Source organism: Trichosurus vulpecula, chromosome 5 (genome assembly GCF_011100635.1).
Source record: "Trichosurus vulpecula isolate mTriVul1 chromosome 5, mTriVul1.pri, whole genome shotgun sequence".
NCBI lineage: Eukaryota > Metazoa > Chordata > Mammalia > Diprotodontia > Phalangeridae > Trichosurus > Trichosurus vulpecula.
The window spans coordinates 209,130,219-209,274,397 of record NC_050577.1 but is presented as its reverse complement, the minus strand read 5'-3'; the positions used below and the strand labels follow the sequence as shown (position 1 = coordinate 209,274,397).

Genomic DNA, 144,179 nt, shown 5'->3' with positions numbered 1-144,179 from the left:
CCAATTGAGTGTGTATGTTATTCCCTCCTTAAGCCAAATCTGATGAGAGTAAAGTTCACTCATTCCCTTTCACCTCCCCCCTCTTCACTTCCTTTATAACTACTTTTTCTTGCCCTTTTTATGTGAGATAATTTACTCCATTCTATCTCTCCCTTTCTTCTTCTCCCAATATATTCTTCTCTCACACCTTAATTTTATTTCTTTAGATATCATTCCTTCATATTCAACTCACCCTGTGCCTTCTGTCCATATATTATGTGTGTGTGTGTGTGTGTGTGTGTGTGTGTGTGTGTGTATTCCCTTGAACTATCCTAATACTGAGAAAGGTCTCATGAGTTACAAAAATCATCTTTCCATGTAGGAATGTAAACAGTTCAACTTTAATAAGTCCCTTGTGATTTCTCTTTCCTGTTTACTGTCTCATGCTTCTCTTGATTCTTGTATTTGAAAGTCAAATTTTCTGTTCAGCTCTGGTCTTTTCCTCAAGAATACTTGAAAGTCCTGTATTACATTGAAAATCCATATTTTGCCCTGAAGTATTATAGTCAGTTTTGCTGGTAGGTGATTCTCGGCTTTAATTCTAGCTCCTTTGGCCTCCAGAATATCATATTCCAAGCCCATCTATCACTTAAAGTAGAAGCTGCTAGATATTGTGTTATCCTGATTGTATTTCCACAATACTCTAATTGTTTCTTTCTGGTTACTTGCAATATTTTCTCCTTGACCTGGGAACGCTGGAATTTGGCTACAATATTCCTTGGAGTTTTCCTTTGGGTATCTTTTTCAAGAGGGGATCTTTTTCAAGAGGTGATCTGTGGATTCTTTCAGTTTCTATTTTACCCTCTGGCTCTAGAATATCAGGACAGTTTTCCTTGATAATTTCTTGAAAGATGATGTCTGGACTCTTTTTTTGATCATGGCTTTCAGGTAGTCCAATAATTTTAAAATTATCTCTCCTGGATCTATTTTCCAGGTCAGTGGTTTTTCCAACAAGATATCTCACATTGTCTTCCATTTTTTCATTCTTTTGGCTGTTTTCTAATTTCTTAAAATCATTAGCTTCCATTTGCTCCGTTCTAATTTTTAATGTATTATTTTCTTCCATGAGCTTTTGGACCTCTTTTTCCTGTTGGCCAATTCTGTTTTTTAATGCACTCTTCTCCTCATTGGCTTTTTGGAGCTCTTTTGCCATTTGGATTAGTCTATTTTTAAGGTGTTATTTTCTTCAATATTTTGGGGGTCTCCTTTGGCAAGTCATTGACTCTTTTTTCATGATTTTCTTGCATCTCTTTCATTTTCCTTCCCAATTTTTCCTCTCGTTCTCTTATTTGCTTTTCCAAATCCTTTTTTGAGCTCTTCCATGGCCTGAGACCAGTTCATATTTTTCTTGGAGGCTTTTGATGTAGCACCTTCGACTTTATTGTCCTCTTCTGGGTGTATGTTTTGATCTTCTTTGTTACCAAAGTAAGATTCTATACTCTGAGTTTGTCTGCTCATTTTCCCAGCTAATTACTTGACTTTTGATCTCTTTGTCAAGGTACAACTCTGCTTCTGGAATGGAGAGTGCTCTGTCCCAAGATTCAGGGATTTTGTGCTGCTGTTTCCCAAGCTATTTGTAGGCACCTGTAAATCTCCAGTTCTTCTTAGGTGATATGATATAAGGAGAGGTGTTTACTCTTCTCCTGGCCTGTGCTCTGGTCTGTGAGTGTCCTCAAGCACTCTTTTCTACGTTGGAACTATGAGGAGGATTCCCTCTCCACAGCTGCCACAAGCTCTGCCACGCCAGCACTCCTTCTCACCCCAGGACTGCCACCCTGGACTGCAACCCAGATCTAAGCAGGGCAAAGCAAGAGAATCTTGCCTCAGTGCCAGCAAAACGATCCCTGCACTCCTGCTCTGACCAGCTGCTTGATCCCCATACTGTCCATGGGCCTGAAGCTCTGGAAGCAGCCACTAATGCTGCTGCTGTAGCCGCAGCTGCAACCACCTCCACCACCCCAGGGGCTGGGACCAGACCACACCCTTCTCTCCCTCAGGTCCTACAGAGTCTCCCCCCTGACCTACTAAGTTGTCTTTGATGTTTGTAGTTTGAGAAGTTTTGAAACCACCACAGCTGCCAGTGATTCCATGTCCTGAGGCCTGCTGTGTCAGGTCTGCTCTAGCCTGGTCCATGTCATCATGGCCCATGATGGGCTGTACTCTGCTCCCAGGCCAGTGCAATAGACCCTTAGATCTTCCAGGCTATCTTGGGCTGGAGATTTGTTTCACTCTCTCATTTTGTGGGTTCTGTAGCTCTAGAATTTGTTTACATTTTTACAAGTGTTTGGAGAGGTTTGGGGGAGAGCTCCAGCAAGTCCCTGCTTTTACTCTACCATCTTGGCTTCACCCTTCTTCTCATCTTCTTGACTCCCCCTTAAAAAGGCCTATTCACTGAATGGGCATTACCTCACTCAAAGCGAGAACCTGAAAAGACCTTAGCTTAAAAGAGCCAGAGTCACCCATTCCATCCTGGGCCATCTCCAGTCATCCTGATGAATATCTGGCCACTGGATCCAGATGGCTCTGGAGAAGAAAGTGAGATTGCTGACCTTGCACAGCCCTCCCTCACTCAAATCAAAGTCAACTGCAAGTCACGTCATCATTTCTTTGATGTCATGGTCCTCCTCGAGAATGAAGGCCAAACACAGCAACAGCCAAAGACAATGATGTCATCAAGGTACACCAACAGTTCCAGATACTTCATGTCCTCAACCACTTTCTTCAGTAGCCCCTTGAAAATGGCTGGTGCCCTTGAAGTGCCTTAGGACATTTATTACTCAAACTGGTAAAAATTTACCTGGTGAGATGAAAGCAGTCTTTTCCTTATCTTCTGTGGTCATAGGAATCTAGTAGTATCCAGTACACAGGACTGAAAACCACTGGTTGCCTAGCAGATAATCCAGGGCAACTTGCACCTGTGACATAGTATACTGGTCCACTTTAGTTCTTTTGTTCAAAGGTCAGTAATCTAAACACATCTGTATCGTTCCATTATTCTTAGGTATCATCACTATAGCTGATGCATAAGGGCTGCTGGATTCTCTGATGATTTCATTAACCAAAATTGGTTTCTGAGTTATTCCATCATATGCAGAGTAATTCCCCTAGACATTTCTCTGAATGGTCAGGAATAGATGAGCTAGATTCTGTGGACTGTGTCTCTAACATATCCCACATTCTACTCATGTAATGAGATTATGTCTGTTCTCTTGCTGAATTATAACTTCAACCTAATCTTCCTCTCTTGTGATACAAAGGAAAGGTACTTGAATACCTCAGAATTCATCTCAGAAAGTGAACAGTTGGGGTCTTGTGATGTTCACTGAAAATTTTTGTCTCTACCCTCTTTTAATTAATTCTCTATACATTCTGCATTGATGGTCAAAGTATGTAGGAATTGGTCCCAATTTCTTGCTTGCAGTATCCTGCTACAATTTTGAAAAGACTAGCATTCGTTCCAATCAGTGCCAACATTCCAGTGACTGTTGGAGGGTCTGGACATACCAGAGCCACTGTATCTACTTTTTTATTGACACCAACAACTTCTTTGGAAAATTTCAAGCTCACATAGAAGAATTCCAAGTAGGAATAGTCTTTATCACTCAAACACCAAGTCCCAAGCCATGCCATAGACTCTAAAGGTATTTTACCTGTCATAAAAACACAGCATCACAGTCTCCATTTTTCATTTTTACTATCACTTCTATATTTGGTCCAGTGAGTTTAGGAGGATTAGGAACATAAGGAATTGATGATAAAGTCAATGTTACTATCCTTGCAGCCCAGGATGACCTTCTTGCTTGATCCTGCTCTGGTTTCCCAAAGCTGAATCAGAAGATTTTAGCTTTTTTATGACCAATGCTGCAGTATTTTTGCTAGTGCAACCAACTTAAGATATGTTACTCTGATGATTATCTGATGGCAACGATCTTATTTCAGACTTTTTGCTCTCCATTCCTTTGGTCCTCTACATCGCCAAGAAGAATAGGATTGTGTACTGCTCTATCTCTTGTTTGATTATCTTGGGTTCTGAGCCTGTAGTTCAATACTGGTGATGTTGTTGCCCTGCTTTGCTCCTGTGGCTTCCATTCAAAAACAGCCAATTTCTCCATGAAGCTATGGAGTATAGACAAATCTAAAACAATTAGGACCTTATAGACTTGAAGACTGGAACTTTTGGTGGACATTCAATAAAAGCCTGAGGCAATTTGGCTTAAAAGGAATACTTAAATCGTCCCATCCAGAAAACATTGGGCTCTTCTAGAAGCAAAATATTGAAACATCACAGAACAGGAAAAAAAAAATAGTCCAAGGTCTTTAGGAAAAAAAAATATAGCAAATAAATATATCTTGCAAAAATAAGAAATTATAGCTATGTTCATCTGATAGAGCTCTCTCATACAGCATGTTGTGTCTTGTGCCCCACAAGAGGGCAAGAAAAATTATCTCCTCTCCTTTTCCAGGGAGACATTGATTCAAACCAAAAAAGGAAGCAGGAGGTTGGGGTCCCTGGCTGGTCACTCTGTTCTCCTCAAAGAGAGGGGGCACTGGGCTAGAATTCTATCGATCCACTCTTTAAATATTATTAGCCTAGGAATTGTAATTTCCTGGTCAGTATTTCTCAATGGGGAAAAGGAGGGCACAAGTTTTATGTCCAGCGCTTGACTTCTTTCCCACCAAAATGTCAGTTTTACACTTACTAAATAGAAAAAAAAAATCCATTTATTCAAGCAGACAGCAAGAGAAATCCCTTAAATGAATAAAATAGAAGGGATAGGTATAAGCCTTTAAAAAAGATATACAATAATAGCTTAAGTATTCAAGTACTATTTTTAGCTAATGAACTGAGTACTCTATTAATATTGCATGACACATTAGTGAACGAATACAATTTACTTTTAACTTTTCCTCTATATTCCTGCCACCAGTTTCCACTATATTCCTGCCATCAGTCTAATAGATATTAGCATGAACAGTCAAGAGTCTTAGCACTAGGATAAACTCTATGAATTTGGTACTTCTATCACTAGAAAGTTCAAATTAAAACAACCTTCAGATAACATTTTATACCTACCAGACTGGCTAAAATGATTGAAGGGGAAAGTGAAAAATATTGGAGGGGATGTGGAAAATTTGGGAGACTAATTCATTATTGATGGAGTTGTGAAATAATCTAACCATTTTGAAGAGCAATCTGGAATTATGCTCAAAGGGCATACCTATACCCTTTGACCCAGCAATACCAAAGATGATTAGGGAAAAAGTAAAAGAACAAATAGGTTCTAAAATATTTATAGCAGCTCTCTTTGTGGTGGTAAAGAACTGGAAATTGCAGAGATGCCCATCAATTCCATCAATTGGGGAATGGCTGAACAAGTTGTGGTATATGATTGTGATGGAATACTACCGTACTATAAGAAATGATGAGCTTAATGATCTTAGAAAAACATGGAAAAACTTGCATGAAATAATGAAGAGCAAAATGAGAAGAACCAAAAAAATACTGTGTATAGCAACAGTAATACTGTTTTAGGAATGACTTTGAGCAAATGAGTTATTTTGAGTATTATAAATACTCAAATTAACTATAAAGGACATATGAAGAAAGATGCTATATGCATCCAGAGAAAGAACTGATAAATAGAAGTATGTATAGAATAATTTTACATAAATACATATACATGCACACACCTATTTGTGTCTAATTGTGGCAATCCCTAGAGCAGAGAAGAAAAAAGAGAAAGAAGTTTACATAACTTTGTTGTATATTTTTAAAGGAATCACAAGTTATTCATTGTAGATTTGCAGTTTCATGTGCAATCATCATTTTTATTTTACTGTGTTATGAAAATGCTTATTTTATTCTATAAGTTTAAAATAAAACAAAATTAAAAAAAGAAAGTTCAATAGAGAGAGGTAATCCACCCTTTCAGCACACCACAACAATGAAGATGCTCATATGTAAACATAACATTACTGCTGGCCACTGCAATCATATCTTGAATTGTCTTCTGGGGTGAAAGACTTTTTCAGCATTTCTCAGACAGGATAATGTATTTCTATAAAGCTCTCAGTCTTGAGAGTGAGGCTATAAGAAAAATGGATGGAACTCTGCATAGTTTTAGTGTCCTCTAGTGGCAACTTGTTGTAATATTGAAGGAATTAGTCAAAGTAAAAAGGAAGTTTTTCATGGGAATCCCTGGCTTGTCAAGGTCATAGTGCCCCTTATTTCTTCCACTCTTCAATGTCACATGAGAAACATAAATCTTTTTGTGCATACATAGACATGATTTTTTTCTATGTATATGGGGGCTATATGAAATCAGAACACATAGACCTCTATCATTTATGGTATTCTGGATAAATCTATTTACGTATCTATCTGTCAGCCTGAGTTTGATCTAAGAAAGACAAACATGATTAGGTTGTGTACATTATTTTATCTCTCTCAAAGCTGGCAACACATATACGTGGGAGCCAGTCTGGAACTGGGCTCATTTTGGGGTTAGAGTGCATAGTTTTTAAACCCTTCCAGCAGGAGCTGATACAATTTCATCATCATTTCATTTCCAGACAGAGGAAATACCTCTCCTATCAGACTAGCCCCAGGATTTGGGCTATCTAGACAAAAGAATCCATCTTCACAAAATCTTCCGCATTTTAGATTAAGCAAGCTTGGGTGGGGTTTGACCAAGATGTCAATGCAATCTCAATATCAGTAATGTCCTTCTGAAGAAAACCTGAATTTTGGAAGAAGGGGGCTAAGGGAAGCTCTGAATCTCACTTTGCACTTTCCCCACTATGATTCTAATGAGAGGTATAGTCTCCTTAAAGACTCACTAGCTGATAGGGCCAACACTTCATCAAGGGTTTTGGGACTTATGAGGTGGAACGATGTTGGGGTGGGGAGTGGGGAAGGAGTAACTCATTGATGCATTGGCAAAACCCAGGCGGGGTTAGTGAGTAGATCATACAGATAAAAGACACAAAGGGAAAAAGTAAACAATGAATAAAATTGTCCATTTAAGGCTGAGAAGTCTCATCTCATACAGCTGTTTGGGGACACCGTCTGTGATGAAGTTCTCTGGTCTGGGTATGCTCTAAGCAGTTTCCAACTGACCGTCTTCTTAGTCTTCTTAGATTCCTTGTTGAAATCCTTTTTCTTTTCTAAAATCTCCTACAAAATTGATCTTAACATAATTTTAAATTACTTTGCCAATGACCAGGTCAAATAATGAAAGTTAACTCAACCCTTATGTCTCTATTATTATAAAATCAAATTGGAACCTTTTAAGACCAAGGAATTTATATTTTTAGGTTGGCCAATTGTTATGTTGATAGATCTAAGAAACTCAAATAAAAAACAGAAAAATTAGAACCTAGTTTTTATATTTTGCATTACTCATTCCCCCATGAGAAGGATGAGATTCCACTAGGGAATTAATACAAGAAGATGGACTATAATACATAAATTAATTAATTTAAAATTTGCCAATTATAACAAAAGGATCAGGAATGTTATACATAAATACATTAAATAATCAATTTTAAAACAGTGTATTTCAAGTAAGTTATTTATAATAAAACAATTCTAACTTCTAGCCATGTTCAAATAAATAACCCCTAATTAAAGTGGATGTTTCTTTTAAGGTATTTATAAGATAGACCACAGGCCATTCTTCTCTGAGACAGTTATGATATTAACTAAATAACAGAATCATATCCCGGTTTCACAAGTCTTATCCCTATACCATTATGAGGAATTAAAGGACCCTTATACAGGAATATATAACTAGTAACACATGCCAAGGCTAAATACTTAATTAGTTAATTGTTTGGAATATAGAAAGGACTAAAATTCTAGGCCAATAACTCAATCTTATACTTGTGTCTTACTATAGTATACTATATAGTATAGGAACTATAATATATAGTATATATGTATATGTATAGTATGCATAGTATAGTATGTATAGCATACTGTAGTATATATAGAATAGTATAGGAACTATAGTATAGTTCCAGTATCAAGCTATTATTTCATATTTTTAATATTGTGCATATAAAACTTTTTGATTATAGAAATTTGCCATAAAAGAATAGGGACATAACTATAGTAAGGGAATAATGTTTCCCTAACCTTATGTCAATTCCAGGCAGAGTGATATAGATGGCCAATTACACTGAGCCAGGCTTAAAGTCAGCCAGTGTCATATTGGGGAAATTGATTCAGGAAAATCCTACCTCAGTTCATTCAAATAGTTGTTCCCCCAGCTTTTTCCATGAGAACACCCTCTGTAATTCACAGATGCAGTTCATGGACCCCATAAGGTTGCTGGCATTGTAGATCATTGGCTCAATAGCATTCCTTGATGATCATACCTGGAATCAGACTCAGAATGTCAGTTAACAGTCCCATAAAATCTTGAATAGCAAGTTTCAATAATAATGATGAGGGCACAGTCTCTGGGAACCCCCTTGAATCTGGAATACAGTCTCTGGGAGCCCCCTTGAACTGTCCTTGAATCTTCCAACTGGATCTGGCCTTCCCCTAAGGCCACAAGCCTCACATTATCATTAGACCCAAATCTCTACCTAGCCTCGCCCTTTGTTGTTCAGCTACTTCCCACCCTTAATCCCATTAGCTCACCTTGCCCTCCTTGGACTTCCCCTCAAGACCCTCCCTAAACCCCTCCTCTAGTCACCCCAGACCACCCCTCAATCCTTCCTACAGTCTTTGTGTATATAATCTCCATCTTGCCTCCATGAAGGTGCTCAGATTCAACCTAATTCAGTAGGTTGAATCTGGCCCGCTTGTGGAAATGATGAGGGTTTGGGGTGAGAGGTGCTCGACACCCCAAAGTACCGACACGCCGGGTCCTGCCGAAAGAATTCGACTCAAGCCTTCTCAGCCAAGGGAAGGGATAAAGTTTATTAAGAGTTAGCCAAATAAGCCTGCCCCGAGAGATCCCACCCCTTGCGACGCCTGTAAGGAAAAAGGGCCAGACCCATCTGAGCTAGATTGGTTCTGACCACCCTCATGGAGGCAAGATGGAGATTATATACACAAAGGTTGTGGGAGGGATTGAGGGGTGGTCTGGGGTGACCAGAAGAGGGGTCTAGGGAGGGACTTAAGGATGAGGTCAGACTCCAGGGTGGGGGAAAATAGCTGAAGGCTATATGGAAATGACAACCCATCAAGGGCTGGGGTAGCAGAGCTAGGGTATAGATATTTTGATCAGGATTAAGGATGGGAAACAGGATTAAGGGTGGGAAACAGCTGGACAATAGAGGACTGGGCAAGGTAGGCATTTGGGCTTAATGGTTATAGCCTCAGGCCAAGGCCAGGTCGAGTGGCAAGATTCAAGGAGAGTTCAAGGGTTCAAGGGGTTCCCAGAGACTGTGCCCTCATCATTCCCCCCTCAAACAAATGGGACCCAAATTCTTTTGGGGTCAGGGACGAAGGTCTCAGCTTCTGGAATTGCTTCCTGCTGACAAGGGGCGTAGAGCTGGCTTGATGGGTCCAGTTCAAGGGGTGCACAGTCATCTGGAAGTTGATGGCTTGGAGACTGGAGGAGACAAACCTGGCAAGGAAGTTAAGCAAACAACAAAACAGACAGTACAGGAGTACAGAGAAAGGACAATATCCCTGGTGGGAATTAAAGATGACTATTTCATACCTAGCTCTCCTAACCACTTGTTCTGCTTCGGGGTTCAGGAGTGTGTAGCACATCCAAATTAGGTCGGGGATATCTAAGAGCAAGGTTTGATGTTTGGTGAGCCTGTGGTTAGCCAGGCACTGGTGGCCCTCTGCTTCCAGGGTGCTCTGGCAAGGCAGAGCTTCTAGGGGCTGGTCTGCTAGAGGCTTAGAAGCTTCCTCAATTGGAATGGCTGTAGCAGCCAGAGAATCTAATTGTTTTGGAAAACAGGGGTCAGATCCTAAGGACTGGATTAGAATTCCCAAAGCTTGTCCTCTCCTTCCTTCAGCAGAGTGAGTGAAAGGTTTTTCTAGATTAGGTAAGGCTAATGCTGGAGTGGTGGTCAGTTTAGTTTTCAAAGTCCCAAAAGCTTGTGCTGGGTAGGGGCCCCACTCTAGAGGGAGTGAGTCAGGGCCTTGAGTGCCAATTAATGGTTGCAGCCCCTCCCAAGCCTTGGACTTAATTGGATATTGAAGGCAATGGAGGGGAACTATGGCTGGCGTGGCAGAAGTAGCTTGCCCAGGAATTCCCTGATCCCAAACAATTGGCTCAACCCTCTCCCATGCCTCTGGGGGAACATGGGGAGGTCTGGGAAACAGAGGGAAAAGGGAGTTATGAGGTTTAACTAGAGAAAATTGGCTTCCCAATTTCACCATCAGGTCCCTTCCCCAAAAGGGGCAGGGGCCAGAGAAGGAGTGTTCAGACAACAGATCCTTGATGCCCATGACCTGATGGGTCGAGGGGCATGTGGGGCCAGAGCCATTAGTTAAAACAAGAGAACATAGCCGTGATAAAGTGGGTAACCTTACCTTCTGCCTCGATTTTGCCCAGGGCTCCGCGAGAGAGGTGGAGAAAGTGGGAGCACAGCCAAGCCCCAGGCTTTCCCCTCCTTCCGAGTCTTGAGAAGACTGGAGGACAGGGTGCTGGGAGGAGGCTCTACCACTTTTCCAGCCTCGGAGACATGCTGGGCATGGTCCTGGAGGCATGGATCCTAGAGGCTTCTTCCAGGGGGGCGCCCTAGAGGGGCACTCCTTAGACCAGTGATCCTCCTTGTGACATCGAAAGCAGGTTTCCCCTTTGCCAAAGTTGCCAGAAGCACCCTCCGGCAATCTCCTGGCCATGGCAGCCGCCAAGAATTGGGCATGTTCTCTGTCTCTGGCTTTTTCCTCTGCCTGGACTAAGTCTCTATCATTGAACACTCCGAATGCTGTCTCCAGTAATTGGGCCTGAGGTGTTTGGGGTCCCATTGCCAATTTCTGCAGTTTCCTCCTAATATCTGGGGCAGACTGATTAATGAAATACATGTTAAGTATTGCCAGCCCTTCAATAGAATCAGGATCCAAATTTGTATACTTCTTAATAGCTTCTACTAGCCGGGCTTGGAAAAGGGCAAGGTTTTCTTTTTCTCCCTGAGTAATCTCCCTAATTTTTTGAAAATTTATTTGCTTTTGAAATGCAGTTCTTAGGCCTTCTAACAGGCAAATTTCCATATGGTCTCTCTTTTCTCTATCCTCACTCCTTTGATAATTCCATCCTGGGTCACTAGTTGGAACAGCAGCTGTTCCTGGGGGATAGTTTATGGGGTTATTGCTAGCCAAACTGTCCCCAAATTTTTGAGCGTGTTCCCATATTCTCCTCTTCTCCTCAGTGGTACAACAGGTAGAGAAGAGGATATGCAAATCACACCAAGAAAGTTCAAATTGCAGGGACAGATCCCTAAAACCCTCAGTAAACTTAGTGGGATCTTCTGAGTATCTCCCCAGTTTTTCTTTAATTTGGATGAGATCTGAAATGGAGAATGGAACATGCAATCTCCTTGTCCCAGCAGGGGAGGCAGGCATTTCCCTCAGGGGAAAAAGCCTTGAAGGCGCTGTGGGACCTGGAGCTTGGGGCTGAGGTAGATTAGACTGCAAGGCCAGGGCATCTGCCTGGCAAGGGAGATCAGCTAGTACCTGAGGAGGGGTAGAGGTCAGAGGGGAAGATACCCCAGAGACCCAAGTGGGTGCTACCTCAGAGAGAGAGGCTAGGGGAGGAGATATTGCCGTGGGGGCAGGGCCCGAGGCTGGAACCTGAGTAGGGATTGCCTTGGGGATAGGGCCCATGGTGATAGATGTTGCAGGGCCTGCAGTAGAGGCAGGGCGTGGGGTCCCTTCGGCTGGAAATTCCTTCCTCCTTAGTAAAGGAGAAGTTAGGAGTAATTGTTGGGAGACAAACAAAATAAAACAAGAAAACAAAATATACAGAAGGTACCTGAAACTTTCCCAAATTCCCAGCGCCGAAACAATTGAAAGGATCTGGCACATGCTTCCGGATGGGGCATCCGTCCATGTCCTTCGACATGACCACTGGACCGAGAACCACCTGATAGCGTCAGGTTGAGTTGACCAGGACAGTGTGACTGTCCGACTCACTGAGACCACTGGACCAAGCTGTCCGACCCACCGAGAACCACCAGAGAGCGTCAGGTTGACCAGGACAGTGTGACTGTCCGACTCACTGAGACCACTGGACCAAGCTGTCCGACCCACCGAGAACCACCAGAGAGCGTCAGGTTGACCAGGACAGTGTGACTGTCCGACTCACTGAGACCACTGGACCAAGCTGTCCGACCCACTGGGACCTGCTGAGGTCAGGCCCGAGAAGCACATCCAAAATGTTTGGAGAGCGAGGAGAGGGATTGGGAGAGGGGGAGGCTCACATACCTTCAGTCTTGGCTGGAGAAGAACTTGAGATTAGCAGTGCTTCCCGGTCAGGGAACCATAAATGATGAGGGTTTGGGGTGAGAGGTGCTCGACACCCCAAAGTACCGACACGCCGGGTCCTGCCGAAAGAATTCGACTCAAGCCTTCTCAGCCAAGGGAAGGGATAAAGTTTATTAAGAGTTAGCCAAATAAGCCTGCCCCGAGAGATCCCACCCCTTGCGACGCCTGTAAGGAAAAAGGGCCAGACCCATCTGAGCTAGATTGGTTCTGACCACCCTCATGGAGGCAAGATGGAGATTATATACACAAAGGTTGTGGGAGGGATTGAGGGGTGGTCTGGGGTGACCAGAAGAGGGGTCTAGGGAGGGACTTAAGGATGAGGTCAGACTCCAGGGTGGGGGAAAATAGCTGAAGGCTATATGGAAATGACAACCCATCAAGGGCTGGGGTAGCAGAGCTAGGGTATAGATATTTTGATCAGGATTAAGGATGGGAAACAGGATTAAGGGTGGGAAACAGCTGGACAATAGAGGACTGGGCAAGGTAGGCATTTGGGCTTAATGGTTATAGCCTCAGGCCAAGGCCAGGTCGAGTGGCAAGATTCAAGGAGAGTTCAAGGGTTCAAGGGGTTCCCAGAGACTGTGCCCTCATCAGAAACAGGTGTCACAAAGGGGGGGATTTCTTAAGACAGCCCATTGTGGTGAATCCCTAATAAACTTTGTCTTTTCCCTTGGCTGAGAAGGCTTGAGTCGAATTCTTTCGGCAGGACCCGGTGCGTCAATATTTTGGGGTGTCGAGTACCCCTCAACCTTTTACCTCTTCAATAAGAGTTTCAGATGGGTTCAGCTCTCAAGAATCACATATCTGACTATAACTGCATATTGGTAACAGCAAGAGATTTATCACAGAAAAATATAACTGCTCTCAGAGTCACTTTAAACAATGGAAATATCTTTAAGGTGAGTCTTAAGTAGTTTGCATACATTTCTAATTGAATCTTGTACACATAATAAGTTCAAACACTAATTTTAACTCTGCTCAGGCCGTGGAATACCTATAAATTCAGATCCAAACAGCAAGATCTTTCCCACTTACAGGTCATTACAGTAATTCAGATGCTTTAGTATTAATCACTAGCCTTACTAATCACTGCCTCCATTAAGCTGCTAACTCTGATTCTGTTCTCTGAAAACACCTATTTAAGGCTGGTCCAAGGACACAACCTAGGAATGAAACTTGAAAATTCACAGTAGATTTGGGCATAAATTGTTATCACACAAAGGATTTCTGTAAAACATTCCTTCATAAAAGTATTTCCCTTAAAAACAGCTTAAAATTTATTCTGATGTTAAAAAGAATAATCACTAATGTTGAAACATGCTTGGCACAGAGAGTTAGGTATCAAGGGCAATTTATTGTTATTGAGGAATCCAAAAGAGTTGGGCTTATGTTCCTGGCCAGGAGTGGGCTTCACTCTTCTTTGGGAAGAGGAAGCAAGGGATACAGAAACAAGATCAGCTTTATTCTGTTAGACAGACGCAGTATCAGCACAGGACCTCCCTTCAGAGAATGGATTGGTCTGCTCCCTTCTGGATTACACTCTTCCTGATATACCTCCTCGTATGTTTTCCCTTGATATGTATTAGCATGTCCTCCCCCCTTCATATGTCCCATGTTCAAAAATGGTGGAAAACTCTTCCCTGTGTGTGTATAAGGTAATATTCAATTAGCCAATTAAGCATGTGTAATAGCAATTTGAACCAGTTCTCTCTTCAACCCTGACTGTTATCTGGCTGGTTTGGACCAGTTTTCCCTATATCCTGGGTTTGTGGTTTTCATAAAACTATGTTATATAATATAAGAGTTATTCTGTGATTGGTTGGGCCCACCTGCCTTGGTTTTTATTCCCTTCTTTGTTCAAGCTGACACTTCATGAATTATTCTGTGGAAATTTAATTTTTGTTCATCTCACACTAAATTTTCATGAAGTAAATTAGTTGACTTGATAACTCCAAATAGCTTAGTTAACAATCTCATAATTTTCATAAGTAATAACCAAATAATTTTATCTGAAACTTCCTTTTAAATATAGACAAAACTTAGTAGTTTATGATTTCTTAAATTACAGTACTTCAGAATATTACAACACATGGTCAGATAGAATGACCTAACAGCCTCCTAAACCAGTCAATTTTTTTCTGATTACAATTCTTAATCTAACAACATCTAGATTGTAAGAGAAATTGCTTTTCTAACGACATAGGTGATACAATCATTTACCAAGTCACACAATATAAGAAAATTTAGATATATAAATGATGGGGTGTAGGTTCTGGGAACCCCCTTAAACCCCACTCTGAATATTCCCACTTGATCTGGCATTCCATTGAGGCCATAAGCTTTTCATGCCCAAATCTGTTACCCTTAACCAAGCCTAGCCCTCTATTGTCTTACTTCCAGATTGCCTCCGGCCACTTCCCACCCTTGATACCCTTAATCTAGCCTAACACCCTCCATGGTAGCCTTCAAACTATTTCCCACCCTTAATCCCATTCCTGGAGTCTGACTTTTAGTCACCCCAGTCCCATCAAGATCCTCCTTAGACTCCTCCTCAAGACCCTCTGTGAATCCCTCCTCCCATTACACCAGAACCACCCCTAGATGCCTCCCGCAGTCTTTCTGTATATGAGATCCATCTTGCCTCCATGAAGGTGCTCAGATCCAATCTAGCTCAGATTCAAATTCAGATTGTTCTGGCTCACTTTTCAATACAAGTGTCACCAATGTGCAGATTCCTTGATAATCTAGCCAATGGTGAAATTTCTTAAGAGTCTATCCAATATGGTGAATTTTTAATAAACTTTTTTTCCCTTTGGCTGAAAGAAGGCTTGGGTTGAATTCATTCAGGCAGGACCTGGTGTGTTGGTATTTTGGGATCCCAAGCACCCCTAAACTTCGATATAACCATACCATAAACAATGTGTATTTTAAAATTTGAGATAAAAACCAATTAATTACCAACCAGGTGACCTTAATTTATTTGGAATTGCTTCCAAATTACCTTACACAGAAAATTGTTCATCCATCACCATTGGTATACTGATCACATCTAAAAACCTATATGAAGTTACCAAATATGAAAGCAATGACATCTAATAAAAACAGTTAACATTCAAACAGCATTTGTCCTGTGCCAAGCACTTTACAATCATGTGATCCCCACAACAACCCTGAGGAAGTGGATTCTACCACAATCCCCCTACAGAACAGTAAACTGAGGCAAATAGAACTTTCCTGGCACCATACAGTTAATAAATTACTTCTTAATACCAAATAACAATATCTTTTTGTGTTTGTATAATGTTGATAGGGACAGCATTCTCAGAACCTGTTCTTAGTTCCTTCAGGACAGATTGACTTAAATCAAATCAAATCTGGATTTATAATTGCTGATTGTAAACATTTTAATTTTTAAAAACCTAATGCTCTTAACACTTTAAAAGAAAAGATTACTATCCATAAATTCGTATATTTCCTTCTCTTTAAAAGAAACTGTGTGGTGACAGTTCCTCAGCTCAGTCTCATCTCTTTTGAGACTTATCAGATAAAGACAAGTCTAAGCATTCTAGCTTCTTATTCCATCTTCCTGGGAATTTCAGGTTGTATATACTAGGAAATGCATATAAAGTTTTACAAGTAATTTGAAATCACACCCATTATCATCAAGTTAGCTTAAAATATGCTGGGCTAATATCTTGAGACTCTAAGTTGTACTGCTGCTTTTGGCCCAGGCAAAAAGACCTAAGGAATTTGATTTAATGCTGACAGGGTGTGGCCAGTTTCCCAGGCAGAGACCTGCAGATCTGCCAGAGTTAAATAATAATTAAATAATTGAACAGTTCAAGGGAACATTTAAGAACCATAGCCAATATTTATGTAGTGTTGGATTTAATGAGGCCTTCCTACAGATTTATCCTGAAAGGCAGGTAGACACGATTAATCAGTTGATTATCATTCTAACTTTTACTCTTAGGCTATAGCTACTTACAGATTGATTTATGAAAATCTTTTCCTTTGCAATTTCTAGTCTGAATTGAAGTCAAATCACTGCATTTTACCTACCATGAGGCTAGATTCCGAAATCCCAAAACACTGATACCCCAACTCAGTTACCAATTTGCTACTGATTATTATTTTCTTCATATCAGGGTGTAACAATTAAATCCATAACCCAAAAGAATTAAAGAAGAATTCATATTTCTGGCAATATTCCTAACACAACAAATTATCAAATTAATGTTACACATTATCTTTATGCCCATTACAAATCACATAACTGGGGTAATGTGGCTTAAAACCACACAGCTAACAAGTTTCTTGATGTAGTATGATGATAATAAATTTCACTTAAAATGAGACCAGAATAAATTCAATTACACTTGGATCTATTTTCAAAATGTTATCATGTAGAACCTCATTTTATAATTTAAATTATTTAGTTATCTTATTTTATATATGGGCTATTTATTCTAGGTATTCCATGTTATGGGATTCACTATTTGCAGCTAATCTACTGCCAAAAGATTTTTAAAGTGACAGTATATAACAAGAGCGACTTGAAACACATGGTGTCCACTATTTTGATTCCTTCTGACCCTCTATAACTTTGTCCAGTGGCTTTCAAATCAAGCTACAAAATTTTCATTTTCAATCTTTCTACTTAAAGCAAAATCAAACTTCCTCACACCCTCTGAACATGCTTAAACCATTTGAAACTGGCACAAGGGCACCCAGAACAACTATCCAAGGGTGGAAGGGGGAACTGAAGCACTTGGGCTTGCTACTGCCCATTCCCATTTGTCCCCAAACTGTTTTTTCTCTAGCTTCCACAGTTTTGCTCAAGGCTTTATTTCTGTTTCTTAATCTTTCAAACCCATCACTCAGACTACCCTCACTTGCCTTTACATTTCAACCATATCCCAGACTGCACATTCTATTGTTAAACCAGCTGTGAGAAATGGTGGGAGGAGTTTTGTTTCCACAAGATAGTGATAGCAGATTGTGTGTTGGAGGTGACTAGTTCTAATCAGAGCTGTGATCTAGCCAAAACCAGACTTCTGATCAGGTGAAAGGTTAGAGGTTTGTGTGCATGCTTAATGAGCTGTTTGAGGGAGACATGACATGGGCAGTTCAAGGGGTTGCATCTGGCCAATGAAGAGCCAGGTGGGAGATTTGAATTGGAAGTCAATAAAAGGACTGGCATTTGTCTGAGTCCTTATACTCTCATCATTCAGGGGATGTACCCATTTATTCAGAATGAATAAGTGTAAAATATAATGAAAACCTTCCTGGCTTCCCAATGAGTATTGTTTATCCCTAGACTAAGTATATTTCTAACAATTAGGGGCTCATTTCCAAGATTAATATGACATCAGAAAAAGGAAAAATTCACTGTGGAAAATGGGAGGCACCCCCACTGGTCTCCAGTGGGCCTGGGTATCCACAGATTGGAATTTCTCTTCTTCACACTGCTAACTTTCCAGGGCTATTTTTGGAATCATTGGGAACCCAGAAAAGTGGTTAAAGAGAGTGAATGAGAAAGTGAAAATGGAATGTTTTCCTCTAGGCAAGTCTGTGCACAGAGAAAGGTGAAGAAAGTGGGGATCCAAGTATTTGCCTTGTTAGTGAAATGTGGTTCAAGTCCTCAAAATGATGAGAATGGGGTTCAAGCTCCCCTCAAAATTCATCCAATAGCCCATAAGGGAGGAACAAAGAGAGAAAGATGCCAGGGAAAGGTCCCAGCATGTCTGTGGTGCTGGGAGAGATCTGGAAGGGGTCTCTGGGAAGGATCCTTTTGAAATTAGTTAGAAATCAGTCACAGTAAATTATAACGCTGAGTTTTTGACCAGTCTGAATTGAAATTCTAAATTGGTTTCTAAACTGGTGTATGTGGTCTTGTCAGATGTTTTGTCTGATGTCTTGTCTGTGTGTTTGAGAAATGTTTTTTTTCTTTTTTATAATTAAGATTTTTTTATTCTTAGTTAACAACACTCAGTTCCACATAATTTTGAGTTCCAGATTTTCTTTCCCCCCCAGCCTCCCCCTCCCTCCCCAAGACTGCATGGAATCTGATATATCTTCTACATATAACTTCACATTGAACTTATTTACACAAGAGTCAAGTTGTAAAGAAGAATTATGACCAATGGAATGAATCATGAGAAAGAAGAAGCAAAACAAAACAAAAAAACGAAAGACAAAAACAAAAAAGAAAAAAAAGGGCGGGTGGGGGGAAGGCGAGCGTAAAGTGTGCCTCAATCTGCATTCAGACTCCATAGTTCTTTCTCTGGATGTAGATAGCTCTCTCCATCATGATCCTTTTGGAGTTGTCTTTGCACCTTGTATTGCTGCAAAGAGTGAAGTCCATCAGGGTGAGTCATCACAGAATGCATATATAATGCATATATCTGTGGTTGTGTATAATGTTCTCCTGGTTCTGCTCCCCTTGCTCAACATTATATTGTGTAGGTTTTTCCAGGTTATTATGAAATCCATATCATCCCCATTTCTTATAGCACAGAAGTATTCCATTACCTTCATATGCCACAACTTGTTCAGCCATTCCCCAATTGATGGGCATCCCCTTGATTTCCAATTCATTGCTACTACAAAAAGAGCCACTATAAATATTTTTGTACATATGGGTCCTTTTCCCACTTGTGTGATCTCTTTGGGATACAACCCTACAAGTGGTATTGCTGGATCGAAGGTTATGAACATTTTTATAGCACTTTGGGCACAGTTCCAAATTGCTCTCCAGAATGGTTGGGTCAATTCACAACTCCACCAGCAATGTAACAATGTTCCAATTTTCCCACATCCTCTCCAGCATTTATCATTTTCCTGTTTTGTCATTTTAGCCAATTTGACAGCAGAGATGTGATACCTAAGAGTTGTTTTGATTTGCATTTCTCTAATCAGTGGTGATTTAAAGCATTTTTTTTCATATGCCTATAGATATCTTTAATTTCTTCCTCTGAAAACTGTCTGTTCGTATCCTTTGACCATTTCTCAATTGGGGAATGATTTGTATTCCTATAAATTTGGCTCAGTTCCCTGTATATTTTAGAGATGAGGCCTTTATCAGAGACACTAGTTGTAAAGATTTTCTCCCAATTTTCTGCTTCCTTCCTAATCTTTGTTGCATTGGCTTTTTTTATACAAAAGATTTCAATTTGACATTATCAAAATTGTCTATTTTGCATTTTGTAATGTTCTTTATCTCTTGTTGTGTCATGAATTCTTTTCTTTTCCATAAATCTGATAGGTAAACTATTCCTTGCTCTCCCAAATTGCTTATATAATCAGGCTTTATTCCTAAATCATGAACCCATTTTGACTTTATTTTGGTATATGGTGTGAGATATTGGTCTATGTCCAGGTTCTGCCATGCCATTTTTCAATTTTCCCAGCAGTTTTTGTGGAATAGTGAATTCTTAGCCCAGAAGCTGGATTCTTTGGGTTTATCAAAGAGTAGATTGCTATAGTCGTTGACTTCTCTATCTTGTGTACCTATCCTGTTCCACTGATCCACAACTCTGTTTCTTAGCCACTACCAGGTAGTTTTGATGACTGCTGCTTTGTAGTATAGTTTAATATCTGGTATGGCTAGGCCACCTTCCCTAGCATTTCTTTTCATTAATACCCTACATATTCTAGACCTCTTGTTCTTCCAGATGAATTTTGTTATTATTTTACCCAGCTCTGTAAAATAATTTTTTGGTAGTTCAATTGGTATGGCAGTGAATAGATAAACTAATTTAGGTAAAATTGTAATGTTTATTATATTAGCTCATCCTAACCATGAGCAACTGATATTTTTCAATTTATTTAGATCTGACTTTATTCGCATGAAAAATGTTTCATAATTATTTTCATATAGGCCCTGGGTTTGTCTTGACAGATAGACTCCCAAATATTTTATAGTGTCTACAGTAACTTTGAATGGAATTTATCTTTCTATTTCTTGCTGTTGGGCTTTGTTAGTAATGTATAGGAATGCTGAGGATTTATGTGGGTTTATTTTTTATCCTGCAACTTTGCTAAAGTTGTTCATTATTTCAAGTAGATTTTTACTTGATTCTCTAGGATTCTTGGAAATAATCATATAGTCTGCAAAAAGTGATAATTTAGTTTCTTCTTTCCCTGTTCTAATTCCTTCAATTTCTTTTTCTTCTCTTATTTCTACAGCTAATATTTCTAGTACCAAAATGAACAATAGAGGTGATAATGGACATCCTTGTTGCACCCCTGATCTTACTGGGAATGCATCTAGCTTATCCCCATTACATATAATGATATTAGGTAGATGCAATTTAGGGTGATAGTTTCCATGTATTGGTGATGAGATGAATGCTTCTCTGTGCAAGGTGAGTTAGAAATGTATTCACCTAAATTGATAATGAGTTGTTTCAAGTTTTAAATATATATTCAGATATATTGTTGAAAAAGCAATTTCTTTTACCTAAATGTTGTTAAGAATTGTACTGTAATTTAAGAAATTATAAACTTCCAAGTTTAGTCTTTATTTATGAGGAAGATTCAGTTAAAATTGTTTGGCTATAAAATATTTATGAAAGTATGTTTGTAGGAAACTTGTAATTATGCAAAGGCCTTGTTTGGGATCTCCTCTTGTAATTTCTATCAATTCAGGATAAAATGTAAACTGTTTTTTAAAAAAAGAACAAGGCAAGGAAAGGAATACTGAATGACTTTTGAAGGTCTGGTAAACTTTGTTGTTGTGATAGAGCTAGCTTAATGGGAACTGTACTCTCCTCCCAAGGTAATGAATCCCAATATTTAAAACTTTATTTTTGTTTAAGGAGGAGAGAAAATTTGATTAACGCAAATATGTGAAATCTTCCTGTTTTCAATCAAATAATTGGGTAAATTGGTACTCTTGTAGAGTCATGTGGAAGATAACATTCTTTCTTAATATTAATGTGTGAATTTCTTAAATATTACAATTGGCCAAAGTTCCAATTCACATATAAAACAATCTGGGCCTCGAAAATTTTTGCTAGGGAGTTCATTGATGGCTTGCTCAATTTCTTTTTCTGAGAAGGGGTTATTTAGAAATTTTACTTTCTCTTCTGTTAACCTGGGCAATTTATATTTTTGTAAATATTTATCCATTTCCCTCAGGTTGTCATATTTATGGGCATACAATTGGGCAAAATAATTCCTAATTATTGTTTAAATTTCCTCTTCATTGGAGGTGAATACACCCTTTTCATTTTTGATACTGGTAATTTGGTTTTGTTCTTTCATTCTTTTAAACAAATTAACCAAAGGTTTATTGATTTATTGTTTTTTTTCCCATAAATCCAGCTCTTAGTTTTGTGAATTAGTTCAATAGTTTTCTTGATTTCAATTTCATTAATCTCTCCTTTGGTTTTCAGTATTTCTAATTTGGTATTTAATTGAGGATTTTGAATTTGTTCTTTTTCTAGTTTTTTCAGTTGCATGTCCAATTCATTTATTTCCTTTTTAATCTATTTTGTCCCATAAAAGTGGCAAGAAAAAGCAGTTCTGTTGGAAGGGAAGAAGGCGCAGGTGAGGGGGAATGAATGAATCTTGCTCTCATCGGATTTGACATGAGGAGAGAATCACATACACACTCAATTGGGTATCTTACCCCACAGGAAAGAAGGAGGAAGAAGATGAAAAAGGGGGGATGATAGAAGAGAGGGCAGATAGCAGGAGGAGGTAATAAAAGCAAACACTTTTGAAAAGGGACAGGGTCAAGGGAGAAAACTGGATAAAGGGGGATAGGATAGGAAGGAGCAAAATACAGTCAGTTTTTCACAGCATGAGAATTGTGGAAGGGTTTTGCATAATGATACACATGTGGCCTATGTTGAATTGCTCGCCTTCTTAGGGAGGGTAGGTCGGGAGGGAAGAGGGGAGAGAATTTGGAACTCAAAGTTTTAAAAGCAGAGGTTGAAAAGAAAGTTTTTGCATCCAACTAGGAAATATGATATACAGGCAATGGGGCATAAAAATCTATCTTGCCCTACAAGAAAGTAACGGAAAAGGGGATGGGTGGGGGGAGTGGGGTAACAGAAGGGAAGGTTGACTGGGGAATGGGGCAATCAGAATATATGCCATCTTGGAGTGGGGGGAGGTTAGAAATGGGGAGAAAATTTGTAATTCAAACTCTTGTGAAAATGCTGAAAACTAAAAATATTAAATAAATAAATAATGATTTAAAAAAAGAAAAAAAAAATAGTACTAGTTTCTGAGAGAAGTTCCAAAAGACTATCAGTGTTCAAATACATGAAATGAGCAAACATGTTGTCAATCACCCATGTCATTAAATCATAATTTTCTTGGCACAATCACAGTTAAAAGTCCAGACATGTATAATTTTTTGGTGACTCTGCAAAGGCCTTAAAAACAATCCTATTTGAAGATGCAGAAGTGAATACAAGCACTTTACATTGCACAAAATTCCATTGAGCTATACTAGGGCTAAATCTTCATTGACAGAATAAGGCCTGATGTCCATATAGAATCAATGGTCCCAGCCAATTTTCAGTAACATTCTTGTCTCATTTTACTAATAAGAAATCAGTCTCTCCTTAGCTGGAGAGAAATTTCAGTGGAATCTCTTTGGCTTTCTGGTTTTTGTAAGAGTTAATTATTAGTTTTCAAAAGTGTATCATTGCATGTGGCAAGTTTAGTAATAGCTTTGCATTCCTATTTCCTTTTAAAAATCATAAGATTGTGCTTTGTATATATGAGATAAAGACTAGGCAACTAAGCAACCTACTAATGTAGGTTAGCACCTTCTCTACAATTTATAATATTGAAAAATGGACCTTAAATGAAACAGATAATTTCTAAGCATTCCTGATTAAAAGATAAGAACTGACTAGAAACATAGATACATTTGATCCATTGGAAAGGATTATGTGAGGAAGAATTATTTATATACTAATGTTGACAGAAGTTTCTCAGAGTCCTGACTTTTTTTAAATTTTATTTTATTTTTCAATGAAAAAGTAATCAAGTACTCATTTTTTTCCTCCTTCCTACTCCTCCAGCTTAAAAGGAAAATAACATCCTTGTAAAAAATGCACATATTCAAGAAAAACAAATTTCTACATTGTCTATGTTCAAAAATGTATGTCTCACTCTAACTTGAATCCATTAACTTTAGTTAGTCATTGTATCAATTAGAGATTCTGAATCTTTGGAAGTTGTTTGTCTTTACTATGCTGTTATTTTGTAAATTGTTTGCCTGCTTCTGCTCATATTACTCTGCATCAGTTCATACATCCCTTCTCAGGTTTCTCTGAGCACATCTTTTTCATCATTTCTTACCTAATAATAATACACCCATAAATTTATATACCATAATTTGTTTAGACATCCCCCAATTAATGAATATTCTCTAAATTTCCAGCTCTTTGCCAATACAAAAAGATCTGCTCTGAATATTTTCATTATATTGTGTTTATTATATTTTTATTCTTTCTTTGATCTCTTCAGGGTACTAATCTAGTAGATGGGGTCTAGTTTCAAATTTCTTTCCAGAATTTCTTTCTATACCAATTCACAGCTCCACTATGAATATAATAATGTGTCAGTGTCTCTTTCAATATTTTTCATTTTCCTTTTTTTGTCATCTTTACCTATCTCACAGTTACTTTAATATTCATTTCTCTTATTATGGGGCATCATATCATATAGCTGTTGTCAACTTGGATGTCATTTCTGAAGAACTGTCTGTTCATAGCCTTTGACCAATAAACAGTTGGGCAGTGGCTCTTATTACTACAAATTTGGATGAATTCCTTATATATCTTAGAAATGGACCTTTATCAAAGAAGCTTGCTATAAAGTTGTTGTTGTTGTTGTTTTCTTTCTTTGGTCAGCTGTATTTTCCTTGTAGTTTTAGCTGTGTTCATTTTGTTTGTTTAAAAAATACTTTACTGTTAGGTAATTGATTTTTACTGTCTTCAAGGGTAATAGTGAAAGGTATGTAAGATAGGCAAAAGGCGTGGGAATGGTTTTGATCTATTTCAATTAGCTTGGGATGATAGAATATGCTGAGAAGGGAAGGAGGACAAACAGAAGAGAACTCACTATCTCAAGTAATAGGTTTCCATGAGATAGAGTAAAATGGTTAGGGGGTGGGGACAAGAGAATCTTATGAATCTCACTTTCATTTAAACTAGATAAAGGACAGTCAAACACATTCAAACAAACATACAAAGAGGATAGTATAGAAAGATATTAAATGCAACAGGGAATTAAGCAAGGAAATGGAAAGCAAAGAGAATTCTAAGAGCTAAGAAATGATGGATAGGTGAGGGAGTAGTTATTGTCTGAAAGAGGGATTAAAAGGGAAAAGATGAAAACAAAAATGTGGAATAGGGGAAGGGAGATAGGAAAAGAAGGGAGGCAATGGAGCTGAAATAGATCTGGTCACAAGTATTAGGCAACTTCTTCTTCTTTATAAAAAGGAGAGAAGGGGGAAAGATAGGAAGAAATATGTAAGAGCAGGATGGAGGGAAATACATTTAAGAGTCATAACCATGAACCATAAAATGGAGGAATAGAACAGAATGCATCAGAAAGCAGAATCATAACAATATATTCTTTAAAAGAAACTCCCTTAAATATAAAGATGGAAAGAGTTAAAATAATGGGCTGAAGTAGAATCTATTATGCTACAGATGAACTAAAAAAACCCAAAGAACGGATAGCTATCATGATTTCGGACAAAGGTAGAGTAAAAATAGACATGATTAAAAAAAGAAACAAACTATTTTATGATTAAAAGCCACAATATCAATTACTTATATAAATATGCAGTCCACATACATACACACATATATCACCATAACATCTAAATACTTAAGGGAAAAGTCAGTCAAATTGTAGTGAGAAATAGTAAAATGGTAATAGTGGAAGAAACTCAATGTGCTCCTTTCAAAAATAGATAAATCTTTTGGAAAAATTAAATATAAACAAGAAAATAGTTAGGGATATGAATGTAGAATTTTAGAAAAATTCCAGATGACTGATCTCTAGCAATTAATGAATTAGAACGTAAAGGACCATATTTCCCAAGTGTGTATAGTACATCAGTTGAGTGTATATTATGTCACAAAAACAACACAAACTAATGCAGAAAAGTAGAAATACTAAACACATCCTTTGTTGTTGTTCAGTTTTTCGATAATGTCTGACTCTTTGTGATTCTATGGACCATAGCATACCAGCCCCTTCTATTCTCTACTGTCTTTCAAAATCTGTCCAAGCTCACGTTCGTTGTTTCCATGATACTATCTATTCATCTCATCCTCTGCCATCCATCTCCTTCTTGTGTTGCCTTAAATCTTTTCCAACATCAGTATCTTTTCCAATGAGTCCTGTCTTCTCATTATGTGGCCGAAGTATTTAAGTTTCAGCTTCAGGATTTGACCTCCCAGTGAATAGCCTTGTATTTACTGAAGAAAGTTTAGAAGCCTTTCCAATAAAATTAAGGTGAAATCAATGATGTACATTATCACCAAACTATTTAACATAGTTCTCAAAATGTTAGCCAAAGGAATCAAACAAGTAAATAATTTGAGGAAATAAACACAAAGAGGAAATAAAACTATTACTTTTGTAGGCTATATGTATATATATACACATGTATATGTATATATATATATATGTATATGTGTGTGTATATATATATATATATATATGTATATGATGGGGTAGACACCTATACAGTCAACTAAAATTTGATTAATGTAATTCAGCAATATTGCAGGATAAAAAATAAATCCACATCAACCATTAGTATTTACCAACAAAACCCAATAGGAAATAGAGAAATTCTATTCAATATGTATAGAATATATAAAATACTTGGGAATCTGTACGATGTGGGGGGGAGGGTATGCATATATACACACACAATGTAAAGATGTATATATAATACATGTGGATGAATACATAGATATATCTATACAAATGCAGTTACAATGTACTATTTACAAAAGAAAAATAATGCGTAAGTATTAACTGATCAAGGGTAGGGTATATCAGCTAGTTAAATTATGGCATCTAGGTGATGCAATGGATAAAACATTGAGCCTGGAATCAGGAAGACCTGAATTCAAAGTGATCTCAGACACTTACTAGCTCTATGACCCTAGGCAAGTCACTTAACCTCTGTTTGCCCAATCTTCATCTGTAAAATGGGTGTGAAAATAACACCCATCTCAGGGTTATTATGAGAATCAAATGAGACAATATTTGCAAAGTGCTTAGCACAGTGTCTAGCACATAGTAAATGTTATATAAATGTTAGCCATTATTCTTATTATTATGTCAATACAATAAAAATGAAAATACTACCTAAATTAATTCACCTATTCAGTGCCAAAATAATAACTTAGCTAGAAAAAATAACAAAATTCATCTGAGGAACAAAATGTCAAGAATATCCAGTGAAATAATAAAGATAATAGGATAGAAGGAAACTTGGCAGTTAAATATACTATAAGACAGTCATCATCAAAAGGATATGGTACTGGTTAAAAACAGAGAAGTCAACCAGTGTGATGGATTAGGCACATAACAAATAGAAGCAAATGAACACAAAAATACAGTGTTGGTTAGAAAAAAAAACATAGACCCCAGATACTAGGGTAAGGACTCTCTATTTTGGTAAAGAAAACTTCTGGGAACACTGAAAAGCTGTTTTGAAGAAACTGAGAGTAGAAAAATGTCTTATACTGTATACCAAGATAGTTCTAAATGGTTATATGAAAGATATAAAGAGTGACATCATCAACTATTGGCTTAAATGGGAAAAAGTAAGAAATTTCCTTTCATTCCTATGGATAAGGGACAAGTTCATAATTAGACAAGGGATAAAGAGGATTACGAAAGATAAATTGGATAATTTTAATTGCATAAAATTAAAAATGTTTGTGCATAGATAATCAATGCAGTTAAAATTGATATGAATAACAATCTTTGTGAAAAATCTTTGTGGCCAGTTCTTTGATAAGGATTTCATATCTAAGATATATGAGTAACTGATTCAAAATGGTCAAAGCATATGGATAGGCAGTTTTCAAAAGAAGAAATGAAAGCTATCAATAAACATGAAAAAGCTCCAAATTACTAATAGAGAATGCAAATTAAAACACCTTTAAAGGTCTACCTTACACTTATCAAATTGTGAAAATGACCCCCCCTACCCCCCCCAAAAAGACAAATTTGAAGGGACTATGAGAAAACAGACAAATTGATTCTGTGGGTCTACTCTCCTGGCTTGGGGGGACTGTGCCATTGCTGCTGCCTCCACCCAGCAGCCCGAAACATGGTCGGGGAAGGAGTGGTGGGATTGCCTCGGTGCGTGCTTGGCCCTCCTCATCAGCTACTGTATTTCCTTAGATGGCAAGAGAAGGAGCTTTCCCAACTTCAAAACTGGGCCCCGAGAGCAAAGAAAGAAACAAAAGCTTGCTAAAGGGAGCTGGGCTTTCCAAGTTCCCTGACCTTAAAGATGCAAAAACTGTTCAGAAGTTCTTTCTTGAGGAAATACAGCTTGGTGAGGAATTACTAGCCCAAGGTGAAGCTGAAAAGGGTGTTGATCTCTAGATAAATGCCATTACTGGTTGTGGGAAGTGACAGCAGTCGTTGCAAGTTTAACAGCAGTGTAAAACTTCCATCACCAGTGTTCCAGTTGCTACACAACAAATTGTGTAGAATGTACACACATGCATAAAGCTGCCAACAATTAGCCTGAGAATTTTGAGTGTACAGAGCTTGGCCAAAGATGATGTGGAATGAAGAACATGTCAACATAATAAAATCTTAATAAAAATTTTTAAAAAATAATCCACCCAGAAGATGAACAGCGATGGGGCGAAAGGGCAAACATGCTAGTTATGAACTATGTATTACACTGAAATCTACCAAAGTTGATTCTAACTTTTTGTATGTAGGTTTGTTTGGATTTTATCTTGGTGAGAAGTGTATTTTGATAAAAAAGGTTTTTTTTTTTCATTTTATGAATACACTATGAATTATCTAAATATCATTAATTTCATTTGTTACTAAAATATGCAGCTGTAAGATACATATGACATGACATTAATACATATTTAAAATACCCAGCACTCATTTTTGATAAATAAAAATTAAGGCAATAAAAAGAAATCTGTACTCCATGTTAGAGAGCTAATGAGTAGATTTGGTTTATCCTAGTAAATTTTGTAGTATGTTAGAAAACTGATAATTTTTTGTTTAATTTACCAAAGCTAACAAGCCGTGAAAGTCACTGGATGCGAAGTATTTCCTATTCATAAAGATAATCATGGATACATATAGGAGATACTTTTAGTCTATAGGATAACAGCCATCAACAATCAAAGAAACCCTTGAAAATCATTTTACTTAAAATAAGCTTATGAGTCCTGTATATTTATCTTGCAATTCAGAGTTATTTGAAAGAGCACTGAACTAGTAACAGTCAAGAAACTTGTGTACTAGTTCTATTCCACCACTAATGGCTGTGATTGATGGAGGACAAACTCCTTTATCACGGAACCGCTATAAAATGAGAGATTTGTATTAAGTAAGCTGACTTCTTTTCAGCTCTATGATTATTTTCCTCATCATCAAAGCCCCTTAGTTATGATATATTTTCCATACATGTTTGTCTTGCCAGTCACAAATATTACATATTCCAAAATGGTTTCCTTGGCCTATTGCTATTACCATGATGAGTTTTTCTTTTTAGTTTAAAAATCAATTGTGAAGAAAAATTTTCTGACAGTTGGCTATACAAAAGTAGAGTAGTGGGTAGTCTCAAGATACTGTGAATTCCCCATCATTGAAGGTCTTTAAATTAGAGACTGTACAAACTTTTTGGAATTCCTTTTCAGTTATGTGCTGGATTAGATGATTTCTAAGATGAAGTCTCTTCCAACCCTGACACTGTGTCATTTTAGAGTAAGTTTGACTTACCCCTTACTTCCTTGCACTTATCTCCATGGTCTTCATTCATTTCTCCTCCTCTACATCTTTGGTTTGTCTACTTCATTGAACATTTAAACACCAATGTTTGACATCACGGATGAAGACTTTTTCAGAGAGGGACTGGGCTCATCAAGCTCTTTTTCTATAGGCAAATCAATTTGAAAACTAAAGCCTAGCATCTGCTACATATTGGGGTATTCTAGACTGAACACTGTTTTAAGTCTTTCTGAACTGTAAAGTAGCCCCAATAATTTGCTATGACCTGTTTATAAATTTTTGCTTTAAAAAAATTATATGTTCTCTTCAGTAGCATTGAAATCTTGTTCTATAATCTCCTCTAGCTTTATAATCTTAAGAAATGAGAACCTTAAAATTATGATTTGCTGACTAAAAGTGGGGGAGAAAGCAGAGTCATTCTGCCAAGGGGAATAGCACTTTTATGGAGCTCCTCTAGCTTGCTGATCTGAGCACGTTAAAGAAGCATTGTAAAAAGGCAGCACATAATTAGAGGGAGAGGGTTACTATTGAGAAATAAGGCAAGGAAGTAGCAAAGTGCAAGCTTCTTTGGAAGGAATGAGGTACCATATAAATACAGAGTGGAGCAGATCATTTAAACGTTGAAGGGAAAGAAGAAAAATCTTGGAGAAATTCTAAGTTATAGAAAAATTGCTGATATATAGTGGTGGTGTTTCTGTAGCAGGAGCTCCCTATACTGATGAAATCAAATCTGGACCAAGAAAACCAACTCTACATTACAAACCATCCAAACAATCATAAGTGAAAGGAAGAAGTCAAGAATGGGCTACACTTGGATACAGCAAACTAATGTAATTATCCATGTTCTTGTGACATCAAGGCCCAGTAAAATTAGTCATTTGCATTTGCTACTTCTGATCCTAAAAAGTATATAAGTTAAATTGGGTCCCCGTTGTGAGAAATTTTTTAGTGAACTGACATGGGAATATTTCCCTTATTTAATGTTTATTGTTCATTGAAAGAATGAAATATGTATTTTTAAAAAGCAAGTTATAATTGTATTTTGGGGGAAAGTACATATTTAATGCTAGTTACATGTGGCATCAGAAAGTTAAATATATTTGGTGAAAAATAATTGATCTTGAAGATAGAGAATGGTATTCTGAATATTTTAGATGTCTACCTATAGGACTTGGTCCATGTTCTCTTCCTAAAGGATTTTATCTTTTGGGAAACCCCAGTTCATTTTGGTAATGTCAAAGCCTATTAAGTTCAAGTGAATTAAATGTGCCCCTTCCCTATCCACCATCAACCCCCTTTAAGAAAAGAACAAATTGTGTAGAATGTACAGACATGCATAAAACTTTTGGAAATGGGGAGTCATGAGCTTTCAGAGGTGGACAAGTTTCTTTGTATGGACAAATGTTTTTTGATCAGTTTCATAATTTCATACTTAGCGTAGAGCATCAGGAACATTTTGGACATGTGTTTGCCTGAGGTTATTCTATCAGATGATTTTAACAATTATGCAAATGGAGTATAATATTTTTTACCTTTATCATGCCTGTTTTTGTTGCATTATTATCTCAACCTGTGGACAAGGGTGTTGCTCACAATATAAAATGTTATAGAAATTTCAAGAATGTTTGTTTATTACAAAAACAAGCACTATACAGAGCATTCAATCTTATAAAAGATGAATTTTTTGATGTTGCTTGTGCCTCAAGCTACTAAGAAGTGAAATATTAAAGGGCTGGGAGGAAAAAAAATTAAGGTGTGGTTGGTATGCAGGATTGTATGCAGCAATCCTGAAAAACAATTTGGAACTATCCCCCAAAGTTACTAAATTGTGTTTAGCATTTGACCCAACTTAACATTACCATGCAGAGATGGTAGAATATTCTGTCACAACTGCTCTAACAAAGATCAAGGAAGAATGTAAATCTGAATTGTGGCCTTGGAATCCAAGGAAAAAAAATATACTAGATAACTTTTACAGCCCAAGATAAAAAATTGATTGCACAAATGTGTGACCATGTCAGAAATTGCACAACAGGGGCAAGCAGTTCCTGGATGTGGACATCAGACTTTCCCCAGTGGTGAATGAAAAAGGCAGAGAATTCATTCACGTAAGTCATTTTACAGCTCTGTTGCTCTGAACCTGCACATCATTCCATCAAGCTGTCAAAGGTCGGTAACTGGAACTGTGTACTAGAACTCTGCTCTGGAGAAATCCTGAAGTTGTGTTACTCAGATCAAAACCAAAGTTCCGGGGGGGGTGGGGGGAGGAGCCAAGATGGTGGCTGGAAAGCAGGGACTTGCCTAAAGCTCTCCCCCAGAACCCTCCAAACACCGATAAAAATGGCTCTAAACAAATTCTAGAATGGCAGAACACACGAAATAGCAGAGGGAAGCAGGACTCCAGCCCAGGACAGCCTGGATAGTCTCTGGGTAAGGTCTATTGCCCAGAGCTGGAAGCAGAGTGTAGCAGGGCCCGGTGTGGCCTGAGCCCAGACCAACCAGACTGGGATCCAGGTGGAACAGGACTTAGCACCCTGAATCAGTGAGCTGTGGTAGTTACCAGACTTCTCAACCCACAAACACCAAAGACGACAGAGAAGGTTGGTGGGAAAAAACTGTGGGCACAGAGAGAAAGGAGTCCAGGGTCCGTCACCATCCCAGGGGCAGTGGAGGTGGTGCAGCTCTGAGGCTGCTTACAGAGCTACAGCTGCAGTTGCTTCCAACCCCAGGCTCACCTGGTGGGAGGAATTAAGTGGCGGATCTCAGCAGGAGTGCAGAGCCAGCTTAGATCTGAGCAGTGGTTCAGGTTGGCAGTTCTTGGGGGAGGAGAAGCACTGGTGTGGCAGAGCTTGCCGTGTAGAAATAGCTCTGAAAACAGCAGACTCAGATTTCAGACTCAGATTCAGATGCAGACTTTGGAATCTTTCTTTGGTGACAAAGAAGACTAAAACATACAGCCAGAAGGAGTCAATAAAGTAAAAAGAGCCTGCATCAAAAGCCTCCAAGAAAAACATGAACTGGTCTCAGGCCATGGAAGAGCTCAAAAAGGATTTGGAAAAGCAAGTTAGAGAAGTAGAGGAAAAATTGGGAAGAGAAATGACAGTGATGCAGGAAAACCATGAAAAACAAGTCAATGACTGACTAAAGGAGACCCAAGAAAATACTGAAGAAAATAACACCTTAAAAACAGACTAACTCAAATGGCAAAAGAGCTCCAAAAAGCCAATGAGGAGAAGAATGCCTTGAAAGGCAAAATTAGCCAAATGGAAAAGGAGGTCCAAAAGACCACTGAAGAAAATACTACCTTAAAAATTAGATTGGAGAAAGTAGAAGCTACTGACTTTACGAGAAATCAAGATATTACAAAACAGAACCAAAGGAATGAAAAAATGGAAGAAGATGTGAAATATCTCATTGGAAAAACCACTGACCTGGAAAATAGATCCAGGAGGGATAATTTAAAAATTATTGGACTACCTGAAAGCCATGATCAAAAAAAGAACCTAGATATCATCTTTCAAGAAATTATCAAGGAGAACTGCCCTTACGTTCTAGAGCCAGAGGGTAAAATAGAAATTGAAAGATTCTACCATTCGACTCCTGAAAGAGATCCCAAAAAGAAGACTCCTAGGAACATTGTTGCCAAATTCCAGAGCTCCCAGATCAAGGAGAAAATACTGCAAGCAGCCAGAAAGAAACAATTTGAGTACTGTGGAAACATAATCAGGATAATACAAGATCTAGCAGCTTCTACATTAGGGGATCGAAGGGCTTGGAATATGATATTTTGGAGGTCAATGGAGCTAGGATTAAAACCAAGAATCACCTACCCAGCAAAACTGAGTATCATGCTTCAAGGCAAAATATTGATTTGCAATAAAATAGAGGACTTTCAAGCTTTCTCAGTGAAAAGACCAGAGCTGAATAGAAAATTTGACTTTCAAACACAAGAATCAAGAGAAGCATGAAAAGGTAAACAAGAAAGAGAAACCTCGAGGGACTTACTAAAGTTGAATTGTTTTGTTTACATTCCTACATGGAAAGTTGATGTGTATGATTCATGAGACCTCAGTATCATACTAGCTGAAAGGAATATGCATATATATATGTGTATGTATATATATACTTATGTGTGTGTCTATGTATATATATATATATGTGTGTAAGTGTATGTATATATATGTGTTTTTATATATATACATATATATGTATATATATATATGTATATGTGTGTGTGTGTATATATATACATATATACAGACAGAGGGCACAAGGTGAGTTGAATATGAAGGGATGATATCTAAAAAAATAAAATCAAATTAAGGGATTAGACAAGGATATATTGAGAGAGTGATAAAGGGAGAGATAGAATGGGGTAAATTATCTCGCATAAAAGTGGCAAGAAAAAGAGGTTCTGTAGGAAGGGAAGAGGGGGCAGGTGAGGAGGAATGAGTGAATCTTGCTCTCATTGGATTTGACCTGAGGAGAGAATACCATACGCACTCAATTGGGTATCCTACCCCACTGGAAAGAAGAAGGAAGAAGATAAGAAAGGGGGAATGATAGAAGGGAGGGTAGACAGGGGGAGGAGGTAATCAAAAACAAACACTTTTGAAAAGGGACAGGGTCAAGGGAGAAAATTCAATAAAGGTGGATAGGTTAGGAAGGAGCAAAATATAGTTAATCTTTCACAACATGAGTATTGTGAAAGGGTTTTATATAATGATACACATGTGGCCTATGTTGAATTGTTTGCCTTCTTAGGGAGGGTGGGTGGGAAGGGAAGAGGGGAGAGAATTTGGAACTCAAAGTTTTAAAAACAGATGTTCTGAGGTACAACTTCATACCTTTTAGATTGACTAATAGGACAGAAAAGGAAAATGACATGGTGGAGTAGTGTGGGGGAAATGGGGTATTATTGCACTATTGGTGGAGTAGTGAACTGATTCCACCATTCTGTAGAGCAATTTGGAACTATGCCCAAAACAATAAAACCATGCATACCCTCTGATCTATCCATACCACAAAAGGGATATTTTTTAAAGAAGAAAAGGAAAAGGAACTACATCTACAAAAATATACATGGCATCTCTTTTCCAGTGCAAAGAATCAGAAATCGAGGGGATGCCCATCAATTGGGGAATGGCTGAACAAGTTGTGGTAAGTGATTGTGATGGAATATTATTGGACTATTGGAAAAGATGAGTGTGTTGCTCTCAGAAAAGCCTGGAGAGACTTGCAAGAACTGATGCAGAGTGAATTGTACTGGGTATAAAGTTACAGCAATATTGTAATATGCTTAGCTGTGAATGACTTAGCTATTCTTAGCAATACTATGATCCAAGACAACTCTGAAGGACTTATGATGAAAAATGATATCCATCCTGAGAGAAAGAACTGATGGCATCTGACTACAGATTGAAGCACCCTTTTTTTTTGCTTTCTTTATTTTTCTTGAGGTTTTTTATTTGTTTTTTGGTCTGTTTTCTTTCACAACATGACTACTATGGAAATGTTTTGTATGACTATAGATGTATAACCAATATCAAATTGCTTGCCTTCTGAACTAGAGTGGGGAGGTAGGGAGGAAAGGAGAGAATTTGCAATCAAAGTCTTAAAAATGAATGTTTTTAAATAAAATACTAAGTAAAAGAGTAAAAAAAGAACAAAATAAAGCAAGAAGATTCCATATGAAACTGTTAATTTCCATTTTCATTTCCTTTTTTAAACACATATATACTTTGAGACTTGTTATGCTTGTCTATACTTCTTTCTCTACTTATTTCTGTTCTCTTCTTTGCATTTTTTCCTTCATTAAATTTCACTATTTTATCAGCAGATATTAATTTTTCTCTCACAGCACTGGGAGCAAAAGTCTTGTGAAATTATGTATAAAGCAAAACAAATTTTCCCTTGGAGATATTAAAAACATATATCCCATTCTCTACCCTGAATCCATTACTTTTCTGTCATGAGGTAGGCAGCATTGCCTCTAAATAAAAGATTTGTCATTGTTTTGATGAGTTTTTAAGTCATTCATAGTTGTTTTTCTTTACAATATTCTTTTCCTTGCAGAAATTATTCTCCTGGACATTTGTCAACTGGCAGCTTTGCTACCTACCTACCTGGTTTTAAGTCACAGATCTAGGGCAGATAGTACCTGTGTATAAGGGTGACATGCCAGGGTAAATAGTGAGCTGTACACAATGTACAAGAAAGGAACACATTCAGAAGCAAATGTCAGTGGTGTGGCTTGGAACCCAGGGGAGGATCAGGGTCTCAGCTCCAGTTGCTAGGCCAGTCTGGAGCATGCAGAATGAATAACTGGATTAAGAATTTCAAAACAAAGAGATATTTGCAATTATGTCACTCCGAACTAGCAGAATTTCTAAGCTGGATAATCGTGGCTCAGTTTATTAGCAGTTTGCTGTTGATCAGACTCAAACTCAGGTCAGGAACTTGAGGATCTCAGACCAGGAGGGCAGCAATAACTTTTCCCTGGTTCACACCACTTTGGGAGCACTGATAGCTTGCAGCCAAAGCTGTCCCTGAGATCCTGGGATAACACAATATGCAATACTCCAAGAAAGCAGCAAGAAGGATCAACACAGACCTTTTCTCAAAAAGTGGGCAGAGCCTGGTCCTAACATTAAGTTTAATGATATGAAAGAGACTGGAATCATGAGCAAAAAAATCATCATAAAAATGCTGTTGTAGTGCCAGGGATGCTCAAGGCACAAATCCAGAAGGGAATGACTCCAAAACATCTACAAGCAAAACCTCAAGCAAAAACACAACTTGCATACAAATTCAACTAAAATTCCTGAAGAAATGAAACAAAAGTTAGAAAAAGATTCTAAAATATTTTTATAAATGAGAATGCTAGAAGAAAAATAATCGAAAAAGGAAAAAGAAATGTGGAACAAAGAATTGGTAAGGGAAATGACAGCTTGGCACAAAAGGTAAAAAACCTTGACCTAACCACAAACTCCCTAAAAATTCAAACAAACCAAATAAAGCCAATGAATATATGAGATAACAAGAACTATTTTTTTAAATTTAAATTTTTTTCCAGTTAATAGTGTTTTATTTTTTCCAATTACCTGTAAAGATAATTTTCAACACTCGCTTTTAAAAGATTTTGAGTTCCAAATTCCCCCCCCCACTCCCCTCTCCACTCTAAGATGGCAAGCAAGCTGATGTAGACTATAATGTGCAATCATATTAAACATATTTTCACATTAGTCATGTTGTGAAAGAAGAATCAAAACAAAAGGGAAAAACCATGAGAAAGAAAAAAAGAGAAATTACTATGCTTAATAAGTAATGTGCATTCAGATTCCACAGTTCTTTCTCTGGATGTAGATAGCGCTTTCCATCATGAGTCTTTTAGAATTGTCTTTGATCATTGTATTGCTGAGAAGAGCTAAGTCTATTAAAGATGATCATCACATGATGTGGCTGTTACTGTGTACGATGTTCTCCTGGTTCTACTCACTTCACTCAGAATCAGTTCATCTAAGTCCTTCCAAGTTTTCCTGAAATATGCTTGCTCATCATTTTTTATACCACAATAGTATTCCATTACATTCTGGGCATCCCCTTAATTTCCAACTTTTTGCCACCACTAAAAGGGCTGCTACAAATATTTTTATACATATAGGGCCTTTCCCCTTTTAATGATCTTTTTGGGATACAGACCTAGTAGCTGGATCAAAATTTTGTAGCCTTTTAGGCATAGTTCTAAATTGCTCTCCAGAATGATTAGATCAGTTCACAACTCCACCAAAAATGAATTAGGGTTTTGATTTTCTCGCATCTCCAACATTTCTTGTTTTCCTTTTTTGTCATATTAGCCTTTTTACAAATATTAGTCATATTGTCATATTAGCCAATTGGATAACTGTGAGGAGGTACCTCAGAGGACAACAAGCAATAGAGGACAAGTTTGATAAAGTCAAAAGACTGAAAAAATACAAGAAAATGCAAGGTATCTTATAGTAAAAAAGAACTGACCATGAAAAGAGATTCAGGAGAAAAAATTAAAGAATAATCAGACTACCTTGTCTTCAGGCTATGACCAAAAAAAAAAGAACCTGCATACTATACTTAAAACAGCCTCAAAAAGAAATTCCCCAGATCTCTGAGAACCAGAGGGCAAAGTCAAAATGAAAGAACCAGTGGTCACCTTCTAAAATAATCCCCATAATCAAAACTTTCAGGAATATTATAACCAAAACCCAGAGCTTCCAGACCAAAGAACAAATACTTCATGCCACCAGAAAAAAAGGCAAGAACTCAGGAGCCACAGTCAAGACTAAATGTGACTCAGTAGTCATTAATATAAAGAAACAAAGAGCTTAGAATACAATAATATAGAAGGTAAACATATGGGATTATAGTCTAGAATAAAATACTCAAAAAAACAGTAAAAAATTTCCACCAGGGGAAAATTGACCTTTAATTAAATAGAGCAAAATCAAATAGAAATGGACCCCCAAAGGTCACAAAGTAACTTAGAAAATCACAAACATTGTATTGTATTATATTTTCATTTATTTTGTTAAACATTTCTGAATTACATATTAATCTGGTTCAGGTCACATCAGGGACTTTTGTTGGCTGTGGGGAATGTCTTTAGGTTGATGCCTCTGAAACAGAGAATTTCCAGATATTCCAAAACTGAAAGAAACTTTGAAGTTGATATGCAGGAGTCAAGAAAAACGTAAGTGAGTGAATATAATGTTCTAAACCAAGACAAAATTTCCATAAAAGTTGATATGTGTTTTCCATCAAGCCTGGGAGGGTTTTGTTGTGTCTTGGTGGTCTCAAGAGAAATGGAAAGAGATGGGAAGAGGAGTACTCTACAAGGAGAAGGGAAAAGACGGTTAGGGAAAATTATCTCACATAATCAGTATGCACAAATAGACATTTATACAAATAAAGATATCTGTTGACAGAAAAAGAACTTGCTATGTTTTCTTATTGGGATTTATGAGAAGAGAAATAAACATGGATGAAGGGGTGAGAGGAGAGGGTATGAACTCCATTCTTAGAAATAAAAAGACAGTTGACATACATGCAAACATTCAATACATCAAACTCAATAGGAAAATAAACAAGGATACTGGGGTGAAAATAGTCACATGCAAACTTCTTGATCCTGAAGGGATGATTAAAAGTAGAGAGAGAGAAAAGAACTGAAACACAAAGGGGAGGGTGACAAATCTCTTAGACAATTGGGAAATGGTTGAACTATTGCAGTGTATTGATTTTAATAGAATATTACTGTATGACAATAAATTATGAAAGAGATGAGTTTAGAGAATTCTAGATAATATGAACTTAAACGGGGGGAAATGAGCAAAAGCAGGAGGATAATTTCTTTTTTTAAGTTATATTTTATTCTTTTCAATCATCAAAAATCAGCCTTTTCTCCCTCCAAACCTAACCTCTTCCTTCTATTTGATATCAAAAGCAAATTGAAACCCCTGTTACAAACATGTAAGTCAAGCAGAACAAATTTTTGTATTGTCCATGTCCAGTATTTTTTTTTCTCATTCTGTACTTTGTATCTCCTTCTCCCTATCAGGAGGTGGATAGTATATTTCATCATTAATCCTCAAAAATTATAGTTGGTAATTATAATGATCAGAGTTTCTAATTCTTTCAGAGTACTATATTGTTGTTGTATAAATTGTTCTCCTGGTTCAGCTCACTTCTCTCTGCATGAGTTCTTATAAGTCTTTCCAGGTTTCTCTAAAACTACATCATTCATCATTTTATTTTTTACCACACAGTAGTGTTTCATCGCATTTATATACTATAACTTGTTCAGCCATTCTACAATTCATAGGCACCTCTAAGATTCCCATTCTTCATCACCTCAAAAGGAGATATAAATATTTTGTACATTCTGAGAATTTGTTTTGTGTAAGACTAATCCTTCCCTTAATCTACACTTTCTCTTATTCTCCTTTATACTTTTCCCTCCCATTTCCCTATTAAGTGAAGTTTATTTCTATACCCAAACAAATATGTATGTCTACTTGCTCACCCTGATTATGAAATAATTTCTCCTAACCTTTCTCTCTCTTCTCCACCTCCTCCTCCCCCCAATCCTATAATCTATGACAGAGGTTAGATAGGGTAAGATGAGTAATAGAATAAAGGAGCAAGTAATTTTAGAGAAGAAGACAATGGAGAGTTGAATTAGTTTATCAAGTGAACTGTATGGGGAAGAAAGGACTGTGTAACCTGTTCAAGGGATGGGCTAGGAAAAAAACTGAGGAGTAAAGGAATTGGAGGTCATGGTGAGCACCTTCAGGTGAAGAACAAGTTTTGGGGTTGCAAGGAAGAAGGAGAGGTGCAGCAATGACAGATTAGTCAGATTGGGATAAACAGAAGTTGGTGATGAAAAGGTCATGAGACACAAAAGTATTCAGTAGTAATTGACTATTGCTGTTGTTGTTTCCAATTCTATTCCACCCAAGTACTCCCTGCCATGTCTGATAATCTATGCCTATACTGAAGTCAACCAGGATTACAAGATTGTCCTCTTTCAGAACATTGATGATGAGAGTTTCTAGGTCTTCACAAAATTTTTCTTTGACCTCATCAAGGCTCCTCCTGGTAGGAGCATAAGGACTTATTGGGCATCACACTTTCCTGCAAGTGGCAATCCAACTGTCATGGGCCTGTACTTTGCTCCTTTTTAGAGGTCTGTTTATTAGATTAGCTTTTATTGTGAAACCAAGACCAGCTTCAAGGCACTCCCTATCGTGGTGACCACTCTAGAAAAATGTGTATCAAGCTCTGTCTTTGACAAGCTGGCCTTCATTTGCCAGCCTTCTTTCACTCAGGGCTGCTATTTGGATGTGATTCTTGGTGAAGTCTCTCATAACAGTTGCAGTTCATCTTTCAGGTTTACTGGATTTCATGTTTTTCACAAGCATGTGCACATTCTATATGCCAATGGTGAGTGGAATCACCTTTGCAAAAGTTTTTGTACATTTTTTGTGTGTTTCAATGACAGGGTCTATGGTAAGCAGACCAGGGTTAGGTTAAATGAAGCAGACAATTTTTAGGGCACCTTTTCTAGCTACTTCCTCATGCCAGGAGGTAAGCAGTGTGGTCCTTTAAAAAGGCTGCTCAGATACCCAAGGGGTTGTTAAATCCCACTATTGCTTCAGTCCATTAAGAAGATATCTCTATGCCCTGAGCCACCTGTGTGCAGGGTTGTGACTGTAAATCCCATTGAAGCCTACTGCTTCAGCACTTGATTTTTGCCACAGGACTTTGAGGCAAGTAAAAGTGATAAAATGGTGTGAGTGGTGCCTATTGACTTGTGCACTAATTGAATTTGTGAGGCAGAGTTGCTGAAGTCCTTGGCCTCACTCTCTCTTCCAGAGTCACCAGTGTCCAGTGTCAGGACAAAAATCAAGGCAACTGACAGGGGCATCTTTGATGTCTAACCATGCTCTAAGCACTCCATAGCTCCTGCCTCTGCTACCTTTATGGCCAGTTGGAACAAATTGTTCACATCTGCCTATTCCTTCATGGAAGTCTTCATATGCTTTGAGCAGACATCCCCTTAACTCACTGAGGGGTCTGAGATCCTTGAATTAACTTCTACCTTGTTTAGTGCATCTGCTAAAACAATTTACAGGGTGTGGTTGCTGTGCATGCTACAGCTTCATGGAGACATAGGTGAGAGTAGAATGGCAGGTGGACATAAAAAGTGGAAAGCAGCCCTGAAAAGGTCTCAGCAGCCTTCACACCAAAAGTAGTAGTCTTCCACGAATACCTGTAAATCCCTATTAAAAACACTAGAAAACATAGAAATCAATGGAACGTTTCTTAAAATGATAAGTAGTATCTATCTAAAACCAAGAGCATTCATTATTTGTTATGGGAAGAAATGAGAAGCCTTCTTGACAAGATCATGAGTAAAGCAAGGATGCCTATTATTATTATTATTATTCAATATTTTACCAGAAATACTACTTATAGACCTAAAATGAGACAGAGCCAAGATATCAGAGAAAAGGCATGGACTCACCTGAGCTCTCTTCCAAACCACTCCAAATACTTTTAAATGGGGCCTCAAAACAAATACTAAAGTGACAGAACCCACAAAAAGAGAGTGAAATAATTTTCCAGCCCAAGATAATTAAGAAGGTCAGTAGAAAAGGTCTGTTGTACAAGAGTGAGAGTGGAGTGCAGTCCAGTGCAGGCTGTACCCCAAAAAATAAGCAGTAGTCCTTAGGGGTGACTAATTCAGTGGCAACAGTGGCAGTTTCTGGACCTTTCAGCCCACAGATGGTAAAGGGGTCAGACAATTGGTTAGAAGGAGATTATAAGGGTCCCTTTGCTGGCACCAGGGGCAGAACTCTTGCATTTCCCATAATTGGAACTGGCTCATAGTACTGGCTCTCAGTCCCAGGGCAAGGAGGAAAACTATCACACCAGAACTTGGACAACAGGCAAGCAGAGATCCTGGCCACAGTTCCATGGTGGAAAAGAGTGCTTGTGGTCACTCATAGACTGGAGCACTGAAAAGGGCTGTAGTAAACACACCTCTCCCTAGATCATACCACCTTGAAAGACAAGAAAACTTACAGGTCCCCAAAAGTACCTCTGAAAACAGCTCCACAAAAAACCTAAAGCTTGGTACAATGCCCTCTCCACTCCAAAAACAGAGCCCCATTTTAGCAAAGAGTTAAGTCAGGAAATAGTCTGAGAAAATAAGCAGTGAACAGAAAAAGATCATGACTATAGAAAGTTACTATGGTGACAAGGAAGATCTCAGAAGAAAACAACAAAGTCAAAACAGCTACATCCAAAACCTCAAAGAAATATATGAATTATCCTGAGGTCATAGAAGAAATTAAAAGAGACTTTGAAAATCAAGTAAGAGAGATACCAGAAAAATTGGGAAGAGAAATAAGAGTGGTGAAAGAAAATCATGAAAAAAAAGTCAATAGCTTGATAAAGAAGGCAAAAAAAAATGCTGAAAAAACACAACACCTTACAAAACAGAATAAGCCAAATAGAAAAAGAGGTACAAAAATCCAATGAAGGGAAGAATGCCTTGAAAAGCAGAATGATCAAAGGGAAAAAGAGGTAGGAAAATGAAAAAAAAATGATTCTTTAAAAATTAGAATTGGGTGAGTGAAAGAATTTTGTGAAACATCAAGAAACAATAAAACAAAATCAAAAGAATGAAAAAAGACAATGTGAAATGTCTCATTGGAAAAACAAGTGACCTGGAAAATAGATCCAGGAGAGATAATTTAAAAATTATTGGACTACCTGAAAACCATTATTTTTAAAAAAAGAGCCTAGGCAACATCTTTCAAGAAATGATCAAGGAAAACTGCCCTAATATTCTAGAACCAGAGGTTAAAATAGAAATTTTTAAAATCTAGCAATCACTTCCTGAAAGAGGTGAAAAGAGATCCCAGAATGAAGACTCCCAGTGCTATTATAGCCAAATTCTAGGACTTCCAAGTCAAGAAGAAAATATTGCAAGCAGCCAAAAATAAACAATTCAAATATCATGTACCACAGTCAGGATGACACAAGTTTAGCAGTTTCTACATTAAAGCATTGGAGGGCTTCAAATATGATCCTCTGGAGAGCAAAAGAGCTAGGATTACAACCAAGAATCACCTACCCAGCAACACTGAGTATAATCCTTCAAGAAAAAGTGGAACATCAATTAAATAGATAATTTTCAAGTATTCCTGATGAAAAGACTTTCAAATACAACTCAAGAGAAGAATAAAAAGGTAAACAGGAAAGATAAATCACAAGGGATTCAATGAGGTTAAGCTGTTTACATTCCTAGATGCGAAAATGATCCTTGTAACTCCTAAAAACTTTCTCATTGTTAGGACCATTAGATATACATAGACAGAGGGAATGGGTACAAGTTGAATATGATGGAATAATTATCTAAAAATAAATTTAAGGGGTGATAAATAAGAATACACTAGGAGATGTGGAAAGGGAGAGGCTGAATGAAGCAAATTATTGGACATAAAAGAGATTTTACAGTGGAAAGGAAGATGGGGAAGTGGGGAGAAGCCCATGAACCTTACTCTCATGAGAATTTGGCTCAAAGAGGGAACAACATAGAGACTCAGTTGGGTATAGAAATCTGTCTTATCCTACTTGAAAGCAGAAAGGGAAGAGGATAAGAGAAAGGCAGAGCAAGGGGTGCTGATAGGAGGGAGGGCAGATTGGGGAAGGTAAAAGTCAGAGACAAAACACCTGAGAATGGACAGGGCAAACTGGGAGAATACAGGGTGAAGGGAAATACATAGCATGTATCATAATCATGGAAAAAAATTTTCAACAAGTTTCTCTGATAAAGACCTCATTTCTCAAATATATAGAAAATGGAGTCAAATTTACAGAAATAACAGTCATTCCTCAATTAATAAATGGTCAAAGGATATGAACAGATAGTTTTAAGACAAAGAAATCAAAGCTATCTATAGTCATGTGAAAAAAATGTTCTAACCCATTACTGATTAGAGAAATTCATATTAAAACAATTCTGAGCTACCACTCCACACCTATCATATTGGCTAATATGACAGAAAAGGAAAATGACAAATGTTGGAGGGTATTTGGGAAAATTAAGACACTTTTGGTGACATTATATACTGATTCAACCATTCTGGAGAGCAATTTGGAACTATCCCCAAAGGGCTTATAAAAACATGCATACCCTTTGACCAAGCAATACGATCAGTAGGTTTGTATCCCAAAGAAATAAAAAACAAAGGGAAAAAAGACCTATATGTACAAAAATATTTATAGCAGCTCTTTCAGGGGTGGCAAAGAATTGGAACTTGAGGGGATGTCCATCAATTGCGGAATAGGGGTTGTTATCCTTCATTCTTGAAGAGGACCAAAATGACATCACCAAGCTTGAGTCAAGGTTCAAAGTCCATGTGAACATTTGCAGTGGATCCTCCAACTTGTGCATCCTGCATTTCCTTTGAGTTGTTTCAATTCTGCTTTGCTCATAGAGCAGAGCACCTTCTCTGATGTGGGAACACCATGCTGAGTGGTCCTGTGTCAATGTCTCCCATGGCACACAATCAATTCCAAAGTTCTTGAGAGAGACCTTGAGAATGTCCTTGTATCATTTCTTCTGACCACCATGTGAACCCTTACCCTGTGTGAGTTCTCCATAAAATAGTCTTTCTGGCAAGCATACATTTTGCTTTTGAACAACATGGCCAGCCCATCAGAGTTGTGCTCTCTGAAGCAGTTTGAATGCTTGGCAGTTTAGTTCAAATGAGGACCTCGGTATCTGCTACCTTGCCCTTCCACGTGTAGTATTAATGTGATTGAAGATCTTCCCCACCTATTCAGTAGGCCTCTGGTGGGCCTAGGTGGGCAAGCTTGATTATATCTTCATTTGTAAGTAGGCCTAAAGCTCCTACTTAATAGGTGCTAAGCTGATGTGGGTGTGAAGCCCTCAGGACCCTAAGGGGAAGTTGCTAAGACCAGAGTCAATGGTATGTGCACTGAGTTCTAGTCAATCATGAATTCAGCCAATCAGAGACTTGAGTTCTAGGCAACCAGTTGCTGACTAGGACTGTATAAAAGGAGAGCCCAGAATTGAAGAGGAGAAGAGAATTGAAGAGGAACAGAACTGAGAGCAGCAGAACTAAGAGCAGCTGAACTGAGAGCAGCAGAACTGAGAGGAAGACATTGAGGCAGCAGACATCAAGAAGGCACTGAAGAACAGACATTGAGAGAACTAGTATTGGCAGAACTGCAGAAGACAGTGCTGAGCAAAGAGTTAGGATGTATGAGTGATTGCTTACAGGAAAGCCTTAGCGGGGTGGGAGTGGGGTGGAGGTTAGAGGATGACTTGGTTCCTTGCTATAATACTGTGTTACAATTTCCTTGTTACTACACTGAGGTGGGCTTACTGGTTTTGGAATATAATTGCTACAATATTGAGTTGGGGATATTGGTTCTCAGATTTGATCCTCTGGATTCTAAATAAATGTTATACTTCCTCTGCCTTCTACATAGAGAGTTTTTCATACTTTGTGATTCAGAACCATTCAGGCATGTTCATGGTCATCCTCGAGGTCATGAATCTTGCCTTACTGATATACCAGATGATCTTCAGAATCTTCCTAAGACAATTCAAATGGAAGCAATTCAGTTTCCTGGCATGTTATCCAGGTTTCACAGGTATACAACAATGAGGTCAGCATGACAGCTCTGTAGACCTTCAGTTTGCTAATCAGTCTAATACCTCTTCTCTCCCATACATTCCTTCAGAGCCTCCCAAACACTGAGCTAGCTCTGGTAATGCATGAGTCAACCTCATTATCAATATGTACATCCCTGGAAAGTATACTACCAAGGTAAGCATTCAAAACTTCTCCATTTGCTGTAACTGATGGCTCACCTGTGGATGGTGTGGTAGTGGCTGATGGAGCACCTATATTTTCTTGGTATATAATTTTGATGGAATACTATTGTGCTATAAGAAATTATGAGCAGGATGGTCTCAGAAAAACCTAGAAAGACTTACATGAACTGATGCAAAGTTAAATATGCAGAACCAGGAGAACAGTGTACACAACAGAAATATTGTATGATAATCAACCATGAATAACTTAGCTATTCTCAGTAATACAATGATCCAACACAGTCCTAAAAAATTTACGGTGAGAAGTGGAGACATCTCCAGAGAAAGAACTAGTGGAGTTTGAATGAAGATTGAAGCATATTTTTTCTTTACTTTCTTCATTTTTCTTGGGGTTCTTTGGTCTGTTTTCTTTCACAGTATCACTTACATGGAAATGTGCTTTTTGTGACTACACATATATAACCCATATCAAATTTCTTGCCTTCCCAATGAGGGTAGGGACAGAGGAAGAAAATTTGGAACTCAAAATTTGTAAAACAACAAAAAGTTAAAATTGTTTTTATATACAGTTGAGGGGGGAAATAAAATAAAATATTAAATTTAAAAAAGAAATCCTAACTATAGCAATAAAACAAGAAAAAGACATTGAAGGAATAAAAATAGGCAACAAAGAAACAAAACATATCACATGTGATATGATGGTGTACTTAGATAACCCTAGATAATCAATTAAAAAATGAATTGAAACTATTAACAACATCAACAAAGTGGCAGGATATAAAATAAACCCACATAAATCAACAGTATTTCTATATATTATCAATAAAACCCCAAAAAGAAAATGTATGTAGAGAAATTCCATTTAATGCAACTACAGACCACATAAAATACTTGGAAATCTACCTTCCAAGATACATGTGTAAATTATATGAACATAATTACAAAATACTTTTCACACATATAAAGACAGATTTAAATAATTGGAGAAATTGTTTTTGCTAATGGATAGGCTAAACCAATACAATAAAAATGACAATTCTACCTAAATTTATTTACTTATTCAATGCCATGTCAGTCAAACTACCAAAATTATTTTATAGAGCTAGAGAAAATGATAAAATTCATCTGGAAGAACAAAAGTTCAAAAATATCAAGGGAGTCAATAAAATATAAAGTAAAGGAAGGGAGCTTACCAGTATCAGATTTCAAACTATATCCAAAGCAGTCATCATTAAAACAGTCTGGTACTATATAAGAAAGTTCTTTATCAATGGAATAGATTGTTGACCATAGTAACCTAGTGTTTGACACTAATTTTTAAGCTTTTGGGGGAAGAACTCACTATTTGACAAAATCTGCTAGGAAAACTGGAAAGCAGTCGGGCAGAAACTAGGCATAGACCAATATCTTACATCATATACCAAGATAAGATCAAAATGGATACATGATTTAGATCTAAAGGGTAATATCATGAGCAAATTAAGGGAGAGAGGAAAAATTACCTGCGAAAACTATGTACAAGAGAAGAATTTATTACCAAACAAGAGACAAATAGCATGTGGGATATAAAATTAATAATTTGGGTTACATGAAATTAAAATGTTTTTGCACAAACAATACCAATGTAGCCAAAATTAGAAGGGAAGCAGGAAACTGGGGTTGGGGGGCAGGATTTATAGCAAGTTTCTCTGATAAAGTCTTCATTTCTGAAATATATGGAGAACTGAGCTAAGTTTAGAAAAATAAGAACCATTTCCCAATTAATAAATAGTCAAAGGATATAAACAGGCAGTTTTCAGAAGAAGAAATTAAAGCTATAATCATTTTAAAATACTCTAAATCACACATCAAAGAAATGCGAATTGAAACAACTCTGAGGTACTACCTCACACCCATTAGATTGGCTAACATGACAGAAAAGGAAAAAGATGAATTCTGGTAAATATGTAGAAAAATAGTGACACTGATGCACTGTTAGTAGAGTTGTGAACTGGTCCAACCATTCTAGAGACAAATTTGGAAATATATTCAAAGGGTATGAAACTGTGCATATCTTTTGATCCAACAATATCACTACTAGGCCTATACTCCAAAAATATCAAAAAGGAAGGAAAAGGACATATGTGTATATGTACACACACACACACACACACACACACACACACACACAATATTTATAGCAGTTCTTTTTGTCATGGCAAAGAATTGGAAATTGAGGGAATGTCCACTAATTGGGAATGACTGAACAACTGGTGGTGAAATATTATTGTGCTACATGAAATGACAAAGAGGATTATTTCAGAAAATTGGCAGAAGACTTATATGAACTGATGCAAAGGGAAGTGAACAGAGCCAGGAGAACAATGGACACAGTAATGGCATATTGCAATGACAATTGCAATATGTGAAAGATTTAACTACTCTGCTCAATATAGTGATCTAGGGCAATTCCAAAGGACTCATGATGAAAATGTTATCCCCTTCCAGATAGAGAACTGACGAACTCTGAGTGCAGATTGAAGCATTTTTTTCCTGTTTTATTTTTATTCCCCTTTTTTCTAACATGGTTAATATGGAAATATGTTGTGCTTTACTTCACATGTATAATAGGCATCATGTTGCTTGCCTTCTCAGTGGGTTAGGGAAAGACTGGAGTGGGGGAGAGAATTGGGAACTCAAATTTCAAGAAAATGAATGTCAAAACAAACATAAGGGAAATAAAACAAGTCACCATTTATATTGTTTTTGTTTATTATCACAAAGTCTTTGACTTAATTTTATACTTAAGGCATATTCAGGCACTGCAAATGTGTAAAATAGACCCAAGTATAGTGAGAAAGCTAGAGTATTTGAAATCCACATGGAAAACTATCCTTTATTATACATACCAACACAATATTATCGAAAGCAATTGAAATAAAAATGGCATTTTCATGGAGATAGTTAAAACCCGTTCTCACTTACCTTTAAGCTTTTAGCATCTTTCCTAAATAGAATTGCTTTTAAGTTAAAGAAGGTAATCCAAAACAATTTAAACATTTGCTTTACATAGAAGGCTTCAAACTACATAGCTCAAAAAAAGAAATTCAATAGGTTTTTCACCTCATGTCTATTGATTTGAAAGTATTATTTGGGCTTGAAAAATGTAAAATTTTCAACCTAAGTCAAGGATAAATAGGAACCAAAGACTTTTTGCTTGAATATGTAGGTCATATGGAATCAAATAACTTGATGACCTCTAGGTCATCAATATATTGAGCAAATATATGTGTGTGTATATGTATATGTATATCTACATACATACATACATATATGTATGTATGTATGAATCGAGGAGAATTCTAAAGTCTATGGTTGAATATGTTAAAAGACTTCCTGAAATTAAAGCTGGATGGTAAATATGTTTAAAACAGTACCAGTCTTACTGTACACTTTGGGGGCTGGTTTTTAAGTCTATGGCAGATTTGAAAAGTCTCCACATAAAAATCATTATAATATTGATGAAACACAGCCCATAACCCCAAGGCAGCTATAGAAAAATTAAGAATTCCTCACCAAAAAGTAGGGAATGGATTAATAATCCTTTTTAATTACACGTAATGAAATAGGTAATAAAACTACAGAAATGCTTTTGAAAAAAGTACATATTTCACCAATCAATATTAAATGCTAATGGCAAGCACACATTATTGGATTTGTTGAATACAACCAGAAGGGGAACCTCTGGATGAAATAGTTATGATCTAAGAGTAGAAACAAAAGTCCCTTTATGAGCAACATCTTCATGAATTAAATCAATAATTTGGGGGTTTGTTTTTTTAAAAGACTTTCTCAAGTCACCTACACATTTATTTTTTTAAAAAAATGTAATTTTATTAGAAATATAGTATATTGCATTCAAATGCAGTTATGACAGACAAGTTAAGTAGAGGCAAATAATTCATTCTCAGATGTTATTGCTTTAGAACAGGCAAAACATCCAGTTTTTTTTACAGCACACAATTTGTTATTGGCTTAAAACAACACATGTCAAACATTTCTTTTTCTATAAATGTATTTTGAACCAATAAATAATATGCAATGTCTGTACACTGTAGCAATAGGCTTCCATCTTAATGAGGTTGGGATCTAATGTAGCAATTCTGATATCTGAAGGAGTTAAAATGAGGCTCTATAATAGGATTTTCCACAACACTAGAGAGCATCACCTGTAGGCTCTGTATAATCACTTATCAAAAGAAGTCCCTTTATTGTATGTTCTTTTATTCTAGTGGTATTTTTGACTGGAAAATCCAAAAAGGATTCTTAAAGAAGCTCGATTAGAAAAGTGAGGCCTAATTCCTAAACTATTACTAATTACTGCTATATCATCTCTTTTAAGAAGAGTCTAGGTGACAAGGTCAAGGCTTGGTGTTGGTTCTTATTAATTTCTTACACAACTGCCTTACCTCCCAGACCCCTCTCCCAGATTTGAGTTTATGCTGAGGAGACATCAGGAGTGTTGAGGGGGGAGGACAAAATGATTCCTTAGCAGAAGGACAAACTGCAAGAGCTTCACCTGAAGGATAAGGTGTTGTGGCAGAACCAGGCTGACATTCTCTTATACCCTTCCAGACCTCCAGATAAATTGTTCGAGCCCCACCCCCCAGCTAGGGGCAACTAGATGTCTACTAGGACCACCATATGTAATAGTAATTAAGGTGGGATTTTTTGCTGTTCTTCTCTTAAGTGCCTTTAATAATTCTGGCCTTTGTTTGAATGGGGCAGATAAAGTGGGATTTTGCCTTGGAGGGTTTCTCTGCATTAAGACAATTGAGAGTCATTGAATTGTATATGATGTAATACTAGGGTTGGGGAGCTTCCACACACCCAGCCTGGGTGAGGTCAGAGCCCTCAGGGCTCTGAACAGGATATAATTGAGGGGAGCTTGATGTTTGACTTTTGGGGCACACTCATGGAAGGAGTGTTGAGACTCTAAGCAAGTCATAACTGCCCCCTGGCTTTGTAACCCAGATATCAGTGCTTTTCTGGTAACTAGGAATTGTGATTTGAATCAGACAAGGTCTGTCTATTGATGTTTGTAATTTGTTTGTATTTGCCCTGAAGTTCAGGGGGCTGATCTTTTCCACCTGAACTAAGTGAATGATATATGTATGTTTGATTAAATTGAGATTGTTAACCCATTTAAGTTGCTTTCCTTAGTAAAGCAGATCAAAAGAACTTGTGTTAGCAGGCCTTCTATGTGCTGGTTGTTGTTAGTTTTATGTAGCCACAGTAGCTGCTAGCAAGATTGTTGCTACACCATTCTCATCAGGTCCTTGCAATTTCTTTCCCCAAAACTTTCAAGATATCAGCTCAAAGCACAACTTGTTCTTTGGTTTATAATTTTCTTGTCTTTTGAAAGGCTAGGCAAAATTAGAGATGGCTAAATGTAGGGTAGGAAGAGAAATGATCAGGACCTGGAATCAATGTCTACTCCCTAAAAATTCTGTTTAGGCGAATACCAGGAAGACTACTAACTAATAGTGTAAGTCAATCATTTATTGACAAGGAAGCATGAAACAAATGGCTGAGTCATGCATACTTGTTAGTGAACACAAAAGATTATGATGACAATTCAGTACCAGATCATTGATGGCAGACATTCTAGAAAAAAATATGTTTTGGGGGATCCCAGGCCATATAGATTATATAAGGAAATTGTAGAAACTGTGCAGTATATTACTGTGGCTATAAAAAATTTAGTACCTATCTAAATATCTAACAAGATAGTACCTGAGGACTAGTATCTTATATCAGAAACTGGCCTTGTTCCAGGAATGAGCCCACAAAATCAGCTCTGGGAATTCCAATGGTGGTGTTCTAGCTTGAAACTCTTGGTTCTAAATCTATGATCCCAGATTATTCCTATGCATAGTTCCTATGCCTGGTCTGATTATTTACCTACAGATCAAATTTGTGATCTTGATCAGAAAAGTTAATGCAGCATAATTTCCCAATCCCTACTCAGTCTGATAGGGAGTGAATTGTGAACATTTCTGCAACTGTTGTAGTGAGGGTGGGGGTGGGGGTGGGAGATGGGCTATACTACCTCCTCCTACACCATCCTTTTGGCTCAGTCTCCAATGTACATTGTTTTTCTGATCCACTTTACATTAGTTTATGTATTTCCATGCTTTTCTATGTTCATCATGTTCATTGTTTCTTCCATCACAGTAATATTCCATTCCATTCCAGAAACATGACGTTATTTGTTTAGCCATTGCCCAAATAATGAGTATCTATTTTTAGATCTAAATAGATCTAATGATCTATTTTTCTTTTCTAGTTTCATTCCTGTTTTGGTTGAGAATTCCTCCACCCACCAAACCATAAATGGGAAAAGGTATATGATCCTCTTCTAATTTTTTTGTATTATATTATCTTTAAGATTCAAGTTTTGTATCTATTTTGAACTTATTGTTGAATATAAGCCCAATTTCTGTCAGACTCTAGTTTTCCCAGCAGTTCTTGTTAAATAAAGATTTCTCATCTGGGAATTTCTATTTTCAGGTTTTATTAAACATTTGGTTCAATTAGTTCTGATTCTTCCTTTTCTATTCTGTTCTATTTATAAAAGTCTAACTGGTACCAGATGATTTTTATGATTACTGCTTTAAAATAGAGTTTGAGGCTTAGAATGGCTATTTCCCTACTTTTTGTTACATATTCCCCATTATTCCCTTTGATTGCAAAGATATTTTGTTCCTCTGAATGAATTTTATTATAATTTTCTTGAGCTCTTTAAATTATCATTTTGGTAGTTGGATTGGTATAGCACTAAATTTGTAAATTAAATTTGGTAGTATGACAATTTTAATGTTGGCACAGCCCAGCCATAAATACTGAATATTTTCCTAGCTACTTCTTTCTTTCTTTCTTTCTTTCTTTCTTTCTTTCTTTCTTTCTTTCTTTCTTTCTTTCTTTCTTTCTTTCTTCCTTTCTTTCTTTCTTTCTTTCTTTTTTTGGAATGGGGAAGGCCAGGCAGTTGGGGTTAAGTGACTTGCTTAAGGTCACACAGCTAGTACATATCAAGTGACTGAGGCTGATTTTGAACTCAGGTCCTTCTGATTCCATGGCTTGTGGTCTATTCACTGTACCATCTAGTTGCCTCATATTTTTTTTCTTTATTTCTTTAAAAAAATTTTGCCATTGTATCCATATAAGTATTAAATGTATTTTAATTGATTGGTTCTCATATGTTTTATTCATTTTGTAATTGTTTTGAATGAGAATCTCTTTTTTATTATTCTCCTGGATTTTTGTTGTAATTGCACAAAATGTTATTGGTTTTTGTGATTTTATTTTGTAGACTCTAAATTTACAGAAAATATTATTGAGCAGTTAGGTGGCCCAGTGGATGGAGCAATGGGCCAGGAGTCAGAAAGACTTAAGTTCAAATCTGGCCTCAAATACTTAAGAGTTCTGTGTTTGTGGGCAAGTCATTTAATCTCTGTCTGACTCAGTTTGCACAAGGGTAAAATGCAGATAATAACAGCACCTACCTCACAGTGTTTTTGTGAGGATCAAATGTAAATACCTGATAGATAAAAGTTATTTAATAAACATATATTCCCTTTTCTCCCTTTTCTTGTAATCATTATTTCAATCAGTTCCTTTGCTGATTCCCTAGAATTGTCTTGGTAAATCATTATGTTATCAACCAATAGGGATATTTTTGTCTCAACTTTGCTATCTTTGTGCCTTTGATATTTTTCTTGCCTTATTGGCACTGCTAGAATTTCTAGAACTATTCTAAAAAATAATGAGGAAGTATGGCATTTTTGCTCTTTGCCAACCTTGTAAAATTTTCTCTTAATACATAATATTAGATTTTGGTTTTAGAGGCATTTTTGTCATCAGGGCAACTTTCAGGTAGACCTATGTCTTTCAGATAGACCTATGATTGTTTGGTTCTCTCTATACATCCTGTCTTTGAGATCAGTATGTTTGGTTTGCATAAAATGAACATATTTTATTTTAATGTTATAGGTTTGTTGTTTTTGGGTTCTTTTGCTTCTTCTCTTCTAGATTATCCTTCACTTCTGTGTATTTGTATTCCAAATCTATCATTCTCTCTTTTGTTTCTTGGCTGAGACTTACCATTACAGATTACAGTTTTTCTATTCTGCCCATCATTTTTTTTTCCTGTGGAGGCCACAAATCCTGTTCTGAAAATGCCATGAACTTCATTTTCCTGTGAACCACATAAAGTAAGTTTGAACATACTCAAATACACAAATATTGTATCACAGAAAGGTATTAATTGCAACAAGGAAGTAGGCAGAAACAGAGAAAGGGGGGAACATTTTTTAAGAGATAGAACATGTCTGATAGATGAAGAAGTATCATAAACAAAACAATGTCCAATGGGGTTGGGTGAATAGTGAGATTAGAAGAAGGGATTAAGAAAAGGAAAAAAACAAAAGAATTAAAAACCTGTAGTGGAGGAAGGTGGTCAACTGGAAAAGAAGAGAATCAATGGAGCAGAAACAGATCTCCTCACAAGTGTTAGGCAATTTTTTCTTTCACTACCTTCTTTGTAAAGAGGGAAACAAGTGGGAAGAGAGGAAGACATACAAGAGAAGAGGATGGAGGGAAATATATAATTAAGTCTTGACATGAACCTGATGGGGATGAACCATAAAATTGAAGAGGATAGCAAAAGGGATTAGAAAGCAGAATATAACAATATGTTGTTTAAAAGAAAAACACTTAAAATATAAAGATGCAGATAAACTTAAAATGAGGGTCTGAAGTAGAATCTATAATGCTTCAGGCAAACTCAGAAAAGCAGAGATAGCTACCATGATCACAAACAAGGCTGTAATAAAAATTGACATGATAAAAAGAGGACAAGCAGGAAAACTTATGCTTAAAGGCAACATACATAAAGAGTCCAAATCTATATCCATCTATCTACTGAACAGCATAGCATCTAAATACTTAAAGGAAAAGTCAACAAGATTGTAATGAGAACTAGTAAAATGAAAGTCAGAGAGGTACTTCAATGTGCACCCTCACAAACTGTAAATTCCATGAAAACTGGAAGATTGTTTTATCTTTTTGTCTCCCTCAGTGTTCTTCCTGTAGTAGGTGCTTAGTAAATGGATATTGAATTGAGTTGACAATATGAAATTTCTCTTTCATGGAATCCTAAAATCCTAGAACTTGAAGGGACCTTAGAGATCTCCTAGTTCAACTCCCTCATCTTAAAGAAGAGGAAGGTGAAATCTGAAGAGATGAAGACTTGCTGAGGGTAAGAATAAGACAAAATAAGACATTTCTCAAATTAGAAAATGTAAGAAAGATAAACAAATAAAATGGAAATGGTGAAAAATAACTCAATTTAATTGATAAATTGTGTTCTGACACATTATGTAAAATCTTAGTGATCTCACAGTTGAAACCCTCACCATGTAGCGCAGAAGAACAGTTTCAAATGATGGTAAAAATGTATCCTCATACTTTGTTTTCCACTTACTAAAAGCAAGACAAAAAAACCTCCAAAAACAATGACAACAACAACACCACAGTTGAACTGTTAGTTGGAATCTGGATTTTGCTACTTACTTGCTTCCATGATTGTAGGTTTATCGCCACTTACTCTTGACATCAGTAAAATAAGGGGGTTAAACTAGGTGATCTTTTAACTTTCAGTTATCCATTTGAAGCATGATTAATAGGCAACTCCATTAAGATGGTTGATGGTCTTGGCAAAAAAAAAAACAACTCTATAATTTGCATTTGAAGATTATAGTTACTGAAATAAAAATGTGCCTGATCATTCTTTTCATGTCCCTCTAAAATCACTTTAACTGTTAAAAACCTTTTTTTACTGTTTGAAAAAATGTTGTTCAAAATGTTATGTTATAGGAAGATACTGTTTCTACTAGAAAGATGTTTTGTGATGAATACAGAGAAGCATGGAATGATTTCCATGGACCGGCAAAAAGTGAAGTAAGCAGAACCAGGAAAAGAATATATACAATGACTACAACAATGTGAGCAGAAAGAGCAATAACCACAAGACAGTTGAAACTTAATAGTTATTCCTTCCACATCTCAACTCTCCCCATCATGGTTTCAATACATTGCAGTTGGCATAAGAAGTTAAACAGAAATTCTTGGGGAGTTTTGTGGATGCCACAGACAACACAAGAATGTAATCAGACAACACAGAGTCTGGGATCAAATGCTTAAGCCAAATTTTACAGAAAGGTACTGCAAGCACCCTGTTAAAAAATTCAGACTTCTCTGGTAGAAAGGGAGGGCCAAAAAGTTTTACATGGATTTTCCAGATCACAGAGGTGCCATGTGCCTTACTCCCATGTTGTGGAAGGGGATAGGGGATAAAAGGGAATAAGGGACAAATAGGGAAGGGGATAAAGAATAAGCTTGGCCCCAAGAAATATGAGAAGATATTGCTCCTTTGTAGAGTCTAGGTCAACAAAGGTGGAATATTGCATATAATATCAGATTTTTATAATATGTCAATTTATTTCTCTTTCTTTTCTTACTTTTGAAAAGAATTCTTTGTCCTAAGTGATGGCTCTCTGATAGAGGGAAAGGGAAAGATATGAAGAATGTGGGAAATCTAGGTGATGTATAAAATTCAACAAAATCTATTTTTAAGAAGATGTTTCCGTATATACTAATAACTTTGAAAAAATAGCGAAAGAGAACAAATGCATTTGAATTAGTTTCTACAAGATAGAGCCGAAATGTTGAAAGTAGAAGGGGATAGCCTCTTCCCAAAAGAATGAACTGACAAAGAAGCATATAATTTCATATGTTGAAACACTATATGATTGTAATTATTCACTTTATGTTTCTGCCACGTGAAGGAGTCACCAAGCATGGAGAGAATACCGCATAAGAAAACTGGAAAGGTAAAAATAGTTGTGAAGAGTTTTAAATGCTCAGCAGAAACATTTCTTTTTGATCCTGGGTATAATGAGAAGGCGCTGGCAATTATTTAATGACATGATCAGATCTGAGATTTAGTGAAATCCTTAAAAGTATTCTAAATAAACCGTCCATCATATCAAAATCTTTCATTCCCTCTACCTCTGCTCATTCTTCCTATACTAAATCCCTTGTAAGAAAATGAATAGTATCAACATTCATTAGTGTCCAATTTACTTATTGTTTCTGTCAACATGTATGACTATTATTCTGATCTGAATATCAGCTCTTTCAAAATTCGTTTTTTTTCCTTTGGAGGGGTGAGGGGAGGCAATCAGGGTTAAGTTACTTGCCTAAAGCCATTGTATTGGCAATCAAGATGGGCTTTTAGCACTTATTCAATCAAGTGCCCTTGAAGAGTTTGGCCTTTGTTTCTTTGGTTAAATTAGGAGTCCTTGATGACCTCCTTGCCTCAAGAGAAAGCCTAGTTTACATGGGTTTGAGTGACATGTTTGTGATATCAAAGGCTTTAGACCACATGGGTTTAAGTTGCATTTTTGTGACGCTTTTAGGTCATGTGAGTGAGTCATATGTGTGACTCACCTTTGACCCTGAACAAGATATATAAATCCGGAGACTGGTGTTCTCTTGGAGGCTGTCACTCCTGAAGGCTTGGGACTCTGGGCTGCCACTCTAAGGGCATCCTGGCTGAGCACAGATGTTGATGGTTTCTTGGTAACTATGAATTCTATTTGGTCTGTTTATAAATGTATGTTTGTAATTTGTTTGTATTTGCTCTGAAGTTCAGGCTGCTGGCTTTTTCCCCTGAACTAAGTGAATGATATTTGTATGTTCGATTAAACTGAGATTGTTAACCCTTTAACATTACTTTCCTTAGTAAAGCAGATCAAAAGAACCTGTGTTGTTGGCTTTCTGTGTGCTGGTTGTTGGAGGGTCTTACACCCTTACAGCAGCTGCTAGCCGAATTGTTGCAATGGTCACACAGCTAGTAAGTGTCAAATGTCTGAGGCCAGATTTGAACTCAGGTTCGCCTGACTCCAGGGCCAGTGTTCTATTCACTGCTCCACCTAGCTGCCCCTCTTTCAAAATTCTTAAAAGGGTGGGCATACATAGACATGACAGCAGTTGAATAAACCTTAGTTTTTTGAATGCTGAAACTCCTCCCCACTTTACTCAAGCTTCCCATTTGCTTTCTGTCTTGGACCCATGGTTCTAGACTCCATTTGACTTTGTTTCTTTTCCTAACACAACTTATAAAACTGCATTGTCTATGCCCCTTGGATTTAGTGCCTCCTTCTACTGAGGACTATAACATAGAGATTTGTTAGGCAAAGTTGCTGAACACCTAGTGACATTATTAATCTCCAGTGATCACTGCAAATCTTGGGGTCCCAAAGCATCTCCTTCTCCTTGATTTAGTCTTACAACTTATGATCTTAGGCTTCATAGTGTGACGAATGGTCAACACCCAAACTAAGAACACACAGAAAAAAAGATATTTATATTTCAACCATCTCATGAGAAAATCATTTTCATTCTTCTAACACATCAAATGAAACTATATTAATTTGAAAAGTTCATTTATTATATGTTAATATATATTTTCTGCAATAATAGTGACAAATCTTTTCAGCACATTTACTCACCTTACAAATAAAATAAGAAAATATAATTTCATCTGCTCTACAAATGGGGTTAAATTAACTAGTTTATCATATTAAATATATGCCTTTCTTGCAGTATGAATACTCTGAAGAGGTCCTAGAAGAGAAATCCTGTAGCTTACTAGTTCATCACTGTAAAATGAATCCGAAAATTGTTTCAGTATGTAATGCTGACCTTTAAAAGTTAATCACTTCAAATGTAAACCAGAATATTGCCTTGTGGTCAGAAAACACACAGATTATACTTTTACCAAATTTTAAAAAATTATTCTTGATAAAATTTCTATTATAATCTGTTTTAATTTATGTTTAAAGTTCAGATAAAAACTCAAATTAAACAGAGATTAAACACTAGGATGATAATTCTTTCTGTTTTCCAAGCTATTTTGGATAAAAATAAAATGCATATAGTAGGGCATTTACTTTGAAGATGCCATTCACTGAATAATTTCTACAAACAAGAACCCTAAAATTATGGTAGCTAAGAGAAACATTCCATTTTCACAGCAAAGTGCATTCATTCACAATATTACACTACTAAAAATAGCATGTGAAATTATATAGCTCAGAATAACTATTTTCAAAGCAACTTTTTAGTTTAGAAAATAGAATTAATAAAATTCCATTATCTTTTCAGCTAGAGGACTGTATTTTAGCTTTTTTTACTTTATTAAAACATATTACAAAATATAAAATATGTACTTGTTTTTAATTTTATAATAGTGAAACTTCAAAATATAGGGCAAAGACCATTATAGGTTTACTTTTGTCCCACTGAAGAATTGGAAAGAATAGAGGAAGTAGTGTCATATATTATAAATAGCACCAGCATTGGAATCAGGAGACCTAGGTAACTAATCTAAGTCAACTTCTCTGGGCTACAGTTTCCTCATCTGTAAAAATAAAGTGGCTGGATTAGATGATCTTTAAGGTATCTTCCAGAGATCTTATGTATCCATGATTTCACATTCAATTGTGGAGACATCTTCATTATTTTCACAGCAAAGCATTCAATTTTGTAAGATTAATGAATCTGTAAATATTTCTCCAAATTAAAATTTATTCAGTATGATTTTAGATATCCAACATGGGGGGAAAATGTTTAGAACTGACAATTATTTTGAGAAAAGGAACTTTTCACATAGGTGATTCTTGTAAACATTTGAGAATATTTTACTAAATTGTAAGTTGGGTCTTAAAATGTAAAGGTCTCCCAATAAACAGAAACACAAAAAGTAACTTTGTTTATCTCACTGATCTATTTTTCCCCAGAGTATGAAAAAAATAAAAGCTATGTAAAAATAAAAAATAAAGTGCCATATATTAACATTAAAGTAAGTACAGAAAAGGATTATATACATGAACAAAAAGCAAATGACAATTTCCTGCACTGAATGTTTTTCAAATAAAAATGCATAATACAGTAGTGGCTCCCATGTACTCCCACATATCTGTGGTTATCCAAAACCTAATGAATTAGAATGGAAGACAAGAAGGATAGCACTTGTTCAGTGACATAACTCACATATATTACAGGAGGCCTATCACTAATAACAATAATAATGAAGTAGATGCTTCAGACTGTACAGTTTTTGTGATAAAATAACTATTCCTGTATATTTGTAGTTTTGAAAGACCCTCTCAGTATTCAATCAGGTCTCCTAACAATTGTGACAAATCTGTTGCCTGAAGATTATTTTTCTGTTTGATAAAATTTGATTCAATGCCACTGACAGGCTGGACAAAATGTCATGATGACTCACTCATTCTACAAATATTGATGAAGCTCCAGGTTTTAGACTCTAGTGACTGATCCTTCTTGTGTAACAGGGTAGTTTATGAATTGTGCCAATGTAGCCATGTTATAAAAAACAGTTCCATTAGATTTTATGGGAGAAAAGAGCCAGCAGGTTGGAGAGGAGGAGGGGCACTAGGGTATTTTGGGGTATTCCAAGAAGTGCTGCTATCAAAATCTGGAAGAGAAAAATATTTCTTGATGAAAGCTTACTCTGCACATACAGCAGTAGAAATGTTTTTGCCATCTCAAATTATTGATTAAAACCAGAGCAGAGTTCTCCCTAGGTTTTAAATACATAAACAACTTATTGGTTTAAAAATATGATGATTTAATATTCCACAGATATAGAGATATTAATGGAGAAATTATTTGGATTCTTCCTGTAATTTCCACTAGAACACATTCTAATATAGATGTCAAAATGGTCTATTAGGGCAGAATACAGTCATTTCCAGAAGGGAAAGTAGCTTTGCTTGGATTAATGATGCTTGGAATTTGGAGGGTTGTAAATCCAGTCAATTATAATGAGTGCCATGCTTCCAATCATAAAGATGATGCCAACAACAAGGAAAATGGCAGCCTAGAGTTGAAAAAAAGAATGAAATATCATTAGAAAATATGGAAAGAACATAAGGAATTTGAGGCTTACTCACTTAGCATAGTTTGGGTTTTATGACTAGATAAAGTGAGGCATATTGATAGGAATATTGGTCTTTATTTCAGTAAGCCAGTCTTTACTTCATCTGCTCAGAGCTCCAATGTTAGCAGGCATAAGAGATCCAATAAATTCCTTTTGTTATTGATTACCAAGGAATTAGGATTAACAAGCAATTATACTTAACATGTCAATGACATATTTACAATTTAGTACTTCTACTAAAGTCCCACCCTGGTGTTTATTGTGGCATGATGGTCACCTTGGTTACTCAAAGGCTGTGCTAGAGAAATGATATCTCTTGCAGGGATTAAAAGTTGCAAAGTTTTCAAATAAAATTCTACCGAACAATTTCTCATCTGTCTGAGCATTGACAGATTGCTGACAGACTGATTACTTTGGGGGCCATAGCTATCTTTGAATAGTGTATGCAAAGTTATTGAGGGGTTGTGATATGGAAAAAATTACCCATACTGAGGAAATTTCAGGTTCTTACAGTGTTTAAATAAGTTTATTAGAGATTGCTTACATTGACTTCTGGCTCTGTCTAAAAATTCCGTGAGGATCTCCTTACTACGGAATTTGCCTAAATACCTGAATTAATTTAATCAGTTCTACATAATCTAATAAGTCCAATACGGTCAGAAAGAGCTTCCAATTAAATAGAAATTGGCTTTCCAATGTATTTATATGCATACATTCTTTCAAATGAATGTGCAAGATTGCAGTGATTGATTTGTTCAACTGATCAACTTCTTGCAGGGTTGTGTTCGCCAACCAGTTGAAGACTCTTACGTTTACAAAAGCAGAATATCCTTATAGTAAATTGTTGTTAGTTTTTATTATACTTTTATGCCAAAATGTCCTCAATATTAACATATCCTCTAATCCAATGACATTTGCAAAATTTAATGGAAGTCAATGGCAAAATATTATTCCACAAACAAATATTCAGTTTGCAAGCAATCTTTTCATGAATGGAGCAAGTATGTTAAATAAGTGTTCTTCTTCATTATGCCTAAATATGCATAAATGCATTTGTATCTGCTCCCCAATCAAGTCAGGTATCCAAGATCACACAAATAGTTAAAGTCAGAGCTGAGACTAGAACCAATGTGTCCTGATTCACAGACAAAAAAAGAAAACAGAGGGACAAAAAGGAATGATGTCATCCCTTTATTAACTCTAATTGTAGTATGAAAACCAATTGCATATAGCAGAGAAAAGCAAGAATTGCTGGTACTTCAGGTCATATTTAGAGAGGGAATTTTGATACCAACATGGGCCCTAGTCCTGGAACTGTCCTGATAAGTGTCAAGGCTCCAAGATAAGAATTTCGGCAAAGTTAGAAAGACATATTCTACTACAGCATGGGTAGAAGAGCATGTGTAATGGCAAGTAAAGTGGAATTTTTGCTGGCTTGAATGTGTGTTGAGTTCTAGCCAATCAGATGCGCATGAATTTTAGCCAATCAGAGACTTGTATGCGCACTGAGTTCTAGCCAATCAGATAGATGTGCATGAATTCAGTCAATCAGAGACCTGAGTTCTATTCAATCAGATGCTGGCTAGAACTGTATACAAGGAGAGCCCAGAGTGTGAGAGAAGCAGACATCAAGAGAGCATTGAAGATAAGACATCAAGAGAGCTGCCAGCATTGAGAAGAGAAGAGATGAAGAAAAAGAATGAGCTGTGAGTGTTGAGCTGAGAGAAAACCTAAAAGAGCTGGCAAGAAACCTAAAAGAGCTGGGAGGAGACCTCTGGAGCAGAGAGGAGACCTCTGAGAACACAGAGTAGCTTCCAAAAACACAGAGGAGACTTCTAAGAGTAAAGAGAAGACCTTTAATGGCAGAGACTTGCTGAAGGAGCCTCCCAACGTTGAAGGTGAGTGGAGCTGTGGGGCAGAGACCTGCCCATGGGAAGGAGGCTTAGCTTAAGCCCCTTTAGAAAGCTGTTAAAGTGAACTGAGATGTTAACACCGAGCCTCTGGACTTTGGAGGTGAATTGAGATGGTGGTGTTGGTGGTGTGTATTGCTGCCCTGTTAAGTTTCATTTTCCCAGAAGCAGAAGCTGTAGGCAGGAACACCTGGAGCCTGCTGTCAGGCATGGCCTTGAAGTGGAGTAGTCACCATGAGCTGAAACCTGGTACAGGAGCAGAAAGACGCCCACATGTGAATCCAGGCAAGGGGCAGAAGCAGTTAGCCTATAGAGGAAGAGCTATGGGACCCGGAAGTCAACCCCGAGTCAAGATGAAAGAGGACTTTACTGAGATGCTTGGTAATGATTAAGGAGATTATTCTTACTGTGACCTAGTGGTAGATGGTGTAGTATTTTCTGCTACCCCTTAAGGATTGTATTGGTAATTTAAATTTGAAGATTTTTCCCACCCATTAATAGGCCCATGTGACCTGCTTATGTCACAGGAAGCCTAAGTCACATGTAGTGAGAAGAGCTTGCTGAGAAGAAAAGAAAAGTGTGCCACAGGAAATGCTCAGAGAGTGCTTAGAGTTGGGGGAGAGAGCAGATGTGTCCTAGCTGTGCTGTGAGTGTGTGTTGGTAGCAAGGCCCCAGCATAGGGAAGGGAGGTTATGGAATGGACGCATTATCTGCTGTGATGTTGTCTATTGATTTCTTTGCTGCTGTGATGGATTGGGCTTATTGGTTTTGGGATTAGATCCTCTGGTGTCTAAATAAATGGTTTACTTCTACCTTCTATATGGAGAATGTCTTATATTTTGCAATACACAACTACATAGGCATATTGACAATTATTGTTGATATTGTGATTATTACCTTACTAACAAATTTGGCAACTAGGAGGATGGGATTGCAAGGTATAAAATCTCTATTTGGAGGTAGTAGGGCTTTAAAGGAAGAAATGGTTATCCCAGGATAGGATGAGGTACCTTATTCCTCCCTAGCAAGGGAATGGTAAATTGGATCAGGACTCTGTAAAGACTCAAAAGAGAAGAGAGGAGAACCTAGAGGTTTGGAAAGATGTTGGCAAGAAATTAAAGTTAAGCCAGGGAGAGAACTGCTAAAAGCACTTCCTCAAAGAGGCTGGATTTTACTCACAGTATGTTGTATTATACATGAAAGCAGGGAGAGACTGTTGAGAGAGAGAACTCAGATGGAAAGAGAATTGGCTAGCTTGAATGAGAATATTTCTATACCACAGCAAGATGGGAAATCTCAGGTGGCAGAGGAACAGATTATTATTCAGGAATGGACTGATTTTGCTGTTAATTTGGCTAGAAGAAAGAGGAAGCCAATGAGGTCAAAAGTACATTTGAGTTTAGCCCAGTCTTGTTGCCATGGTGATGGGGAAGAGAGTCAGGAGAGAATGACACAATATTAGGAGCTGAGGCACAAAGTTATACTTTGTGGTATGATGCTCCTGAGCCAGAAAATGATAAAATACCAGACCAGGCCCCTCAGACAGAGGTGCACCCCATACTGTGAAGGAGGCAAGAGACCCAAGAAAATAATACAGAAGTGTTGGAAGATTTTACACAGCAGGAAATGAGAGATATATTGAGTAGGTTTACCCACGGAAGGGGAAAATCATTAATATCTTGGATTATGAGAATCAGTGATGAAGGGGCCACAGGAGTATCTGTGGATAGCATAGACTGTATGAAATTCATAAGCATTAGTCAGAATCCTTTTGTACAGCAAGCTTTTAGGTATTATCATCTGCAAGGGGTTAACAGGACAATTAGTCTGTTAGCTTTAGAAGCAGAGGGATGTAACCAAGAGTATCTCACTGATTGCATGTGGCCCAGTGCAGATAGACCCTGGTATTCACTTAGGAACTGTATGAGAAAGTTAAAGGAGGAGGTAATGAAAACTGCTATTATGATGGGAAATGCGGGTACATACTATGATACTTCCTTGGGAGTCTCTCATAGAAATTTAATACTTAAGACAGCTCCCCCTGCTTATAAACACCTAATTCTGACTCTGCTAATTGGGGAGGTAGGGCACCCTCTTTCAGAGGTGCTAGATAAGATTTCACAGTTAAGTGACTTAGGAAACTGGGAAAAAGATAAATTTCCTTGAGAGAGAGAGAGAGAGAGAGAGAGAGAGAGAGAGAGAGAGAAGAGTGAACAGTCAATGGATTCAAAGTCAGAATAGAGTAACAAGAAAAGAAATGTTTACTGCTCTATTGAGAGCAGTGGTAGATTTTGGAAGAATAGATGGCATTCCAACTAATGAGCTATACAAAATGTATTGAGATAAGGGCCTTAATAGCAGATGGAATAGAGAAGGAAGAACTTCCCCTACAAATCCTAAAGATCTTGAACCCTTGTATCCAAGTGAGTCATACCTTCAGGGAGACTAGGAAATAGGCTGAGCTCCAGGTCAGATTAAAGAAACACACAGATAGTATTACAGACCCCATATTAATCTGACTATATATTGGAAAAATAGATCAAATACTATAACTAGGGCATTGATAGACACTGGGGCAGAGGCCTCCCTTACATATGGAAACCCTGACAAGTTTAAGCATGGAACTCCTATTACCATCATAGGACTAGGAGGGACTGAAATATCAGCCAGACAAGTCAAACTAATAATGAAAATTGGACAATTGCCTAAGAAAGAATATACCATGGTCATTGTACCCATTCCTGAATACATCATTGGAATAGATATATTGAGGGGGATGACTCTGAATTTACCTGAGGGGAGATATCAATTTGCACTAAGGAAGATAAGAATTAATACAATTTTAGTAGGAAAAATAAAATGGGCCCAATCACTTTACCTGAACCTTCTAAAGTAATTACTTTGAAGCAATATTGTATGCCAGGTGGGCACCCCATAAGGGAATATGTTGATGCAGGAGTGTTAGTCCCTACAACCACTTGATGGAATAATCCTGTCTGGCCAGTACAAAAATCAGATGGAATGTGGAGAATGACAGAGGATTATTGAATAAAGTAACTCCTCCCTTGAATGCTGCTATTCCAGATACTGTTACCTTAATAGAAAGGATCCAGAAACATGATGGGACTTGGTACACAATTGTTGACTTGGCCAATGCTTTCTTTACAATCCAAATAGACTCTAAATAATGGGACCAGTTTGTTTTCACATGGCAGAGCCAATAACATACTTTTGCCCACCTGCCGCAAGGATATCTGCATAGCCCAACTATTTGTCAAAGAATTGTGGCTGAATATTTAGATGAATTAAAGCTACCTGATGTATAGCTTACCCACTACATAGATGATATTATGATACAGGGAGAAAATGTAAAAGAAATGGAGAAGAGTTTGACACTATTAACTGAGTATATGAAAGGCAAAGCATGGGAAATTAACCCTGCAAAGATTCAAGGGCCAGCACAAATTGTAAAATTTTGGGGTAGACAGTGGAATAAGGACTGCAAGAAATTCTCCCACAAGCCTGAAAAAAGATTCAAGATTTTCCTATCCCTACCAATTAGAAAGAGGCCCAAAGTTTATAGGACTATTTGGATATCAGAGGTACCATATTCCACATTTGGGACAAATTTTGAAACGTATGAATTTGATTGGAGACTTGAACAGCTTAAAGCTGTTGAAGAAGCCAAGATGGCTATACAATTGGCTCTAGATTTATGGCCTATGCAAAATGGCTGAGTGGAATTACAAGTGACTGTACAGGATGAATATGCAAATTGGACTTTATGACAAAAAGAACAAAGCCAAAATGTACCCTTAAGATTTTGGTCTAGGAGACTTCCTTCATCTGGAGTTCAGTATACACCTTTTGAAAAGCAGTTGTTAGCAGCATATTGGGCTTTGGTCAAGACTGAACAACTGACTCTGGGCCATGAAGTGATATTGAGGCCTGGAATCCCAATTAAGACCTGGGTAATGAGTACCCCAGAATCTCACAGAACTGGACATGCTCAAGAGGCTAGCATAATTAAATGGAAATGGTATATTCAAAATAGATTGAAAACAGATAAAAGTGGAGTTTCTGCTCTACATGAATCTACAGCAAGCATAGACACTGAGGGAAACAGGAAACTTCCTGAACCAAGGAAAGTTAGTATAGTCTTTGGTAAAATGGAATGACAAATATTGTGGATTAACTGAAGAACAGAAGAAAGGTTCATGGTTTACTGATGGGACAGCAAAATATTTAGGCCATAAAAGACATTGGAAAGCAGTAACCTATAACCCATGTACTAAGTGAACTTCGAAAAGTACTGGGATAGGTGGAAGGAGCCAATATGCTGAACTTATGGCAGTATATTAAGCTATCAAAGCAGAAAAAGGAGGACAGTGTCATATATTCACTGATTCATGGGAGGTAGCTAATAAGTTAGCTAAATGGATGCCAATGTGGAAAAATCAAAATTGGGAAATTCATGGTGAACAAGCTTGGGGCAAAGGATTATGGGAAGATATATGAGGTATGTCTTTGGTTACTAATTTGTCAGTTTTTCATGTAGATGCTCACATGGCCCTTACCAGAACATAAGGAATGTGTTTTGTAAAACTTAAAAGTGCTATGTAAATATGAGTAAGGAATAAAGTTTCCTAGTGCTTACCTGATTAACTGGAAATAAAATCCTCAGTATTTTAGACAAATGAGAATGTCTTATTCTGAACTAAATTCTTAACAGTATTTAAAGATTTGTTCTATTTCTGGGTAACGAAAATAGTTATTGTGATTCTTGTGTTTCTTTTCCAAAGATAGTGCTCTCAATGCACATGTTAATTGTTAATTGATAATAGGAAAGTTCCATTGCCACATGACACACTGCAAAGTAAATCAGGCCTGTTAGCTTTGATTTATAAAGTTCTGGAATCATCAAAGTCTTTGAATTGTGTGTGTGTGTGTGTGTGTGTGTGTGTGTGTGTGTGTGTGTGTGTGAAGGTGAAGGAAAGCATCTCACCTCAAGTTGAGATATTTCAAACATGTATGTCTTTGATACATTATGGTCCTAATGTAGCATCTTTCCCTGAGTGATATGTGTACTTTCTTTTTGACATAAGTAAGAAGTTGAAGATTAACTTTTGCTTGAGGGAAATCACAAGATTCCCCTGCTGGTTGACTTACCCCAATCTTCTGAGGTGATCTTAAGGGTTCTTTTTTAACTAGTCGAAGGTAAAAGGCAGCTGGGAGAATGAAAATTAGCATGGTAGCAGAAGATGCACCTGAAGAAAAATCAAGGTATTTGGTGAAATTATTAATGATACAGATGATTCGTAAGCTACTCCACCACATGTGGAAGCTAAAGACAAAATCTCCCAACTCACTGAAATGCCCTGTGAGGCACTTGATTTATGTTTTGAATGAGAGGCGTCATTATGTAATGAGCTTGCCTCTTTGAGTCAGGAAAACCTGGGTTCAAGTCCTACTTCTAACATATACTGACTGTGTCACCCTGGACAAGGCACTTAACCTCTCAGCCCCTTCAGGCAAACCTTTCTCCTCAGTAGTTCCTATACCAAGGAAATCACAAGTTCAGCACAAAGAAGAGAACGTTGAATGACCCCTGAGCAGACACAGAATGGAAAACTAACTGGAGTGACAAGGTACCCCAAAAGGAGTAAATTGCCCATAAAAGCAAGTTCTTTCCTTTCTGAAGAAATTCTTCAACTCTCATATTGATGGTTGTGAACCTCCATGTCCTGCCGAGAAAATTTCTGTCCTTTCATATCTTCCCTAGAAAATGTATATGGCCTTGGATTTGCAGTCTGAGAAGCAATGGGTTCCATGGACTGACAACTAATGATGATGTCTAGGACCTAACCTCAACTGTATCACTAATAATTTATGTCTTTGGATTTTGCTATACCTCAGTTTCCTTATCTGTAAGGTAAAGGGATTGGGCTAGTAGTAATTGCAGTTATATTCTACTCTGCAATACTATGGTTCTTGAAATTTAATGCAATATTATATAACCACAGTTTGGCCACTTGATAGGTATGTAACCACAGGTAAGTCTTTGTAGATCCTGCTTTGTGAACACTGCCACAGAAATATAGAAGCAATTTTGAAGTAATCAAGCAGATTCTGTTCCAAAATTCAACAGTTTGCTGATATAGAATTTCTGGGAGAGGCTTTTGGAAAAGAGATAAAAGGTTTTCCACCTTGCCTAGAGACAAAGAATTGGGTAGAAGTGTGTGACTTCCTGATCTATGGGCACCCTGAATCCTTAAACCTGCCATGTGGAAGGAAAAGGAACAAGCATTTATCAAGTACCTGCAATGTGCCAGGCACTGCACTAAGTGATTTACAAATACTATTTCATTTGCTAGTTATAACAACCTGTAACGGAAGTTCTATTATTATCCTCCCCACTTGACAGTTAAGGAAACCAAAGCAAATAGAAATCAAGTGACTTGCCCAGGGTCACACAGCTAGTAAAGTGTGTTCTAATCCCTGAGCTTATTTGAGCATATACAAGTATATTTGGAAAATCTCAGGAGTATGCCATTATATATGTATAAGAACAACTTCAATGGACTTTGACACATAGACTATCCATACTGTCACTGTATCTTTAAGTGCCAATAGCATCTTTAACAGTTACAGTTTAACCATCGTTCTTTGAGGAGTCTGAGGAGACTGGGTTTAATTGGCATTCTGAAGAGTCATGTATAAAGAAGGACTGAGTAGAGCATAAGAGAGGGAGTTAAAACAAACTTACTAAGAGAACTGTTTTAATTCTCACTTTACAATGAAATATTATTTTTTTAAAAAATAATTCTGAGAGATTTTGGTTGTTATTCTGAGAGAACAGAAAGGTGGAAATGTGTTCCCAAAATTGAGAAGTCAGCAATTATGTTAATGTTTAAAGGTAACTTTGTGACCTCTCACAAGTGATAATATTAAAATTAATTATGACTTTGTTTTATTGTTTGTTACACTGTTAGTAAACTGTGTAGCCAGTGTAACATGGATTCAATCCTAGGAAATTAGTGGGATCTATTGTGTGCGTGTGTGTAAAAGAGAGAGTTATAGAGTTGGACACAGACTCACTTGATAATATATTTTATAAACTCGTGCAAAGGCCATAAGCTAATAGATTATAGCAATTTATTAGGAAATACCAAAACTTGCTTCTGATTTCCATAAAAGCTAGATTGAAAAAAGTAAGGAAAATAAGCTAGTAGAATGTGGAGACAGGATATAAGACCTTCATATTAAAGATCATTCTGTTAAAAATTTATAAGAGAAGCAGATGAAGTATACCTCTTATAGCATTGAGTATGAAATGTACTCTTAACCAAACAAGAGAAAGAGGCAATTATAAAAGATAAAATTTAACTTTGATTACTTGAAACTGAAAACCTTCTGCATAAATAAAATTAGTGCACCTAAGAAAGGAAACAGTCAAATGGGAAAAAATTTACAAACTTCTCTGATAGGAGTTTGGTATCTAAGATATATAAATAATTAATAAAACATAAGACTAATAGCCACTAGATAAATGGTCAAAAGATATGAACAAACAGTTCTCAAAAGAAAAACTAAAATATAGAGGTGTCAACAAATCGCAAATGTACGTTCTCATTATTCCAAAAATTTCATCTTGGCGGTAAGGGGAGAACAGAACAAGCATTTATATAGTGTTATACTATATACTATGTGCTTTACAACTATTATTTCATTTGATCCTCAAAATAATCTTGTGAGGTATTTGCTATTATTATCCTTCTTTTACAGTTGAGGAAACTAAGGAAAACAGAGGTTAAGTGACTTACCCAGGATCACACAGTTATTAAGCATCTGAGGCCAAATTTGAACGTAAGTCTTTCTTGACTCTATGCCTAGTACTCTATCCACTGGGCCACCTAGCTGAAACTGGTGCTTTGTCATTTTGCAGTTCTACCAACAATGCATTGGTGTGCCTATATTTTCACAACCATTCCAAAAATAACTATTGCTATGGGGGTCAGGGGGCAGCATTTTTGTCAGTTTGCAGGGTATGGCACAAAACAGTAAGAGAAATGCAACAAATAGGCCATATTGATGCTAAATCCTTCCACATATGTTTATTTGGAACATCCCATGTTATACCGTAGATTATTGATTATATCTCCCTGGATAGCAACTGAAAAATGAGGGGATTTGACTAGATGACTTGAAATCTCTTTGCATTTCTAAATCTGTGATCCTACGATCTCAGATATGGTTTATTTGATCATTCTATCGAGAGAACAATGAAGGTCTGAATTCAGTAATTAAAACATTTTTAAAACCTACCTATGAACCCAAAAATGTATTTTATAGTTGGCACAAGAATTACAAGGAAATTATTAAGTGCAAGGAGAATTGCTACAATCAGGAAGTGTCTTATCCAACTGAAGGGCCTTTTGGGGAATAACAGTGTGATCACTGATGTGCGGATCTGTAAAGGAAATATGAAAAAGAAACAGTTTGGATTTTTAGCTTTATCCCAGTGCTTATTTTTAAACATTTTAAAGCACATTAATTTTGAAAAATCTTGAAACCTTTCCCTCCTGCCTCCTGAAAATATCTAAATGATGTTTTGATGTCTAAAGATGTCTCATTGATTTTTTTCTTCTTGAATATAGCCCAATTTTATTCAGTGAGTTTTCAGACCTCATTTAGCAGTTTAACTTAATTTTTAAAACTCTTGAAGAGGGAGAGATAAAATACATATAACACTGAGAGGGATAAAAACCTTCAGGAGTTGATTAAGAAAGCTGCTGCTCTTACTCTTAGGAGATGAGCCATCAGCCTAGGTTATCAGCTAAGGAGGATGAATAGCAACATTTGATTTTCATTGGATGTTACTGAAGAATTTTGTGAAAATCAAACTGAGATGTGGAAATTTTCTAACTTCCTATTGGTATGGCCATAATATATATTTGAGAAAGATCCACAAGAGAATTCATCATTGTTTCTTCACTCATGCAGTTTTGAAATAAGTTTTTTAAAAATGTCAAGAACTGCTTCATTTGCCACTGCAGATAGTATTATATCTTTTTCTTAATTAAAAAAAAACTTTTTATTTCATTAAATATTTCCCAATTACATGTAAATGAATTTTTAAATAATCATTTAAAAATTTTTGAGTTCCAAATTCTCTCCTTTCCTCCCTCTCCTCCCCTCTCCTTTTTTTATTTATTTAATATATTTAGTTTTCAGCACTGATTTTCACAACAGTTTGAATTACAAATTTTCTCCCCATTTCTACCCTCCCCCCCACTCCAAGATGGCATATATTCTGGTTGCCCTGTTCCCCAGTCAGCCCTCCCTTCTGTTACCCCACTCCCCTCCCATCCCCTTTCCCCTTCCTTTCTTGTAGGGCAAGATAAATTTCTACCCCCCATTGCCTGTGTATCTTATTTTGTAGTTGCATGCAAAAACTTTTTTTTTTGTTTTTGAACATCTGTTTTTAAAACTTTGAGTTCCAAATTCTCTCCCCTCTTCCCTTCCCACCCACCCTCCCTAAGAAGTCAAGCAATTCAACATAGGCCACATGTGTATCATTATGTATAACCCTTCCATAATACTCATGTTGTGAAAAACCAACTATATTTTGCGCCTTCCTAACCTATCCCCCTTTATTGAATTTTCTCCCTTGACCCTGTCCCTTTATATATTAAAATGGTATTATATCTTAATAACTAGATAAAGAGAGTCTACAAATGTAAGCACTGAAAATTTACAGGTCCCCAGAACTAGCTGTGAAAACAGAAGAATATAAAAGCTTGTAGTGTCAGACATTTATCCTAATTGCCATCCAGAGGTAAGTAGAGACCAACTCTAACATAAAGGCCAAAGTTAAGAAAAAGCCTGTAAAGATGAGCAAACAACAAAAAAAGAACCTCACCATAAAAATATACTATGGTGACAGGGAAGCTCAAAACACAAATTCAGAAGAAGGCAATGATGTCAAAACATCTACATAGCTTCAAAGAAAAATGCAGACTGTATACAATCTCAGAAGAACTCCTGAGGAAGAGCCAAAGAAAGGTTTTTTAAAAGCAAAAATGAGAGATTTTCAAAATCAAATAAGAGCAATACAGAAAAGTTGGGAAAAGATATGAAAACTATGCCAGAAAATTATGAAAAGAGAACTAACGGCTTAGTAAAAGAGGCACAAAACAGTAAGAAAACAACTCCATAAAAATCAGAATTGGCCAAATGGTGAAAGATGTATAAAATCTCAATGAAGAAAGTAACTTCTTGAAAATTTAGAATTGGTCAAATGGAAGCTAACAACTCTATGAGCTGTCAAGAAACAATAAAACAAAATCCAAAGTGGAAAATAGAAGAAAATGTGAAATATCTCATCAGAAAATCAACTGACCTGGAAAATAGATCAAGGAGAGAAAATCTGAGAATTATAAGATTACCTGAAAGCCATGATAAAAAAATATAATGTAGGGCAGAAAAATGTAGGCAGATAACAGATTTTAAATATTTTAAAAGAAATCTTAACAAGACAATCACCAAGGCTCTCTTTTCCTCACCACATTCCCATTGTTAAAATTTGTTAAGTGTCTAAATGTATCTCTGAAAGATTGTTTGCGGGCAAAGCTGTTGGAAACAACTGAAAATCATTATAAGTTCCAGTTTACTATACCTTTGCTTGCAAGTCTAAACTTACACACCTTAGAAAACAAAGAATTTAGATCAATGTAAGGGAAATTCATGGTCTTAGAGTGACAAAATATAGTTCATACTCTCTAAGGCACACAATTATTATTTTCAAAATGTTTAATAGCACTTATCAAAGTAGTAATCATTATTTTAAAGAAAATGCTATTTCTCTGCTTCTTTTGAAGAAATATCAACTAGACCTAATGGATGAGGATAAAAACTATGAATGGTATGGCTAGTTAAGATAATGATGTGCCCCTTTTCCATGAAGGAGAACATAAGACCAAACAAAGAAACTGGCTATGAAGAAATCAGTCTAGTTTTAGCTTTGTTATTGACTCTAGACTCTCAGCTAAAGAGAAATACAGCAATTAAGTTAGAAGGGAGAAGATTTGGAAACTGTGGTTTCATGAAAGAACACCAAATCTGAAGTCAGAGGACTTAATTTCATATGTCTAAAGATTCCTTATAGCTCTAAATATTATGATCTGACAGATTCTCCAAGGTCTTCTTGGTCAAAGGTCTTCTTTGGCATGCACATGCAAATTTCTTAGCAAGTCAACACGCATTTATTAAGAAGCTACTATGTGGGTGGCAGAGCCAAGATGGCAGCTGGAAAGAAGGGACTTGCTTAAGCTCTTCCCCAAATCCCTCCAAACACCTGTAAAAATGGCTCTGAACAAATTCTAGAGCTGCAGAACCCACAAAATACCAGAGGGAAACAGTACGTGGCCCACCAGGACAGACCAGACCTGGAGTCAGCCAGCCAGAACAGACCTTAGGGCCATGAATCGTTAAGCTGTGGCAGTTATCAGACTTCTCAACCCACAAACACCTAAGAGCAGGTTAGTGGGAAACTGCAGGATCAAGTTTAGAGCAGTCCAGCCCCATCCCTGGGGGTGGTGGAGGTGGTGCAGCAGTGGCAGTGGCAGCAGCAGGAAGCTCCTGAGGCTGCTTCCAGAGCTCCAGCATCAGCTGCGTCCCGAGTCCCTGGCTCACACAGTGAAAGTAATCTAGCAGCAAATCAGAGTGGGAGTGCAAGGAGCACTTTGTGGGCACAGAGGCAGTTTCTCTTGCTGTGCCACACTTGGATCTGTATTGCAGTCCTGGTTGGTTGTTCTTGGGAGAGGAGGAGTGCTGCTGTGACAGAGCCTGTGGTGACTGTGGAGTAGAAGTAGCTCTGAAAGGGCAACCAGAATATATGCCATCTTGGAGTGGGGGGGGGGGAGGGTAGAAATGGGGAGAAAATTTGTAATTCAAACTCTTGTGAAAATCAATGCTGAAAACTAAATATGTTAAATAAATAAATTTAAAATGAAAAAAAAAGAAAAAAAAGTAGCTCTGAAAACAACAATGCTTGGACCCTAACGCTTGGGAAAAAGGACTCTCTACAAGCATCATACCCTGACCAAAAGTTCAAGGGTCAAGTAGTTGGCTGGGAAGTATGAACAGGCAGCGAAAATGAACTCAGACTCAAACTCAGACTCAAACTCGAACTCTAGATTCCTTTTCTGGTGACAAAGAAGGCCAAAACAGCCAGAAGAAGTCAACAAAGTCAAAGAGCCTACATCAAAAACCTCCAAGAAAAATATGAATTGGTCTCAGGCCATGGAAGAGCTCAAAAAAGAGTCGGAAAAGCAAGTAGGAAAAGTAGATGAAAAACTGGGAAGGGAAATGAGAGTGATGCAAGAAAACCATGAAAAACAAGTCAAGGACTTGCTATAGGAGACCCAAAAAAACGTTGAAGAAAATAACATCTTAAAGAATAGACTAACCCAAATAGCAAAACAGCTCCAAAAAGCCAATGAGGAGAAGAATGCCTTGAAAGGCAGAATTAGCCAAATGGAAAAGGAGGTCCAAAAGACCACTGAAGAAAATACTACCTTAAAAATTAGATTGGAGCAAGTGGAAGCTAGTGACTTTACGAGAAATCAAGATATTATAAAACAGAACCAAAAGAATGAAAAAATGGATGACAATGTGAACTATCTCCTTGGAAAAACCACTGACCTGGAGAATAGATCCAGCAGAGATAATTTAAAAATTATTGGACCACCTGAAAGACATGATCAAAAAATTTTCAAGAAATTATCAAGGAAAACTGCCTTGATATTCTAGAACCAGAGGGTAAAATAGAAATTGAAAGAATCCACCAATTGCCTCCTGAGAAAGATCCCCAAAAGAAAACTCCCATGAATATTGTCATCAAATTCCAGAATTTCCAGGTCAAAGAGAAAATATTGCAAGCAGTCAGAAAGAAACAATTTGAATATTGTGGAAACACAATCAGGATAATACAAGATCTAGCAGCTTCTACATTAAGGGATCAAAGGGCTTGAAATATGATATTCTGGAGGTCAAAGGATCTAGGATTAAAACCAAGAATCATCTACCCAGCAAAACTGAATATAACGCTCCAAGGCAAAATATTGACTTTCAATAAAATATAGGACTTTCAAGCTTTCTCAGTGAAAAGACTAGAGTTGAATAGAAAATTTAACTTTTAAATACAAGAATCAAAGAAGCATGAAAAGGTAAACAAGAAAGAGAATTCATAAGGGACTTACTAAAGTTGAATTGTTTTGTTTACATTGATGCATGGAAAGATGATGTGTGTAATTCATGAGACCTTTCTCAGTATTAGGGGAGTTGAAGGAAACATATATATATATATATATATAGACAGAGGGCACAGGGTGAGTTGAATATGAAGGGATGATATCTAAAAATAAACTAAAATTAAGAGGTGAGAGAGGAATATATTGAGAGGGAGAAAAGGAGAGATAGAATGGGGTAAATTATCTCCCATAAAAGTGGCAAGAAAAAACAGTTCTGTTGGAAGGGAAAAGGGGGCAGATGAGGGGGAATGAGTGAATCTTGCTCTCATCGGATTTGACTAGAGGAGGAAATAACATACACACTCAATTGGTTATCTTACTCCACAGGAAAGTAAGGGGAAGGGGATAAAAGGGGGGAGGATAGAAAGGAGGGCAGACAGGGGGAGGAGGTAATCAAAAGCAAACACTTTTGAAAAGGGACAGGGTCAAGGGAGAAAATTGAATAAAGGGAAACAAGATAGGATGGAAGCAAATATAGTTAGCCTTTTACAACATGAGTATTGTGGAAGTGTTGTACATAATGATACATGTGTGACCTATATTGAATTGCTTGCCTTCCTAGGGAGGATGGGTGGGAAGGGAAGAGGAGAGAGAATTTGGAACTCAAATTTTTAAAAGAAGATGCTCAAAAAAGTTGTTGTTGTGTGCAGCTGGGAAACAAGATATATAGGGAATGGGGCATAGTAATCTATCCTGCCCTACTAGAAAGTAAGGGGAAAGGGGATGGGGGTAGTGGCGTGACAGAAGGGAGGGCTGACTGGGGAACGAGGCAATCAAAATATATGCACTCTTAGAAGGGGGAGGGTAGAAATGGGGAGAAAATTTGTAACTCAAAATCTTGTGGAAATCAGTGTTGAAAACTAAAATATTAAATAAAAATTATAAAATTCAAAAAAAGAAATATTGTAACAATGATCAACTGTATAAGACTTAGCTAATATGATGAACAAAATATTCCAAGACAAAAAAAGAAGCTACTATGTGCCAGGCACTATGTTAAATGCTGGAGATACAAAGAAAGGCAAAAAAGGGTACTTTCTCTCAAAGAGATCAATATAATGAAATATTCAGTACGCTAGCAATTATGTACAAATAAGATATATACAGGATTAATTGAAGGTGATATAAGAGAAAAGGCACCATCATAAGGGAGGAACAGTAAGGATGCTAGTGTCACTACATTATAGAGTACTAGAGGGCAATAAGATAAAAAGAAGACTGGAAATTTAGGAAGGAAACAGATTATAAAGGCCTTTAAAAATCAAGATTTTGGGGGGGGGCAGAGCCAAGATGGTGGCCGGTAAGCAGGAACTAGAGTGAGCTCCGTACCGAGTCCCTCCAAAAACCTATAAAAAATGGCTCTGAACCAATTCTAGAATGGCAGAACCCACAGAACAGCAGAGGGAAGCAGGGCTCCAGCCCAGGACAGCCTGGATGGTCTCTGGGTGAGGTCTATTCCACACAGAACTGGGAGCTGGGAGCTGGGAACGGAGTGGAGCAGAGCCCAGCCTGAGCGGCGTGGAACAACCAAACTTGGAGTCAGGCGGATGGGGCCCCTAGCGCCCTGAATATGTGAGCTGCGGCAGTTACCAGACCCCTCGACCCACAAACACCAAAGACTGCGGGGAAGGTTAGTGGGAAAAGCTGCGGGAGTAGAAGGAGTTCACGGTTTGGCTTCCAGCCCCAGGGGCAGCGGAGGTGGGGCAGCCAAGGCTGTTGTCACTTCCGGCTCCAGGCCCACCTGGTGGGAGGAATTAAGTGGCGGATCAGAGCAGGAGTGCACAGCCTGCTGAAGATCTAAGCCCAGTTCGGGTTGGGGGTTCTTGGGGAAGGAGGAGTGCTGATATGGCAGAGCTGGCACCTCCCCCCCAATGTGGAACATAGAACTCGTAAGTCTACAAGCAGTCATACCCCACTGAAAAACTCAAGGATCAAGTTAGTTGGTTGGGAATATGGCCAGGCAGCGAAAACGCACCCAGATTCAGTCTCAGACTTTGGATTCTTTCTTTGGTGACAAAGAAGACCAAAACATACAGCCTAAAGAAGACAACAAAGTCATAGAGCCTACAACAAAAGCCTCCAAGAAAAACATGAACTGGCCCCAGGCCATAGAAGAACTCAAAAAGGATTTAGAAAAGCAAGTTAGAGAAGTAGAGGAAAAATTGGGAAGAGAAATGAGAAGGATGCGAGAAAACCATGAAAAACAAGTCAATGACTTGCTAAAGGAGACCCAAAAAAATACTGAAAAATACACTGAAGAAAACAACACCTTAAAAAACAGACTAATTCAAATGGCAAAAGAGCTCCAAAAAGCCAATGAGGAGAAGAATGCCTTGAAAGGCAGAATTAGCCAAATGGAAAAGGAGGTCCAAAAGACAACTGAAGAAAATACTACTTTAAAAATTAGATTGGAGCAAGTGGAAGCTAGTGACTTTATGAGAAATCAGGATATTATAAAACAGAACCAAAGGAATGAAAAAATGGAAGACAATGTGAACTATCTCGTGGAAAAACCACTGACCTGGAAAATAGATCCAGGAGAGATTATGTAAAAATTATTGGACTACCTGAAAGCCATGATCAAAAAAAGAGCCTAGATACCATCTTTCAAGAAATTATCAAGGAGAACTGCCCTGATATTCTAGAGCCGCAGGGCAAAATAGAAATTGAAAGAATCCATCGATCACCTCCTCAAATAGATCCCAAAAAGAAATCTCCTAGGAATATTGTGGCCAAATTCCAGAGCTCCCAGATCAAGGAGAAAATACTGCAAGCAGCCAGAAAGAAACAATTTGAGTATTGTGGAAACCCAATCAGAATAACCCAAGATCTAGCAGCCTCTACATTAAGAGATTAAAGGGCTTGGAATGCGATATTCCGGAGGTCAATGGAGCTAGGATTAAAACCTAGAATCACCTACCCAGCAAAACTGAGTATCATGTTCCAAGGCAAAATATGGATTTTCAATAAAATAGAGGACTTTCAAGCTTTCTCAGTGAAAAGACCAGAACTGAATAGAAAATTTGACTTTCAAACACAAGAATCAAGAGAAGCATGAAAAGGTAATCAAGAAACGGAAATTGCAAGGGACTTACTAAAGTTGAACTGTTTTGTTTACATTCCTACATGGAAAGATGATGTGTATGATTCATGAGACCTCAGTATTAGGGTAGTTGAAGGGAATATGCATATATACATGTTTATGTATATATATAAGTGAATGTGTATGTATGTATATATCTATGTGTATATGTATGTATGTGTATGTATGTACATATATATGTGTGTGTGTGTGTGTTTATATATATATATATATATATATATATGTAAAAGAGAGAGCAGACCCAGGGTGAGTTGAAGATGAAGGGAAGATATCTAAAAGAAATAGAATGAAATTAAGGGATGAGAGAGCAACATACTGAGAGAGGGAGATAGGGAGAGATAGAATGGGGTGGATTATCTCACATAAAGGTGGCAAGAGGAAGCAGTTCTGTGGGAGGAGGGGAGAGGGCAGGTGAGGGGGGAATGAGTGAATCTTGCTCTCATCAAATTTGGCCTGAGGAGGGAATACCATACATACTCAATTGGGTATCTTACCCCACAGGAAAGAAGAGGGAAGAAGATAAAAAAAGGAGGGGATGATGGAGGGGAGGGCAAATGGGGGTGGAGGTAATCAAAACAAACACTTTGGAAGGGGGACAGGGTCAAGGGAGAAAATTCAATAAAGTGGGATGGGTTGGGAGGGAGCAAAATGTAGTTAGCCTTTCACAGCATGAGTATTGTGGAAGGGTTATACGTAATGATACATGTCTGGCCTAGGTTGAATTGCTCGACTTCTTGGGGAGGGTGGGTGGGAAGGGAAGAGGGGAGAGAATTTGGAACTCAAAGTTTTAAAAACAGATGTTCAAAAACAAAAAAAAAGTTTTTGCATGCAACTGAAAAATAAGATACACAGGCAATGGGGCGTAGAAATTTATCTTGCCGTACAAGAAAGGAAGGGAAAAGGGGATGAGAGGGGAGGGGTGTGATAGAGGGGAGGGCTGACTGGGGAATAGGGCAACCAGAATATATCTTGGAGTGGGGGGGAGGGTGGAAATGGGGAGAAAATTTGTAATTCAAACTGTTGTGAAAATCAATGCTGAAAACCAAATATGTTAAATAAATAAATTTAAATAAAAAAAATCAAGATTTTATATTTGTTCCTGATGGTAATAGGGAGAAGCTGGAATTGACTGAATTAATTAGGTGATGTGGTCAGACTTGTGCTTTAGGAAGATCAATTTGACATCTAAGTAGAAAATGGACTTTAATGGAGAGAGACTGGGAGCAAGAATAGCATTACCAACAGTTATTGCAATAGTCCTGGCATGAGATGATAAGAGATAGCACCAGGATATTGGCAGTATCAGAGTAGAGAATGGGGCATATACAAGAGGTATTACGAAGGACTTGGCAACCCATCCAATGACTGGGGAGGAAGGGCACAGTGAGATAAAATGAAGAGTTGAGGGAGACACCTAGGGTTCCATTCTAGGAAGACAGGTGTACCCTAGATTAGCAAATCTAATCAGGGAGCAATAATGAATTCAGTTTTAGACATCTTCAGTTATGGGTGGCTATGAGACGTGTAACTTGAGGGCTCCAAAAGGCAGATGAAAATGTGATATTGGACAGGAAAGAAGTTAGGGCTAGATATAGTATAGATCTGAAATTTGTAGATCTGAGAATTATCACAGAGAGATGGTAATCGAATTTATGGAACTTGATGAGATGACTGAGCCAGAATTAGTTCTGGATCCACTATTGAATAGACCAGTTAGTCTATGGAAGGAAGGAGAAGGAGGAGGAGGAAGAGAAAGAGAAGAAGAAGGAACCAAAGAAAATTTACTAGCCTTCCTAAAGTACTGATGAATCAGATGGATAGATCTGGAGAAAGTTTGACTGGACAAGAATTCAGGAGACCTGGCTTCTAGTTTTAACTCTGCCACCAATTTGTTGTTTGACTTTGGGAAAGTCAATTAACTTCTCTGAGCCTCCATTTCTGGAAAACAAGAATACCCAATAGTTATACTATCTACCTCATCAGATTGTTGAATAATCAAGTGGAAATGTGTGTACAAAATATCATGGTCATAAGGTCATGTACTGCACTTAAAGTCACCACCATAATTACATTACATTTTCAGAGTACTAGTCATATGTTCAGCACTATACAGAATGTTCTGTGCAGGATGACACTAATTATTGAATTCCTTGGTTTTCCTCTCCTCTGAGATAAATTAAGAAATTTGGATATTTTGAAAGGCATTAATTTTATAAGAATTTTATGTAGCTTTCATTCATTTTATCTATGTTCTCAACACCAGTTCTACATGAATGGTTTATAGAACCACCACCAACTCTGGTCCCTCCAAGTTTGGAGATAATACAGTATTTGTTAAGGAAAGCAAGTCTGTCAATTCCAAGGTGAATATCCCCTCATTTGGGAAGGGATATAAGCGTGTCAAGTGTCTGAGGCCACATCTGAACTCAGGTCCTCCTGACTCCAGGGCCGGTGTTCTACTCACTGCACCACTTAGCTGCCCAAAATTTTATTGTTTTGTTTTTTGTTTTTAGCAGGGCAACTGGGGTTAAGCGATTTGCCCAAGGTCATATAGCTAGTACATGTATCAAGTGTCTGAGGCTGGATTTGAACTCAGGTCCTCCTGACTCCAGGGCCAGTGCTCTACTCACTGTGCCACCTAGCTGCCAGGGAAGGGATGTTTGTTAAGGGTTGTTATTAAAAGGTAACATAACTAAAGAGACAAATAATGATTTACTATAAGTTTACTCCCAAAATTTGATTCTGATATCTAATTGGCTTCATAGGAAACTGACTTCTTACCAATAACTAAGGAGTAGCCTTGGAAACAGCTTTTTGGATGCAATTGCTAATACTGCCAAAAGGCAAAGTGAAACACTTTCATAATAACAATGAAACCATTACATTATCTGAAGATATGTGGTCACAACTTTATTTTTTTCTACTATTATTTGAATCTCTGGTTGTCATTTTATTAATTCAGTGGATAGCTATCCAGAATACATATTATCTGAAGTCAAGGTAAAAATTTGCTATGATTGTTTCTCCATATGAAATATGCTCATTACACTTAATTAGTGGCAAATAAGACTTTTATAGGCACTATGAAAAATGTTAAGTTCAAAAGTAAAATCATCCTTGCTTATGGATTTCCTAAATTCACACCATTAGAATATAAAATCCAGTAAATTTTCTATTATGTTTCTTCTTCCAAAGCTCTTTTTACTTACCGGGAACAAAACAATAGGCACTGTAAGTGTGACTGCCACAAGCACTGCTAGACGAACCAGAAGAAGTGGGGTGTCAAATGTATACACCTTGGTATAAGCATGGAGTAGTTCATCTTCAACTTCTCCTACATGAGGAACAAAGGAAGCCAATACAGTAAAATTAGCTTTAGTTAAGCTAAATAGGACAACATCTCCTTCATTAAAAGAAATTATATTATATATAATGGTAGGTCCTAAACTTCAGCTATAAGTAAAACCATCCCTACAGTGGGGAGTGGGTGGTGGGAGGGGTATCTGGGGACTAAACGAGACAATGAGAGTACGCAAAGGGAGTCTAGCCTCTAGCTCCTCTCATTAGAGGCTGACTCCTCTATGATTAAACCTGTTCTAATCATATGCCTGGGTCCAGAGCAGAGGAGTCCTTGGGTGGAAAATGGAATGAGAATCATGATGACCCAGCAACAGTTTCTCAAAGTTAGAGCTGCGGGAAAAAGTAAATATCTGTCAATTGGGGAATGGCTAAGCAAATTATAATATATGAATGTAATGAAATATTGCTATACCTTTAGAAATGAAGAATATGGAGAAGCATAGGAAGACTGATATGAACAAAATAAAGTAGGCAGAACAAGGAAAATAATACACATAGCTACAATATGTAAATGGAACAACAATAACAAAATCCATAAATTGACTTCCATGTAATTATTAATGATTAAGCTCAGCTCTGAAAAAGAAAGAAAATAATGCACTTTCTTCCCTTCTTTATGGAGATAAGAAAGAGTGTGCATATAAAACACTGCACTGTGGGTACACTGGGAGTATAAGACTTGCTTGATGTGTTGATTAGTTTTTCTGAACTGCTTTTCTTTTATCTCTTTTTAACATTCTTTGATACAAGGGATAGTTATCTGGGTAGGGGAGGAGAAAGAGCATGTTTGGAAATGAAAGTGATAGAAAGATAAAAGATAAAACATTTTAAAGGTAAAAAAAAGTTTATTCTACATTTGAGGAAAAGATTATAGTGACCCCAAGAGGTTACTTTTGAAACAAGAAGATATTTAATGTGTGATAAAATTGTATACCTTGCCCACCATAAAGAAAATAAAGAAAATGAGACAAAAGGGGAGGGGGAAGCTATAGCAACCAATAGCAAAAGTACTTTCTATACTCTTTGATGTGGTTCACATCAACAATTAGTTCATATCTAACATTGTCCTGAGAGAATGGCTAATGGAAAAAGTAAATCAAAAACACAGGGAAAACTCTCCCTTGGTATCCTTTTACTCCCAAGGATGAACTTGACTTGAACAATTTGGTTTACCAAATCAATGAAAATGATATATAACACCAGATTCGATAGCCTTTCCACATGAATTCCACTGTGAATACAGTTATATTTTTTAAGGGTTAATGAAATCTTGTGGAGTTCAAACGTAACTGTAACATAAAAAGAGGCTATGAGAAGACTGGAAGTTTAACTGCTGTTCTGGGGGGACTTATAAGCAACATGTCTTGAGCAAGGCTGTTCGATCCTAAGGATACTCATTGGTGAGGTGAAGGACAAATAAGGAGACTTCTGATGAAGAGGATGGTTGAGACCTAAAAGAATTCAGCTCTCCTGCAAATATCTCAGTAAACTCTGAACATTCATTAGAAGGAGCAATGATAATGGAAGCCAAAGAAAAATGGCTATAAGCTACTCCACCCTGTCCAGGACTTCACAAGAAGATTATCAGAAAACTTTGGAGACTGAGTGGGGATCAACCAGGCAGAAGGTGCAGTAAACATGTAGCCTAAATTCACAACTAAACACAGAGTCAGACTACCTCCTAGCCCAGGGCACAGGAAGCTCTTGTTCAAGTCACAGCAAAAGAAATGGCCAGACCAAAACTGAGGAAACGTAGGATCTAGACATCTATACCAAAGCCACAAAAGAAAGGGCAAGTCTGGACCAGTACTCAAAAAGGCAGGATATAGCAAAATGCCCATAAAGTCCACATGTGAGTCACAGCTGCAGACAGGAACAGACCAGTTCCTGGAAAGCACAAAATACAGACAATCACAAAAAGAGTCATAGCAGGAGGTAGGGACAGACTAGAAATGAGGCAGGCAGGCCCAAATCTGCACCCAAGAAGCCCATGAACAATTCAGAACCCTCAGGTGACACATATTTGAAGTATAGCATGAGGGAAGGCCAAACCAGTGTTCAGGCAAGCCCAACTCCTAGGCAGCACATGCCAAACCAGTGTCCAGGCAAGCCCAACTCCTAGTCAGCACATGCCCAAGCCACAACAGAGGAAAGAACTTAGGAAGTACAATGGAAGAAAAGAACTTAGAGTATAGCAGGAAGCCTGCTCCCAGCACAATTTACAATATCTTATTTGCACTAGTAAGGGTTACAAAAAGGGATAAGAGCTGACAATTGTAAGTAGGAGACTATGGGAGGGACAAAATGACTAAGACACCCCATCCCCACCCCTGTGATAATCATAGAACAACCTATTTCTTTTTCCTTTATAGAAATGGACAATGGAAGCATCCTTGAACTCCTTGGGGATGCCTTTTTCTTGCCATATAACCTGGAAAATTTCAGTCAGGTTTTGTACAAGTAGTGGACCCCCTGTCTTGTAAATCTCAGCACCAGGTTCATGGCCACATGATAGGAACCCAATGGCATTCAAAACCTCTTCTTCAGTTGGAAGTTTGGCTAGGGAGGGACTGACTTCAACCTGAAGTATTATGGTCAATGGTGTCAGCACTGATTAATTATGGTCTGCTTAGAATGCTTTGGGAGTGTTCAGCTCATCTCTCCAAGATCATGTCTTTATCACTAATCAATGTGGCCCTACCAGTGCTGAGTTGAGATGCAACCTTATATTTTGACTCATAAATAACATTCAGGGAATCACAAAATCACTTTGGATCATTAACTATCAGCATAAAACAATTTCATCTGCCTTCTTACTGAGCCAGGAATGTTGAATCTCTCTAAGCTTCACTTGCACTTTACTTTTGATGAAGTTAAATGCTGCCTTCTTAGAAATGGATGAACTATCCTACTAGCAAACCCTGTGGAGTTCTTGTTTTTTGTTTGCCAGCTTCTGAATTTCCCCATCATTTTGATCAAACCAAGCTTGATGCTTGTGAGTGTTCTGGCCCAAATGAACAAATGCAGTGCTGTACATCAAATCTGAAAGCTGCCCACTCATTTCTCTCTTCCACTGTTGCCAAACACCTGATAGCTAAGCTTTCCTTCCAAGTTAGCAACAAACTGTTCATCCACAGAGAAGGACTGTTGACATTATGTCTTCTGGTAGTTGTCTTGCCTTGGGGACTCCACTTTTGCTGAAGACAAATATTTAGCTTGGAAAAGATAAGTCTGTGATTAGTCTAGCACTCTATGCATATATTGCCTTCATCATTCTCACTTCCTGTCTCTTCTTACAATGAAATGCTAGTGTTTGCTGTGAGGGTCTATCCATGAAGCATTATTGTATTTCAGTAAGCCAAAGACAGTTTTGGTGATGAGAGCATCATGAGACACACTTCTTTAATAGTAAAGCACCTTTCCTATTGCGGGTTTTGACTCTATTCCTACTGAGGACTCTCTGCCATGTCAAATAGTCTATGCCTCTTCTGGTCTTAAAGTCACTCAGAAGTACAAGCTTCTCCTCTTTTGATGATGAGGGTCTCCAGGTCTTCATAACATTTTTCTTTGACCTCATCAAGGTTCATCATCATATTATATCCTGCAAGTGACCATCCCATTGTCATAGGCCTGTAGTTCACTCCTTTTGGGAAATATACAAGCTTATTGACTAGATTAGTTTTTATTGTGAAACCTATACCAGCTTCAAAATTCTCTCCTTCACTGTGGTCACTCCAGAAACATATGTATCCAGATCGAACTTCAGTAAGCTAGTCATTTGTCAGCCTTGTTTCACTCAGGGCTGCTATCTGGATGCAATACTTGCTGAGTTCTCTTACAAAAAGAGCTCTTCATCTTTCATGTCTACTGGATTTGATGTTGTCCATATGCTTGCACATATTCCATGTACCACTGGTGAGTAGAATCATCTTCACAAAAGTTTTCCTACTTTTTCTGTCTTGGCTGCAGGATGGGTTGCCTACCTGCTGCAGTAGGCAGACCAGAGTTGCATGAAGTGGACAATTTTAGGGCACCTTTTCTAACCCCTTCTTCATGCCAGTCTGCTTAGATACCCGGGGGCTGCTAAATCCACTTCAGCTCAATGAGAAGACAACCCTATGCCCTGGGCCTCCTGTGTACAGGCTTGTGACTACAGCTGCCAGTGTATTCCTAGCTGCAACTTCATTACTTGCTTGTCTCCACAGGACTTTGAGGTGCATAAAAATGGTAAAATGGTATGGGTGACGTCTTCTGATGCACGCCTAAATTGCATTTAAATGAGGCAAAGTTGGCAGTCATTGGCTTCACTCTCTTCCAGAGTCATCAGAATCTAGTGGCAAGAGAAAAATCAAGGAAATTGGCAATGGCTCGGGATACAGTGGGACTGCTAGGCAGTGCAGTAGATAGAGCACTAGCCCCAGAGTCAGGAGGACCTGAACTCAAATCCGGCCTCAGTCACTTGACACTTACTAGCTATGTGACCCTGGGCAAGTCATTTAATCTCAATTGCCTTGCAATAAAAAGGATGCAGTGGATGAGCTTAGCATCTTTGTTGTCTAACCAAGCTCTAAATTCTCTACAATATCTGTTTCTACTGCCTTCATAACCCACTGGAACAAATTGGTCTTATCCGCCCATTCCAATAGGGAAGTCTTCACATGCTTGCGGTAGACACTCCCCTAACTCACCGAAGAGTTTGATGCCCATTAATTACCTTCAACCTGGCTTAGCTTGTCTGCTAAAACAGTTTACCACTGCACATGCTTTCTGGAGCCACAAATGAGAGTTGGGTAGCAGGTAGATACCAAAGGTTGAAAGTTACTCTGAAAAGGGCTTGGCAGCCCTCACATCAGAGGTAATAGTCTTCCCTGAACATCTGTACACTTCACATCTAAGTACCAGCATACCTAAGTAGTAGTAGGAATAGCACCAAGAACATGGAAGAATATATAGTCTCATATAAGCAAAAATTCTAATCCAGAAATAAGGCTGCAGATACAAGTAAATTTTTTTAAAAAAACTAAACATCTGGAAGAATAAAAGGTCAAGAATGTCTAGGGAATCAATGAAAAAACTGTGAAGGAAGGTGTTCTATCAGTACCAGATCTCAAATTATATAATAAAGTGACAGTCATCAATGGAATTTAGTCCTGGCTAAGAAATAGAATAATTGATCAGTGGGATAGATTAGATAGATAATATATAGAAATGAATGATCATAGTAATCTAGCATTTGATAAACTCAATGATCCAAGCTTTGGGGCAAGAACTCAATACACAACAAAAACTGGCAAGCAATCTGGCAGAAATGAGGCATTGACCAACATCTCACATCATATAACAAGATCAAAATGGGCACATGATTTAGACATAAAGAGTGATATCATAAGCAAATTAAGGGAATATAAAAAATCATCTGTCAAATCTATGGATAAGGGGAGAGTTTGTCATCAAACAAGAGATGAAGTAGTTCAGGAGGTTGAGCCAAGATGGCAGCATGAAAGCAGTATCTTACTGGAGCTCTCTCACAAATTTTGTCACATACCTCTAAAAAAAAACTGAATCTGAGCATATTTGAGAGAGAAGCCACTAGTAGACTGAGTGAGGCAAATTTCCAAGCCAGGACAGTCCGCAGGGTCAACAGGATGGATCTGTGGGCTGGAAGAGTGCCTGGCACACAGAACTGCACCGAACCACACCAAAGTGGGAGCAGCTGTGGAACTCAGGCAGTGATCCAGGCTGAGAGAGCACTGGGCATGCAAAACTGGGGGTGATGCCCAGGTCTCTCAGCTCAGGACAGGAGTCTGTCAGAGCTACAGGAGCCAGCAGTGGAGCACCTGCAGCCATGAGAGCAACTACTCCTGAGGCTCCACAGTCTAAAGGTTTGAAACTTGCCTTCTTGAATTTCTGGGAGTAAGGAGGACCAAGTAAAACTTCTCTCAGCCCTCCCTTCCTCACCCAGATAATACTTCCTGGGGAGAAACCCTGAAATAGAGGAGCCAGAAGTGAGGCTTCACTAGCCAAATGGTGGGAGTTCCTGAGCCCCAGGGGGGTGGAGCCAGCAAGGATCAACACCAGGAACCCAGAGATGCCTTTGCACAGCCAGGGGAGGTGGCAGACATCAGTGTAGACAACTGCTGAGACCACCCATGCTGTAGCACAGCCCTAGGGGAAGAGGAGACTTCCAGCAGCCAGACCACCCCTCCCCCACAAGTCACAAAGTGACCCCCTGGGGAAACTCGGAAAGACCTCACTGGGCCTGTATTCTTAGCACACACCAGCTGACTCCAGCTCAGCACCAGGTGAGCAACAGCAGTATATAGCCTCTAGCTGACAAAACCAGAGGCCACAGCAGACAAAGCCAGTAACCAGGCCCCTAGTTCCCAGCACAAGAAGCTTGGTACAGAGTCCCCTGAGCCCCAGAAGGAAAGATCCTCTTTAAAGCCAGGAAAAAGATAACAAACATGAAGAGGCACTCCAGAAAACTGAGGACTGTTGATTCTTTTTATGCAGACATGGGAGACCAAAATGCCAATTCAGAAGAGGACAGCATTGACACTATATCCACATCTGAAATGCCAAAAGGGAATGTGAACTGGTCTCAGGCCCAAAAAGCATTCCTGGAAAAGCTCAAGGAGGATTTTAAAAACCAAATTATAGAGGAGGTAAAAGAAAAAATGGAAAAAATTCACTGATGAGATCAAATCTTTAAAAAGTAAAATTGGTGGAATGGTTAAGGAGATACACAAAGTAATTGGAGAGAATGGTGCCCTGAAAAGTAAAATTAACCAAATGGAAAAGGAGGACCAGAAGCTGAATGAAGAAAACAATTTGTTAAAAATTAGAATTGGGCAAGTAGAAGCTAATGACTCTATGAGGCATCAAGAATCAGTCAAACAAAATCTGAAGAGTGAAAAAATAGAAGAAAATATGAAATATCTAATTGGAAAACAACTGACCTAGAAAATAGATCCAGGAGAGACAATTTAAAAATTATTGGTCTACTGGAAAGCCACAAAGAAAAAAAGAGCTTAGGCAGTATCTTCCAAGAAATCATCAAGGAAAACTACTTCAAGGTCCTAGAACCAGAGGGTAAAATATTCATCAAAAGAATCCACTGATCACCCCTTGAAAGAGATCCCAAATTGAAAACTCCAAGGAATATTATAGCCAAATTCTAGAAGTATCAGATCAAGGAGAAAATACTGCAGGCAGCCAGAAAGAAACAATTCAAATATCTCAGAACTACAGTTAGGATCATGCAGGATCTTGCAGCTTCTGCATTAAAAGACAGGAGGAATTGGAATAAGATATTCCAAAAGGCAAAGGAGCTTGAGCTACAATCAAGGATCAACTACCCAGCAAAATTGAGCACAATTTTTCAGGTAAGGAGACAGACATTCAATGAAATAAAGGAATTTCAGACTTTCATGATGAAAAGGCCAGAGCTCAATGGAGAATTTGATATTTAAATACAAAACTCAAGAGAGACATAAAAAAGGTAAACAAGGGAAGAAAAAAACTTGTTAATCAATAAGGGCAAATTGTTTACATCCTTATATAGGATTAAATTGTTTTATATATGTTTCATATATATATATATATATATATATATGTCAATCTTGAGAATAGTACAGTTATGACAAGAATTTTTTAAAAGTTATGTACATAGATTGAGAGAGTTAGTATAAAATAACTGATTGGGGTGGAGCCAAGATGGCACTGTGAAAGGAAGGAACTACCAGAGCACTCTCACAGATTCTGTCAGATACATCTAAAAAAACTAATCTGAGCAGATTTGAGAGAGTTAGAAGCCACTAGTAGACTGAGAGGGGTAGGCGCGCCGGGCACGTGGATTGGGACCAGACAAAACCAATCGGGAACAGCAGAGGAATCTAGCCAGTCTGCAAGTCTGGGAGAGCACTGGGTGAGCAAAATGCAGGGGCAGGAACAGGTCCAGGGCAGAAGTACCAAATGCAGCCACAATTGAGCCCCAGCTCTCTCAGCCTAGTATGGGAGTCTGTTGGAGCACAGAGCCTGCAACTGCTGGAGCAACTAGCCTGGAGGCCTCCAACCCCCAGCAAATGCAAGGGCACCAGACCAAACCAGCCACAAACAGCAGAGAAATCCAGCCAGCATGCCAGTCTGGGAGGTCACTGGGTGAGTGTAACACCAGAGGAGGAATGGGCCCAGGGCAGAAGTACCATCTATGGCTGCAATTGAGCCCCAAGCCTCTCAGCCCAGGACAGGAGTCTGTCAGAGTGCAGAGCCTGTGGCTGCCAGAGCAGCTAGGCTGGAGGCCTCCAACCCACAGTCTAAAGGTTTGAAGCTTACCTTCTTGAACTTCTAGGAGCCATGATGGCCAGGTAAAATGGCTCATATCCCTCCCTTGAATAAACCTAGAGAATAAAACCTCAGGAGAAACAGAGGAACCAGAAGGGGGGGGGCTTCAGTAGTGAGAAAAGTCAGGGAGAGGGCCCTTCCTGTGGTGGCAGAAGGAGACTACTGCAGGAAGAGAGGTGTCCCAGCAACCCTCACCTCAGCAGAATGAGAGTAACTGTGCCCCAGGGGGTGGAGCGAACTAACATCAATGCCAGGACCCCAGACTTGGCTTTGCACAGTCAGGAGAAGTTGCAGACACCAATGCAGGCACCAGCTGAGACCACCCATGCTGTAGAACACTCCTGAGGAAGAAGAGACTTGAAGCAGCCAGACTACCCCTCCCCCACACCTCATGAAACAAGAGGCCATAGCACATAAAGCTAGATCCCAACACAAGAAACTTGGGACACAGCCCCCTGAGCCCCAGAAGCAGAGATCTACTTCAGAAACCAGGAGGAAAAAAACCACCATGAAAAAAGAATAGCAAGAAGCCTTCAAAGAAGATTGATTTGTATTATGGAGACAGGAATGATCAAAATACCAATTCAGAAGAGGACAGCATGGATACTACACCTACATCTGAAACCTCAAAAGGGAAAGTGAACTGGTCTCCAGACCAAAAAGCATTACTGGAAGAACTCAAGGAGGACTTTAAAAACCAAATTAGGGAGGTAAAAGAAAAAATGGAAAAAAATTCAATGAGGAAAACAAATCTTTAAAAGGTAAAATCAGGGAATTGGTTAAGGAAAATCAGAATATAATTGGAGAAAATGTCTCATTGAAAAGCAAAATCAACCTAATGAAAAAGGAGATAGAGAAGATAAAGGAAGAAAACAAAACACTAAAAATTAGAATTGGGCAAGTAGAAGCTAATGAGTCTATAAGACATCAAGAATCAGTCAAACAAAATCTAAAAAATGAAAAAATAGAAGAAAACGTGAACTATATGATTGGAAAAACAACCAACCTGGAAAATAGATCCAGGAGAGACAATCTAAGAATTATTGGTCTACCTGAAAGCTATGAGGAAAAAAAGAGCCTGGACAGTATCTTCCATGAAATCCTTAAGGAAAATTGCCCAGAGGTGCTAGAACCAGAGGGTAAAATTGTCATCGAAAGAATCCATCAACCACTACCTGAAAAAGATCTCAAATTGAAAACTCCAAGAAATATTATAGCCAAATTCCAGAACTACCAGGTCAAGGAGAAAATCCTACAAGCAGCTAGAAAGAATTCAAATATCGTGGAACTACAGTCAGAATCATGCAGGATCTTTCAGCTTCTACATTAAAAGACAGGAGAAATTGGAATACAATATTCCAAAAGGCAAAGGAGCTTGGACTACAACCAAGGATCAACTACCCAGCAAAACTGAGCATAATTTTCCGGGCAAGGAGATGGACATTCAATGAAATAAGGGAATTCCACACCTTCCTGATGAAAAGGCCAGAGCTCAATGGAAAATTTGATCTCCAAATACAAAACTCAAGAGAGACATAAAAAGGTAAATGGGGAAAAAACCCTAGTTAATCAACAAGGCTAATTAATTACATTCTTATATAGGATTATTTTGTTTTATATATGCTTTATATATATATATATATATATGTCAATCTTGAGAATAGTATACTCATTATGACAATTGAAAGGGATATTCATAGACTGTGGATATCAGTATAAAATAACCGATGTAATGATAAAAAATATAGGTGATATAAAGGGATGGTTCTGGGACAAGAGGTAAGGAGTAGTAGAAAAGGGTAAATTACATCACATGAAGAAGCATAAAAACATATTGTAATAGAGGGAAAGAAGGGAGGGAGAAGAGCAGTATTTGGGCTTTACATTCATCAGATTTGGTTCAAGAAGCGAATAACATACCCTGATAAGTACAGAAATCTAACTTGTCCTACAGGCAGGAGGGGAAAGGGAAAAAACGGGAGGGGGTGGTCAGAAGGGAGGGAAGAAGTAGCAAGGGGAAACCAGTAAGATAAGGGAGGGGAATCAAGAGGGAGGGTAAACTGAGGATGTGGACAGTCAAAAGCAAAACTTTGTTGAGGAGTGGAAGGGGAAAGGGAGAAATAAAATCATAAACAGTGCGAAAAGGACCCATATGTACAAAAATATTTATAGCAGCTCTTTTTGTGGTAGCAAAGAATTGGAAATCCAGGGAATGCCCATAAATTGGGGAATGGCTGAACAAGTTGTGGTATATGAATGTAATGGAATACTATTGTGCTATAAGAAATGGGGAAGATATGGACTTCATAACAACCTGGAAAAACCTACACCAGATAATACTGAGTGAACAGAGCAGAACCAGAAGAACATTACACACAACCACAGATATGTGGATTCTGTGATGACTAACCCTGATAGATTTGCTCTTCTCAGCAATACCAGGTGCAAGGACAACTCCAGGGGACTCATGATGGAGAGAGCTATCTACATTCGGAGAGAGAACTATGGAGTCTGAACACAGATCGAGGCACACTGTATGCTCTCCTTTTTTCCCTTTGTTTTTTTTTCTCTTTTGTTTTTTTTTTTTTGGTTTTGTTTCTTCTTTCTTGTGATTCAATCCATTGGTCAAAATTTTTCTTTGCAACTTGACTATCATGTAAATAGGTTCAATGCAAAGTTATGTGTAGGAGATATATCGGATTCCATGCCATCTTGGGAAGGGAATGGCGGAGGGGAGGAAGACAATCTGGAACTCAAAATTATGTGGAACTGAGTGTAAAATAAAAAATCTTAATTATATTAGTGTAAATATATTAAATATATTAGTGTAAAATAAAAAATCTTAATTATAAAAAAATAACTGATATAATGATACAAAATATAATTAAGGTGTGTAAAGGGATTGTTCTGGAAGAAGAGGTAAGGAGGTGGTAGAAAAGGGTAAATTACATCACATGAAGAGGCACAAAATCATATTATAGCAGAGGGAAAGAAGTGAGGGAGAAAAGCAGTACCTGATTTGGATCAAGAAGGGAATAACAGACTTTGATAAGTATAGAAATCAAACTTGTCCTACAGGCAGTAAGAGGGAAAAGGGGAAAGAAAAGGGTGGGTCGTAAGAAGGGAGGGAAGAAGTAGCAAGGGGAAAAGGGTAAGATAAGGGAGGGGAATCAATAGGGAGGGTAAAATGAGGAAGGTGGCAGTCAAAAGCAAAACTCTTATGAGCAGTGGGAGAAATAAAAGCATAAATGGGGGGGGGGGGAATAAGATGGAGAAAAAGACACATATAGTAATAACTTTGAATGTCAATAGGATGAATTCTCCCATAAAGCAGAGGCAGATAGCAGAATGGATTAAAAACCATAATCCTACAATATGTTGTTTACAAGAAACACATTTGAAACAGGGGGATATACACAGGGTAAAGGTAAAAGGCTGGAGTAGAATATATTGTGCATCAGCTAAAGTAAGAAAAGCAGAGGTAGCAATACTAATCTCAGATAAAGCAAAAGCAAGGATCGATCTAACTAAAAGAGATAAGGAAGGACACTATATCCTGCTAAAAGCTACCATAGACAATGGAGCAATATCATTACTTAACATATATGCACCAAGTGGCATGGAATAGCATACAGATTCTTAGAGAAGTTAAGGGAATTACAGGAAGAAATAGACAGCAAAACTATACTAGTGGGGGACCTCAACCTCCCCCTCTCTTGATAAACTTGATAAATCTAACCTCAAAACAAACAAGAAATGGGACAGTTAGGTGGCACAGTGAGTAGAGCACTGGCCCTGGAGTCAGCAGGACCTGAGTTCAAATCCAGCCTCATACACTTGACACATGTACTAGCTGTGTGACCTTGGGCAAGTCACTTAACCCCAATTGCCCTGCCAAAAAAAAACAGCAAAAAAAAAAGAAGTTAAGGAGGTGAACAGAATTTTAGAAAAGGTAGATATGAGAGACCTCTGGAGAAAACTGAATGGGGATAAAAGGGAATATACCTTTTTCTCAGTGGCACATGGCACATACTAAAAAATTGACCATGTACTAGGGCATAAAAACCTCACAGTCCAGTGTAGAAAGGCAGAAATTGTCAATGCATCCTTTTCAGACCATGATACAATAACAATTATTTGTACTAAAGGATCATGGAAAGATAAACTAAAAATTAATTGGAAACTAAATAATCTAATCCTAAAGAATGAGAGGGTCAAAGAACAAATCATAGAAACAATAACTTCAAGAGAATGACAATAATGAAAAAGCATAACAAAACTTTTGGGATGCAACAAAAGCAGTTCTTAGGGGAAGTTTTATATCTCTAAAAGCTTACATGAACAAAACACAGAAAAAGGAGATCGGTGAGTTGGGCATGCAACTGAAAAAGCTAGAAGAAGAACAAATTGAAAATCCCCAATTAAATACCAAATTAGAAATACTGAAAACCAAAGGAGAGATTAATAAAATTGAAATCAAGAAAACTATTGAACTAATAAAACTAAGAGCTGGTTTTATAAAAAAAACAGTAAAATTGATAAACCTTTGTTCAATTTGATTTAAAAAAAAAGAAAGAAGAAAACCAAATTGCCAATATCAAAAATGAATATGCATCCATATTCATGAGGGAAATCAGTCTATGATTTTCTTTCTCTGTTTTGATTCTTCCTGGTTAGGTATTAGTACCATATTTGTGTTATAAAAAGAATTTGGTAGGACTCCTTCTTTGCCTATTTTCCCACATAGCCTATAAAGTATGGGAATTAATTGGTCTTTATATGCTTGATAGAAGTCACATGTAAAACCATCTGGCCCTGGATTTTTTCCTAGGGAGTTTATTGATGACTTGCTCAATTTTTTTTTCTGAGATGGGGTTATCAATCTGCAATACCACTTCTAGAGTTGTATCTCAAAGAAATCATGCAGGTGGGAAATGGATTCATATATACAAAAATATTTATAGCTGCTGTCTTTGTGGTAGCAAAAATTGGAAATCAAGGGGATGCCCACCAATTGGAGAATGGCTAAACAAATTGTAGCATATGAATCTAATGAAATACTATTGTGCAATAAGAAATGAGGAACAGACGGACTTCATTACAACCTGGACAGGCTTATATGAACTGATGCTGAGTGAGGGGAGCAGAACCAGGAGATCATTATACACAACTACAGATACACGGTCTCTGTAAGGACTAACTTTGATAAACTTACTCCTCTCATCAATACAAGGTTCAAAGACAGCTCCAAAAGACTCATGATGGAAAAAGCTATGCACATTCAGAAAGAGAATTATGGAGTCTGAATGCAGATTGATGCAAACTATTTGCTCTCTTTTTTTTCCTTCTTTTTTGGTTTCATTTCTCCTCTGTCATGATTCATTTTATTGGTCATAATTCTTCTTTACAACTGGGCTATTATGTAAATAAATTCAATGTGAAAGTAAATGTAGAACCTACATTGGATTACAAGCTGTCTCGGGGGGCGGGGAAGGAGAGGAAGGGAGAGAAAATTTGAAACCCAAAAACCTGTGCAACTGAATGTCATAAACTGAAAATTAAAAAAATAAATTAAAAAATAATAAATTTAGTATATATATATATATATATATATATATATATGTATATATATATGCTACCTAAAAAAATCTATATTAATGGCCAGAAGAAAAGAAACAAGAATATATCCATCATACCTTTAGCCAACACTTTAAATGAGGTTGTTAATACTCTAGAGGAGTAGTGTCAAATTCAAATAGAAATGAATACCTGTAGGCTGAATATTGACTTAAAACATTACAAATGAATATTACATTGAATGATATTTTTATTAAATTTGTTAAACATTTCCCCCCCCCATAAAAAAGTTCATGGGAAGTAAAATGTGTAATTTTAATTTCATGAAAGTAAAAAGGGTTTCCACCAACAAAATCAATGTAGCCAAAATTAGAAGGAAAGAAGAAAATTGGCAAAAACATTTTTATATCTGATTTCTCTGACAATGGAGTCATTTCTCAAATATCTAGTGAACTAAATTTATTTTAAAAAATAAGGGCCATTCTCCAATTCACAAATGAATATAAAAAGGATATAAAGGCAGTTTTGAGAAGAAATCACAACTATTAATAGCCATGTGAAAAAAATCCTAAATTAATAATGACTAAGGAAATGCAAATTAAAACAATTCTAAGGTACCATCTCATACTATCAGACTGCTTAATACAACAGAAAAAGAAAATGGTAAATGTTGGTGAGGAGGAAAATAGGACATTAATGCCTTGTGCATTAATAAATGGTTGGTAGGGTGGTGAACTGGTCTAACCATTCTGAAGAATAATTTGGAACCATCCCCAAAGGCTATAAAACATTTCATACCCTTTGACTCAGTGATACCTACTACTAGGCATCTGTATCCCAAAGAGATGAAAGAAAAATCCTATATGTACAAAAGTTTTTATACCAGCTCTTTTTGTGGTGGCAAAAAATTGGAAGTTGAGATGCTCATCAATTCAGAAGGGCTCAACAAGTTGTGGTATATTATTGTGATGGAATATTATTGTACTATAAGAAATTATGAGCAGGATGGTTTCAGAAAAACCTGGGAAGACTTATATGAACTGATTCAAAGTGAAGTGAGCAAAACCAGAAGAAGCAACAGCAATATTGTAACAATAACCAACTGTGAAAGACTGATCTACTCTGATCAATACAATATTTTATTTTACTGAAAAGAGTAAAATAAATCATGACATTATATTAAAAAACTAAGTCCATGAAATAACAAAAATAATAAAAGAAATTCAAAAGATTGAAGAAATCAAAACAGAAGAAAATCTAAAGTATATACTTTCAAAAACAACTGACCTGGAAAAAAAGGTTGAGGAAATCTAATCATTGTACTGCCTGAAACTTAGAACCCCCTCCAAAAAAAAGCCTGGATGTAATATTTAAATAAATAATAAATGGAAACTTCCTAGACTAATTGGAACCAGAGGGCAAAGGGAAAAATAGAAAACAACAGCCATCTCTGAAAGAAACACCAAAATGAAAAGTACCAGAAATGTCATAGGTCAATGGAAAAATGCTGCCTCCACCCAAAAAATAATATTCAAGTACCAAAAAACACTCAGGATCAAACAAGATGTGTAAGCTATCACCTTTAAGGAAAAGAACAACTTGTAAAATGATATTTCAAAAGACAAAAGATAAAAGTTTACAACCAAGAATCACACCCTATATATAATCCTATAAGAGGAAAATGGACACTGAATAGAAGAGAAGATGTACAATCATTCCTATTCCTCTTTCTTAATCTTCTTTTCTTTTTATAGAGAAGATCTTAGGGACAAAGAGTAGAAGAGGACAGGATGGAGGGAAACCCAGAGTTAAGAATCGTAGCTGTAGACATGAATGGAATGAATTTATCCAAAAATTGAAAAGTAAATGCAAAATGAATTAGGAAGCAAAATCCAACAATATATTGTTCACATGAAATACACTTGAAATATAAAGATTTACACAAGAGTTTAACAGAGCTGAAGCAAAATCTATTATGGTTCAGCTAAATTTTTTTTAAAAAAAGAAGGGGTAGCAATCATGATCTCAGATAAAGTAGCTGTGAAAAAAATTTAAAGGGGCAGCTAGGTGGTACAGTGAGTACAGCACTGGCCCTGGAGTCAGGAGGACCTGAGTTCAAATCCGGCCTCAGACACTTGACACATGTACTAGCTGTGTGACCTTGGGCAAGTCACTTAACCCCAACTGCCCTGCCAAAAAACCAAAAAAAAAAAGATTTAAAAAGATAAATGAGCAAACAATATTATACTTAAAGGTACCATAGGTAATGAATCTATGTGAATATTTAATGTATATGCACTGAATAGCAAAATATCTACATATTTAAAGAAAAAAATTATAAAATTTCGTGGAGATATTGATCAATAGTAATATATATATATATATATATATATATATGTATGTATATAGTAAAACTATAATAGAGGGAATGTTAATGTACCCCTTTCAGATCTGTACAAAATAAGAAAAGGTTAAAAAAGAAAGAAGATAAGGACCTGAATAGAATTTTACAAATAATCTATGTTTTCTTTGAGAACAAAGGACAAACAACAATAAAACTTGAAAATAATTTATTAATTTAATACTATATTATTTTAGTTATTCAATGTCATGTCAATTACTTAGTAATATTTAATAAACTCAGTTTGGGGGGACTCAGAACTAGTTTATTAATAAGAAAAAGGTTCATTTCTATTAATTTATGAAGAAATAGCAGAACCCTTGGTTGTCTTAGAGCCTAGGAGAGCAAAGTAATTAGTCATGAAGTAGACTAAGGGGTGGGGGTTAGGGTGGTTGACTAATACATGCAGTTGACACTCAAATAATCTACAAATACTACAATGAAATTGAACTATGCATGCCTCAAGTATGTGTTTCTGTTTACATTTAACATTAGCTAGTTCTATCATCTTCATGTGGATTACGGGCTCCTTGATAAATATTATCCATGTATGGTCTTAATGAGATAGTTCTAGTGCACTTTAATATCACAAAATGCCTATATGTCCATACTGCTTGTCAGAAACCATAAATCCTAGTCCTTTGGCTAATATTTTTTGAAAAGTGCCCCATAGGAACTGAATGGATGGCTATAGTCTAATTTGTATTAGCCATATGAGTCTGTAATTGTAATTACAAAAGGTTCATTGATATCCTTGGATGTTCCTTGGATCTCCTGAAGTGAGCAAACTATTAGCTATCCACAATCATTAGAAGTGAAACCCACATGAAATCCACCCTTTGCCATAAAAAACTAATATTAAAAATGTGTTATTATTTATTAGTAAAGAGTAAGTTATTAGGTTAAAACAATACTCCATTTAAATTTGCACACAAGATTATTTGAAAGTTTGTTATTATGCAGTTTCTTTCTGATATTTATTTGGAAAACCAGCATAAAAATTACGTGTTATTGTATTCAATATCAAAAAAGCTTGGATTGAAGTAAGTAAGTAGCCATGGGAGAAAAACACAGATTATCTTTTATAGAAGGAAATTATCTACTTTGGGAGTGAGGATTTTACAAAATGTTTGTGGGTTGATACATTCTCTGAACCTGTAAGCTAGACTCTTTCAGTGTCAATAGTAAATAAACAAATGCCAGTTGATGGTCACCAAAAGGACATGCTTCTTATCTAGAACCACTAAAACAATTCTATGTAGTCAGACTACTTATTGATTTGACAAGGGTTTTTTAAATGAATATAGCTTTGACTTACCATAGAAGCTAAGGTAACCAAATAGAGCAGCAAGCAGATACATAATCAACATTCCCGTAATGGAGATGTTTGACACAGTCTGCATTTTCTTTTGAGACCGACTGAAAAGGGAGAGAACAAATTGAACTTTTAGTTTAACAAAACTATTGAGAAATTTGTGAAGGCAGTTGCCATTTAGCTTCTTATCTAGTTACTCAATGTATAGTTAATTTATAACGCTAATTTAAATTTAACTTCTAAGAGAGCTATGACGAACTTGTTTCAAATATTATTCCTGGCCTACTTGATTATACTGAATAATATTTTATTGAAGGTGAATAAAAACCTGACTACTGAATAACTAACATAAAGATCAAATTAGTTTCAAGCCTAAGGAAACTAATTAATTTTACTTTGAAATGAACTTATTCGCTATATTGGACAATCTTTGCTACCAGAATCAGACAATTCACCCATTAAGATACCTAGTTCCTTAGAGACACTTCTTAGATATGCATAGACACTGTCCAATATGTTATTATCAAACCAAGTCATAATTATGAAAATGGAGAGATTTTCACTGATATTTTTGTGAGAAGTTCCAGAATTTATGAAGAAATGTAACTTTTGAGAATGAGCATTACAGTGCTCATTTTAATGTGCTGAAGTTCCAAATATTATACCCACATGATAATGACCACTCTATTTTTAAGAAGTAAAGGTGCTCTAGCCATGATTTGATTCTTTTAGTTGATACCTAGAACTAGTAATAGGCAAATAGATGGCAGAGTAGATACAATGCTAAGATGAGTCAGGAAGACTCATCTTCCTGAGTTCAAATCTGGCTTTTAGACACTAGCTGTGTGACCCTGGGCAAATCAGTTTGCCTCAGTTTGCTCATCTATAAAAATGAGCTGGAAAAGGAAATGGCAAACCACTCCAGTACCTTTGCTAAGAAAACCCAAAATGAGGTCATAAATAGTTGAATGTGACTGAAAAAAAATGACCAAACAACAAAAGAACTAGTACCCAGTCATTGTATTTTTTAATTTGGAGGAAAAACAGTGGGGGTAAAGGGATGTGGTGCTTATGAAAAGGACAGTCCCACTACAGGTGAAGTCAAGCCAGGAAAAGTTGCGGCCCTTTCCCCAGAGAATCCTTAGCAGAGGACATCAATGCATCAGTAATTAATACAGGAAGGAGATGTCTCTCTCCTGGATGTTGACACCCTGGGACAAAGGATCATTTGCTTCCTACTAATTACAGATTTTGTGACACTTCTCATATTCTCTAGCATATCAGCCCTAGTGCCCAGTATATAAGACAGGAGGGGGTTCTAGTCTTCAATGGGGAAAGAACTCATGAACCAATATGTAGAGATGAAGAATCCCATCCAGTGATCACATTTTATAGATTAGGAAAATGAAGTCGAAAAGATAGCAAGACGGTTAACCATTTCCAAAAAGGAAATGCTGAATTAAAAAGCTTTAGTACTGGTCATCAGTGAAGTTATTATCTATCGTTTATGCAATGAATACTCTGGGTTGTGAATACGTCCAGGCATTCCACTGATTAAGGCATGAACCCATGTGACATTATAAGATATGGTCTGTGGAAAATTCTAAAATTGTGTTTCCACAGAAGATACATGAGAACAAGAGGAACACATTTTAAAATCAAATTATAAAGCTAAAACAAAGGCAGCCTTACTCTTTAAGCTCACTGTAGATTGGAAGTACCTCAGGGTGGCATACAAAAGCAAACGCAAGAATGGGGATTGCATAGGCAGTCTGGAAAACAAAAATAACAATCTTTGGTTAGCCTTTTACCATAAATAGCACTTCTATGCCATCTAGGCTTAAGTCACAGAAACTTAAAGTGTCATGTTAATATGATGACTGGAGATTTAGTCCAGGGAATCTAGCTTACCCGTGAGTTAAATGCAAAGTATTTTGGCTGACATTTGTCCATACTCTGTGCTTCATATTCCACATCCGTCCTGTGAAAGAAATCTTTGGTCTGCTTCTCATCTAAATCTGCAACATTTCCATTAGTATAATCGATCATAAAATTCACTTCAGTAGTCTGAGACTTATTGGGTAACATCTTGAGGTGCATCAGAAATGTGTTGTTGTATGTCATATTTCCAACATTGTGATCCAGGATGGGTAGAGGACAAGGAATCTGGAATTTTTTATAGATCACCTATTTTGCAATGTAAGGGGTGGGGAGAAATACAATAAAAATATTGAGACCAAAAATTTTGAAAGATAATAATGGTACGTATTATTTTTTAAAAAAGCTACTGCTGTTATTGTTAGTTCAAGGATAAATATGTATTTTTCAGCTTCCCAAGATCATTATTAATACTGTGTATTATCTATCCTAACGGAAACAACTGCAGCATTTTGGGTCTACCATTGACAACCGCAGTCAGTATGTAAGACATTTTTGTTCACTAAAGCCACCTCTAGTCTGTTTCACCGCTTAGTATTACATTCTGCAGTTTTATATACTACAATGCTTAAAACTAAAGATATTGTCACTATCATTTTAAAAAATTAATGTGAAGGGAGAAAAGTCTTCTTATCAGTTGAAAATGAATGAAATAGAAAAGAAGGGTTGAGGTAAATCTAACAGCCCCTTTGCATCTTCTCTTCTTGGATAAATGAAAAGGTAGAAGGAAAACAGAAGAGAGAGGGAGGGGAGAGAAGGAAGAGGAGGTAGAATTGGAAAGGGAGAGGGAAGCAGAAAGGGAAAGGTAAAAAGAGAGAAAGGGAGAGGAGGAGGGGGAAGAAAAGGGGTGAGAGGGAGGAGAAAGGGAGTGGAAAAGGAAAGAGAACTTTAAAGTTTTTAAAGCATTTCATATGCACTTTTTCATTTGATTGTATTCTATTCCATCATCAACAATGTTAGGGTTATGGGGGCTGATATGGTGCATACCTACTTCTCCTTTGAGGTTGCTAATTGCTTTCCCCTCACCTTCTGAAGGAGGGAAGGATCCCTGATTGACTCTGCTGGAAATGTTTCTTCTGCCTTACCAAGGTATAATGCATTTGCAATTGTACTGGTATTTTATTTCACCTATCTTCAAATCATGAGAAGATTTTTTTTCTTCATCATTCAAAATTGTGATGGAAAAAACTGTTAGCTGTGAGGCTCATTTCATGATATGTAAGCAATCAAAGTATTAGAAATTCATTCTGCATTGAGGCATAGAGAATATGTCAAGAAATCACTTACTACACTGACAAAAAATACCATGCAGGTAAGAGAAAATCCACTGGTATAACCAAGGTAACCTACAAAAAAGGAGAAAAGAGTTAGTCAATAATCATTGCCAAGGTCCAGCCTATATAATCAAACGAGGAGAAGCGATACGGATAAAAGTTTCAGTTGTGAAATAAATTTACCTAAATTTTTAAGAAGAGAAAGTGGAAGAATAATCCCAACAGACACAAATATAACGAGGTAGTTGCCATTGAGGTACCATTCTCTAAAAGAGAAAAAGAAGAAAGGTATACTAGCAGCTAAAAAGGTCAAATAGGCTGATTTAGTAGAAGTCATAGAGAGAACATAAGAACATACCCAGTATTCTCTTCAAGTCCCATGAATGTCCTGATCACTTCAGGTAGTTCATATTTAATAATAAAGAGGTAGCTTGACATTGCTAAAGTGAGGGGGAAATGGACAACTTAGTGTAGTTAGGATTCAGTGAAGAACAGCGGATAACATTAAAAGCATATACTACATCAAAACAGGTAATGGTATCAAGCACATATTTTCTTATATGCCACAATTAAAGTCCTATTCCAATGCTTTATCATGACATATGATATGACCCTGGATTTGTTAAGGTTATGATAGGAGAATGTTAGTGCTTACCAAGTTGGAAAAACTTCAAGGTCAGGGACAGTGATAGACTCTCTTACGGTCATCTGATGACCAGCTTTGGTAAGTCTGGAAAGGTAACTTAGGCCATGGCAACTCATGAGGATCCCTCTACTAAGGCATGGAGGAGTTGTGATTTATATTTGTAGAGGGTATATTTGCCCTAATGAGATCAGAGATATTTTTAAAGTATTGAACAGAGCCATAACCAGTGCAGCATGGAAAGGGCTCGGTCCTAGGGTACTAATATGAGGAGTAGGCATGTTTCCATATTTCTTCCTATTCCATACCTTTCTTCATGGTTCTCTAGAGCAGAAGTATCAAACATGTGGCCCAAACCAGTTAAAATATAATTGGGAAATATTCAATTAAATAAATTAAAATGCTATAAAATATAGATAATATTAATATCTTCTCTAAAAACAGAGGGTGCACCTGCAAATTTGGAACTGGCAAACTGCCCCCTCCTAGAACTGTTTGGTCACCCCCCCTTACCATTGAGCCACTGTGACTCTTTTCCCAAACCTAGATGATCCCAAAGTGATTTTGCTCCAGACACAGATTTGACCATTTATGAAGTATGTTATTTCAGTACAAGTATTCTAGTATTAATGATTAACACATCACTCCAAAGTAAGGCAGGAAAAAACAAATGTTTTAAACAACTGCTTCCAAATACATTATATGTTCAATTCTCTCTAAGTCATTTTCTTTTCCTATGCTAGTAACCAACATATCACATTGTTGTGGCTCACAGATACACACATATATACACATTGGTAGACAGACAGACAGAGAGATGCATAGATAAATGGATACATAGGTAGAAAACACTAAGCATCTGTGAATTTATATGGCTGATACATAATATCCAGAAAAAGGTTAGTAATATTTCTGTTTCACTTAGCCTTGCTCAGACCACATTTGGTATGTTATGTTTGGGTATGAGCTTGGCATCTGAATTCTCTTCCAACTCTGAATCTCTGATTTTCATATGGCAAAAGGAAATCTCTACTTATTAGTCCTATCTCATATGTTTGTGTGAATATGACATTAACAAATAGACCAATTGTTAATTCCATTTTTCAGCATTAATAATTACTGGGAAATAAGCAATAGTTGGGACTGCCCCACAGTTCACTGGATGTAATTGCCAGGATCATATGCCAAATTATTTTAGCTATTGCAACAAACAAATAAACTGAGTTAAGTATGAAACTATGCCATTAAATTCTTAGTAATTAGTCATTTTTAAAACTTAAAAAAAGAACTAAATTTAAACTACTCAGTTTAACCGAGTCATATAGATTTTGTGCAAATACCAGCAAGATGAATGAAATATTTATTTTCTTGATTCCAAATAGTATCCAATACTGTAGTATAAGTATAATATATATAAAAAAGAAAATAAAATTTACCCATCTGAATATTATTTACTCAGTATTGTGTTTCAAAAAATACTAGAATTGCTAGGTAATTTCTAAAAATTACTAAATAAAAGGACCAGGAAGAGCTGAGGTTCCTCAAAACAAACAAAAACCCCCCAAACTTGCTTTCCTCCCCCTCTCCTAAGATATATTGGGATTTCCTAATGGATAATAGTGTCCTAATTAGAGCCTCTGTGTTCCCCAGGGAGTTTGCTGCAGCTGAAAGTGGCAACTTGAGGAAAGCTGGAGACACAAGTTTCAGAGCACATCTTCTAGAAAGGTAAGGGAAGCTTTAGATATTGAAACTGTATTTGGACCTTGTGCCCAGGTACCCAGAGGCACAGTACCTTAAATCAAAACATCTCCAGCTACCTTTCATATAAGTTCATTTTTTCAAAGACTCTTCCTAGTGCTGTAACTTGACCTCAGAGGTCTAGGTCCAGAAATATAACACCTAATCCTCAGCTATGCTTAACATTTTCAGTTATGAAGTATCTTTAGTGCTAAGCTTTCTTCAGATATAGATGAATGTATTATATTTGCAATAAGTGAAAAATGATAGTGTGCATTTATGTTTTAGTTTTAAAATAGAAGTCAGTCCAAAGCTGGGATTTGAAACCAATCAATGTTTTAGTCTTATTTTAGATTCCATCATTCTCTTTCATGGCATTTTATCAGCACATATTGTTAAGTATAAGGGGAGAGACAGAGAAAGAGAGAGACAGACAGGCAGACAGACACAGAGACAGACTCAGAGACAGAGAGGAAAGAGAAAGAAGAGAGACAGAGAAGGAAAACAGAACAGGGAATGGGGAGGAAAGGAGAGAGAGGTAGGGAAGGAGAAAGGGGGAGAGCAAAGAGTGAAGGCAAGAGTCAGGGAGGACACAGATTTACTTAAGAAGCATAAAGCTACTGAAAGAGAGGAACAGTTATCTTTCCATTGATATAGATCAAAATAATTCTGCTGTGCTGTCAACTGAATGTAAATTTTCTCATGTATCATACATTTTGTCATTTGCCTTACCTCCAATGTTTTGCAGTGTAATAGAAACAAAAGCTCCAATTTTCCCAGGCCATCCAAATGCTTTTTCCCCTAACTTCTCATAAATTAATGAGCCTGTATTTAAAAAAAGAAAAAAAAAGAAAGAGAGAGGAGAAGGAAGGAAGAAAGGAAAGAAGGAAGGAAGCAAGAAAGGAATGAAGGAAGGAAAGCGGAGAGGGATGGAGGAAGAAAGGAAGGAAAGAAAGGAGAGAGGAAGGAAAGAAGGAAGGGAGGGAGGGAGGAAGGAAGAAAGGAAGGAAGGAAGGAAAAAAGAAAGGAAGGAAGGAGGGAGGATAAGAGGGAGGGAGGAAGACTCATTGAAATATTTTAATCATTTAAAACATTTCTGTAGAGAGTCATCATGGCACAGTAGATAGAAAGCTGACTTCAGTGCCAGGAAGACCAAGGCCCATCTTGCTTCTTACAAATATTGTGTATTTACATTGATTTCATTTAGTAACCTCTTAGTGCCTTGGACAAATTTCTAAGGTGGTATCTTGAAGAGAAGGTGCTGTTCTGCTTTGGCAGAGGAGATAGGTCACTAAGGGTATACCAACAAAAGCATAGGTCTGGTCTCCTCCCCAAAATGTTTCTATAGTGCAACTTCATTTATATCATGTACAAAGACTTTAAAGAAAACTCAAGCACATTTATATCACAGGACCATGGAATCACAGATCTTAAAGGAATGTCAGTCATCTAGTCCAGTCCCCTTATTTTATGGATAAAGAAACTGAGGATGAGAGAAAATAAATAATTTACCAAATGTCATACCGGTAATAAAGTCTAGCAGCAGCAGCAGCAGCAGTAGTAGCAGCTAGCATTTATATTGTGCTTTCAGGTTTAAAAAGCACTTTACAAATACTATTTCATTTTATCTTTGCAACAATCCTGGGAAGTAGGTGCTATTTTTGTCCCCATTTTATAGATGAGGAAAGTGAGGCTAAGTAAAGGTGGTTAAGTGGCTTGTGCAGGGTCATACATCCAAAAAAGTGTATGAGTTAAATTTGAACTCAGGTCTTCCTGATTCCAAATTCAGCACTCTGTCTACTGTGCCACCTAGCATAAAAGTTAGAGAGAGTTAAATCTGAGTCTTCTGAATCCAAATCCATTCCTCTTCCTAGTGTACTATAGTACCTCTCTTCACATCTGATACAAAAATAAAACAAGAAATTCCAATAAAAACAACAACAATAATTAATAGCCTCTAGATGGGGATAGCAGTTCAAAAGCAATCTTATCAAGACATAATGGAAAAATATTTTAAAATTCAAAATCTTTACATATGTTATCTACCAGTAACCCCCTTCAGTTCATTTGGATTGTACATACATTGATTTGGCCAAGAAACTTAAAAAAGTTGGTAACTGTCATTGAGAGGAAAACAGGATAAGAAACCAAAGAAAATTAGTATATATTGGGGATCAAAAATTCTTCCAAGAGAAAGCCAAAGCATAAGGCCATGTACTATATGGAATACAAATTTGATACAAAGGATAACGTACCTCCTTCTTTGGCTGTCTTTAGTAAAAGGTGAACCGAATAGAGGGATAATATTGCCACAGCAAGCAGCATGATTCTAAGAAGATAATAAAGGATAGGAAAAGAGCAATAAGCAAGGTATAATCAGTCTAAACTTTATATCATAAACCCAAAGTACATAGCATAGGGAATTAAAGTAGTCTGGAAGAACAGGATGGTTACTCACATCATTTAGATGACCTGCAAATCACCAACTACAATCTTTCTGGAAAGGTAGAAAACCATCACATTTTCTCCTATTTTTCTGTCACTGAAGTTCTTCAGGGCCTTACCATCAATCCTGAAACTCTGCCCTCCAGACCCCTGATCAATGCCATCTAACCTGCCAATGCATCCTAAGGACCTTTGGATCTTGTCTTCCATTCTATAGGATTTTACCCTGCACATGAACTCATGTATGTTTTGTCTTCCTTTTGTATTTATATCCCCAGTGACTGGAGCCTATGCCTAATAAATGATTTTCATTTATTCTATCAACAAACACTTAAAATCATCTCTATTTTGTTTTTATATAGCCTTCATTTCTAAATATATCCCTCTCTTGTTTCCTACCCAGAGAGTCATCCCTATAGCGAGGAATAAAAAAAGAAAAAGTAGTTCAGCAAGACTAATGCATCAACTGCAAAATTCTGCAACCATTAACTCTGAAAAGAAAGGAGGAAGTGCGTTTTCTTGTCTTTTATTTCCAAACAAGTTTCAACATTAATTATAACAAATCTGCAATGATAAAGGAATCATATTGGGTTATAAAGATTCAAAGACAAGCTCTCTACCCATAGGTTTTACTGGTTTTACTTTTGCATCATTAGACTACTTCAATTATTGAAGTTGGTAAAAGTGACATAGTTTTTTGATGCCTTGCAAATGTATATCCTTTATCCAAAGATAATTTTAATTGAATAATTGAAAAACATAATACATATATTGGACACTTACATAAAAAGTATTATCCCAGTGTTGGCCATGGCATATGACAGCCCTAAGATTCCACTCCCCATAATGGCATTACTGAGGTTAAATGACGACATTCCAAAAGATGCAGTTCCAGGATGCTTGAAAAAAAAAGTTAGAATTCTAATCACACACTTGAAGAAGCTAGCCCCATTTTGATTATTGTCATTCTATTTTCCCCATAATATCTTTGCTGGTGAAAAGCCTGAGGATTGACTGGATAGAATTTCTAGAAATAAAACCATGTAATTTTTTTTGGTGGAATGCTATACTTTATTTCAGTAAGCTCTAAATAAAGTTATATGTATATGCATATGTGTGTGTGTGTGTGTCTTTTGCTCTAATGAAGGGAAATATAGAATCTTAAGTATGATTTCAATAGGATCTGAATAAAGAAAACATTTCATATGATATCATGAAGGAGAAAAACTAGAGCCTTAAGTATGATTTCAGTTTATATTTGGGTTGCAGTAATTTTTTTCTTTACAAAACAACTAACATCACAAATGAATTATACAGACATATGGTGAACAGAAAAAAAAACAAGCCTTTATCCTAATGAAGACCTGAATAAACAAAGAATATGCTGATGAAAGCCTTGGAAAATTTCAGTCATATTGTTTTTCCCTCAGAGATTCAGGCAGACCTGACATCCTTGATTCCTGTTTTTACGTGCTTAAAAGCTTCAATTAACTTACATGTTCTTCGTCATAGTCTACCAACTTCTTTTTGCTTAGAAGTCCATTTGTCAGAAACTTCTGGCTTTCATCATCATCATTAGCAAATTGACTAAACCCAAACAACAAACAAAGAGGAAAATAATGAAACAGCTTACCAACAAATGCTTGGAAAGTAAACTTACAGGCAATCTAAATAACAAAAAATGGATGAGAAGTAATGAAAGGAAGAATTGATATTAAAGGAAGGCCAGGTCATTTGGCAAGTTCAGAATAAATTTAGAACCTTGATTATTTAATTATCATTAGCCCCAGGCTGAGCAAGTGCTGTTTTTAATATTATATGCCTTATTAACACATACTTGACCCTTAGCACACTGATCAATAAAGTCTCTTCACTTAACTTTCGCATAGAGAAACAGTAATTTCACATCATACATGTATGACAAATTCTTATATCCAAACTCTTCTTTATATCCAGAGTGAGTCTTTTCCTACGTATATCACCCCCACCCCTATGGGAGCAAAAATAGTACAGTCTGGGAGATAAGCCAATACTTTTCCTGGTATAACTACATCCATGATTGTATTATCTCTTTTAATCAACCCTCTTCACTGCCTCTACTAATCCATCTTAACTGTTTTCATCCCTGGTGACAGAATTCTTAGTTGCAGCTCTGGATTGTGTATTTCATCAGACAAATACTTCTCCGGGATACCACCTTCCTCCAGTTTCCTCTCCCTTCTTGAGCTAAATGTTAATGGTTAGATTTTTAGTTAACATATATTTTCTAGTATAATAGAAAGATTGCAAGAAGGATAACAAACAGACCTGGGTTCAAATTCCAGCTCTGGTCCTGGTTGTGTGATCATTGGCAAGTGACTTAACTTCCCTGAGTTTGTTTCCTTCTCATAGCAATCCTTTGAATTAGGTAAGGGAAGTGCTATAAGCCCAAAAGAAACTAAGACCCATTCAGAAACATCATATGAACTTAACAATTTTGTGTGGTTTGTAAGTAACAGAGCTGGGACTGGAATCCTCATGCGCTGACTCTGAATCTAGAACTTTATTCTGATTTTGTGCTATATAGTTAGCAATGTTCTTTTCCCTGAGTAATTTTAAAATCTTTTATCAAGTATTTTAAATATGTAGTTAAATAGAATACTTTGATTAAGCAAACAAAAAATTTTCATCATTATTCTATTTTGATGCCTCATTGTGATATGTAGGCTTTTGAAGGTTTTTTTTGGTATAGTGGCATTGCTGGCAGGTCCCATCAGGGTAAAAAGGCCTCAGCACTCATGCTGGTCACATAGTCTAAAGACCAGCCCGCCTACGGACACACATAGCCATTTGTGATGACTGATTCTGACTACAGTAGCTCATCAACTGTTGAATAAGATCTGGAAGTGTTTTGATCTGTGTCAATGGAGAAAACACACCTATGTATGTTCAGATTTTAAAAAGGTATAGTTCCTCTAGCATGCATGAAGGTCTAGCAGGGGTGAGACCACCAAAACCTAAGTCCATGTAGTCCATGCAGATAATGGAGGTGAATCTTCCAAATGAACCCCTAGCTTCCAGTCTCCATAAACGTTGCTCTCCAGTTTTCATGCAGCCCCTAGTTATTGTCAGTGACATACCTTTTAATAGGGACGTTTACTGAATCTACCATCTCAACATAGCTGTCTGGGACACTTTCTCCACTACTGCTTTTGTCATCAAGTTGGATGTTGATTTTCTGCAGTTCCGCAGGATCCATTTGAACTGTCAGCATTTCCTAGTCTCTACAGAAGCTTCTTCAGTGCAAACAATGGGCTGTACCTGGAGTCTGAGGTTCTCCCAATATATATTGACTTTCTGAACACTGTTCTGCAAAAGGAATGCAAAGTAACTCTAAGTTTCCTTAGATTAAGAAAATGAATATGAATTACTCAGTTTATTTATCACAATGATATATAAAAGAAAAGATTCTTCTGCATATTGGGAAGGTTCAATTACAAATGAAGACATACTTTTGTGATTTTGCTTGTATGTATGGTATTCTACACACACACACAGACACACACACACACACACACACGCTACCTAAAGATTACAACTCATACTTGAAGACTATGATTTAATAGACCTGTAGCTAAGTAAGTGTTAAGAGAAGGGATTAGAAGAGGAATTCTTGAGTATAACCCTAGCACTTTATCACTATACCAGGAAAAATAGAATTTTTCAATAAAAGTTTTATGATTTACTATTTTGTTAGATTTTTTTCTCACCACCTGTGCTGGAGATACTTTAAGAAAGCCACTCTCTCAGTTCATTAAATGGTTTCCCAGTTTTTTGAAAGAGCTCAAGTAGCCTCCCAAAATGCTTAATTTTTGATGAATTCTGGAATTACAAATCAACAGGATCTTTCGATCAAAGATCTAAAGCTAGAAGAGAACTCAAAGTCCAACTAGACCAAATGATGTCAAAATCAAATAGAAATGGATCCTTGCAGCTGCATACTGATTTGGAAAACCATAAAATAACATTATCTAAGTTGTATTATATTTCTATTTATTTCGTTAAGCATTTCCCAATTACATTTTAATCTGGATTTGGCCATACTCAGGAGTTTTGCACTGTTTGCCTCCAATGTAGGCCCATACTCGCATTTTAAAAATCAATTACTGAGGTCCATAGGATCTTAGAGTTGGAAGATAACCCTCATCAAATACTAAAAGTTGGAAGATCAAAGATCATTTAGAATGACTTCCTCATTTTATAGATGAGAAAACCGAGGCTTAAAAAAAGTGAAGTAATTGGCTCAAGTTAACAGCTAGTTAATGTCAGAGCTGGGACTAGAACACATGCCTACTTATCCGATGATATTTACAATTTAGCAAAGTTTATGGAGTGGTGTTAAATATGAAACAACAATGGTATGGGTGAACCTGAGTGAAAATCTTGAAAAGAATGGCATTGGGCTGTGTCCTTAGTCCTATTATATTAATTTTTTAATATAAATAACCTGTTATATGATACAAACCTGGAAGAAATGTTTAATATGTTGAGTGAAAAAACTAGAAAATGAGAAAGATTTTGACAAGCTAGTAGGATTTATCTAAAATGATATTTCTTTTTTAAATTTCTTTTTTTATTAAATAAAATGAGCATTTGCATTATGTAAATAAAAAATATTGTACATAGTACAATATATACATAGTATAATATGTACTATGTAATAGATCATAAATTATGTGTTACATAAATAAAACTACATATTACAATATGTAAATAGTGCAATAATAAAGATGACTACAGAGAGGATTCTGGGAAGATAGCAGAGTAGGTCAGCAAATCCCAAGCTCTCAAGACTTTCCCCCACAAAAGAGAAAATAGTGCCTCAGGAAGAACCAAGTGCAGATAAGAATAGGGCACAACAGGGGTTCCTCCTAGCACGATGAGAAGATGTGAAGAAAAATCCCAGGAGGAGGTTTGGTCCCTGTGAAGAGTAAACACCTCCAGACTAGGGTCTGCTTAAACAACAAGGGCAAGCCCTGGGGTTAGCTGGGTTGAGAGGCTGCCTCAGCCCACCCGCAGGAACTTTTGCTCCAGGACAGTGAGGAGAGTTGGGCATTTCAGCCAGGGAAGATTGAGGGAACCTCTGTTGACAAGGAACACCAGGCCAGCTGTGCTTCCTAGAGCAGCGGGGGTGAGAAAAGACCAGTATACACCTGGTGAGGGCAGAAGCAGTGGGGTGGGACACTCCTGGCTGTGGGCACTTACAGGAGGCTGGAGGTTAAGCTTTGGTTCTAGGATAGAGGGGAGAACTGAAGATCTGAGGCCAGAGGCACCATCCCCTATGCCCCAGGACTAAAGGTGATTGCAAAAATTAAACTATTACTACAAAAAAATGCACAGCCAAAGGAAATGGAATCCAACCATTGAAAGTTATTATGGGAATAGAGAAGACCAGTGTTCATCTTCAGAGGATGAAATTGAAGCAAAGAAACCCTCTTCTACCCCAAAGGATAATGTCAAATGGTCATCTGCCCAAAAAGAATTTATAGAAAAACTTTAAAAAGATTTTAAAAATCAAATGAGAGAGATTGAAGAAAAATGAAAAAAAAACCTAAGAACAATCCAAGAAACATAAGAAGATTATGAAAAGAAAGTCAGCCACTTAGGAATGGAGATACAGAATCTTAAGGAAGAAAATGACACATTGAAAATTAGAATTGGGCAAGGGGAAGCCAATGAAATTATGAGATCAAATAATAAAATAAAATACAAAGAATGAAAAAATAGATGAGAGAGTAAAACATAAGAAAACAACTGACCTGGAGAACATATCAAGAAGAGAAAACAAGAATAATTGGACTACCTTAAAGCTATGTTTAAAAAAAAGAATCTTGATACAAAAATTCAAGAAATAATTAAAGTATTCTGAAGCATTAGAACAAGGGGGGAAATTAGAAATAGAAAAAATCCATTGGTCACCACTTGAAAAAGATCCTATGAGGAAAACTCATAGGAATATTTTAGTTGAATGCCAAAACCCCTAGCTCAAGGATAAAATATTAACAGCAACAACAAAAATAATTTAAATATGACAGTACCACAATTAGGATCACACAAGACCTAGCACTGGTGACACTAAAGAACCACAGGTCTTGAAATACAAAGAACTGGAGTTGCAGCCAAAAATATCATACCCAGTAAAGATAAGTATAATCCTGAACGGAAAAAAATAGACATTTGATCAACTGTAAGAATTTCAGGCCTTTGTTAAAAACAAACAAACAAAAAACCCTGAACTTAAAACAACATTTGACATACAAGAGCCAAGAGAAACATAAAGTATATACCAAGACTGATTACAGGAGATTCAAAAAGGACAGACCATTTATCTTTTATGTATATAAAATTTAAAACCTATGTCTAAGATTGTCATTAATAGTTGGGTTGCTCATAAGAAAGATTGAAGTAGACCTGAGTATGATATGACTTTAAAAAGTAAAACCATTTAGGAGCAGCTAAAAAGAATAATTATTCTATACAAATGAGGCACAAGATGAAAAATTGACAGAGGAATCAGACGGGGGAAGAAGGCTGTTAGTTCTGGAAAACTACTTTCATCGGGAATGGGTTGAAGAGGGAACAATACATATCTATCTAGGAAAGTATTAAAGTCTTCTAAATTCAGAAGAAATACAATGGTAAGGGGATAGAGAGAGGAGATGGAAGGGCAAGGGAATAGGTCAAAGGGGATATAGAAGGGTGTTTCAATCAATGGGAATGGGAGGATAAGGGAGGGATACTTGGGAAGATAAGGGAGGGATCTCTAAAGGGGAGGGTAAGGGAATAGGTTAAAGGGGATTATAGAAGGGTATTGAGATTTATGGGAATGGAGTCAGGAGGGATAGGAAATAAGAGATACACACAAACATAAGAACAAAGATCAGGAGTAGAATTTGTTAGGGAAAGTATATGTCTATATATGTACATATGTATGTATGTGTATATGTGTATCTATATATCTATATCTAAATATGTCTGCACTTAATTGTAGCCTGGGGGGGGGATGGGATGTGAAGAAGGGGTGAAAAGAAGAACAAAGTAAAAAGGGCACAGCAGAGAACAAAAGAAAACTTAAAAAGAAACAAAGAAAAGATGGACAGCTCTCAACACAGTGTGTAGTATTTATTATACAGGCTCTCTTGAAATGAAAATTTATTGCTACAAATTTTGAATCCTCTCATGTTCTGTTGTGCACATGACATGCCTTTTCTTCTTTTTCTGTATTTAAGTTTCAATATTTAAGCTTATGATGTGTTTCTTTTTCTTTTCTCTGTTTTGTATTTGAGTTCTGGTGTTTGAGTCTAAAATTTAAAGAAATGATTGCACATGAAACTGCAAATCTACTATGTACAATTTGCTATTCCTTTCAAACATAGAATAAAACTGTCATGTAGATTTCTATTTATCAGTTCTTTCTCTGGATTCAGATAATGTCTCTCCTCACGTGTCCTTTAAAGTTATTTTGAGTATTTGTTATAGACAAAATAACTTATTTGCTCAAAGTTGGGACACTGATTCCTTGTTGGTGGAATTGTGAACTGATCCAGCCATTTTTTTGGAGAGCAATTTGGAATTATGCCCAAAGAGTTATTAAACAACCTATATCCTTTGACCCAGGAATACCACTACTTGGTCTTTTCCAAAGATGACTAGGGAAAAAGGAAAAGGACTAAAATATTCTAAAATGTTTATATGAGGTAGCAAAGAACAGGAAATTTCAGGGATGCTCATAATTTGGGAATGACTGAACAAGTTGTGGTACATGATAGTGATGGAATACTACTATGCTATAAGAAATGATGAGCTCAATAATTTTAGAAAAACATGGAAAGACTTGCACAAAATAATGAAGAGTAAAATGAGAAGAATTAAGAGAACACTGTATACAGTAACAGTAATATTATTTTAAAATGAAATTTAATCAATAATTCTTTTACTTGGATTCAACAATTAAACTGCAAAAGTATGGGATGTTGGAGGTATATCTAGATGGCAGTCCATGTGAAAAAGAGAGGTTTTACTTGACTTTAAACTCAAAGTAAGTCAACAGCTGATACAATCCAAAATTAAATGATGGTACTACTGCACCATCACCTTGAGTATCACATTCAGTTTCTGAGCATTACCTTTAGGAAGAACATTGATGAGATGGAGCATGTACAAAAGAGAACAATCAGGAAGGTTATGTTATTTGAGCTCACAGCATCTAAGGATCAATTACAGGAAGTAGGAATTTATTTTTGAGAAGACTCAGGGGGATATGATCAAGATTTTCAACTATTTACAGGAGTATGACATGGATGAATGATAAGATTTGAGGTCTGCTTGGTCCCTTAGGCCAGATCAAGGACATGTGGATAGGGTAGAAGGTATGGGTGGCAGGGAGGGGGGAGAGTTTGGCTTAAATTCTGCCTTTAGCCAAAAGAAGTTTTCTCACACAAATTTATTTCACTGAAGATCAGTTCAAGCTGTAGAAGTGGAGGTGCTATTTCATTGCAGATACCTTTTAAAGTAATGACTCTTCAACTCCCACTCCCATCCAGTGAAAACCAAGAAAAACAAAATTTATTACAAGTATGTAATCCTGAAAAACAAATTCCCACATTAGCCATACTCTCTCCCTCCCCCAGCAAAAAAGGGGAAGAAAAATAAAGAGAAAAAAATCATGCTTCAATGAGTCCATCAGTTCTCTATCTGGAGGTGGATAGAATTTTTCATGCCGAGTCTGTTGAAATTGTGGTAGGTGCTTATGTTGATAAGTTCTTGAGGCATTCAAAGACCTTTATAACCTAGCCTCATGCTATCTTTCCAGTCTTCTTATACCTTATTCCCCAATGCTTACTCTTTGATCCAGTGACATTAACTTCCTGGCTGTTCCAAGAACAAGACACTCCATCTCAACTCTGGGCATTCTTCCTGGCTGACCCCATGCCTGGAATGCTCTCTCTCTGCTTCAACTATTAACATCCTTGACTTCCTTTAAGGCCTAACTAAAATCCCACCTTCTATAGGAAGCTTTCCTCAAGTCTTCTTAATATTAGTGCTTTCCCTCTGTTAATTGTTTTCTATTTGTCCTGTATACAGCTTGCTTTGTACATATGTTTTTGCATGTTGTCTCTCCCACTAGATTAAAAGCTCCCTGAGAGTAGGGACTATCTTTTGATTCATTTTGTGTCTGGCACATAGTAGGCTATCAATAAATGTTTATTGATCAATTGATTATAATAATAAGTTACTGTGTAGATTGTTCTCCTGGTTCTATTCACTTCATTTTGCATCATTCAGGCCTTCCCAGGTTTTTCAAAAACCCCTAAGAAAAATATAAGTTGGTCACAGGCCATGGAAGAGCTCAAAAAGGATTTTGAAAATCAAGTAAGAGAAGTAGAGGAAAAATTGGGAAGAGAAATGAGAGTGATGCAAGAAAATGAAAAACAAGTCAATAACTTGCTAAAGGAGACCCAAAAATACTGAAGAAAATAACATCTTAAAAAATAGACTAACTCAAATGGTAAAAGAACTCCAAAAAGTCAATGAAGAGAAGAATGCCTTGAAAGGCAGAATTACCCAAATGGAAAAGGAGGTCCAAAAGACCACTGAAGAAAATACTACCTTAAAAATTAGATTGAAGCAAGTTGAAGCTAGTGACTTTATGAAAAATCAAGATATTATAAAACAACCAAAGGAATGAAAAAATGGAAGACAATGTGAACTATCTCATTGTAAAACCACTGATCTGGAGAATAGATCCAGGAGAGATAATTTAAAAATTATTGGACTACCTGAAAGCCATGATAAAAAAAAAAGAGTCTAGGCATTATCTTTCAAGAAATTATCAAGAAAAACTGCCCTGATATTCCAGAACCAGAGGGCAAAATAGAAATGGAATGAATCCACCAATCACCTCCTGAAAAAGATCCCAAAAAGAAAACTCCTGAGAATATTGTGGCCAAATTTCAGAGCTCCCAGATCAAGGAGAAAATATTGCAAGCAACCAGAAAGAAACAATATCAAGTATTATGGAAACACAATCAGGATAATACAAGATCTAGTAGCTTCTACATTGAGAGATTGAAGGGCTTGGAATATGATATTTTGGAAGTCAAAGGAGCTAGGATTAAAACCAAGAATTACCTACCCAGCAAAACTGAGTATAATACTCCAGGGCAAAATATGGATTTTCAATGAAATAGAGGACTTTCAAGAATTCTTGAGGAAAAACCAGAGCTGAAAAGAAAATTTGACTTTCAAACACAAGAATCAAGAGAAGCATGAAAAAGTAAATGGGAAAGAGAAATCATAAGGGACTTACTAAAAGTTGAACTGTTTTGTTTACATTCCTACATGGAAAGATGATATTTATAACTCATGAGACCTTTCTCAGTATTAGGGTAGTTGAAGGGAATTTATGTATGCATGATTTTATATATATACACATATATACACACACAGAGAGAGGGAACAGGGTGAGTTGAATATAAAGGGACAATATCTTAAAAAATAAAATTAAGAGGTGAGAGAGGAATACATTGGGAGAAGGAGAAAGGCAGAAATAGAATGAGGTAAATTATCTCATAAAAATGGCAAGAAAAAGCTGTTATAGTGGAAGGGAAGAAGGAATAGGTGAAAGGGAATGAGTGAATCTTGCTCTCATCAGATTTGGCTTAAGGAGGGTGTAGCATACACACTCAATTGGATATCTTACTCTACAGGAAAGTAGGGGAAGGGGGGAAGTGGGGAGATGATAAAAGAGAGGGCAGGTTGGGGGAGGAGGTAGTGAAAAGCAAACACTTTTGCAAAGAGACAGGGTCAAAGGAGAAAACTGAATAAAGGGGGACAGGATAGGTTAGAGGGAAATATAGTTAGTCTTTCACAATATGACTATTATGGAAGTGTTCCACATAACAATACGTGTATAACCTATATTGAATTGTTTGCCTTCTCAAGGAGGGTGGGTGGGGAGGGAAGAAGGGATAGAATTTGGAACTAAATGTTCTAAAAATAAATGTAAAAAATTGTTTTTACATGCAACTGGGAAATAAAATATACAGGCAATGGGGTATAGAAATCTATCTTGCTCTACAAGAAAGTAAGGGGGAAAAGGATCGGAGCGGGGGCAAGGGGGAGGTGGAGTGGAGTGATAGAAGGGAGGGCAGACTGGGAAAGGGACAATCAGAATACATGACATCTTGGGGTGGGGGGAAGGGTAGAGATGGGGAGAAAATTTATAACTCAAAATCTTGTGGAAATGAATGTTGAAAATCAAAAATAAATTTAAAAAAAAAAGAAAAAAGAAACAGAGCAAGAACTTTAAAAAGAGAAAAAAATCAACCTTTTTAGATCTCTATAGATTATATAAGACCCACATTTCTAGTTTTTTATTTAAAAAAAAGAAAGAAAAATTAAATAAGTCTCTGAGGAAATTCTGTGTCTTCATAAAAGATAGTCTGCTGAACCAAAAATAATTGATTATATATATATATATATATATATATGTTATATATAATGTATGATATACATATACATTCAAAAGACCAGTTTTAATATCACAATTTTTATCCAAAATATTAAAAATGATGGTATTCTAAAATAAAAAAAAATTTTAAAACAGCTCCTATTTTTATTTGTTAGTTCGATGGTTTTTACCTTCAGTTTTGTCAAACTTTCCTTTGATTTTCTGGTTTAATTAGGAATTTTGAATTTGTTGTTTTTCTATTTTTTGAGGTTCATGATTGTAATGACAATTTAGATTTGAAGATCTTTCCCACCCATTAAAAAACCATGTGACCTGCTTACATCACAGGAAGCCCAAGTCACATGTAGTTGGAGGAGCTTGCTGAGAGGAAAAGGAAAGTGTGTCACAGGAAATGCTGAGAGAGAGAGAGAGAAAGAGAGAGAGAGAGAGAGAGAGAGAGAGAACTTAGAACTGAGGGAGAGAGCAGACGCAGGTGAGCTAGCTATGCTGTGAGTGTGTGTGTGTGTTGGTGGCAAGGCCTCAGCAGGGGAGCAGATGTCTGTGGAATGGAGTCATTCTATGCTGTGATATTGTGTATTAAATTCTTTGCTGCTGTGATGAATTGGGCTTGTTTGTTATGGGATTTGATCCTCTGGTGTCTGAAGAAATGGTTTACTTCTACCTTCTATGTGGAGAATCTCTTATATTGTGCAATACAGCATCACATAGACATATTGACAATTATCATCAATATTGTGATTATTGCCTTGCAAATACATTTGGAGACTAGGAGGATGGGGCTGCAAGGTATAAGATCTCTATTTAGAGACAGAAGAGCTTTAGAGGAAGAAATGGTTATCCCAGGACAGGAGGAGGTACCTTATTTCTCACTAGCAAGGCAATGGGTTAAAGGTACCAGTTTGTGTGAAAACTGGGAACAGAAGCTACAGAGGGGAGCACCTAGAGATTTGGAAAGACGTTTGCGAGAATTGCCAACAGCACGGTCTAGGAGAGGCTGGATTTTACTCACAGCGTATCATATTATGTATGAAAGCAGGGACAGACTGTTACTAGAGAGAACTCAGATGGAAAGTGAAACATCTAGCTCAAATGAGAATATTTCTTTGCCACAGCAAGATGGCAAATCTCAGGAATCCACTGATTTTGCTGTTAGTTTGGCTAGAAGAAAGAGGAAGCCAAGGAGGTGAAAAGTACATTTGAGTTCAGCCCAGGTGGGATCTAGCTGCCAGTCTTGTTGCCATGGTGACAGGGGAAGAGAGTCAGGAGAGAATGATACAATATCACAGCAGAATCCTCAGACAGAGATGCGCCCTTACAGTGAAGGAGGCAAGAAACAGAAGAAAATAATACAGTATTCAGAGAGGCTTTGGAGGATTTTACATGGCAGGAAATCACAGATATCTTGAGTAGGTTTACTCAAGGAATGGGAGACTTGTTAATATCTTGTATTATAAGAATCACTGATGAATGGGCAGCAGGAATATCTGTGGATAGTGTGCACTGTATGAAATCCATAAGAATTAGTCAGAATCCTTTTGTACAGCAAGTTGTTTTAGGGATTATCACCAGCAAGGTGGTAACAGGACAATTAGCGTGTTAGCCATAGCAGCACTGGGATGTAACTGAGAGTATCCAGTGGATTCTATATGCCCAGTTGCAGATAGAATCTGGTATTCACTTAGAACTGTATGAGAAAATTAAAGGAGGAGGCAATGAAGACTGCTATTATAATGGGAAAAGCAGATGCACACTATGATGCTCCCTTGGGAGTTTCTCATAGAAATTTGATAGTTATGACTGCTCCTCCCGCTTATAAGCACCTAATTCTGACTCTGCTAATTGGGGAGGTAGGCCACCCTCTTTCAGAGGTTCTAGATAAGATTTCACAGTTCAGTGACTTAGGAGACTGGTGAAAAGATAAATTTCCTTGAGAGAGAAAAGTAAATAGTGAGTGGATTCAATGTCAGAATACAGTGACAAGAAAAGAAGTGTTTACTACTCTATTGAGAGCAGTGGTAGATTTTGGAAGAATAGATGGCATTCCAACTAATGTGCTATACAAAAGGTACTGAGATGAGGGGCTTAATAGCAGATGGAATAGAGAAGTAAGAACTGCCCCTACAAATCCTACAGATATTGAACCCTCGTATCCAAGTGAGTCAGACTTTCAGGTAGCCTAGGAAATAAGCCAAGCCCCAGCTCAGGTTAAAGAAACACATATATGGGATTACAGACTCCATATTAATCCGAATATATATTGGAAAAATGGATCAAATACTATAACTAGGGCATTGATTGACACCAGAGCAGAAGCCACTTTGATTTATGGAAACCCTGAGAAGTTTAAGCATGGAACTCCTATTACCATCACAGAACTAGAAGGGACTGAAATATCAGCCAGACAAGTTAAACTGATGATGAAAATTAGACAAGAAAATTAGAAAGAATGTACTGTGGTCATTGTACCCATTCCTGAATACATCATTGGAATAGATATATTGAAAGGTATGACTCTGAACCTAAGGGGAGATATCAATTTGCAGTAAGAAAAACAGGAATTAATACAGTTTTAGTGGGAAAAGAAAAAATGGATCCAATCACTTTACCTGAACCTTCTAAAGTAATTACTTTGAAGCAGTATCATGTGACAGGTGGGCAAGATGAAATTGCCAGTACTATAAAGTAATATGTTGAGGCAGGAGTGTTTTCCTACAACCACTCAATGGAATAATCCTGTCTGGTCAATACTAAAGTCAGATGGAACATGCAGAATGACAGCGGATTATTGACAATTGAATAAAGTGACTCCTCCTTTGTATGCTGCTGTTCCAGATACTGTCACCTTAATAGAAAAGATCCAGAAATATGATGGGATTTGGTACACAGTTATTGATTTAGCCAATGCTTTCTTTACAATCCTAATAGATTCTAAACAAGGGGACCAGTTTGCTTTCATGTGACAAGGCCAAAAATATACTTTTACCCACTTGCCACAAGGATATCTGCATAACCCAACTATTTGTCATAGGATTATGCCTGAACATTTGGATGAATTGAAGTTACCTAGTGTACAGCTTACTCACTACACAGATAATATTATGATACAGGGAGAATATGTAAAAGAAGGGGAGAAGAGTTTGACACTTTTAATTGAGCATATGAAAAGCAAAGGATGGGAAATTAATCCTGCAAAGATACAAGGGCCAGGTCGAACTATAAAATTTGGGGGGATACAATGGAATAAGGGACTGAGAGAAATTCTCCTACAAACCCAACAAAAGATTCAAAATTTTCCTCTCCCCACCACTAAGAACGAGGCCCAAAAGTTTATAGGATTATTTTCATATTGGCAGCACCACATTTCAAATTTAGGACAGATTTTGAAACCCTTATATAAAGTTACTAGGAAAAAGTATGAATTTGATTGAAGACTTGAACAGACTAAAGCTTTTGAAGAAGCCAAGATGGCTGTGCAATTGGCCCTAGATTTAAGGCCTATGCAAAGTGGCTCAGTGGAATTACAAGTGATTGTACAAGATGACTATGCAAATCGGAGTTTATGGCAAAAACAACAAAGCTGAAATGTACCTTTAGGATTTTGGTCTAGGAAACTTCCTTCATCTGGAGTTCAGTATACACTTTTTGAAAAGCAGTTCTTAGCTGCATATTGGGTTTTAGTGGAGACTAAACAACTGACTCTGGGGTATGAAGTGATGTTAAGGCCTGGAATCCTGATTATGACCTGAGTGATGAGTACCACAGTGTCTCACAGTATTGGACATGCTCAAGAGGCTAGCATAATTAAATGGAAGTGGTATATTCAAAATAGATTGAAAACAGGCAAAACTGGAGTTTTTGCTCTACGTGAATCTATAGCAAGCATAGACACTGAGGGAAATGAGAAACCCCCTGAACCAAGGCAACAGTTGGTACAGATTTGGTAAAATGGAATGATGGATATGATGGACTAACTGAAGAACAGAAGAAACATGCATAGTTTCCTTATGGGATTGCAAAATATTTGGGTCATAAGAGACATTGGAAAGCAGTAGCCTATAATCTATGTACTAAGTGAACTTTGGAAAGTACTGGGATAGGTGGAAGTATGCTGAACTGATGGCAGTACACCAAGCTATCAAAGCAGAACAAGGAGGACAGTGTCATATATTCACTGATTTGTGGGCGGTAGCTAATGGGTTAGCTAAATGGATACCAATGTGGAAAAATCAAAATTGGGAAATTCATGGTAAACAAGCTTGGGGCAAAGAATTATGGGAAGATATATGGGACATGTCTTTGGTTACTAATTTGTCAGTTTTTCATAGAGATGCTCACATGGCCCTCACCATGCCAGAACATGAGTACAATGCACATCCTGATCAACTAGCAAAGATTACTACTGAACATATTGTCCCTACTCTGATACCAGCTGCTGATCTAGTACTAGCACAATGGGTCCACCAAATGGCTGGCCATTTACAGGTCCAGGCCACACACTGATGGGCACAAAATCGAGGTATTAGTATCTCTCATTCATTGTTAAAACAAGTAGCAAAGGAGTGTTTTATATGTCAATTGGAAAAGGGACAAGCTGTTCCTAGGGTAGTAACTAGAGAAATAACAAGGGGAAAAGTTCCAGCCCAGATTTGGCAGATAGATTATATTGGACCACTACACAAAGATAAAGGATGTAAATTTATACGTACTTGTGTTGACACCTATTCAGGTGTCCTAGTGGCTTGTCTTTATAAAAATGAAACTCAGAAGAATACTTCTAAAACTCTAGATGTCTTAAGTTTATATTATGGAACCTCAATGCAGATTCAAAGTGACAATGGGTCACATTTCAAAGGTAATGAAATGAAGAGATATTGTACATTAAACAATATAGAGTGGATATATCATATTCCATATTATCCACAAGCATCTGGATTAATTGAAAGAATGAATGGATTATTGAAAGAACAGATAAGAAAGTTAAGTTCTAATAATTCATATCAACATTGGAAAGATAATTTCTTCAATGCTTTACGTAATTTGAATAGACCATTAGGAGGAAGTACACCTCTAGCCAGAATGATGACCCCAAATCTGAAAATTAGAAAACAGCAAACACATAAGATCTCAAATATTGAGTACTGGACTGTGAGGGAAGATGTCCTACCACCATATCCAGGAATACCTGGTTTGGCAGGATATGATTTACATTGTTTAGAAGACTTTTGGCTGGGTAGAAAAGAGATAAGAAATATCGCTATTGGAATATGTATGAGAATCCCTAAGAATCATTTTGGATGGATATTACCTAAATCAGGAGAAGCCACTCAAGGAATACATGTATTGGCTGGAGTGATAGATTCTAATTATCAAGAAGAAATTATTGTGACATTCCAAAATTTGGGTAAAGAACCCATAGGGTTTTGTAAAAATGATGGAATAGTTCAAGTGATTATTATTCCTTGTGAAATCATGCGCCTTGTGAAGACTGACCCTCCTTCCAAAATAACTAGTAGAGGAAAGGAAGGGTTTGGTTCTACTGATAGAATAAAACTGGGAGCTAATGTATGTGTAAAACAGAAACTGGACGATGTTCTGAAGGATGCAGAAATTGTAGCACATAAGAAGGGTAATATTATAACTCTTGTTTAGCCAGGAGAAAATGATTGTCAAATTGTATCCTTGACTCATGTATTCTATTGTGAATGAGGCTATGATTGTTTCCTTGTTTCTTTTTGGATTGTTTTCTGTTAAATTTGTTTGTGAGATTTGTTTCCTGCAGGCTTAGTACCATCCACCTGCAGATGTCTCATTGCTTAAGCCAGATGTCATCCTCTGATGTGTTCAGATGTCACTTCTGAACTTGTCCACGACTACAATGTGCCATCCCTGGACTCGATATCAATCAAGCTCCAGCTGCCAGCTTGCTAAAGAACTGACATCTCGAATGGGGCTTTTGACTCTTTGGGCAGGGACAGCTTTATGTCCAATTTCAGCAGGAAGAAGATATGGAGTACAAGACCTTTGCCCTTTACCCCAAGATTTTGAGCCCCATTCGTCCGGGGTAGGGGTTGATGTTATTGTTTTATAAGCTTATCCCGTGCTATCCCTGTTATATTGTTGTAAAGTTCTATCGACACCAGTTATCCCCAAACTCCCATTGCCCTATGTAATGTATAAGAAAGATCTTGGGGCTGAACATAATGACAATTTAGATTTGAAGATCTTCCCCCCCCCATTAATAGGCCATGTGACCTGCTTACATCACAGGAAGCCTGTCACACGTGGTGGGAAGAGCTTGCTGAGAGGAAAAGGAAAATGTGTCACAGGAAATGCTCACAGAGAGAGAAGTTAGGACTGAGGGAGGGAGCAGACACATGTGAGCTAGCTGTGCTGTGAGTGTGTGTGTTGGTAGTAAGGCCCCAGCATGGAGGTAGATGGTTATAGAATGGAGTGGTTCTCTGCTGTGATATTGTGTGTAGTGTTCTTTGCTGCTATGATAGATTAGGCTTATTGGTTATGAAACTTGGTCCTCTGGTATCTGAATAAGTGGTTTACTTCTACCTTCTATGTGGAGAGTCTTATATTTTGCAATATGGAACCACATAGAAATATTGACAATTATCATCTATATTATGATTATTGCCTTGCTAATACAATGATCAATTCATTAATCTGCTTTTTCTTTTATTAATGAAATATTTTAGAGATTTAAATTTGGCTAAATCCCACACATTTTGATAGGTTGTCTCATTATTGTTATTATGTTCTTCAATCTACTCATTTTTTAGGATTAGATTAGTTTCCAACTGATTTTTAATTTATTCTTCAAAGACCCTTTATTGAATGCATTATTTCTTGTGTTATGGCTAAAAAATATGAATTTACTGTTTCTTCTATACTGCATTTGCTTGTGAGTTTTTTAAGCCCTAATATGATGGTGCCATTTTTGTGATGGTGCCATACACCACCTAGAATATATTCCTTTCTATTCCTATGAAATACTTTCCAGAGATCTATCATATCTAACTTTTTCAAAATTCTATTCATCTCATTAATTTCTTTCTTTTTTATTTCATGTTTAGATTTATCTAGTTTGGAAAGGGGTAGTTTGAGATCCCCCACTGGTACAGTTTTATGGTCTATTTTGTCCTGTAACTCATTTAACTTTTAAGAAGTCAGAAAGTGAGAAACAGGGGAATAAGAGTAAAAGATACTGAAATTACCAAAGATTTCAAAAGGAAGAAAAATCAGTTAAATATCTTGAACATGAAGATAGGAAAAATAATAACACGAGAAGGGAATATGACCTCCAAATCAGCTAAACACAGCAAGATATCTATGATTAAATATTGCAAGATAAAGGGAAATGATCAACACTTGATAAGACAGAGGACTTGGTGAATTACCAAGAAAATATGGAACCATGGCAGGGTGCTCCTAAATGAATTAAGGGAGAAATAAAAATTATGAAAGCTGTATTTATGGTTTGCATAGCAGAAATAATTGGCAGAATGGAAAAACTTGAATCAATGGTATCAAACCTTACCAAAGAAACAAAAGAATTACTGATTGGGAATGTGTCTGCACACAAGTACAGGCTAGCCCAGAAGAAAAGAAGCAAAAAGCCATAACTCTCTAGTATAACACAAACCATAAAGACCATGAAAGTAAGATGCATAGAGACAATTTAAGGACCAAAGGTATCCAAAAGAACATGACAAATCAAAAAACCTAAACACAATAGTACAAGAAATAATACAAGAAAATAATTAGAATTTTCAAACACGGAAAACAAAGTGCCAATCAAAAGAACCTATGGAGTACCTCAAAAAAAGTCTATGCTGTAAATTCCAAGACTCATAGTGGTTAAATTTGATGATTTTAGTAACAAATAACAAATCCTGCAAGTGACCAGGAGGAAGGAAATGGCTCTTTGCTAAGAAAAACCCAAAAGGGGTACAAAAAGTCAGACATAACTGAATAACAATAAATCTTAGAAATCAAACTTTTGTTCACCATTTTATTTGAATAAATGGGTTTACTTGTTATTCACTATTTGTGGTGGTCTTTTGCCCAAACAGAGTTTGGTGGGAATGGGCTAAGTTGGCTTGGGGCTACTCTCACCTTCTTAAGAGCAGGCAATAAAATGCCTCTCTTGAACCCCTAAAATATACCCCTAGATCAGATATATTTGAGGGGTAACAGATTGTAAATCTAGCCCTTTACCCCTCTTGGGCATAGAAGAAATCTCCCAATCTTGGCAATCTTAGATTCTGTCTAGGTTGCTGACAGGGCCCTCCTTCTACTTTTCATAGAGGTGGGCCAGACCTCACATCATATCTGCCCAGGCCATCAATAAGCTATACATCTATTTTTATTATATAATATATGTATATATGCTCTCATATTTAGATATATATTAAACTTTTTAGTACTTTTTTATTTTTCCTGTTTCTGACATTGCTGAGTTTTCTACATTTTCATCTCTTGTATCATTTTGTGTACTGAGGGTTGGAAAGAGAGAGCAAGATGAGATAGTGGTTCTTGGATGCCTCTCAGTTTGACATTTTCCCAGTATCCTTCCAGCATTTTTTTCAAACTTGTTAAAGTACTTCAGAAATACATTAGAAATGTATAGCAGTAACATTAGCCAAATTTTTGTCTGATATGTAGAATAGAATCATAGTACCGGGAGAGTACTTAGAAATTATCTAGTCTAAAGCCTTATTTTAAAGGGAGAATAAACTCAGAAAAGTAACATAATTTGTCCACATTCAAACCCAAATTGTCTGACTCTAAACCCAAAGCTTCTGCACAGCATAACTACTGCCTGCTCCAATTCCTTCTTCATCATTTCTTAACAAAATACATTTACCATGTATTGTTTTGTAGATTGTTTATATGTTGATCTCCATAATGAACTAATTATACAATATATATTAGTCCCTAAAGACTTAAAACTGTACAATTTACTATGAATATCAATTAACTTCTTTTTGTTGAAAGTATCAGGGATTGCTTTTTATAAATCACTGTTTTTAATACCAATTCAAGCACTGCATTTACTTGATGTGAAAATCTGAAGAAATTAGGAGTTTTACTTCACTTGTTTAGTGTTTATATCATTTGTTAAAAATTAAACGTTGTTCATATTCTAATACTGGGGACTAAGAGAAAGGTTCTTGAGAAAATACCTGACACTGTATTTGAAGTTTAATTGTAAGCACTAGGGGAAAAACATCCCCAAAAGTCATCATAAATAACAATCTCAAAAGAATTCTCACAAGAGTCTTTTCTATTTAGGCTTTTTAAAAATGCCATCAGTTACTTGTATCAAAATGAACTACCAAAATGTAACTATTTTTGCTATTTCCTGGATTATTTTATTCCGACCAATACCAATTATTTTGTAAGTTGATACAGAAAATTGTAATGATAAGGTCCACAGAAAAGCTTTTTCTCTTATTGAATTTATCCCGTAAAAGTCATGCATCTTTATATATAATTTATTCCCTTCCATCAAAATCCAGTATTGCATTTAGGTTTTATCTATTCCATTTGTATTACAGAAGAACAGATTTGTTGAGAACAGTCTAATAAAGAAGGCAAATGAAGGTACTCAGCTTTTTCTTCAGACTGATCACAGAGTAGTCTGACCTCTTGGAGCATAATGTAACCACTAACTTGAGATGAATTAACATATTAGGACTTATTGAACCCATGTTATTCTGTACGGTTTCTCTCTTTTCTTTAATTAAAATGGCTTTTCAAATTAATGGAAAACCTCAAAGTATAAAATGCATCCTTCTTTAAAAGATATTTCTTCTAACACATTTTAATTGTAACATTTGCAGTGATTAACCAGAAGCTACATATAGCTATACATCTTGTTACTTGATCACTTCCAAAGCTTTCATCTTTCCTGTTGCCTAGTATATTCGTTTTGTGTCCAAACCACCAAATTATTATCTTAAATAGCACAGAGCAACAGAGATTTAGGTCAATAAATATTAAACATAATATTTAGTGTTTTCAAAAGGAGGAAAAATGCTTAAATTATTTTCTTTAAGCAATTAATTTTAGAAATGAGAAAGATAATAATATTAAGAAAGTAAATGCAAATTTTATAAGAACACTCATATTTTTTAAAAATTATCTTTACCTCCAAGCCAACCATCCAATCTTCCCCTGTTTTCTTAGTTGTTTGGAATGACATACACCTGTAAAAGAGTTTACTTTACATGAACCTTTGTGCAGCTAGGCAATGATTTACAGATATGTGGGAGTAAACCGAATGAGCCAATCACCAATACTACTCCACCCCAACACCTCCCTTTGTCAAGTTTGCATCAGCTCTTTTAAAAAAGAAAATAAAACAAATCAAAATTCCCAAATTGGTTTGCTCGTGTACACTTAGTTTAAACATCAGTTACACCAGCTTCTATTTACTTTCTGAATTTGGCATTAATACAAGTACACTGTAGCTGAAACTTTTCCATAGCTTACTGTCATTCCAATATCAAAGTAATATAGACTAGCTCCCAAATAGAAACTCAAAAGGGTCACTTTAAAAGAATTTTCAGACAGGAGTAAACAAAACAGATTATGTTTTAGAAGTTAGATAAAAAGGACCACAACAAAAATTAGAAAAGCAAATTGTTTCATTCATTCCTTTAATCAGAATGGAAAATAAATACTTTAATTTGCCTAGAAAGTTTTTTTTTTAATATCAACAAGCAAAGCAAAGCAAGTTATAAGCAGAATGATACTGGAAGTAGGAGAAAATTCCACAACATGGAATGTGTTCAACAATAAAGACTTACAAGATTTAAAATTCAATACCATATCTTTATCTGCTGCCACCATTCAAGTGGTATAATGAGAGTCATAGTAATTTAAAATATCACTGCTACTTAAGGAAAAATAACTAACTTTTCAGCTACTTTAAAGTTTTCTCATTTGCTTCTTATAAATGTTAATAATTAACATTTGTGTATTACTTTAAGCTTTACAAATCACCTTCTTCACAACAATCCCATATGTATTATCATCCCCATTTTACAGATGAGGAAACTGAGGTTCATCAAGTGGTTGTCACAGATAACAAGTGTTTGAGAAAGCAGTCCAATTCAGCTGTCCTGACTCCAGATCCTCCACTACATCGAAATACACAGTTCTCAATGCAGAGTTGAAAAATGTGCACCTGAGTTCATGGAAAGATGAAGAGTTGGTTTAGTATGCTTAACTTATACTTCCCTATAATTTGGTATTCCAAAAGAAAGGCAAGAAAGGTAGACTAAAAAACTAAATTCCCAATTGTTTTCTTTGCCTTTTAAATAATACTGGTAATACATGCTTAGGTGTCCAGTCAGAAACAATGCTTTATGATAATGGTCTTGTCAATTCCCTATTGATAATTTACAGGAAAACAATAAAACATTGTCCTTACAGTAAGAAATGTTTTTCTCATGAAAAAGTAATATTTAGTGGTGTAGAACAATCATTTTTTTCCTTTTTAAAGTAAGCTAGTTTAGAATTCATTTTGCACTTTCATATATTGGATACATTTTGCTTATCCTTTCATTAACATGTTCTTTATTTTTCTCACTCCTTTGATTTCTTTTTTTGTCAAATGAAAATAACTGTTATTTAAAAGGAAAAAAGAATTGTAAAAATCCTATTGCTTCTGATAAACTGTAGTTTCAAAGAAGTAAAAGTCATATTTATTTTTAAAGAATAATTTCCATTATTAAAGCGGTCTCAAATAGCCCTAACAGCACAATAAAAGACTTTTTCCCCTTATTTTGAAAGTTAATAAGTAACAATATCACCCCCAAAGGATCTGAAGAACAAACAAGATAATATATGTAAAACATGTTGCAAACATTAAATCATTTTGTACATGTCAGCTACTATTATTATTTAAAGCAAAAGAATGCCTTTGTTTTTATAAAACTCAACATGGATTCTATGAAAAAAGAATATGGCTGTATAATCTAATGTAATATGAATTTCTCCAGTCATTCCATACTTTTAAGTACTGAAGTTTACTTCAAAACTACAATGATTTCATTATTAGTTAATCTTGTCCTTTGATGGGAGAAATATATTCCATCACTGGACCCATACCGTAAACCTTCTTGTTTGAGAGTGCCTGTCAGAGCTTGAACTCGAACTTTTTGTAATTTTTAACATTCACAGTCAAAAAAGTTACTACACTGTGACCCAACTTTGAGCTGGCTAAACCAAGTGACTAGGTCTATATTTCAAAGAAAGCAAAGAAAGTGGAAAAGGACCCATACGCACACAAATATTTCTCTTTTCATGGTAACCCCAAAGTGGAAACTAAGGGAATGTCCACCTATTAGAGAATGTCCAACTAAACTGTAGTACATGAATATAATAGAATACTATTTTGCCTTAAGAAATGAGGAAACGAACAGTTTCAAAAGAAACTGGGAAAACTATCAACCAATGCCAAATAAAATGAACAGAACTAGAGCAATTTATGTAACAATAATTTTGAAGTACTTCAGAAATTTGATCAAAGCAGTGCTAAGCCATGAGAATAGAAGACTGGAGATAAAATGCATCAGTCACCTCCTGCCAGAGAAGTGATGGACTTGAAATGTAAAATGTGACATTAAATTTTTGGACATGATTGCTGTGGGAATTATTTTGCTTAACTATGTATGTTTATGGTGAGAAGTTTTTGTTGTTATTCAATTGGGAGGGGGCAGTGTATTGGCCATCAAGATGGGCCTTGAGCACTTATTCAATCAAGTGCCCTTGAAGAGTTTGGCCTTGATTTGATTCTTTGATTAAATTAGGAGTCCTTGATGACCTCCTTGCCTCAAAGGAAAGCCTAGTTTACATGGGTTTGAGTGACATGTTTGTGACATCAAAGGCTTTTAGACCACGTAGGTTTAAGTCGCATTTTTTGTGATGCTTTTAGGTCACGTGGGTGAGTCGCATGTGAGACTTGCCTTTGACCCTGAACAAGATATATAAACCCAGAGGTTGACGTTTTCTTGGAGGCTCTCTCTCCTGGAGGCTCAGGACTCTGGGCAGCTGCTCTAAGGGCCTCCCGGCTGAACCCAGATGTTGATGGTTTCTTGGTAACTATGAATTGTATTTGGTCTGTTTATAAATGTATGTTTGTGATTTCTTTGTATTTGCTCTGAAGTTCAGGGTGCTGGCTTTTTCCCCTGAACTAAGTGAATGATATTTGTATGTTGGATTGAAATAAGATTGTTAACCCCTTAAAGCTACTTTCCTTAGTAAAGCAGATCAATAGAACCTGTGCTGGCAACGTTCTTGTTGTTGGGCTTGTGTTGGTTTTTCACCCCCACAGCCACTGCTAGCCAATTTGTTGCAACAGGCGGTGGAAGGGGGAGCTAATCAATGCTTGCAAAAATGAAATAATTCGTGGTTTCCTCCACAGAATGACAAGGAATTAGAGATGGTTTTTAGTGGAGGAGGCATGAATGAATGCATAGCAGGAATAAAAACTGATAAGGCTATTTGTATGTTCTCATTTGAATGCTCTAATTCTATTTTTTGGTTTAAAGCTTCTGACAATTTCATTAGTCATACTTAATGCTAGTGATCTTCAAACACCCTAAGAAAACACCCTACCTTTAAGAAAAGGATCACAGTAATTTAGCATTTTGGATATGAGCTCCACGTGAGATGATTTTGAAAATCCTTACATAACCATAAGTGGTACTGGCAAATAGCAGGCCAAATATTCAATCACCACAGAGCCTAGGCTTCTAATTGGACATGCCTGGGGAACTTGGTCGCTACTCCCTTCATGTAAACATAGCTTCCTTAGGATTTCACTTCTCTGTTGTGGTGTGGCTTTTCTTTCACACACCCCATTTGTTGTCTTCAAGGGGGTCAAGGAAAAAAAAATGTCTGGTTGCCTCCCCTCTATTACCTGCCCCTGTCCTTTTCCATTCATATTTAATAGGAGTGGCTCCTAGAGATTTCAAATAAAATCTCACCTCTGTTAAATGTGTGGCTCAAATCCCCAGCCAATTTATACTAGCAAAAGACGAATTGGCTTTATAAAAGTTCAATAGTCTTGATCTCTTCTCTCCCAGATTTGCCCTCCACCTCTTTTCTAATCTTTCTGCAAGCCCTCAAATAAACAGAATTGCTATGGATACATTAATACATTTTTAAACACAAAACTAGAGAAACCCAAAACATTGCTTGAATAGTTCTAATGCCAACCACTGAGTTTTCAGCCAAGAAGGGCTTTTCCCTCTTTCTCCCTCCCCCCATACAAACACATCCTCTCTTAGGATAATGAAAACAAGAAGCAGATTAAAGTACGAGACTGGTGGATCTCTCTATCTATCTCCCTATCATCGGATAGGGCAAAGAGGGAGGAGGGAAGAGTCAAAGATAATTTTACCACTAGGTGTTAGCAGACTTTGGACACTATCCCACGCCCCCCATCATAGCACTTAGAGTCCCTCCTTCCCGTGCTAAAGGTAGTACTAGTCTCTCAGTTTATGGCTTGAGCCTGCACTGGAAAAGTAAAAATGTCTTGTAGGGCTCTGTCTTGGGCCCAGATCATCCCACATTGCTCTTCTCTTTTGCCATCTTTGAGGTTCAGGTCTTGTTTCTACCCTGGAAGGAACCCTGTTGTTATCAAAATAAGCATGAACCAGAAGGCTGTGTGGCAAAAGTTCCCACTCTCTTTCTAGCTGACCTCTAATTCTTGATGGCTTTTGGAAAGAGTGAAGGGGCAAGGGCACTAAAACCTTTTTATGTTCCTATATCCTGTGATCTTAACCCTTTCTCACCAACCCCTTTGCAATTTAATAGCACAGCAAAATACATATTATAATTCAATGGTTGCACTGAATGCCACGAGTATAGATGGCAACTCATTTATGCTCTACCATCCTGTGTGATTCTTGACTATGTCTTTTAAAGGATTTGTTGAATTCATCAGGACTTTCCTCTTGTTGTTTCAGTTGCAATCCTCTTTGACATCTTTTAAGAGGTCAAAAACCTCAAAGAGACTGTGTGACAATAAAAAGAGCAAAACGATGAACCCAGTAGAGGCACCATGCCCACAGGTGAGTAGGCCAGATGAAAATAGTGATTTGACAGGACAAAAAGATATTTACAGATCTACAGCATCAAAGCATTTTTATTTCCTAACTATACATGTTTTTGCATAGATGATCATTATGCAGGCTCACTTTTTATACCGATCATCCAGGAATTATTTAAATAGATATAATGATTAAACCCATGGGAGATGATGAAGTAACCATATGAGAGTATATAGAGAATTCCTTCTTCTGAAAAGAGGTTCCATGATAGGGCCTGGAATGTTAAGATAATTAAAATAATAAGCATGATGATGCAGCAATGGAACCAGTGCATGCAGTCAGAAAGGTAAAAGAACCATTTATGCAATGGAGCGAACATTCCATTTGGCATCAGAGAACCAAAGTTCCTGTGCCACCCCTAATATTGACTGCTTTTCTGTATGGCTTTCAGTGAAGTACTAAACCTCCTCAGGCCCTACTTCCCTCATATGTAAAATTAGGGGGCTGGACCCAGTAGTCTCTGAGTCACTCTAGATTTATGAGCCCAAGACTATGAATCAAGAGAAAAGAGTGTCATGAATACTCAGATAAGAGAGCATCCAGGAGGAGATGGTGGCAAATACTGTCATGTAGTAGAGAGGCCAAAAGGATAAAGAGGGAGAAAAAGTCTTCAGATTTGACAATTAAGTGACTATTGAGGGATGTGCTATTTACTCCTGCTACCTCTCCTCTTGCTCCATCTACTTCTGTTGCTGTCACCATGATCCCAGGTAGCGATGGTAAGAGCGATGGCTTTGAATGTCTGTAGAGGTACTGGCAGCAAGTGAGGCTGGCACAGAGCTTCCAAGCCAGGAGCTAAAGCCACCAGGGAATGGTCAGGTAACATTGGGGACATAGAGGCATTGGCAGACGAGGAGACTCACAGTGCCATGTTGGGTTTTGTTGTGTGTGGTGTTGTTTTTTTTTAACTAAAGTTCTCTTTCATCTACTAGGGCAATGGAACAAGAAAGAAAGTCATTATGAGTGAAGACTTGGGGCCAGATTCAGTTCTCATCATTGTTCATCATTTCATGTAGATGAGGAATGTAATTATGGAGAAAAAGGGAGAGGGAGAGAAACATTTCTCTGGGTGTTTATGATACTGATTTTAAGACCAGAGATAACTAGCTACGTGATAAGTGGCTTTTCAATAACTGCAAAAGGTTAAATCACTGCAATTTCTCCCCTTCCCTGGGAGCTGTTTGCTTGAGCAGGTACTACACACACACACAGAGTCCTGAAAGGCTCAGTGCAGTTTAAAGTTTATATATATATATATATGTGTGTGTGTGTGTGTGTGTGTGTGTGTGTGCATGTATATATGTATGTATATATGTGCATTTAATAAATATACTTAAATATGTATTTTTCTATTTTCATTAAATTATTTCCCTTTCCTGATTTTTGTTTCATATAAAAAAAATCTTAATTCTTCTTTGCCAGGAACTCCTGCCTTATGACCTCAATGTCCTGATTAATAGTTGCTTCAGTCATCAGATAAACTTCACTTTTCTCCCTGGGCTTCTTATAAGTCATGGTCCTTCTGCATACATATCCCTTGTTAACCATGCTCAACCTTTCCAGTTCTGAAACTATAATTAAATCAACTCTGTCATTGCTCCTAGAAAGGATATGTCAATTTATGCCCACCTGACTATAATTACCATTCCTTTAACTTTCCAAACCAAAATATCCTTCCAAGGCCATTATTCTCCTCTATATTTTGTCTCCCTCTGTTAGAATCTAAGTGTCTTAAGTGCGGAGTACCTGTCTTTGCCTTTGTATTTACATCTCCAGGGCTTAGTGCAATGCTTGGCACATAGTTAAGTGCTTAAAATGATTTTTATTCATTCATTTATGTGTAATAAATTATAACATATTTGTGATGCATATACAAATATATTTGCATGCAAGGGAGAGTTCAAATGGAAGACACCAGCTTGGTATTCACAGGATATAAATAGGATGGAAGTCTGCATCTCTGAATAAAATAGTGAGCATTTTATGCTGCCTTTGAGACTGTCAGTTCTGAAAGAATTCTTATGGTTATAGCTTTATTTTTTTTTACCAATTCATTCTAAGGCTAAAATCAGGTCATTCACTGTTGTAACTAGAAAAGTGCCTTAGACCAAAGACTTCTTAGGCATATTTCCCATCTCCAAATGAGAGGCAGGGTAGAGGTCTGTGCCAGAATGTCATGCCCTTTAACCCCACAGTAAGAGAAAAAAGATGTGGTCTGGAAACAATCTCTTCCTCCCCTTACCCACTGGGAGTAGAAGTAAGAACAATTGCCTGGCCAAATCTTTCAGCATTCATCCTCTGTTGCACTCTCAGCAGCCATGGACACTGTGGATCACTTTGTTTTCTTTGATATTTTCTTCTCTCTAAGTTTTTGTGCTCTCTCCTAATTCTCCTCTCACAGATCTGACTACATTTACTTAGTCATCTTTTACTAGATTTTTATCTGATAACTGTGGGTTTCCCCCCAGGGGTATGTTAGTAAATGTTTAACAATTGACTCTTTGGGGGGAAATGTGCCAAGGACATTCTTTTAAGTTTTATATGCATCATTACCATTTTCTCCATCACTTTCTTTTTTATTTTATTTTTTATTTCTTTTTAATTTTATTTTAGACTCAAACACCAGAATACAAATACAGAATATGGAAAAGAAACAAAAACATATCAGAAACTTAAATATTGGAGCTTAAATACAAAAGTAAGGAAGGAGAAAAAAAAGCATGTCATGTGCATAAGAGAGGATTCAAAATATGTGACAATAAATTTTCATTTCAAGAAAGCTTGTATGATAAATACTATATGTTGTGTTGAGAGCTGTCCATCTTTTCCTTGCTTCCTTGTAAGTTTTCTCTTGTTCTCTGCTGTGTACTTTTTTTTTACTTTGTCCTTTTTTCCCCTCTTCTCCCCACCCCCACCCAGAAGGCTCCAATTAAGCATGGCTATATTTCTCTATAGAAATAGATATATACATACACATATGGATATATACTTTTACAAACAAATTCTATTCATGATCTTTTTATGTTTGTGTATATCTCTTGTTTCCTATCCTTCCTGCCTCCTTTCCTTTACTTCTATATGCTACCTTGCCCTCCTATTACTTAGCCTACCCTCCTTCCAAAGATCCCTCCCCTATCCTCCTATTCCCATTGCTCTAAACACTGTCCTATACTCTCCTTTTACCTATTCCCTCCCCCTCCCCTCTAAAGATTCCTCATTTGTCCTCTCCCTCTCCCTCTCCCTATCCCCTTACCATTTTATTTCTTCTGAATTTAGAAGAATTTTATACTCTTCTAAATATATATGCAATGTTCCCTCTTGAACTTATTCCCAATGAAAGTATGTTACCAGAACTAACAGTCCTCCTCCCCCATCTAATTCCTCTGTATTAATTCTTCCTCTTGCACCTCATTTGTATAAAATAATTACTCTTTTTAGCTGTTCCTAAATGATTTTATTTTTTAAATTCATGTCATACTCAGGTTTACTCCAATCTTTCTTATGGGCTACCCAATTATTAATAAGAATCTTAGACATACGTTTTGCATTTTATATATATAAAAAGTAAACAGTCTGTCCTTATTGACTCCCTTGTAATCAGTCTTTGGTACATGCCTTATGTTTCTCTTGGTTCTTGTATGTCAAATATTCTATTAAGTGTAGAGTTTTTTTTAAACAAAGTCTTGAAAGTCTGACACTGGATCAAATGTCCATTTTTTTCATTCAGGATTATACTTAACTTTGCTGGTTATGATATTTTCAGCCAGAGCCCCAGTTCTTTTGCTCTTCAATATATATATATATATGTGTGTGTGTGTGTGTGTGTGTGTGTGTGTGTGTGTGTGTATGTGTGTGTATGTGTGTGTGTATGTATATAAAGACCTGCGGTTCTTTAATATCTCTGCTGCTAGGTCTTATGTGATTCTAATTGTGGCACCATCATATTTAAATTGTTTTATTCTTGTTGCTTTTAATATTGTATCCTTGAGCTGAAGGTTTCAATATTTGACTATAATATTCCTATGGGTTTTCCTCATAGAATCTTTTAAATGATGATTGATGGATTATTTCTACTTTCCCCCTCTTGTTCTAATGCCTTAATTATTTCTTATATTATTGTATCAAGATTCTTTTTTTGATCATAGCTTTCAGGTAGTCCAATAACACAATAACATCTGAGTTTTCAAAAGCCAGGGGGAGGGGGCACTCCTTAACGGCTACCCAGAGTCTCCTCTGGCCAAATCACACTAATGCGCCTCCAATGAGTAAGCCCCCAAGCAAATTTCCCCTCCTGCAGTTCTCAGAGTTCTAGCCTAATGGCTACCTTAAGAGTATATATATTCTTTCCAGTTGGTGTTTCTCCCTCTGGTAATTATGTATGTATTGCTATGGTCAGACAGAAGCCTATCTGTTGATTTGTGTTGTTTTGCTCTGTTTATAATTTCTGCTTGTAATTTCTGTTTGTATTTTCAGTTTCGATTTCTTTGATTTCTCTACCATGCCCTCAGTACGCTCATCATTGGGAAATCTCGTCATCTTTCAAGATTCCATTAGCCTTTCCAGAGCCTGAGGGCTTCACACCTCTCAAGGGCTTCACACCTCTCGTGACTTATTTAGCAAAAGGGTATGTGTCTTCCTACAAACAAAAGCAAGACTCAATCAAAGGCACTTGATTGCCTCAGTGCTGAGAAGCACTCAAAACAAAAGACAACAAAAAAGTCCCACTTGGCTTGCCATTACAACCTGTAATATTCAAAAGACCTCAAATACTATTGAGGAAGAAGAATTTTAAGCTGTAATACCCAATGAAATGAGGCTCATGTGAAAATAATCATTTTGACATATTTTTCTAACCTTCAGCTCCTAGAAATATGAGCATAAACATATATGTATATAGATATATGTGTGTATGTAAACAATGTACTTATATACTATTACATATTTAAACAATCACATCAATTATATAATCTGTTGGTAACTAGATATTGTAGGTTTGTTTTTTAATGTTTTCTATGCTCTAGATAAAAGGAAAATAAAAATATTATTTTTTGTCAACTAAATTTTGTTTACTGTTTCAAATCCAGTTTCTGTTTATATGTTACATAATAACTAAAATTGGATATGATTGAGAGTTTTTAAAAAATTAAAAATTGACACATTTACTTCTACTTTAAATTCAGTGCAGTAAATTTTTATACCCAATATTTAAAACATAACATTAAAATTGACTATATTAGTTCATATTTGTAAGTCCATGTGTATGGAAAGATTTCATTGATGATTATATTTAAAATTCAGAGAAGGTATGTATGATTTAATCTGTATTTTGGATGATGCAACAAAAAATTCAGTTCTTTGATGTTTTGAATTAAATAATGTATACTACTTTTTCCTAAGACTATTGGGGGGGGGGGGGCGTGTGCATCTGCAAAGATGAAAAAAATACTTTAGATAGAGGAAGGGGGAAGAGACAGAGACACAGTGACCAACAGAAAAAAAACAGAGACAGAGACAAAATCATTGGTCATTTCAGAGAGAGTAGTTTCAGGTGAATTATAAGGTCAGAAGCCAGATAACAAAGTAAATTTGAATATATATATATATATATATATATATATATATATATACACACACATATAAAATTATATAGCTAAGATGGTGTGTTGGAAAGAGCACTGGGCCTGAAGTCATGGAGACCTGGATTTAAATCTGGCCTCAGACATTTATTAGCTGTGGGAAAAATGCTTAGCCTGTCTGCTTCAGTTTCCTCAGCTGTAAAATGGGGATGATAATAATAGTACCTGCTTTGCAGGGTTGTTGTGAGGACCAAATTAGACAGTATTTGGTTTTTTTTTAATTTTCTTTTTTTTAATTTTTAACATTTTTAAAAATTAATTTATTTAATATATTTAGTTTTAAGCATTGATTTTCACAAGAGTTTGAATTACAAATTTTCTCCACATTTCTACCCTCCCGCCCACTCCAAGATGGCATATATTCTGGTTGCCCCGTTCCCCAGTCAGCCTTCCCTTCTGTCACCCCACTCCCCTCCCATCCCCCTTTCCCTTCCTTTCTTGTAGGGCAAGATAAATTTCTATGCCCCATTGCCTGTGTATCTTATTTCCTAGTTGCATGCAAAAACTTTGTTTTTTGTATTTGAACATCTGTTTTTAAAACTTTGAGTTCCAAATTCTCTCCCCTCTTCCCTTCCCACCCACCCTCCCTAAGAAGTCAAGCAATTCAACATAGGCCACATGCATATCATTATGTAAAACCCTCCCACGATACTCATGTTGTGAAAGAGTAACTATATTTTGCTCCTTCCTAACCTATCCCCCTTTATCCAATTTTCTCCCTTGACCCTGTCCCTTTTCAAAAGTGTTTGTTTTTGATTACCTCCTCCCCCATCTGCCTTCCCTTCTATCATCCCCCCTTTTTTATCTCCTTTCTCCTTCTTTCCTGTGGGGTAAGATACCCAATTGAGTGTGTATGGTAATCTACCTGGGGAAGCTTTTATAAGTGAGAGAAGAGATGCCATATGTCAGCCAGTAAACATTCATTAGACATTTGTTATGTACCAGGCACTGGGCTAATCACTGGGAATATGAAGAAAGGCAAGGAAATCACAATCTAACGGGAAAAGGAGAGGGGAATACGCAATTATATAGTACCTACTACATGCCAAGCACTGTGCTAAGCCCTTTCTCTGCAAGGCCATTTTAGGAGGAAACTGAAGGAAATGGAGCTTAAGTGATCTGCCCAGGGTCACACAACTAGTAAGTGTAAATTAATGAGGCCAAATATGAATGCAGATCTTCCTTACTCAAGGTCCAGCATGGTATTTACTGTAAGGCCACCTAGCTGCCTCTAAGACAAACATATAAAAGACAGTATATAAAAAGAAGGTGAAAAAGGGAAGGGAAGCAGATGGGTATGATGAACTCCAAAGGAGTGCAGCCCAGTAGGAAATGATGATGTGGCTGCCCCGGGTGGCTGCCCTCCTTAGACGGAGGATTTGAGAGGAACTCTCCATCATCTCCAATCAGAAGGGGCACCAAGAGCAGGAGGTACTAAGGAAATGTGAGTTTCAGAGCTGATGTGTTCTTACAGGATGATGAGACTTCAGAGCAGATGAGGATGAAGCCAGTACAGTAGCCAGGTGGGAAATGATAAGATAACTGCCCTAGAGCCCTCCTTGAATGAAATATCTGGGAGGAGCTACATTGAAAGGTACCTGACTTTTTTCTGGACTTTTTAATTAATTAATTTTTAGTTTTCTACATTCACTTTTATAAGATTTTGAGTTCTAAATATTCCCCCTCCCTCCCTACTCCCCTCCATAAAATGGTATGCAATCTAATATAGGCTATACATGTACAATCATATTAAACATACTTCCACATTAGTCATGTAGTGAAGAAGAATCAGAATCAAATAGAAAAACCACAAAAAAGAAAAAACAAAAAAGAGAAAATAGTATGCTTCAATATTCATTCAGACCCCATAATTCTTCCTCTGGATGTCTATAGCATTTTCCATCATGGATCTTTTGGAGTTGTCTTAAATGATTGCATTGCTAAAAAGAGCTAAGTCCATCAAAGTTAGTCATTACACAATGTTGCTCTTACTGTGTACAATGTTCTCCTTCTTCTACTTACTTCACTCATCAACAATTCAAGCAAGTCTTTCCAGGTTTTTCTGAAATCCATCTGCTCACCATTTCTTATGGAACAATAGTACTCCATACCAAAACTTGTTCATCCATTCCCCAACTGATGGGCATCTCCTCAATTTCCAATTCTTGGCTAGCACAAAACAGCTGCTATAAATGTTTTTGTACATGTGGGTCTTTCCCCCGTTTTTATGATCTCTTTGGGGCACAGGCCTAGAAGTGGTATTGCTGGATCAAAGTCTATGCACAATTTTATAATCCTTTGGGCATAGTTTCAAATTGCTCTCCAGAATGGCTGGATCAGTTCACAGCTCCACCAAAAATGCATTAATGTCCCAGCTTTCCCACATCTTTTCCAACATTTATCACTTTCCTGTTTTGTCATGTTAGCTAATCTGATAGGTGTGATGTGGTACTTCAGAGTTGTTTTGATTTGCATTTCTTTAACAGTGATTTAGACCATTTTATTCATATGACTATAGATAGCTTTAATTTCTTCATCTGAAAATGCTTGTTCATATCCTTTGACCACTTATCAACTGGGGAATGACTTGTATTCTTATAAATTTGACCCAATTCTCTATATATTTTAGAAATGAGGCCTTTATCAGAGACACTGGCTGTAAAAAATGTTTCCCAGCTTTCTGCTTCCCTTCTAATCTTGGTTGCATTGGATTTGTTTGTGCAAAAATGTTTTAATGTAATCAGAATTATCCATTTCTATCTCTTTTTTAGTCATAAATTCTTCCATTCTCCATAGATCTGACAGGTAAACTATTCCTTGCTCTCTTAATTTGCATATAGTATCACCTTTTATGTCTAAATCGTGTACCTATTTTGACCTTATCTTGGTATATGGTATAAGATGTTGGTCTATGCCTAGTTTCTGCTGTACTGTTTTGTGGTTTTTCTAGCAGTTTTTGTCAAATAGTTAGTTCTTATCCCAGAAGCTGGAGTCCTTCGGTTTATCAAAAATAGATTACTATACTCATTGACTACTGTGTCTTGTGTACCTAACCTATTCCACTGATCCACCACTCTATTTCTTAGCCAGTACCAAGTAGTTTTGATGACTCCTGCTTTATAATACAGTTTTAGATCTGGTTTGGCTAAGCCACCTTCTCTGGCATTTCTTTTCATTAATTCCCTCAATATTCCAGACCCTTTGTTCTTTTAGATGAATTTGGTTATTATTTTTTCCAGCTGTATAAAATAATTTTTGGTAGTTTGATTAGAAGGGCACTTCTGGACTTTCTTGTATGGGCAAATGCATTTTACAAAGGAACTATCTAGAACTCATTCAAAAGCTAAATCTTCAGATGCAAACGTATTTGAAAAATAACTACCCGTTAAGTCTCCCTACTTATCTAATTGTTTCAATTAATTCTTTTTCAAATTGGTATGCATGATCAGGCATAGACAGTTAATTAAGAAACCTATGTTCTAGACTACATATTTAAAAGTACAATTATTCTTCTTTGCTAATAAAAGTACAAATCTTGGGATAGTAGTCAAGAC

General features: G+C 37.0%; 1 protein-coding gene across 1 annotated transcript; it reads right to left on the bottom strand.

The window, feature by feature from the left end:
- Positions 1 to 58,442: 58,442 nt before the first annotated feature.
- SLC38A4 (solute carrier family 38 member 4) lies at positions 58,443 to 130,072 on the bottom strand. Its single transcript, XM_036761118.1, has 16 exons — positions 130,015 to 130,072; positions 111,460 to 111,688; positions 109,837 to 109,927; positions 109,124 to 109,239; positions 108,151 to 108,224; positions 106,628 to 106,720; positions 103,874 to 103,955; positions 103,699 to 103,781; positions 103,529 to 103,587; positions 102,215 to 102,490; positions 101,996 to 102,075; positions 100,307 to 100,407; positions 82,517 to 82,641; positions 71,217 to 71,361; positions 68,061 to 68,158; positions 58,443 to 60,921 (listed from the first exon to the last, which is right to left on the bottom strand). The coding sequence occupies exons 2-16, from the start codon at positions 111,591 to 111,593 to the stop codon at positions 60,820 to 60,822; spliced, it is 1,659 nt and encodes a 552-aa protein (XP_036617013.1). The 5' UTR covers positions 111,594 to 111,688; positions 130,015 to 130,072; the 3' UTR covers positions 58,443 to 60,819.
- Positions 130,073 to 144,179: the final 14,107 nt, after the last annotated feature.

Coding starts and splice junctions, on each gene's coding strand:
- SLC38A4 (XM_036761118.1), bottom strand. CDS start 111,593: ATGCTGACAGTTCAAATGGATCCTGCGGAACTGCAGAAAATCAACATC. Junction 103,956..106,627: donor TACACTGCAAAACATTGGAG/GTAAGGCAAATG, acceptor CCCTCACTTTAG/CAATGTCAAGCTACCTCTTT. Junction 82,642..100,306: donor TGGTTACCTTAGCTTCTATG/GTAAGTCAAAGC, acceptor TTCCTCATGTAG/GAGAAGTTGAAGATGAACTA.